Source organism: Podarcis melisellensis (genome assembly GCF_964234715.1).
Source record: "Podarcis melisellensis genome assembly, chromosome: 2".
In the NCBI taxonomy this organism is placed as follows: Eukaryota; Metazoa; Chordata; class Lepidosauria; order Squamata; family Lacertidae; genus Podarcis; species Podarcis melisellensis.
Genome location: NC_138529.1, coordinates 102,752,538 through 102,891,275, shown reverse-complemented (window position 1 = coordinate 102,891,275; position 138,738 = coordinate 102,752,538). Strand labels below are relative to the sequence as shown.

The 138,738-nt window shown below is 42.5% G+C and overlaps 2 protein-coding genes and 1 long non-coding RNA gene across 8 annotated transcripts; 2 read left to right on the top strand and 1 right to left on the bottom strand.

Moving 5' to 3' along the window:
• Window positions 1-13,060: 13,060 nt before the first annotated feature.
• SLC25A20 (solute carrier family 25 member 20) lies at window positions 13,061-30,463 on the top strand. Its single transcript, XM_081903205.1, has 9 exons — window positions 13,061-13,288; window positions 17,535-17,627; window positions 19,482-19,609; window positions 21,966-22,056; window positions 24,347-24,464; window positions 25,108-25,180; window positions 26,597-26,706; window positions 28,377-28,501; window positions 28,599-30,463. Exons 1-9 carry the CDS (start codon window positions 13,172-13,174, stop codon window positions 28,659-28,661), a joined length of 918 nt encoding a protein of 305 aa, XP_081759331.1. The 5' UTR covers window positions 13,061-13,171; the 3' UTR covers window positions 28,662-30,463.
• A 15,410-nt stretch (window positions 30,464-45,873) lies between these two features.
• Window positions 45,874-54,040, bottom strand: LOC309365283. Of its 6 annotated transcripts, XR_014165955.1 has the most exons (6): window positions 53,818-54,040; window positions 52,099-52,211; window positions 50,630-51,168; window positions 49,176-49,214; window positions 48,686-48,845; window positions 45,874-46,010 (listed from the first exon to the last, which is right to left on the bottom strand). It is a non-coding gene; the product is annotated as an uncharacterized lncRNA (long non-coding RNA). The 6 variants fall into 6 exon arrangements; XR_014165956.1 differs by lacking the exon at window positions 49,176-49,214 and having other exon boundaries at window positions 45,875-46,010; window positions 51,011-51,168; XR_014165957.1 differs by lacking the exons at window positions 45,874-46,010; window positions 48,686-48,845; window positions 49,176-49,214 and adding exons at window positions 49,613-49,873; window positions 49,907-50,294 and having other exon boundaries at window positions 51,011-51,168.
• Window positions 54,041-54,266: 226 nt separating this feature from the next.
• Window positions 54,267-134,932, top strand: PRKAR2A (protein kinase cAMP-dependent type II regulatory subunit alpha). The gene is made up of 11 exons (XM_081902988.1): window positions 54,267-54,957; window positions 79,667-79,702; window positions 107,462-107,514; window positions 108,652-108,735; window positions 116,364-116,470; window positions 120,207-120,360; window positions 123,128-123,229; window positions 124,052-124,126; window positions 125,245-125,310; window positions 128,111-128,249; window positions 130,755-134,932. Exons 1-11 carry the CDS (start codon window positions 54,693-54,695, stop codon window positions 130,886-130,888), a joined length of 1,215 nt encoding a protein of 404 aa, XP_081759114.1. The 5' UTR covers window positions 54,267-54,692; the 3' UTR covers window positions 130,889-134,932.
• The last annotated feature ends 3,806 nt before the right edge of the window (window positions 134,933-138,738 follow it).

The following is a 138,738-nucleotide window of genomic DNA, read 5'->3' as shown; positions in this document are numbered from 1 at the left end:
AACTATATACGAACCTTTGTTGGTAAGGTGATGTCTCTACTTCTCAAGATAAAGTTTTCTTTATCACCTGCATATTATTTATTATCTACCTTATGTTTATCCATAATATCCATAATTTATATAACTTTGCAGGAGTCATTCCAAGCCTGCCAAAGATTTCGTGTGATTACAATGTTCTTTTAAATATAATCTGTATTTATCCCATTCTCTTTTGAACCTTTGATCAGATTGATTCCTGATTCTCCCTGTCATTTTTTGCCAATTCTACATCATCCAATTAATTTCGCCTGCCATTCCAATTTCGTTGGTACAGTATATTCACTAATAGCCAAAGGGTGGAAAGGCGAGAATATGCCACTTGCCTTTTTCAAGCATTCTGCAGAACAGTTCAGCTCTCCAGTCTTCTCCCCTGTTTGCGAAGAGAAAGGGAATCCTTCTCCCTGACTGCATATATTGAGCGCTGCTCTCCTGAGGCCACTTGTGTTTGGGGAAAACCAGCATCTAGCAGTTACTGAGGGTAACTAGCTTGCAAGAAAGTACAGCCCAGGCAACCTTCTGTTCATTAACTTATTCCAACACTTAGCAGTAAAACATAGGGCCAGATTCAACTAACTGGTCCCACTAGTGCAGGCATAGGCAAACTTGGCCCTTCAGATGTTTTTGGGACTACAATTCCCATCATCCCTGACCATTGGTCCTGTTAGCAAGGGATGATGGGAGTCATAGTCCCAAAACATTTGGAGGGCCAAGTTTGCCTATGCCTGCACTAGTGGAAGCCTGTGCAAGGACCTTTGCTAGCGCCATGAGGCTTCCACTTCCTTCTACTCTGCCCCACAACCACCTTGGTGGGGGAGTCTAGAGACATCCCACCCCCCAGAAAAGCATACAGACAAAGGAGAGAGGCAATCACTCAATTAAATAAGCGGCAATTGAAGGATCTCCATAAAGCTACATTTATTTCCTCCCCATAAAGTGTGATTCTATCCAACATGGAAATGAGGGCGGTATGCCGGGTTCCGATACCACATTTTCTCTGCACTTTCTGCTTCCGCCATATGGTGGAGTCTATCAATTTTTTTAAATACAGCTTTACATAAAAAGAGCCCTGCTGGCTCATGTTGGTGTCTAGTTAGTATCCTGTTCTCACAGTGGTCAACCAGATGCCCAAGGGAAGTCGGTCAGCTGGACCTGAGCGCAACAGCTACTCTCTCCCAACAGCGTTGGGAGTTTGTGTGTGTGTGTGTGGTAATTATACAGTGGTACCTCGGGTTACATACGCTTCAGGTTATATACGCTTCAGGTTATATACGCTTCAGGTTACAGACTCCGCTAACCCAGAAATAGTACCTCGGGTTAAGAACTTTGCTTCAGGATGAGAACAGAAATCATGCCCCGGCAGTGCGGCAGCAGCAGGAGGTTCCATTAGTTAAAGTTGTACCTCAGGTTAAGAACAGTTTCAGGTTAAGAACGGACCTCCAGAACGAATTAAGTTCTTAACCCGAGGTACCACTGTACTTCAAAGAGTTGTGCAGAAGTTGCCCCCTTTTAATAGTTCCTTTCCCCCTGGAAAAACCACACAACACTTGCTTGTAAAGTTTAATAATAACATATGACTTTTATGGGCCGTACTTGCTCTTGTCAGATTGAATGTACAAGAAAGGTATGTAATACTTATGTTACTGAAGCATATCTACATGAATTTGTATCCGACTAATATTTACAGACTGGCTCTGAGGCAGGTAGCAGCATAACACCTGACACTCGCTGCTCTAACGGTTAAAACTCGCTCACAGTTGAAAACTCAAATAAGGGGGGGGGGGACTGCCTCAGTATATGACATGATTCTATGCTACAGCATTAACTGTTTGCATAGTACAGTGGTCCCTCGGGTTAAGAACTTAATTCATTCTGGAGGTCCGTTCTTAAGCTGAAACTGTTCTTAACCTGAAGCACCACTTTAGTTAATGGGGCCTCCTGCTGCCACTGCACCTCCACTGCACGATTTCTGTTCCTATCCTGAAGCAAAGTTCTTAACCCGAGGTAATATTTCTGGGTTAAAGGAGTCTGTAACCTGAAGCATATGTGTGATGGGACGATGAGCTGCTTGTGCGTAAAATGCAAGTCCCTCAGAGTTTGATCAGGTTTTCAAACCTCTGCCTGTGACGGAGCCCCTCCAGCATGGCTGCGTCAATCACTAGTAGAATCCGAAAGTGGCTGCTTTCGGAAACGTTTCCAACATAAAAGCTCCTTAACGGAAACACGTCGTCTGGCCTCTCGGCGTGACAGTTTCCGTCGAGGTGTGGGTGTCCCTATAGGAGGTCCTGAGACCTCCCCACTGGTTTCGCTTGAAGCGTCTCTGAGCCATCCCTCCGACTCACTTTCCCTTGGAGTTCTTGCTCGCCCTCTACTGGTTCCCTCTTCCGCTGCTACTGCTCTCTCAACCTCAGGGAGCCTTTGCACCTGCGGCGCTTTAGATGTCAGTTCCCTGACATCCACCTCCCCTCCAGGGCCCCCTTCACCCCCTCCCGTCTCCTCTCCTACTGGCGGTGAGGAGGTAAAACCCCTGAAAGAACCTCCCTCATCTTCCGACGTCGCGAACACTTCCTTCCACTTGTTGCTGTTCCTACTCTCTAGGTACTCTTCGTCATCAGAGTCCACTCCATCTTCCAACTCCGACTCCGCGAACCCTTCCATTTCCTCTTCCTCATCGGTGGTGCCGAAATACTCCCTCCTAAACCTTGCTATAGGCTGAGGTTTCCTCGGGAACCTTTGGTGGAACGTTTCTGTTAAAACCTCGTCATTGACTTCCTCTGCACTTACCCAGGTGTTTTCTGACTCCGGTTCCCCTTCCCACGCCACCAAATACTCCACCTGATTACCCTTCCACCTGGAATCGAGGATTTCCGCTACATGGTTGCAGCGTTCCCTCTCTTCCAAGGCTGGTCCCCTGACGTGCTCCCCTTCACGTCCCCCCCTGTATGGTGACAGTAACGACCTGTGGAACACTGGGTGCAATTTCATGTGGTTAGGTAATCGGAGTTTGAAAGCTACCGGGTTGACCTGCTGAATCACCTCAAAGGGTCCCAATCTTCTGGGCCTCAGTTTCTTACAACCCCCTTTGAACGGCAACCCTTGGGTTGACAACCACACTTGATCCCCCACCCTTATGGTTTCACCTTCCCTTCTGTTCTTGTCTGCCTGCTTCTTATATTGTGCCTTGGCCCTTTCTAAGTTGAGCTGGAGCTGCTGATGGATGGCTTCCATCTCTTCTACAAAATGTTCAGCCGCTGGAACGCTCCATCTCTCCCCTCCTTCCCCTGGAAATGCCCTGGGGTGACACCCGTAATTAGCCAAAAAGGGACTCATCCCTGTGGACACATTCTCCGCATTATTGTAGGCAAATTCTGCCAACGCCAACTTTTCGACCCAATCGTTCTCTCTGTCATTGACATAACACCTAAGATATTGTTGAAGAATGCCATTTGCCCTTTCCGCCTGCCCGTTGGTTTCAGGGTGCCGGGCAGTTGAAAAATTAACTTCCACGTGTAGCAAGCTCATGAGCTTCCTCCAGAACCTGGAAGTAAATTGTTTGCCTCGATCTGAGATCACCCTCGAGGGAGCCCCGTGCAACCTAAAGATATGTTCCACAAACAACTTCGCCGTTTCTTCCGCTGTGACTGCATGTGAGCATGCTACAAAATGGCACATCTTAGTTAACAGGTCTACTACTACCATGATGGCTGTTTTCCCCTTGGACCTTGGCAGATCCGTCATAAAATCTATTGATATCGCTTCCCAAGGCCGTTCTGGTGTGGGTAAAGGTTCTAATAACCCTGCCGGCGCCCTTCTTTCCCCTTTGGCTCGCTGACATTGGTCACACCCTCTTACATACTCCCTTACATCTTCCCTCACCTTAGGCCACCAAAATTCCCTGGTAACCAACCACATGGTTTTGTGTTGCCCAAAATGTCCCGCCGTGGGGCTATCATGCAACTGCTTGAGTACTCTCCCCCTCAATTCACCTTCGGGTATATACAGTGCCCCTTTGTAATACAATGCCCCATTTCTTTCCTCAAAACCTCCGGGGCTCTCGCCCTCCCCCCTGAGACCTCTGAGCTTATCCTGGGCATATTCATCATTTTCCGTTTCCTCCACCAGTTCCCGTTGCCCCACCAGCGCCGCCCCACACACCCAGCGGTCCTCCGGGATGACATGTCTCTCTTCGATCACCTCCTCCCCTTCCCAATATTCTGGTTTGCGTGAGAGCGCATCCGCCCTGACGTTTTCTGGGCCTGGCACATAACAAATCTCAAAGTTAAATTTGGAGAATTCCTGTGCCCATCTCACTTGTCGTTGGTTGAGCACTCGAGCTGTTCTCCAATACTCTAAATTTTTGTGGTCGGTGCACACTTGCACCTTGTGTTGTGCCCCAATTAATAAATGTCTCCACCTCCGGAATGCTTCGTGAATGGCAAGTAGTTCCCTGTCATACACCGTGTAATTCCTCTCGGACTTATTCAGTTTCCGCGAGAAGAATGCACACGGTCTCCACTCCGACGCACTCCTCCCCGGTTGAAGAAGGACCGCCCCTATAGCCCGGTCGGATGCATCTGTTTCCACTCTCATGGGTTTTTGTAAATCCACATGCAGAAGTTGTTCTTCCGAGGCGAAAGCCCTTTTCAGTTCTTCAAAGGCTCGATCCGCCTCCACCGTCCAAACAAATTTCTTCTTGCTGCTGAGGCAGTCGGTGATGGGCGCCGTCAAGTGGGCAAAGTTCTTGATGAACTTCCGATAAAAGTTCCCAAACCCCAAGAATCTTTGCACGTCCTTCTTGGTCTTCGGTGTCTTCCATTCCAGTACCGCTTGAACCTTGCCTGGATCCATGGCCAATCCCTTGTCTGACAAGCGGTACCCCAGGAATTCCACCTCCTTGGTATGAAACTGGCACTTCTCCAGTTTCACCCACAGCTGGTTGGCTTGCAGCCTGCCCAACACTTCCCGAACGTCCCTCACATGCTGTTCCTCATCTTCCGAATACACCAACACGTCGTCTAAAAAGGCCACACAGTTCTTGTAGAGCAAAGGTCCCAGAACGTGGTTTATCAAAGCTTGAAAACAGGCGGAGCCCCCTTGTAGACCGAAGGGCATAACGAGGTATTCAAAGGCTCCCAAAGGGGTAAACATGGTGGTCTTCCATTCATCTCCCTTCCTTATGCGTATCAGATTGTACGCCCCCCGCAGGTCCAGTTTTGTAAAAATCTTTCCCTTCCTTACTCTGGTCAAAATGTCGTCAATTCGGGGCATAGGGAAAGCCAGGGGCTCCGACACTGCATTGAGGCCCCTGAAGTCACACACCAGTCTCGGTTTGTCTGTGTTCTTTTTGTCCACAAAAAACACTGGGCTGCCCCCCACCGCTCGGGACTCTCTGATGAAACCTCGCTTCAAGTTTTTGTCAATGAACTCCCTCAGCTCCTGCATCTCCCTGTCTGACATGGCGTACAGCTTGCCTACTGGGAGTTGGGCCCCTGGGAGTAGGTTGATTTGACAGTCAAAGGGTCTATGCGGTGGCAGTTTGTCTGCTTCCCTTTCGCTGAATACGTTGCTCAGATCTGCGTATTGCGGGGGCACCTTCCCTTTGCCCATCACTTCCATCCCCGCTAGGGTGACTCTGTCTCCTCCCGAGACCTTCCCCTCCTTGCAGTGTTCTAGGCAATGCGCTGACCCAAAGGAGACCACCCTCTGATGCCAGCCCACTAGCGGATCGTGTAGCGCCAGCCAGCTCATCCCCAAAATGATGGGCGCTCCTCCCAGGATGGCCACATTAAACGCTATCTGTTCAGTGTGCCTTGCCACTCTCATTATCATCGGGACAGTCTGTTGGCTAACTTCTCCCCCCAACAGCTCTCTGCCGTCAATCGTAGTCACCTGCAAGGGGTTACTTAAAGGGATGGTCTGTATCTGGTGCTCAGCTGCAAACTCCTTACTCATGAAATTACAGGAGCTGCCTGAATCCAAAAGCGCCTTGACCTTTAGTGGGTGTCCGTTTGGCAGTTCTAGTAACACCTCTATCACTAAAGCAGGTCTGGGAGGTTCTGGCATGGGCACTTTCATTGCTCTTTGGCCTGGCTGCTGTGCCCCGACGGTGGCAGCCAGGCGTTGGCTTTTACTTGCTCCTTGCTTTCCTCTTCCTTTCCCCCAACAGCTCCTGCCATCCCTTGCCATTCCTTTCTTTGTGGGCAGACTCTGGCAAAGTGCCCTGGCTGTTGGCAGAGATAACATCTCTTGGCGCTCTTTCCCTCCTTCTTCCGCCCTTCACTGGGATTTGAAACTGCGCGCGCCCGCGCTGTTCCAACTTCCATCGGCTCTGCCGGCGGGAAAGATGGCTCTGGAATGTCTGGAATGCGGAACTCCCTCCAACGGTCTCCTTTCCCTTCCCGCCTTTCCAAAGCCCTCGCCTCCTGGCGCGCTCCTATGGCCAGCGCAGATTTGGTTAATTGGTCCATAGACTCCGCCCTGGGCCCCCGGGAAAGCTCATCTTTGACGGTTGAAGAAAGCCCCTCTTCGAAAAGCATTTGGATGGGCTCCGCCGATAGGTCCCACCCCAATTTATGAATCAGCATAGTAAATTCAGTCCAGTACTCACGGACAGATCTGCTTCCTTGCTGGCAAGCCATTAACTGCCTTCGCACCACCCCCTGCTCAATATCGCTGGAAAACATCAGGTCCATGGCACGAAAAAACTTCCTCGTGTCCTTTAAGATCTCATTATTCGCTGCCATCAGGGGTCTAACCCAATCTTTCGCCCCGGATTCGAGATGGCCAATCACATACGCCACTCGCGATTCCTCGTCGGGGAAGTCATCAAACTGCAAGTTTAGAGCGTATTGCATCTCTGTTCTAAAGGCATGATAGTTCCTGGGATCCCCCCCGAATTTCTGCACCAATCCTGGTACCTTTCTGGCGAGCGGGGTGGTTTTCTCCTTTCCCTTTTCTGCATCCTGAGCCCTCCTCTCCTCAAGCCTCGCCGTTTGCAGCGCCAACTGGATCTCCAACGCTCTGTACCTTTCTTCCAGGCTTGGACCCCCTCCAGCTGCTCCTGCACCCCCGGTTCCGGCTGGGTTGCTCATGATGCTTCTCTCTGCACAAGCTGGCTTTCGGTGACTTTCGGATTGCTGTGATGGGACGATGAGCTGCTTGTGCGTAAAATGCAAGTCCCTCAGAGTTTGATCAGGTTTTCAAACCTCTGCCTGTGACGGAGCCCCTCCAGCATGGCTGCGTCAATCACTAGTAGAATCCGAAAGTGGCTGCTTTCGGAAACGTTTCCAACATAAAAGCTCCTTAACGGAAACACGTCGTCTGGCCTCTCGGCGTGACAGTTTCCGTCGAGGTGTGGGTGTCCCTATAGGAGGTCCTGAGACCTCCCCACTGGTTTCGCTTGAAGCGTCTCTGAGCCATCCCTCCGACTCACTTTCCCTTGGAGTTCTTGCTCGCCCTCTACTGGTTCCCTCTTCCGCTGCTACTGCTCTCTCAACCTCAGGGAGCCTTTGCACCTGCGGCGCTTTAGATGTCAGTTCCCTGACAATATGTAACCCAAGGTACCACTGTATTTTGGATGCACCATTCCCCCAGTTTTGACTCGTGAAACTGAATTCCTCAACCATCTTGTAGCTGTTACTGATTTACCTCATTGCCCTAGTACAACAAACCTACCTTAGAAAGAGAAAAAGACTTTGTGGTTAGGAAAATGACAATTTTGGGGTAAAGTTGACTAGAACTAGGGAGGTGGTGATTACCAGTAGTTGTGGAAAAACTGCCAGGGAGGCTGCCATTATTGCCACCTTCCTAATGGTAGGACCGGCCCTGAAAGGCTAACGGGACTCTTGCACCTTTTAATGGGTGCAGGAAGAAGGGATCTCAGCAGAAAAGCAAAAAAACAAAAACAACCAACCCTCAACTATATAATGTTTTTTTTTTGAAATATATTCAACTTTAAAAAAAAAAAGCTTTTAAGAAACAAACTATAAAAGATTCCAGAGTTTCTATCCTCTTTTGTGTCTAATCAATCTGTTCAAAGTGTGGTGTTTTGAAAATATTTCTCGGTTGCCTTTTGGTTGCAGCAGTTTACTAAACAGGTGGGAAAAGCCACCATTAGTAAGAGGCTCAACTTGGTACTGTACTTGGAAAGGAGCTTTTTTTCCTGACTTGTAGGCTGTGAGTTGCAACAGCATCAGTTGCTTGGAAGAGCATTTCCTGGAAATCCACCCAGAAAACAGAAGGGGCCTTGCCCGCATGTAGATCCCTCCTGCTGCTACCAACTCCCAATGTGACTGGGACGAGATAAATTTTAGAACAGTTAGTTTAGAGCCCTACAGCTGCTAATCTTGTTTTTGGAAGCAAGGCTTAAAGAGTATTGTGTCTCTTCCTGTGTTTTTCAACAGGGCAGGGGGGATAAAATAAATAATTTCTAAGCACGTACAAAGTGCTTTTCCCTTACCGTTGAACAACACATCTCTCTGTGTGATTTATTGAGGCACAGAACCTCCAGGTCTAAGTTTGTGGCTTTCAGCTTGAGGCCTGGCATTTCTCTTGTTATAAAGTGATAAATGTCCATGAGAACAATCTTAGAAATTAAGTGTGTTTGTCTGTGCAGACGTTCCATGGCCGAGCATGTTTTGTAAGTTCTGGGGCCATGCTGAAACGAAGCACTCGCACCTTTGAAAAAGTTAAAACAGAGAACATTGAGTGCTGCTTTCTGCCAACCAGGTCCCACTATCTGTCTGTCTAGGCCTCCAGATATTTTGGACTACAGTACAATGTCCATCAATCCCAGTCAGTTGGAGCTGCAGGGAATTGCTGTCCAAAACATCTAGACGGCCTCAAGTTGGTTAAGGCTGATCTAGGCAGTGGTGTCTGTCTGTCTGTCTCTTATTATTTATATCCCACCCTTAATCTGAAGATCACAGACAAGGGAACAACACTGTCATTAAAATAGGGCAGTAATAAAAAAAATCACAATTAAAAAATATAAAACCTACAGCATATCATACATATCTCCACTGAACACCAGCAACATATTCAATATATGTAAAACTGTAAAGAAAAAACACCATGTTTTGGTCTGGCATCGAAATGACAACATTGCAAATTAGGGCAGGGTGTTCCAAAGCCAGGAGGCCACCACAGAAAAGGCCCGTTCTATGCATATGATTCCTGATGGTGCAATGTAGAGAAAGGCCTCCCAGGGCTTTACTCCCAGAGTAGCAGTGGTTCTCTAGGGACAGAGAAGCCTCTCCTACCATCAGCTCCTGATCCTTTTAGCTGGAGATGCATTGAACCAGGACATTCACTGCTCTGCTAGCATCCAGCAAAAAGTTTCGGGCTGGCCTTGGTTCCCACTCTATAATTTATTCCCCTATAGGTGCCAACTACAATGTTCCTTATCTGCCAGTAAGAGGCCCTTCAGCATAAATACCCACATATCTTTCCTATGTACCTCTTCTAGCCAAGTTCATAGACTTGCCACATCCTCCTAGCATGGCTATAGCTATGATCCCAGAGGAAAATATACGGTACTTATTTTCAATCATTCTAGCTACAACATTTATGGATTGTATTTCTGCACAACTGGCAATTTACATCAGAAGTTAAAGCAGAGCATTGTCAGAACATAAAACTGAAATGAATATTAGATGCACGATAATCCAACAGAAATGGAGTCAGTGTCCTCTTATTTTGCATTTACATTGATCTAAATTAAAATTGCCTTTTATCAGCCTTCCACAGCACAGTGCTTTCCAGCTGTTGTTGGACTACAACTCCCATCACCCCTGACTGCTAGCCATGTAACAGGGGCTGATGGGAATTGGAGTCCAGAACATCTGGAGGGCACCTGGAGGGAATGCTAGCCTAGCTAGTATCTCTGTTGTTGTTTAGTCGTGTCCGACTCTTCGTGACCCCATGGACCAGAGCACACCAGGCACTCCTGTCTTCCACTGCCTCCCGCAGTTTGGTCAAACTCATGCTGGTAGCTTCGAGAGCACTGTCCAACCATCTCGTCCTCTGTCGTCCCCTTCTCCTTGTGCCCTCCATCTTTCCCAACATCAGGGTCTTTTCCAGGGAGTCTTCTCTTCTCATGAGGTGGCCAAAGTATTGGAGCCTCAGCTTCAGGATCTGTCCTTCCAGTGAGCACTCAGGACAGATTTCCTTCAGAATGGATAGGTTTGATCTTCTTGCAGTCCATGGCACTCTCAAGAGTCTCCTCCAGCACCATAATTCAAAACCATCCATTCTTCGGCGATCAGCCTTCTTTATGGTCCAGCTCTCACTTCCTGTTATGTACTGAGTTGAATAGGATCCAAAATGCAGCAGTCTGATTGGTCCTAGAACAATGCAGCAGTATGATTGGTCTGCAGGAGCCACCCAATCCAGCTCCAGATGGAAGTGAATCCACAACCTGATTGGCCTACAGGAGAACTCCAGAATTAGCCAATTACGTGCAGCCCATTGTGTAAATAATGTATATAAAGCAGACACTTTGGGGGAAATTCCATTCCTCCTCACCACTATGAGCTGAATAAAGAGCATAAATCCACTCTTGACTCTGAGTATATTTCACTTCCATACATCACTACTGGGAAAACCATGGCTTTAACTATACAGACCTTTGTCGGCAAGGTGATGTCTCTGCTTTTTAAGATGCTGTCTAGTACCTCTGATCTACCCCATTTTTGAAGGAACAGATTTTTTGTCGTCCTAGACTCCTTTGTGGAACGGCAGATACCAACACAATAAATACAACAGGCAAATGATATGCATGTGTTCTGTTAAGCCGTGCAAATTAAAGTTGCATAAAATATAGGAATATTTTGTGATGCAGGGACAGCTGGCACCCATGGAAATGAGGAAGGAAAAGACTCCCTGGAGATAAAATCTGCAGTCAGCTTTACAAACCAGAACCTTGCTGTGCAGCCTGAAAAATTCCTGTTTTCTGCCAACTGTTTAAAAGTTTTCCGTTCCAGCAAACATTTGCCCTTGCAGAGCTTCATTTCTGCAGCCTCCATTTTTATGCTGTTTCGTTTATTTTATGGGATGACTTTGTTTTTAGTTATGGTAAGCTGTTCTGAGTAACTCTGGAATGCCCTGGAACTCTGAGTAACTCTGAGATGCCCTGGAAGGGTTGGGGAGGGTATATGCTTTCCAAATAAAATAAAACAAATATTGGGAGTATAAGGAAAACAGTTCCCAATTTTCCAGAGACTACAACACAATGTTGGGCACATGCCAAAGCCTTAAGGACGACCTCTTGAGCCCCTTCAACTTGCTATGCCCACTTGCCACTGCTGCCTGTTCATTGCCCTGTCCAAGTGAACAAGCTATGGCAGGAGCAAAGAAGAGAAGGAGCAGTCTTCTCTTGAATCAGACCTGGTACCTTCCTGCATGCAAAAGCATGTGCTCTGCAACTGAGGGCTTATCCACATTTACCTTTTGCCCCATACTTTCCAGGAACTGATCTGCTTCATGTCCTATTGCTTTCTTCTTCTTCTTCTTCTTCTTCTTCTTCTTCTTCTTCTTCTTCTTCTTCTTCTTCTTCTTCTTCCCCACATTTATTATGCTACGTTTGTGATATACAAAATGACATGAGAAAACTTGGTAGAAGAAGAGGAGTTTGGATTTGATATCCCGCTTTATCACTACCCGAAGGAGTCTCAAAGCGGCTAACAATCTCCTTTCCCTTCCTCTCCCACAACAAACACTCTGTGAGGTGAGTGGGGCTGAGAGACTTCAGAGAAGTGTGACTGGCCCAAGGTCACCCAGCAGCTGCATGTGGAGGAGCGGAGACGCAAACCCAGTTCACCAGATTACGAGTCCACCGCTCACCACTACACCACACTGGCTCTCTGGTATACTTATTTGTATAACATTATTCTTGTTGATAAAACCCAATAAAAATAAATTGCATGATCTTTTACACATCCTTTCAAACCCATGCATTTGGAAAGGGCCCCTAACCTGCGGGGGGGGGGGGGAGAGAAAACCTGAACTACAGGACAGACTCTATCAATACAGGATGTAGCATTTTACACTGAAATGCTGGACAATCCTGTATTACACAGAACAGGTGGCAATCGAAAGGTGGGATACATAAATGTAGTAATAATAATAATTTATTATTTCTACCCCACCCATCTGGCTGGGTTCCAACAAAAAATCAAAACATCAGTCATAAAAAACTTCCCTAAACAGGGCTGTTGTAGTAGTAGTAAAGGTAAACAGACCCCTAACCATTAGGTCCAGTTGCGGACGATTCTGGGGTTGCAGCACTCATCTCACTTTACTGGCCAAGGGAGCTGACATTTGTCCACAGACAGTTTTCCCAGGTCATGTGGCCAGCATGACTAAGCCGCTTCTAGTGAACCAGAGTAGCGCACAGAAATGCCATTTACCTTCCCACCAGAGTGGTACCTATTTATCTGCTTGCACTTGGATGTGCTTTTGAACTGCTAGGTTGGCAGAAGCAGGGACTGAGCAACGGGAGCTCACCCTGTTGCGGGGATTCGAACTGCCGACCTTCTGATCGGCAAGTTCTAGGCTCTGTGGTTTAATCCACAGCGCCACCCGCGTCCCATATACAGTGGTACCTCGGGTTAAGTACTTAATTCGTTCCGGAGGTCTGTTCTTAACCTGAAACTGTTCTTAACCTGAAGCACCACTTTAGCTAATGGGGCCTCCTCCTGCTGCTGAGCCGCCGGAGCACGATTTCTGTTCTCATCCTGAAGCAAAGTTCTTAACCTGAAGCACTATTTCTGGGTTAGCGGAGTCTGTAACCTGAAGCGTATGTAACCCGAGGTACCACTGTAGTAGTAATCCTACTGAACTCTATGGCAGTTCAACAAAATACAGGATCGTTCAAAACAACGACAGTAAGTTGGGAAGGGGGCGGGGAGTGCGCCTACTCTACATTTGCTATCTCTACGTTCAACTTGCTGCGGCTGCTGTTGGCGACGGAAGCCGGAAGAGTTGCGGCCTCTCTAGGCGCGCCGGAGGCTTCTCTCTGTGCTCTGAGTCCGGACGGGCTGCGGGAGGGAAAAGGAGGGTAAAGGTCGCTCGGAGTAGTTAAGCAAGAGGCAGGGCAGGACGGGGCAGGACAGGCGAGCTCGCCTCCGGAGCAGCCATGGCGGAGAAGAAGGGGCCCTCGCAGGCGCCCATCAGCCCCCTGAAGAACTTCTTCGCAGGCGGCTTCGGGGGCGTCTGCTTGGTCTTCGTGGGACACCCACTGGACACCATCAAGGTGAGGAGCGGGGCGAAGGAGAGGGACCTGGGGACTACAAGCCCCAGGGCGCACCGCGCGGGTGGAGGCTCGCGAGGGAGGGGAAATCCCGCTGTCTTTGAACTACAACTCCCATCATCCCTTGCCGCTGGCCGTCCTGGCTGGGAATGATGGGAGTTGTAGTCCATAAAAAACAACGTCTAGGGATGCAAGTTTGAGAAAGGCTCGGATAGACTGGACCCCCGGTATTGCACCCCCACCCCAAGGATGAATGGCATTTCGAATGGCGCGGGCTCAAAAGAACTCCAGCCCCCGTCATGCATCGCGCGAAGCAGAAGGGGGGAAAGACTTTGAAGCAACTCCCAGCATGCACCGCGGACACGGTGCATTAAAGGAGATTAAAGGAGTTTCGAACTTCGCTGTTTCTCCCCGAGCGCCCTGCACTGATGCTACGGGGAGTTCTTAGGGAAGTGTCGGAAGTTGCAATGTGGTGGCTTTCGGGCTCGCCTCCTCCAAATGCAAAATTTATTTTTTAAATGTATGACTACTTTTTATACCACCAATCAGTTCCTCTAAGCGGCTTACAAAACTCGTGCATTCAGTAACTAAAATGCAAAAGTACCTAAATACAAAGTTATGAAAGCAACATGGATAGTATGAGCTGCTGCTGGCGTTTCCTAAAGTTAATAAGGTGTTAGAAGAGTAATGGAGCATTGCTGGTGTTGGGAACGGCAGTAGAAATATTTGTGTTGCTGTGCCCTTTGCAAGAGGGAGGGAAGATGCGTCTTGGCCTCTGCTAGGAGTGCCAGCTTAATTGCACGCAGGTAGGGCCTTGTCTACATGCCAGTTGTAACTTTGCAAGCTGGTTATTTGTGATAGGGCGGGTAGCAACGTTGTGAAAGCCCGAGTCATAAAAAGCGATAAAAATGGCAACTAGTAAAATACCAGTGGTAAGATCTCTGGTCCGTATTCATAGTTAATTTTCTTCCTCCCTCATTTAGGCTGCAGTTTTCCCCCCAATGACCTGGGAGTAAGTTCCAATGAATTCATGGGCCCTTACTTCCGAGCAGATACAGCATGAGTTTTGATTGTGTGTTTTGTATTCTCATTTTGTATTTTTATGTTGTAATATTTGGATAAAGAGCGGTATACCGATTCAATAGATAATAATACTGCTGAACACTGCCACTGTGAACTGGCAACAGCAACACCAGAAGTTATGTGGTTGGGTTATACAGACTGATCTTGAAAACTTTGCTATCTATCTATCTATCTATACACGCACGCATGCACACATATACATACACACTGAATCTGCTTCATGTGTGGTTCTGTTTCAGTTCACATGGTTATGTGTTAGTGTGTACATAACTTTATGGCAGATCAATCCAAATTAATAAAAAATATCCTACCAATAAAAATTATCAATAAAAATTAGTAAAAAATATCCTACCAACTGTTTTGCATGGCTCAACATAGCATTGCACTAGAGGTCTCTTAACCATGTAGGCTGGGTGCATGGGGCATATATGGTGAAATTGCTTTGGGTCACAGAATCTTTCAGCTTGGTTCTCCTACTTATTTTCCAAACCATGGAAGTAGAACAAGATATACCTGTTCTCTGAAATGTGGTCATGAGTTATACTGTGATCTGCCTTGGGAGGAGAAGCATTAGGGAGGCCAATCTTGATAAAGATATTTGTTGCCAGTCATTTTGCAAGCCCTTGGGATTTCTACACTAGAGAGGAATTTGGTACAGGGTACTGAATGCAGCATCTTCTAAGAATTTTAGTTCACTTTTCTTTTTTAAAGCAAAGTTCTAACCCTTACAGCTGTGAAAATAGGTTTTGAAAGTATATGGGTAATGCTTGGTGAAATCACAGAAACTGGGAGAGGGCAGCTGAAGAGTAATATATTGGTTTGTGCAGGATTAAACCTGGAGGGACGCGGGTGGTGCTGTGGGTCAAACCACAGAGCCTAGGGCTTGCTGATCAGAAGGTCAGCGGTTCAAATCCCCGTAATGGGGTGAGCTCCTGTTGCTCGGTCCCAGCTCCTGCCAACCTAGCAGTTCGAAAGCACATCAAAGTGCAAGTAGATAAATAGGTACTGCTCCAGCAGAAAGCTAAACTGCCTTTCTGTGTGCTGCTCTGGTTCGCCGGAAGCGGCTTAGTCATGCTGGTCACATGACCCGGAAGCTATACGCTGGCTCCCTCAGCCAATAAAGCGAGATGAGCGCCGCAGCTCCAGAGTCGTCTGTGACTGGACCTAATGGTCAGGAGTCCCTTTGTTGTTGTTCAGTTGTTTAGTTGTGTCCGACTCTTCGTGACCCCATGGACCAGAGCATGCCAGGCACCCCTGTCTTCCACCGCCTCCCGCAGTTTGGTCAGGTAAAGGAGTCCCTTTACCTTAAACCTCGAGAGACCCAGGTTCAAATCCCCATTCAGCCATACAACTTTGCCTAATTGTTGTGAAGATATAATGGATAGGGCAGGGAAGAGCTGCACATACAGCCTTGAAGTCTCTAGAGGAGATAAATGTATGAGTGGTTAATAAGTAGGATTTTCAGGCTTTGCTCTCCATAGCTTCCCATCACCTGTGTGTACAAAGCAAATGTGTGCAAATGGGTTTTTCCAGCTTTTTTTTAGTCCAGATTTGTGCTAACAGCAGAATATTTCTGCTTGCATTGTCACTGTGCCTTCTCATCTACCAGTTTATAATGTTCTGTCTCTCCTCCTCGCAGGTTTGTAACCTAGATGAAACCTATTTAATCCTGTTTTTTATAGTCCCGTTTCCAATGTATCTTATGTCTTAATTGGATGAGTTGGAAGTTCTTGATCCTTGTGAAACCAAGGACAATGGACTTTGCCTTTGTATGCGTCGTCCTGCTAATCATTAGACCAGGAGATTCTAGCATACTGTTTTAAACAGGGCAGATATCAAAAGGAGTGTGGAGGACTTGCCCTTTGTATGCTGGCTTGGTCACACACAGAATTGAGACGAATGTGATCAGTGGAGGAGTTCTTGTACCCCAGAACTTCCACAAACTGAACTGATACACTTCCCTAGCCCAGGCAAAATCAATAGTTTTAGTACAAAGGAAGCTTCATTATACTGAATCAGACCATTGGTAGTAGCTTTCCAGGGTTTGTGGCCAAATTGTGCCTGTGCAGACGTGGCACTTGAAGATGCGAATGCTGTGGGTTGCGGACGTGGCTCCGCCCGAAGTTCCACTGTAGTCGGGCATTTTAATGAGCTAATTTCTTACAGTGGTTGCAAGGAACAGAAAGCATTGTGGGGATTCCAAAAACCAAGTTAAGGCAGCCTGGACAAGGATGTCAAGCTTGCCCATGACAACCTGAGGAAACTCAGCCAGATGGGCAGCGTATAAAAAAAATGTTTAGGGGTACTCTCATTTTCCTACTCATATTGAAATACTGCCCCTCAATGAGGCCAAACTTAGATTCACAAAATGTTTAGGGGTATGCGCACCCCCAGAAAAAAGCACTGATGATAATGATGAAGTTGATTAACTTTGCTAGGGTCCTCAGCACTAACCCGCATCAGGTCAGGCTGGGAGACTCTGAACCTGCAGTGATTGGTGGTACATCAGTGGAAATCCTAATCTGCCCTGATTACCCAGCATCAGGCATTCAAAGATGGCGCTCATCTTGACAGGAAACTGAGTGAGACAGATGGGAGTCCTAGAGAGGACTAGGTTCTCACTGAACATTGAGCCTGATTTGGTAGTGAACTGACTGCCCAAGTGAGCACAGCTGAGAGAGATCATCTCCTCCTAGCTCATCACCTTAGGTCTCAGTAATACAGAGCATGTTAGCCGCCTCATCCAGAAATAAATCTACATGAATCCTTAATCTCCCAGGTCTGAGTTTCAGGAGATCCTGCCCTTAGGCTCTGGCCCAACCTTGACAGAGGAAGGCTGTTACTTTGGCTTATTTTGTACGTTATCTCTGCAGCTCTTATTCAGCCGTATAATTAGCCGAATGCCTGTCAGTCCCAATTTATTAGGCCTGCCGCCCCTCAATCCCATTACACAGCACTCTGTTTCATCAGGTAAGGGGTGGATTTGAAGACGGAAAACATGAGGGGCATGTGATGGGTTAGGAGAAAGGTGCCTGAGGGAATCAGAGCTTTGGGTGACTGGCTAGCTGCCTCTATTAGAAACCAATTTCCTAATAAAAAGGGCCCAGTAATAAGAGAGAATCTTTGCATTCATTGCATTCCCTCCCCCTTTCAACTTGTTTTGCAGGTCAGGCTACAGACTCAACCGAAACCTTTGCCTGGACAGCCCGCACTCTACTCTGGGACCTTTGACTGCTTCAGAAAGACTCTCGTCGCCGAGGTATTGTGTCAGTTCAGTTGTGATGCCTGTCAGAAACATCACTTGCTTCTCCAAATCAAATTGTGTCAGAATGATGTCTTGCTGAAGATGGAGAGCTTCTTGGGTTATCAGACCAAATGACTCATGCTCAAGTGACTCAGTGGGAAATTATTTTTGACAGGAGAACTAGTTAGCTATACTGTAAAGGTAAAAGGTAATTGTCCAACTCCTAAGCACATGTAATTGTGAAGATGTGATACCTGACATTTTGGGGCTGGTTTGTACTTCATGATAAGGTTTATTGTGTTGTGCCCAACCCATAGTGACCCTTAGGCTCCTCCCTGCTCCCTTTGTCTTCTGTGACTGGAACAAAGATTTTGCTCTTGGTAAAACACAACTTCCCCTTTTTGTCCAAACCGGGGATCATGAATTATGCTAAACTCTGGTTTGATTAAACCAACCGGCTTCATAACCTATGGATTTGGCTTGTTTTGAAACAGTCGTGTCCATCTACAATCCCAGGTTTGGCTGGAATGGGAAGTAATGGCTTACTAAAAGTGAAATTAAATGCTCCTGAATGCTTCTTTCCAGCAACACAGAAGGTGGAAGGAGGAGTGCAGAAATCTAAAGCTCACTGCAGCTGGTGCACATCATGATAAACTATGGTTTATTTGATGTGTGAATATGGCTGCTACATTCAACACATGTACAATCTGTGTACACGTAATGGTTTTTCTGTAGCCATGTGTGGTTATTTATGTGTAATTTATACCAGTGCTTTTAGGGGCTTTCTGGATTCCTTTACCTTGAAGAAAATAGGGAAGAATATCGTAACCCTTCCATTACTAGATTGTTATTAATTATAGTTCTGAAATCTATAGCTCCATGCTCTACTTCCTCCTCTTCCCTCTTCCAGTTTCTGCAGAAAATTTCCCCTTCTTTTCCCCTGTCCTCTTTAACAGTGGTTGAATGCTATATCTGCACCACCTCTAGCCGTGGTTAATGCCAACTAGATTCCCTCTTAATCTGTTTCAAATCCTTGTTAAGATGGGAATGCCAAGTTCTGATTAAGACTGGGAATGGGAGAAGTTGTTTCTGCCAAACCTTGTTCTTAGGTCACCATTGTGATTTGTTTGAGTGAAAGGAACCACCATCCCTGGCTCAGATATAGTGCAGTTTGTTCAGCCCAGGACAAAGCGGATGCAATCGGCTCATGCATGATAAACCATGGTTTATGTCTTACCATGATGTGTGGACAAAACCTCTGATGCATTTCTTAAGAAAGTACGGCTGCAGATGAATTTGGCTTCCCTTCTTACTCTTTTTTTAAAATAAATAATTTTTATTAATTTTCCAACACAAATATACAATTTTATCAAAATTTCCACAAATTTGGTTCTTTTTGGACTTCCTTCAACTTCTCTGGCAATCATCCATATTTACCTCTCAATCACGCATCCCTCTGTTTATATTGCCATTAAACTTCCCTCCTGCTCCTGTTTCTTTTTAACAATATATCTCAACTTTCACAGTGCTTCTTGAAATCCCGCCAGTGTTGTTTGCACATCACATATTCTTTTCAGATATTCAACAAATTTCCCCCAGTCCTCGATGAACTTTTGGTCTCAAAGATATCTAATTTTTCCGGTTAGTCTGTCCAGTTCTGAATAGTCAGTCAGCTTCAGTCTCCATTCTTCTATTGTCGGTATTTCCTCTTGTTTCCATTTCTGGGGGCTTCTTACTCACAATAACCCAGCAGCTACTTGTGCTATCTTGAATAGAGTCTGCTGCTGATATCCGATGTGTGAAATAGCATCCCCTGTGAAGCGCTGCAGAAAAGCTAAAGTAATCTACTGCCTTTGCTGTGTCTTGCAGGGAGTCCGTGGTTTGTACAAAGGGATGGCAGCTCCGATTGTTGGTGTGACCCCCATGTTTGCTGTGTGTTTCTTTGGATTTGGCTTGGGGAAAAAACTCCAGCAGAGGACACCCGATGATGTTCTGACGTGAGTGACTTCCGATAATCTAGCAACAGGCTGTCGAGGCATTCCAGGCTACTGTGATGTATAAAATTGCACATTCCGGCAATGCAGCCAAGAACCGTGTTATTTTTTCCCTCCCCGTTATAAATATACATAGGGGCTTTTTTTTTTTTTGCGAAATGAATAAATCTGGCAAGCTTTAAGGCTCCTGGAAGCGTGGGATTGATTGCACCGGCTGAAAACAGACACTGTGTGGGCTGTTGCTGCATAGTTTCTTTCCCAGGCAAAACTTGCATCTATTTAGGAAGGATTATATTTTAGAATGGTGTGGTGTGTGTTACATAATGGCAGGCTCGTAACACCTCCTCGTAATAGTGGGCCTGAGCACATAAACCCTATTTATATGCCGAGACGACTGTTTCACTGAGCCTACACTTGGTGATGTACATAACCCGACCTTCCCACGACGTACACATCTTTCTGGTATGCCCTCAGTTCTCCAAATAGCTAAGTGCATCCGGATCATGCTGGATTCCCAGAATTTCTCTCGTACATCAGCTCTTTGCAGACTTACGTAAGAACAGCCCTGCTAAATTAGGCCCACCTGGTCCAGCACCTGTTTCCCACAGGTGTGTGAGGGCAGGATGTGAGGGCAGTTGCCCTCCCCTATAGTTGTTACCCAACGACTGGTCTTCTGAAACAGGATGCTTTGACTCTAGAGGTAACATCATGACTTGTAGCCATTGGTAAATTTTCTCCTCCATGAGTTTGTCCATTCCAAGGGTGGGGAACCTTTTGGGCCTGGTGGGCCAGATCTTTTATCTCTCCCTGCTTCCCATGGGCCAGCTTTAACAGCTGGGTGCAGCCTCCCACCTATTAATCCTCTGGTGTCATGATGATATCAGGTGATAGATAGGCAGGAGGTTCTAGCCTTCTGGGGAGCCAGTGTGGTGTTGTGGTTAAGAGCGGTAGCCTCGTAATCTGGTGAACTGGGTTCGTGTCTCCACTCCTCCACACGCAGCTTCTGGGTGACCTTGGGCCAGTCACACTTCTCTGAAGTCTCTCAGCCTCACTCACCTCACAGAGTGTTTGTTGTGGGGGAGGAAGGGAAAGGAGATTGTTAGCCGCTTTGAGACTCCTTAGGGTAGTGATAAAGCGGGATATCAAATCCAAACTCTTCTTCTTCTTCATAGTGGATTCACAGGGGTGGGGGAAAGAGGTCTCCTTCGCCAGCACATTCCCTGCAGGACTGAACCCCACCCTAATAATATTTAATAATTTATTTATACGCCACCCATATTTATTTATACCCCGCTTCAGGTTACGGACTCCACTAATCCTGAAATAGTACCTCAGGTTAAGAACTTTGCTTCATGATGAGAACAGAAATCACACGGCGGTGGAGCAGCAGCGGAAGGCCCCATTAGCTAAAGCGGTGCTTCAGGTTAAGAACAGTTTCAGGTTAAGAACGGACCTCCAGAATGAATTAAGTTCTTAACCTGAGGTACCACTGTATGTGATCTGGAGAGAAAAGATGTGACCGTGATAGAGTCCCAAGGGCTGGACTGAGGCCTGCATGAGACTTGAGGCTCCCCTACCCCTGTGGTAAAGTGGGGGAATATGCAAATATTGTTCCAAATTCGTAGCGATCTATCTGAATCTGCTGCTACTATGGTTCTGTAATGACTGCTCATGCTGCCTTTATATTTTTAATTGGCTTTTGTTATTTTTTAAAATTGTTGTTAGCTGCTCTGAGGTACTTTCTGAAGCACCTGGTAAGATGTAAATTGGGGGGGAAATAAAGACGACGAAATTATCATTTAATTGCATGATTACATTTTGCTCAGAACGTTAGTTTTCTTGGCACATAATTGGAATTTTTAACGTTGACAGGGAACAGCCCTGATAATATGCACAGGTATTTTTAATAGTTGGCTGGCATTTTTAGTTCTTTTGTTCTGGAAATGGAAGGGGCTTTGAAAGAACAGAGTCTAAAATGCCGCGTTGCTGAGCAGTTGTTGATTTAATACGGTGGCATGGCAAGGCTTAGTAAGGACTCAAGAACCCTACAGGTGGCTGACCAGTGGTCAAGCAGATGTCTCTGGGACTCACACAAGCAGGAGATGAGCCCAATAGCCCTCTTCCACTTCTGACCCTCAGCAACTAATATTTAGAGGCATACTGACGCTGATCCTGGAGGTTAGATGTAGCCATCATGACCAGTAGCCTGATAAATGAATTTATTAGCCTTTACCCCCATGAACTGGTCTAATTCACTTTTAAAAACCATCCACGTTGGGAGTCATCACTACATCTCTCCCTGACTCTGTATTTAGGAAAATGCAAATCCCGTGATTAATGTCCTTTCATCCCTATGCAGATATCCCCAGCTTTTTGCTGCAGGCATGCTTTCTGGGGTGTTCACCACCGTAATCATGGCTCCGGGAGAGAGAATCAAGTGCCTTTTACAGGTAAGAGGGGCTTCAGGAAGCCACACAACCTTTCCAGGAAGCTTGTCTGGCCATTGTACCCTAGCAAAAGCTTTGCATCCTTATATTTCCTTCTTATCACTGGGTGTCCTCCTCTAGCTTGCAGTCTGAGGTTAGCAGGACACCATGTAACTATAAAGTTTTCTAAATGTTTTGGATGTCCTCCAGTCCACTTGGCTAATCATATGAGTTTGTGTGTGTGTGTGTGTGTGTGTGTGTGTGTGTGTGTAAAAAGACATATGTGCAGAAGTGTGTATAGATCATAGCTGTCAACTTAGATTTGAAAATAAGGGGCCAGCAGCCTTGAAAATAAGGGACCAGCAGCCAAAATAAGGGACCTGCAGCCTCACCTGTTCCAGGCACTCCAGTCTTCCTGTCCTCCTGCAGTCTGGTCAAACTCATGCTGGGTAGCTTCGAGAACACTGTCCAACCAACTTTGTAACCAGAGGTTCAGCTGAATAGAATCTGAATCACATGCACCACAAGGCCTATGCAGCCTCAACTTAAGATGGCTCCCCGGCCTGGCTTTGCACTGCAAAGTTTGCAGCAGCACGTGCAATAAAATGGCATCCAGCATTCAAAACCCCCCTCAGCTTGTATTAACTAGCCACACACAAGGCATGCAAGCTCCACCCCCCAGTCGTTCTTAGACTTCTTATTGGGTGAGCAACACAGTTGGAGCCTCCCTCCTCCCTGGCCAGCAGGGAGGGAGGGAGAGGAGCTGCTTCCTTTGAAATTTAAGGGACATCATTTAAGGGACATCCATCAATAAGGGACAGCAGCGGGACATGGCGCTGGAATAAGGGACTGTCCCTTCACATAAGGGACACTTGACAGCTATGGTATAGATATGAATGAGAGAGGATGCTAAAATTGCCAGGAAACTATGCTCCACCTCTAACTACTAACCACTGGCACATCACAGTCCCACCAGCAATGTTTTCTTAATGATACAAGTGGGGTGCAGTGACGAGTGCAGGAGCAGGAGGAGAGCAATGGGTGGAACAGAGGTCCAGTCATCTGGCCAGAGGCTTCTGCATCCTGCAGTAGCTTGCAGGAGGTTCCTAGCATGTTTACGCTGAACTGGTTAGGACAGTGTTCTCCCAATAGGGTTGACGGGCCCGCTATAATATTTGCAAGGGTCCTATACCTACTGCTGTCCTATTTGACACTGATACGTAATTCTCTCCTTGGTCCTCAGGCTTCAGCTTTGGCCTGTGGCCTTTCTTAAAGACGCAACCTGCCTCTGTGTCAATGACAGCGCTTTTTCAACCTTATTACAGCCCCCTTCCCCCCTGCTGCAGTTCCTCGCAGTGAAATGATCTTACATCTGAACTCTCTTCTCGGAGAGGCAACAGTCAGGGGCCTGTGGTACACCCTGACACTTTCCTGGCTGTCAAGTAACTCTCTCCAGAGGACTTCTGATGGGCCCTATCTTGTAAACCAGAATAGTCTCTTCCCCTTTCCCCAAGATCAGTTTCCCTGGATCAGGGAGGGAAATGGGGGTAGCTCACACCAGGCATATCTGCTCTTGGCTTCCCAAGAGCCTTGGACCTCCAGACCTTATTGCAAGCTCCCCATAGTAACACGCCTGTTATCCAGCCCGTGGTTAGCTGAACATATTGAATGTGCAGGTTCATTTCTCATTCCCCATATAAACAGCCTGCCTGTTTATTTTCAAGTATACATCCGTTTACAGCTTGACTACCCCCCAAGGCGAAGTCACTAAATGTTGCATTTGATTACTGTTATGAATGATACGCTTCACAGAAGTTTTTGCAGGCTCTTTTTGGACTAGGTAAGGAAATCAGATGTTAAAGAGCTGGAAGGGGAAGAAGGATACAGGCAGAGCAGCTGATAGTTTGTTCAATTTCAATTTGAGTGTGAATTTTTGAACAGAATGTTCACACCAGGCTTGCAGAAGCGACTCATTAATTTGAGCAAGCTAAAATTAAGAGCAACCACAAGAAGTTTTGAAGTTGATTTTCCTTCTGACTTTGTCTTATCCTTCCCGTTTGTGTATTTTTATGCAATTGTGATGGCCTATGGAACAAATATATGCAATAAATATTTACTGTATTTCAAGTGGATTTCAATTTCCGCCACTTTGGTGCGCAATCATCACTTGACATCCTGCGGCTCACATCTCACAGTCGACTTATGAGGAAGGAATCAAATTTGCAGAGCTGCCTTTCAGGAGTTCTAGATTTAGGGGCATTTGTACAACCGTGTAGTTATAGCTGATGAGAAAACCGTTCTTTAATTCCCTTAGATCCAGGCAGCCTCTGGTGAAATTAAATATGGAGGCCCTTTGGACTGTGCCAAACAGCTTTATCGCGAGGCTGGCATTCGAGGTGTTTACAAAGGAACGGTGCTCACCCTCATGAGAGGTAATTGCTGGTCAAGTGCCCCTAAAGCCCTGTTTGTGGAATGTTGTAAATGTTATTTTTTTCCTAAAGTTTTGTTAAAATAACAATAAAAGTAGCTGGATTGTTAAAGGGGGAGAGGGGAGGTTGGCACCGAATGGCTTCTTTTGTAAATAATAATAATAATAATAATAATAATAATAATAATAATAATAATAATAATAATAATTGATTATACCCGCCCATCTGGCTGAGTTTCCCCAGCCACTCTGGGCAGCTTCCAATCAAGTGTTAAAAACAATGCAGCATTAAATATTAAAAACTTTCCTGAAGTTTTCAGATGTCTTTTAAAAATAAGATAGCTGCTTATTTCCTTGGCATCTAATAGGAGGGCGTTCCACAGGGCGGGCGCCACTATCGAGAAGGCCCTCTGTCTGGTTTATAATCTGATTTATAATCACAGATGATATTGTCTTTCCATCCTCTCCCCGCCCCTTCTCCCCAGCTCTGCCCCTGTCTCAATCAAGGAGTCAAGCCCACTTTGTTCTGCTTTGGGGCCTGGCGGAATGTTCTGTGCCATTTCCTTCCTTGCAGAACGTTCCTTGCAAGTCAGGCCCCGGTTGCGCCTCTGGTTTCTCTAGGTCTGAATTTGCGTTTGTTTTACCAGATGTTCCAGCCAGTGGGATGTACTTCATGACCTATGAGTGGCTTAAACATATTTTGACACCTGAAGGGCAGAGGTGAGTAAAACCCTACTTTTCCCACCAGTACATCTAAGAAATTCTTCCTGCTGCTGAGTAAGGATAATGTCAGGGAACTGCTATCGCAACTAGTGGAGGAGGCGAGGCTCCACAGTGATGCTGGAGAGGGGCCAAGCAAGGAGAGAGGCAGGTCTCCGGCTGGGGAAGATAATCAGCACTACACCAGGGATAGAGGGGGGCCGGTGGGGGAAGCAGAGAGGAGGCTCCAGGACTCTTCGCAGGAGACCAGCGAGGAGAGCACAGGTCCTCCGCTGCCCAAACCCATCCTGCGCAGAAGACTTCCGCGCAGGAAAAGTAGGCGGCGACTTGGCGTCAAAGAGCTTCTTTGCTGGAAGAGGTTCAAGAAACGCTCACTGACGGATTCTGCTAGCGACTGAACAGCCACGAAGTGAGGGCTGTCCAGCCAGGAAAGGTTTAACCAGGCCACCTAGCCAGGAGTGGCGGCAACTTACGCACGAGCAACCCTATATAACCATTACAGATAATCTTCTGTGTTTAATTATCAGAAACACCAGTGACAAGTGTTTCCAGGGAAATAATCAAAATACTTGGTTATGTGTTCTTTAGTTTTGTTGCATTTGTTTACAGGAAAGCCATTTTTTTAAAAAAATGCACTACTACTAATAAGAAAATTACATTTCTATAAAGGATTTGAAGTGATCAAAGCCCTTAACATGTTCTGTTACAGTAAACTCTACTGTAAACTAAGCCTAGGTGGCTTCGTCGTCGTATGTGCCTTGTAGCACGACACAGGGGCAGAGTGCAGGAATCCACATAATAATTATGACAGAACGTCTGTCTCTGACCTGAGTTGTAGCAGGAAAGTTTCCCTTTTTTCAGTGCTCTGCAGGAACTCAACAACAAAAGCAGCTTGCTGGGTGGAGCAGAGCTGTGGCACTACAGGGGGTGAGGTAGTGGGGAGCCTGGTGCGGTGCAGGTGCACCAACGGAAAAGTCCGAATTGGCCCTACTGGTGCCCTTGCACCGTGCCAACCTCCCCGCCGCCTGTCCCCTCTGCCTTGGTGTCTGTTGCATTTCTGGTCCCAAGAAGTTGTGATCTTCATAAATAGGAACTGAAAAGAAAAGTCAGTCTTGTGGCACCCTGAAGTCTACGGTTTGCACTTTCATGGGTTACAGATATGTGAAATGTTGCCCTCGGAATGCAAAAATATAGAACAACCACCACCCTGTAAACAATAGTGTCAAATAATGATAAAATGCAAAAAAAGAAAAGAAAAAAAGCATGGTCTGTGCCAATGCAGATAAAGCTTAAATTTATGCAGAATGAGCGCCTTGTGACCATTCACAACAGAAGTACCGTAATTGGTGATGGAGGACACAGAAGAATCTCTCTCTCTCTCTCTTTCTCCCTCCCTCTTTTTAATTTTCTCTGCAGTGTCCGTGACCTCAGTGTACCCAGGATTCTGTTTGCAGGTGGCATGGCAGGGATTTTTAACTGGGCTGTTGCGATCCCTCCAGATGTGTTGAAGTCTCGTTTCCAGACGGGTGAGTCAGCTTGGTCTCTAACCTAAAGGTGGGCTCTTGGGAGATTGCTGTATTTGTCTTCTGTTACCTTTTGAAATGCATGATTCAAAGAGATCCAGTCCTTCCCCCTCTCAGAATTGATTTTTGGCAGGTGGCTGCCTGAGAATGAAGCAGGGAAACCAAATTGGAACAATGAGCGCTCAGTAAAATTGTGTGCATCTTGAGTGACTCATTGCTAATTTCACCTTAGAGTAATTAGAGAAAACATGGAGGTGTGGCTAACACTATCCATGGCTCTCCCCACCCTGAGTTCCACAATATTCTTAGGATAAGAATGCACATTGAAGGATTAGCTCTTTCAGGTTTCATTTGCTCATTGTCTTCTTCAGTGAGTTCCTCTGAGCATCATTTCTGGGCAACAGCCCGTGCCACACTCTCTGGTTTAATCCGGAGCTTGATGAGACATTTGCATCTTTCTTCGCTGTGCAATGACTGCCCTTTCCCATTGTGGCCATTGAGTTGCTAGTGCGGCACAAATTCTCACTTTTCTCCCCTCCTAATTGTTGGCTTTGTAGCTGCAACTCTATTCACTAGGGGAATTGGAACCAAAATGGGGTATGGTCCCATTTTGCAGCCTCCTTGAGGCTTTCTATGAAGTTTTTTCCAGAGGAAACTTGGCGCTGGCTTTCTGGTGAGGCAAATAGCTGCTTGCCTGGTCAGCTGTGGTGAATATAACTGCCTGCAAAAAAAGAGCAGGGATCCAAAGAGAGGGGAACCTGTGGCACTTTGGGGACTACAGCTCCCATCAGCCCCAGCCAGTGTCGTTTCTGGGGCTTGTAGTGCTGCATCATGCAAGTTTCCCCATCCCTGTCTGATAAAGGAAGTTGGTATTTTCAGGCCACTGGTATGCCTCTAATGATTGCTCATTAGATTGGGTTAGTCAGTGGGACAGGTGGGAAGTGGGCCAGAATGTTCCTGGACTCCTTTGTAAAGCTGGTTCAGCATCTTCACCACAGCCATGCCTTGCCTTCTCAACAAGCCATTCAGATAAGTTCTGAAAGTTTTGCCTTCCTGAGCATCTCTGTCACAGTGTGGCTTGTACAGTGGATCTGGCAAGTTACTCACACTTGAGTGAGTGGCAAGTGGTTAATTTCAAGGCTGATTTCAAGGCACATCTCCCTTTCCCCACCCCACAAGGCAGGGACATTGTCTCTAACTAGAGATGGGAACCTGTAGATGTTGAGATGTTGCTGGATTACAGCTTCCATTATTCCTGGCCGTGCTGGAGGAGCCAGGTTCCCTAACCCTCAACTCTGTGCAGTACTTATCACTGCAGAAAATGTGCTCCCACAGCAGTAGTTCTCATTTGAGGGTGTGCAGAAACAATGGCATAGCGTGGGGGTGCTGGGGGGGGCGGCCGCACCGGGCGCAACATCTGGGGGGGGCACGCTCAAACTCGCAGCTCTCTGCCCCTACCTGGCTCACGGGTTAGGGGGCGCAAATTACTTGCCTTGCCCCGGGTGCTGACAACCCACGCTACGCCACTGTGCAGAAAGGAGGGAGAGTGATTGCTGGGCAAACAGGGAGGAAGGTGGAGCACAAGGCTTCATTAGCAGTCCAGGGCTTCTCAGTGACTGGGGCTCATGAGATGACTTAAACCATAACTTGCATGCTTTTACCTTTCTCAACAGCTCCTCCGGGCAAGTATCCCAATGGCTTCAGAGACGTTTTGCGGGAGCTGATTCGAGAGGAAGGAGTGGCGTCACTGTACAAGGGATTTACCGCTGTGATGATCAGGGCTTTCCCAGCCAACGCAGTAAGTGAACAGTGGGCTCATCGACAGATGGTAGATTTTTTTTTAAGCCCTGTTTCCATTTGGATCATTTCATTCTTTTCTGTGTGTTTTCCTCCAGGCCTGCTTCCTTGGTTTTGAAGTCGCCATGAAGTTCCTTAACTGGCTCGCCCCAAGTCTGTGAAGACCGTAAGGACATGTTCCTAAGGGAACCTGAGGACAAGAGGAAGGAGGCAATTGCATTAGAGAAGCAAAATGGAAGCAAAATAAGCTGTATAAATGACTTATTTTTTAATAACCGGTTTTGGCCTTACTCGCTACCTCTGGAGGAGGCTGTTGTTGCCATTCGGAATCTCGAGCCAATTCTCATCCCCGTTGGGAGTTTGAGATGCATACCTGCCTTCTGAACCCAAAGTTACCATAGGGGTAAAGCTGCTCATAGAAAACCTTACTGCTATTAATAGGTGTCAAAATTCTTCTTCTTTGCCTCTTTTGGAAATAAAGAAGGAATATTTTAATTTCCCATTTTTTAATCTTAGTAAAGAACTGCATGGATGGTGGCGATACTACCAGGTGGAGGGTGGGGTTGGAGATCTAGCCACTGTGCATTTAATTCTCAGGATAAACTTCACACTTAAGTGCATGCAATCATGTAAGAAGATTGTTTAGCTTTGGTTTACAGACACTACACAGACTGCCACTAAAGTTCCTGTGCAAGCAGCATGGAAATGAATGAGACTTGCACATGAACACAGATGTTACTTCAGCAGTCCCAGAAACTTCAGTGGGGCTTGTGCATTACTCAGTCATGGCAGGTACTGGTTTTAAGTCTCTTGTTTGTTACCTTGAGGTGTATGACCCACACTGTGGCGCGGCATGCTGGTTTGAACTAGTTCGCACACTGAAAGCTCAAGAACTGGACGCAACAGATATAAAATTAACAGAGCTTCAGAATCTTGTATTAATGTCTAATAAACTCAAACTGATAAATTGCAGGTATAAGGGAGTAATCTCCAGGTTTCTTCAGAGATCCTGTCACGGTTGGAAAGTGCAGTCAGCACAGAAACACAGGTGTTTCAAGCCCCCTTTCCCCCTAAAATACTCTTTCAATAGGTGCTTTCTGGTAATCGGTGATACTAGCTTCACAAGTGCCAACCTCATGGTTATATCTGAGGTGCCAAATGATGGATTCTGGTACATATGGTACCTGTGCTTGTATTGCGGTGGTTTCAAAGTCAAGAGAGGTTTTAAAACTGGAAGTTGAAAGAGCCTGAAATAGGACAACTTCGGAGTGACTGTTTCCACTGCCGTTTTTCCTCAAGAGGACTTTATTGCATGCCTGGTGTGTTTTAGCTGAAGCATATCCCATGCTCAGGCAGTAAAGGCAAGACTATTGATCTGTAAAGTGTTTCAGTGGGATAAAATGATCCTGTTCAGGAGTCTCAGCCAGAATTTGGTCTTGGTGTTCTTGTTTACTTTCCGTTTTGGAGTTACTACCCATCGGCAGAGACTTGTCTTCCTTTTCATAGACATCAGCCAGGCTATTTTAAAAATAGCCTCTGCCATCATGAGAGCCAGAGTCTTGTTCTAAGGGATGAGATTCTTTTGGAATGCAAATCCTATACTAGCTTCTCCAGGGAAACCCAAAAGGCTGGTTGTGTTCTCTTGATGTATAGTTTTGTATTTGTTGCTGTCCGTGAGAATCTGTTGTTAAACACACAAATTGAACTTTAACTCTGCTGGGACTGAAGGTCTCCCTCAGGACAGTTGAGATCCTGCTTTAACTAAAAATTGGCTGTCTGGCTGTCAGTCGTTCTGCTCATTTCTCACTGTGTCTTGTATATTTGAGGCATTCCAAAGAGAAATCCTCTCTCTGGAATATACTCCTCTACCAAAGTAAGATAATTAAGCCTGCACAAGCTGCCTATGAGCTTTTGAAAAAGTAACTGCTCCCTTAAAAAAAATAAAGATCATGTGCATAGTTTCCTGATGGTGGTTTCATCTCTTGTAAAACATTAATAAATTACTTCATGATGCCCATCATTAACACATTAAGCTGGTCGTTTCCGTCCTATCTAAGACAAAGGATTGCTTTCCTTTGCAGTATTTTGCATCATTCAGTGCTTAGGTCATTTGGTTAAATATTAGTAATTCATTGTCCCCGGAACAGTACTTTTTGAGGAGTGGGGGCTTCAAGGGGCTAGTTTTCTCAGAAGATTTGCAAAACGCAACCCCTCTTCAGGGTTGCTAGTCCTTGAACCAGCCTTACTAATTAAAACAATACATGGCTATCTGTTGTGAATGGTTTAGCTGAGATTCCTGCCTTGCAAGGGGGTTGGACTAGATAGCCCTTGGGTCCCTTCCAACTCTACCATTCTATGATTTTGTGCCCTGCTGCACCAAACCAAAGCTCCAACTAAAGCAGGCTTCAGGTTTGAGGAAGCCCTGTTCAAAATGCTCCCTGGCAGGCCTTAATGCACTTACCGGTAACCTTGCAGCAGCAGGAAACAACTGCGGACATCAAAAGTTGAGCTGCCATTTGAATTTTCTATAGTGCTGTTGCTCTGGAATATAGCATTGAAGGGATTAAAATGGCTGCTTGGAGCACCAGGAGGATTTTCCTTTTAATGTGGGATTAGAGCAGGCATTGGTTGTGGGCCTTGATGGCGAGTCATGGCCCTGGCACACCTGCCCAAGGATGCTAGGTGTTGACACCAGCCTTGCTATTGACAGCACTCAGTCACAGTTTCCTGCAAGCTCCCAAGCAGAACATGAAGGCACAGAACATGTTTGTCCTGAATCTGCTGCCACTCAACCGCATTGAGTGACCCTGAGTTTCTAGGATTACAAGTGATGGTGGTGGGAAGGATTCTCTCACTCTACTCCATTCATATTCTTTATTAAGTCTCTCCCTCCTCCCCCCAAAAAACTGAAATGTTTATAGTGAAGCTTTTCATTTCCATTGATAATTTTAGTTGGTTTTTTCCAGCTCTGCTCGTTTTCGAGTTGGGTGACCAGTATCATATACCAAAAGTGCCTAACCTGTCGTCTTCCATATGTTGCTGAACCAGAACTCCCATTATGCCTGGACTCTCAACTTGGCTGGGTCTGATAAGAATTGGGAGTTTAATAACATCTGTAAAGCCACCCCTTGCTGTATAAGGTGCTTCAAATGTAGCCATGCTATAGACTTGTACGGTGGCATAATGGTGCTTGCTGTTTTATTTTCTCTCTTTCCTAGCATTTAATATGCTCCCCCCCCATAGCTTCAGAGAACTGTCCACTATGACAACAGCTCGTTCTGACACCATCACTTTGTATGTAGTATTAGTCTGATAGCCATTTCTAGAAGGCAAGGGCTGCCCAGAATTCTGGAAAAGGAAGTGGGAGGTACACCAACCAGAAAGGCATGTAAATTAACTAACTGTGCATAATTAGCTCCCAATAACAGGTTGTCTAGTGCTAACCTCCAGCCCTCTTTCTAAATAGTCTGCTGTTGTCGCCTCACTCAGTTTATGGCAGAGCTGTTGCTGTCGCACTCTGGGTGAATGAATGAATATAAAACTTCTGTTTTGATGAAATTAACCCATTAAGGCTTCATTCATTACAATTACATCCATTTCTTACATGCCATTTTAGTAACTCAGTACTAGTTCACCACTGCAGGCGGGTGGAGAAATAAACAGTTTGCAGTACAGGCATACTGTTAACTGGTTTGCACCTGTTAATAAAGGTTTTGTGCCTGTTAGTACAGTCTCTTAAGACGTGCTCAAAATCATTTGCAAGCTTGGACAGCAGGACCTGCCTCCAAATGTCTAATAGAGATTACGGTTTCTTGGTTCAGTCTTCTTATTCTGCTGAAATTATAGTCTTTCCTTAATGCTGCAATTGAAAAAGGAATTGTAAAGGATATGAACAAATGCATTGGAATTGACATTACAGTTTAATTTTCATATCCACCAGTCAAATTATGTGTCCCCCCCCCCCCCGCCTTAAGTGCCAACTTTAAAAGAATTCACTTTCAGAAGACGCGGTAATGGCCACCAACTTGGATTGCTTTAAATGGGGTTTTGACAAATTCATGGAGAATAACGCTGCCAATGGCTACTAGCCACAAAGGTTATTGTACTCTTTCCAGGATTACAGGCAGTATGTTCTTGTATAGCAGTTGCCAGGGAAAAACAGTAGGAGAGAACTATTGCACTCCTGTCCTGCCTGGGGTTTTCCCAGAAGCATATAGCTGGTCACTGTAGGAACAGTATTTTGGACAAGATAGGACTTTAGCCAGATTCAGCAGGCTTCTTCCTATAGTCATACATTCATTGTGATTCGAGGACCCGCCCCCCGCTTGGGAATAATAAAGACACGTGGAGTATATTAGGTTAATGGGCAAGAAAAGGCCACAACTTTTTTGATTACATCATGTGAGAGGTATTGGCTTAGGCATTGGACAACAGCAAATTTTGACTCCACCCACACGGAGAGGGGTGAGTCTAGACGAGGGTTAACCACCAGTAGGGGGAGCCTGTTGATGCAAATACAACTATAAGCTCTCCCCTGATGTCACCGGGGGTCATGCCATGGCCCCCAGCCACGCAGGGCATTGGACAGGATCCACGACCGCCGGATTCCTATAACGGAATACCCATAAGTGAAGGGGTAGGCAATGGCCACACCCTGCCCTTCCATACACCAACAACACATTCCAGTGCCTAACCACCAAATACCGAGAAAGTTGTGATGATTGCTACAAGGTAGGCGAAAAAAACCAAGAGGCTAGTGCCAATTTGCCAATTGGAAAAAAGGCCCCTGGGCAACCAAGGCGACCAACCATAGGTCCATAGCAAGGTCAAGCAAGAAGCTACGCACTAAAGGGAGTGGTTGGTGGGTGGGTAACTCGAAGAAATCAGCAGCGCAATGGAGGGGAGAGCTGGCCGGCCACATTTGAGTGGCTAAAGCATGCCTCCGAGCGGCTAAACCACGCCTCCGGGGGTGTGGCATGCCAGTGATGATGGCAGGGCAGGGGCCGGAACGCCCTCTGCGCAGCGCGGGAATCGGTTCTCGATCACAATCCCTCCCCTCCGGGAGGAGGAGAGGCTTAGTAAAATCGGAGATGGATGAAAGTGATTTTCAATGAGGAAAGTACTGTTACCGGAAAAATCCGAGGGCTCCCTTGGACAAAACAAAGACACCAACCAGGATAACTTGGAGCAAAACAGCAGCCTGTAGGCTTGGCCTTTATTGAACTGTTGCAACAGGGTATTCCCCTCACTTGCAGGAGAGAGGAAAGACCCAGAAGAATAGTGTGCAAGGTCTTATAAAAACTTTTGAAATTCCCCTCCTCTAGGTCAAGCCCACCCCCAGAAACATCATGCATACATTACAGAAAGGAGGGGTTGAGGGAGGAGTTGTGGTGGTAATATCATGCATACATTACAGAAAGGAGGGGTTGAGGGAGGAGTTGGTGGTAACTTGAGTGTCTTGTCACCTGGCTGGTTCCTCCTTTGCCCCCCCCCATGAGTCACTTCCAGGAGACAAAGGGGAGTTTGCAGTTTCCTGCCCCCAGAGGGAAGATCTGATCATTGTCCTTTGTTTCAGTCCATGCTAAATCCACTCCCATATGCAAGTTCTTTGTGATCTTGATTGTCTTCTGTCTGGGATCATCAGGGTTGGCATAACAACTGGGCAGGGCTCCTGTGGATGTGCTGACATGAAGGGATTATGGCTGACCAGAACCAAGCCACCCCCTTTTGATAGTCCTTGTCATATGGAATAAAATAAAAATGGAACAGTGCAAATCCAATGTATGGTTGATTTTTCTATGAATTTATAACAGAAGTGTGGCGTATGTAGTGTGTGAGTGTGAGTGTGTGTGAAGTTTGTACAAACTGGATGATGGGGGGGTTTCCTGCTACAGTACAAAATGAAAGTACAAATCACATAAAGATTCCTTTCCTTTTTAAAAACCTTCCCTCTGGTGGAGAAGTCGTGAGACGCAACGGAGAAACAAAGATGAAGGTAAGCTTTACCTGGCTGGTTTCTGCCTGTGGCTCTGCCAGGAAACATGGTGCCGCTCCTATTTTTGCATGTGGGAGGAGCAAATGCCTTCTGCCAACAAGGTCCTGTTTCCACGCTGTAAACATTTTGTTCCTTCAGACTGCCAGGCAGAGTTAAAACAAGGTACTGTCTGCAGTCTTGCCGGCTCAGCGATGTGATGTGCAGTGCCTGAGGAACATGTGTTCTGGGTTTCGGCTGCTCTGTTCAACGGATGCCCAAGGCCCCCAAGCGCCATTTATGATGCATCATCTGCCAGTAAGCATTAGGATGCCCACATAGCAGGCTCACAAAAGTCCATAATAAGATTGTGGCCCTGATGGCTGAAGTCCCAGCACCATTAGCGAGCACTGTGCTGTGCGGCAGACAGCTGCCGCAAAGGAAAGACGCTGTTAGAGCAGCCCTAGATGATAAAACAAGGAAAGACCAGGGCAGTCGCTTAGCCCACATTTCTGTAGCATGGATGTGAATAATTAAATGCACTTCACACCATCTGGTTCCCTCCAATCAGGTGTGATTGCGCATTCATTACATCTAGTTTATTTCCTCCCAGGTCACTGAGAACTCGCCTGAGCCCAAGTAGGTCAGTGATACAGATGGAATGGTTTGCAAAGGCCTGCTCTTTCCACTCAGACGTGTATTACATCATCCATAGCCTCTGGGAAATTTGCTCTCCAGTGCAGTTGTTCGTTCCAGACCTTGAGAAAGATTCCGGTAGCTCAAAAGATTTGCAGAGTTTTCTTTCCACCAAATGCTGCTTCCACATGCAATTTCAAAGTGGGGAGGGGAGAGTGAAGTTGCTCACAGACATCCTTAACTTGGGAAGCAAAGTACCTGCTATCATCTTGTGCTGGAAATCCCATCCACCTCTGCTCACTTCTAGAACCCCCCTGAAGAACAGAATTAGCCCATGTTCACTCTTAGGGAAGAAAGAGACAATTTTGTGTGCCACGACTATTCAGCTGGTTGTCACCAAGGTAACAACAACCAAAAAAACCCCAAACCCATCCACAGGGAAGCCAACACAAGTTGCATGGCAACACGATGTACTTGACTGTTTGCTGCTTTAGTCAATTGAATAAGTGTCTGCTGGGATCTTTCGGTTCTATATTGGAATGTGGGGTGGAGAAAAACGAGAGGTAGCGCCTGTCTGGAATGTGTTGAGGACTTGTGTTCATAGGACTTTAATGACAAGGAGGTGACCCAGAGTTCAGAACGATCCAATTGGCTGTTCGGATTTCAGCTTTCTTGTTATTAACCTATCTCCACTAAACATCTGTGGATCAGCTGCAATTTTAATTCAAAAATCTAGTGTGAAGCATTGTGTTATAAATACTAACAAAGTTCTGTTGTGATCCACTTTGCGCATATTCATATGGCAAAGTACCCCATAAATTAAAATAAGAAATGAACTATAGTGTGCCTCATGTAGTCTGTTCTCTCCCATGCCATTAAGATCAACCAAGTTTCCAGGTAACAAGGAAAGGGCCTTTTCAGTGGTGGCCCCACACCCTGTGATATTGATGGAAGCAGACCAGCAAAGCAACATACCTGAAACAAAACTGTACTTCAAGGAGACCAGAAGTGAGTCAGTCCTTTTTTTTACTGCTTAGATGTGGTCCCATGTAAGATATGGAGCAGCCATCTTTTGATGTGCCTATTTTCAGAACACTTATATTAGTTCCTATCCCATTATATTTTGGGGGAAGCATATTATTAGCCCCAAAGTTTTGTAGGGTGGAAGTCTCTATTGTAGTAGCTGGAGCTCTTGTCTCAGCACTCTTCCCCCACCTCATAAAATAGATATTGTGGCATTTGTTTCTGCTTAGGAATCTGGCAGTAATAGCTAATCAGGCTTCAGTTAATCATAACAGGAACAACTCACAGCTAAGGCAACAGAATTAATGGATTTTTTCATTGTTTCCACCAATATACACATTTTTTTCTGTGCACTTTCTCGTAATATACACTTTTGTGCAGGCGGTTTTTTTGGTTGCATTGCAAAATTATAAAAAGTACAGTACAAATTTCAAAGTATAGCTGCATTTTGGTTCAGGAAGAGTGCATTAGGTAGGTAAAATGATTTATCTCTAATCTGAGAGGGGAATCCTGTGACCAGAACTCCTAACCTCTTTTCTTCTTCTTCAACAAAAGAATGCAGATGCAGGAATTGCTGGGTTGGGTTGGGACTACGGTACAGGGCCCTTTCACTGTCAACAGCCAACATTTAAACTATATGCTGTATTTGGAAGTTTCCTTGCAGAAAGGTATATATGAAGGGGGGAAAATGTGTAGGGAAATGCCTGTATTAGGAGAAAGGTGCCTGCAAACATGTACAAATTTGAACTGATGTGAAGATGTGGAAAACTGAACTTAAGCTTAGAAAAATGAGAGAGAAATTTGTCCATCCCTAGTGTATCTAGTTTAGCTTTAATCTTAAATAAATCAGGAAAAGCTTGCTAAAGGAAAGACTGGGGCAGGACAGATTGAAGGTGTTGCAAAATTCTTCTCCAAACAACCAAGCCTATGTCAGAGGACAATGTAGTTAGACCGGTATATATTCTGTGTGGCAGAAAGGAAAACAACCCCTCTAATGCACAAAGTAGATTGGGACATGTTTTAGGTTCCACCATTATGCAATCCATTAACAGGCATGTCCAACTCCCAAGAGACTGTGATCTACTCCCAGTATAAGAAAACTGGCAGTGATCTAACCATTGTCATTGGAGGGAGGAGGAGTGTGCATGGGGTGGGTGGATTGCCCAGAGTTGTTGAGCTTTATTGGGAGAAGATTGCATAGAACTTTTTAGCTTTCCCCCCGTAACTTTTTGTATCTACCAGGAGTTGTTGAGCTTTATTGGGAGAGGACTGCACAGAATTTTTTAGCTTTCCCCCCCGTAACTTTTTGCGATCTACCAGAATCAGCTGGGGATCTACTGGTAGATCACAATCTACTGGTTGGACATCCCTGCATTAGTACATGGGTAAGGAACCTGCTGCCCACAGGCCAATTTTGGCAACCAGAGGTTCTAATTTGGCCCATTAGGACATTTTCCCCAACACTAGGCCCACCTGCCAATCAGCTGATAATACTCCAATGGGCAGGAGACGTCAACTAATGGGCAAGACAGGAATAATTTTTGTGTTGACTGTATGCAGCAGTTCCTCACAGGGAACTGATGCATGCTGTCAATGCGGCAAAATTTAACTGGCACTCATCTGCTGATGAGCAGGGAGTTTGATCCTGCTCAGCTTGATTTAATTCAGTGCATGAATTCAGTTCATGATCAAGCCAAGGGGTTTGCACTGAAACTCCTGCTAAAACGAAGCCTTCTCCCCTTCATTTTAGCAGTGCCTTGCTGTCTATGAGGGGTTTTGAAGTCCTGAATTTAGAACTCCAGAGTACCAATTCACCTGACATTTCTATTACTCCTATTACATTACTCCTATGTTAGCAGATTATAATTTTCAGCAAACTGTATAAGAAGGGTTATACTGATAACCCCTTGTTATACTGTTGCTGACAAAAGTGGTGACAGAGAAGAAAAGTTGTTGATTAAGATTTGCAAAAGTAAATATTACAACCAAGCCAAATGCAATGGAATGCCTTTGGGTGACATGCCTCAATGAAGCTCTTTCAGCACAGGGCACTAGATGTCAACAGAGAGACAAACTGAAACTGCAGCACTAAAGGTTGCGCACAACACCATTAAGAAGAGAAGAAGAAACAGGGATTTATTTGTATTTGTTTCTGTGGCAGCAGAACGTACTTGGCCAATAAGCCTGGAGACTGGAGTTCCTTATTAAATCTAAGAAGAGGCGCCACCCAGACATCATCAAGGTAACAAAAGCTTTCTGTTCCGAGGGGGACATTCATATGTCACGATTTTGGTTTATTTGTTAACGCTTAAAAAGCAGTAAACACTGGGCAGCCAGTAGCTGGAGAGGCTGAACTCATTTGCTTAGCTCATATCTGGTGAATGTGGCGAAGCAGACACACCACACAACAGCATCACTGCCCCATGTTTTCCACTTTTATTTACACTGATGTTTCACTTTATAGCTCCAGTCACTCACCCCATTCTCTGGAAGCTTGGCTCTCAGGAAAGAACATGCAAGAACGGGGGGGAAACCTTGGTATACTCTAGTGCAAGGAGGCACTATCCTGAACCTCCCGTTGGACTACAACCCATCATTTCTGACCATTGGCTATGCTAGCAAGGGTTGATGAGAGTTGATTTTCCAGGCTGTACCTACACTCTGTTGTTGTTGTTTAGTCGTGTCTGACTCTTCGTGACCCCATGGACCAGAGCACGGCAGGCACTCCTGTCTTCCACTGCCTCCCGCAGTTTGGTCAAACTCATGCTGGTAGCTTCGAGAACACTATCCAACCATCTCGTCCTCTGTTGTCCCCTTCTCCTTGTGCCCTCCATCTTTCCCAACATCAGGGTCTTTTCCAGGGAATCTTCTCTTCTCATGAGGTGGCCAAAGTATTGGAGTCTCAGCTTCACGATCTGTCCTTCATTCAGGGCTGATTTCCTTAAGAATGGATAGGTTTGATCTTCTTGCAGTCCATGGGACTCTCAAGAGTCTCCTCCAGCACCATAATTAAAAAGCATATTCTTCGGCGATCAGCCTTCTTTATGGTCCAGCTCTCACTTCCATACATCACTACTGGGAAAACCATAGCTTTTACTATACGGACCTTTGTCGGCAAGGTGATGTCTATGCTTTTTAAGATGCTGTCTAGGTTTGTTATTGCTTTTCTCCGAAGAAGCGTCTTTTAATTTCGTGGCTGCTGTCACCATCTGCAGTGATCATGGAGCCCAAGAAAGTAAAATCTCTCACTGCCTCCATTTCTTCCCCTTCTATTTGCCAGGAGGTGATCTTCGTTTTTTTGATGTTGAGCTTCAAACCATATTTTGTGCTCTCCTCTTTCACCCTACACTCTACCTGAAATGTTTGGGGACATGCTCTACGCTTACTTAACAGCCACAAGAAACCTTATCCTGTGAACCTTGAAAAGGCCAATGGATCACCTGTTGAAGACAACAAGAACACCAGGCTTTGCATGGTACTTGCAAACCCCAATACCAGCTTATCCAATGGACAAACTGGTCCTACTGTGCTCTGTGTGAACATCATTTTCTTTTGACTGATGCTTCCAACACTAGGACAGTCCCTGAGTATCACTTCTACTGTCTGTCTAATTCAGTATTCTGCATCTTAATAATGGCAAGCCTGTTCAGAACACAAGGAAGGATATAAATGAGTTCATTCATCTCCCTGTTCTTTTCTCCCGGCTTTTCATGGCTTTGGAGATGCTCTGAGCCTGTGTTTCTGCTTCCAGACTATTGTGGCCAATCAGCAGTAGTTACTGATATTTTACCTCCTTCATTAGGTAACTTAATTAGATTCTAAACACATTTCTTTGAATAATAGATGGATGGAAATGATGTTTGTTAGCTAGGGACCTGAGCTGCATTCAAAGGAGTAGAAGCTCCATGCTCCATTATAAAACCTCTGAGCCATTCATTTACCTACAGATACTCCTAATTTATTATGTATGCTAAAAACTCAGCAGGTGGTGGCTATTGGAAGCAAAGCTCCAGGGAACACTTGCTAATATTCTCGGGGTAGGGTGGGGACGGCTATAATGATAGAAAAGTGCTTCCTAAATTATCATTAAATTGAACAGCATGCTGCGCCACAAGCGTAATTAAAGTAAGTACTAACAGGTATACTGGAATTGATTCTTGGAATTGGACATGTGCCCCTCCAAAATCAAAGGAGAAGTGCACAAAATTCAGTGGCTGAAGTTGCTTTAAGCAAACAAACATCCATTTTATCGACGTTTGTTTTAAAGTATAGCAAAACAACATTAAGAAATGTAGCTGAAGCATGGAGAAGAAAAGCAGGTACTTAAATCACTTAACTGGCTAGAAAATTCTGAAAAACAACATAAGAAATAGAGGGGGGACTAGCTGAAGAATTTTAAGAAATATTAAGCCTAGTTGAAAATCCAGCTGATGACTGAGGATAAAAGAAGCCACTTTTGCCTACATTAAAAAACAACAAATTACCGTTGCACCCACAGGAGTGACATACCGTAATTGGAATTAACCTCACTCTCTCACTGAAGGCAGAGTCAAAATTAGTGGGAGGTTCCCTCCCCTTCAGGCTCGACAACAATTCCAGCTTGTTCTTGTTTGACCTTACCTTCCAAACCAGAGGAGGAGTCAAACCTTTAAGAAGCCACATGATCATGGGTAAACTGCCTCCCACTCAATATGCAATGGTAGGTCCTTTCTCTGTCCCATCAATTTCCCCCTCAACTGGCCCTATAACTTCTTCCAAATTTTGGAATATTCCTACAGTCAGACTTTCAACTTTCCTGAATACCTGAAGCTTTCCCTTACATCACTGGTTCCCAAACTCCACCCCTACAAATGGACCAGTTGAAACTTTTTGAGTGTCTTGGAGGACCACCTAAGGATCTTTCTGCCTGTTGTAGCAATGGTAATTACTGTGCCACATGTATGATTTTTTAAAATTGTATTTTAAAATACCACCCACATGAATCATATAATCATAGAATTGTAGAGTTGGAAGGGACCCTGAGGATCATCTAGCCCAACCCCTTTGGGAACCCTGCCTGACATCATGTGTGTGAGTACTATGGGGATCTAGATGCTGCTTGTAACTCTTCTGGGCTAGTTAGGATTTAAGATTTTATGTTGATTGTTTTATTTTTATTTTTATGTAATTGCTGCATGTCATGTGCTCTAATGTAAACAAAGATATATATCGATGCAACTGTGTTAAACAGTTTAAAGATGAATAAAAACGTTACAAACAACAACAAATAAAAAAAAGGAATTTAAGCCTTTATGCTGTTTTATTTTTGCTTATTACCTGTTTAAACTGGATGCAACTCCTCTTTTCTGATCCTAAATCAATCTTCCTTAATTGGGGTGGACTTTGCACAGGGGAACTGTCCACTCATGTGCTAGGCTGCCTCTTTCACATGCTGCATGCATAGGCAGCTAAAGAAGGGAGGACTTGTTTTGTGTCTCAGAAAAGAGAGAATTGCTGCTGGCAGATGCTTCCGCCCTCATCTGTCTTACCCTGGTACTCTCTGTGGGATTTCCTGCTGAGCTTCCCAGGGGGCTATGGCTCAAAGGAAATAGTGGGGACAGAACTACTGACAAATCAGTTACTCCTCACATGCCAGCATGGTGTAGTCGTTAAGAATGGTGGACTCGTAATCTGGTGAAGCGGGTTCACGTCTCCGCTCCTCCACATGCAGCTGCTGGGTGACCTTGGGCCAGTCACACTTCTCTGAAGTCTCTCATCCCCACTCACTTCACAGAGTGTTTGTTATGGGGGAGGAAGGGAAAGGAGATTGTGGGGGAGGAAGGGAAAGGAGATTGTGAGCTGCTTTGAGACTCCCTAGCAGGGGTGCCCAAACTTTTTTCAAAGAGGGCCGGATTTGATTAAGTGAACATGCGTGAGGGCGGACCAAGGTTGTTGATCTTTTTTTAGGATTGAACTTGAACTTTATCCCAGGAGATAGATTAGACCGACAGGTGGGCTGGACAGGTGGCATATCAAGTCCAAACGCCTCTTCTTCTTCTTCTTCCTCCTCCTCCTCCTCCTCCTCCTTATCTGGCACAATCTCCACACAACACCCAGAAAGCGCTTTATACTGAGTCTGCTTCATGTTCGCCAATTTTCAATTGGCTATTGAGAGGTTATTAATGTTTTCCTCATAGAAATGAGTCAGTGTTTCCCGCTTCATGATTAGAGCATGGGAAAGAAAAGGCAGAGTAGACGGGAAATTGTTGTTGTTGTTTAGTCGTTTAGTCGTGTCTGACTCTTCGTGACCCCATGGACCAGAGCACGCCGGGCACTCCTGTCTTCCACTGCCTCCCACAGTATGGACCTGGAAATAATTTTAAATATACCTACCTAATGCACTCTTCCTGATCCAAAATTCAGCTATCCTTTGAAATTTGTACTTTTTGAAATTTTGCAATGCATAATCTCCAACTGAAAACCCTCCAACGCACTAAAGGATATAGGCAATAATTTAGTGAGGCATACAGAACTGCAATTTTGAATGTTGATCAGGTGGTGGGGAAGGACCTCAGCTCAGTGGTAGAGCATTTGCCTTGCAAGCGGAAGGTCCCAGGTTCAATCCCTGGTATTTCCAAGTAGGATTCCAAGAATGCATCCTATCTGAAACCCTGGAGAGCTACTAGCAATTAGAACAGACAGTACTGGACAATATGGCTTGACTCAGTATGCATAGTATCATAAAACAGCAGAGTTGGAAGGGACCTAAAGAGCCATCTAGTCCAACATCTTGCAATGCAGGAATCACAGTTAATTCCTATCCATATATTCATATTGACATACAGTACATACATGCATGTGTAAAAGTCTGCTTCTGTGGGCAGAATTCCTTTGCTGTGTTGGGGTGTCTGTTTATAACCCTTCACATAGTTAGGCAAGTGAAATTCCAGGGGACTCAAGGGGATTTTAGCAGGCTAACTTTGTCCAAGATTACTGTCATTGCCGGTTGATGTGCTACAGATTATAAATGGAAGAGGGAGTTCAAGGCTGCTCTTGCAAACTGATGAAGTGCAAGCAGAAAGTAGTAAATAGCAAAGTGCTTACGGGCAACACGGGAGAAATAAAGTCTGAATGAGACCAGACCTTGCATAACATAAATCAACCAACAAAATAACAGAGCACATGTGTTAAGTTGTTGGTGAACATATCAAACGACACAGTGATTCTTCAAACAGCTCTTGTTTATTCACAGGCCAGAACAGAACTGAACTGAAGGGTTCAGCCAGCCTGCTTATATAGAGCTCCAGTACAACGCAACTGTAACAACTTTCTGTAACTATCCAATCACTGAACGTCACTTTCAATCCCTTATTTGCATATGTGGACCTGAGTGAAAACTATATACAGTATCCCCCTGCTGGCCCAGGGTGAGAACTTCAGTACATAACAACATGGGTGGAAATGGAGGCTAGTCATAGGCAGATCATGGAGGAGGAGCACTCAGAAGAGGGTACAACATGTTTGCCAGCCATCCCTTATGGTTGGGAGAGAAAGACAGGATACTTGACTTTTTCCACTCTTGCATGTGCATCTCCATTCTTGTTCCCCATTCTCACATTTGCCTGGGCTACAGTGGTTGGTTCATTTAGCGTTTGACTGTACAACAACTCTTTCTATCTGGGTCCTCCCACTAGTGGATCCCTTCCAATTAGACTGTTGTCTCTGCTCTTTCCTCAGCTGAACATTTATATACTCTCTCTCTCTCTCTCTCTCTCTCTCTCTCTCTCTGTGTGTGTGTGAGAGAGAGAGAGAGAGAGAGAGAGAGAGAGAGAGAGAGAGAGAGTCCTCTTAATAGACTCCACATAGCCCTGAGAGAAGTATGCCTCCGTCTTTGACCTTGTGTAGAACTGACTGCATAGCATCGTAGTGCCTTGTCACTCAGCTGAGATAATAAGCCTGTTCTCAAAGGTTCAAGGTCAACATTCTAACCACATGCTAAGGGGATTGAATCAAGGCCTCCAGCAGATTGTCTCCAGCACTTCACCTCTTCCACTCCCACGATTCTGGACTTTCAGACAAGGTCTTGAGGGGAACAGTGCCCTCAAGGCTGCAGTCGGATAATCAGCTTTCTAACCCATTTGAGACACAACAGGCACTATAAAGCCCTTGCAGCCAAGCCAGCTTACCAGCTTGACCAATTTGTCTTGAGTATGAAGGTTTTTGCCCAGTCTCTTCAGCCTGCTCTTGCTGTCTTGGAGCTTAACCTGTATGACTCTGACTACATTGTTCCTGGCCCTTTGCTCTTTGTCTGCCTGATCTGAAGCTCATCTATGACCATCTCTGTTGCTTCTGGCCCTTGGCTCTTTGCCTGCCAGATCAGTTACCTGATCTTGATTTTGACAATGCTTATTGCTCTTCAGATCATTACCTGCTTGCACTCAAATAGGAGTGCAGAGGCAGCCTGTCCTGAAGCTAAAACCAAAGCCTGACTGGAGATTTAAGAAATACATTTCCAGGAATCCATACACAGGGACACAGGGATTCATTACCCCATAATGGCTTTTTGCTATTGTTATAAAATCAGTGTTTTAAAAAACGTATATCCCCCCCCAATAGAATACATAGGTGAGGATGCTTGGTTGCATATGTGACTTGAGTAGGAAATCAAGTGACAGTTATTCTGGCAAGCAAAGTTGTAATTTTTGTGCATGTGGCATAACGGTACACCCATTTCTGTTGCTGAAGCTAAGGAAGTTGAGTCCCATAAATTGCCAGGAAGGGAGATTTGCCTGGGGTTAAGCTGCTTTGACTGCTGCTGGGCAACAAACTGAAACTATCATGGGGACAAACAAAAGAGGACACTTTCACCCATGTTTCCCTTCATTATCCCAGCCCAACAACAACAAGAACCCACCAACAGCATATGAATTGATATGGCTAATTTAGACCCTCAAATTGTCCCTATTTTCCAAGGACATCCCTGATTTAGAGAAGTTGTCCTGGTTTCTGATTTGATCCCAGAATGTCCCACTTTTCATTGGGATGTTCCTATTTTCATTGGAGAAATGCTGGAGGGTATGGAGTTATCCAACCCGAGCCATCTGAAGGCAATCCTGTATAGGGAATTTTTTTTTTTAATGTTAATGTTTTATTCTGTTTTTATATATGTTGGAAGCTGCCCAGAGTGCTGGGGCAATCCAATAAGATGTGTGGGGTATAAATAGTAAAATTATCATTATGGAATGGGACATCCCTATTTTCATCGGAGAAAAGTTGGAGGGTATGGCTAACTTGACATAACAACCCCTCCACCTCACACAGGGAAACAAAACTCATTGCAGCCAACTGAAGTCAACCAGCCATGCTCTGGGGTCCCCAAAGTCTCTCACCACCAAGGAAAACTAATAAATGAAAAGAAATAGAACCTACGCTGACTCAAAAACCTGACACTACTACACTATGTAAAAGAATGAAAGTTTGCTATCTCCCCTTCTCTCTCCCCACCTCTCTTCTTCCCCAACCTTATATTGTCTATTGTCTACATTAGTGACTCACATCCAATATAACTGATCCGTTGAATGGACTTTACGATCTGAAAATAGAGACGCTGTATGTACTTTTGTAACCCAAGAAAATATTTAATAATTTTTTTTTAAAAGTTATTCTCTTTCCCTCTTCCCACATCTCTCTCTCTCTTTGTGCGTGTCTATCGATAAAAGAAATCACATCCCAAAATTACTAAAGTGGAGAGAAAACTTTGATCAAAATCTCATCTTATGCCTACCTTACTTCTGGGGAGGCTGAAAGGTGTTTGCAAGCATCCTTTCTTGCTTTTTGCAAATCATCTCACCAGTGGTCTACACTCCAGAGCCTTCCAGGGGGCTTGTGCTTCAATTAATAGCTGGGTGAATATATCATAAGATAGTTCCTCAAGTGGAACTTTTTCAAACCAGGAAGCATGGGCAGTCAAGGAAGCCACAAGGATTATTATTATTATTATTTTACTGCAAAGAAAAAAAATACCCACAACCATTACACAAGGATAAGCTAAGCTCAAACTTCTGCACTCAGTAAAATTCTGAAGACATTCTAAAGTGCTCTGAGAATGTGGCAGAAAAAAAATAGTCTTTTATTCCCCGGGGGGGAAACTTATGAGAAACTGGAGGACAGATTTCATCACATCACTAGCACCCTTGCAGTAATGCTTGTTAACAAGGGGACCAAAGGAGAGGAATAAAATGTGGGCTTGGCTTTGTGTTTAAATGACCTTCAAGGACACAACAGAAAAAGTGATGTTTATGCTCTAGCCTTTTGCTTTAGCGTACCTCATTGTTCTCCATGTATGGACATACACAGAAAGAGCACACTGTACAGTTCTTCAGAGCCTTACTCATATTTACTGGCAACATGTCTATTTCCCTGTATAAATAACCAGATTTATATACAAAATACAAATAGAAATAATCAACAAACATGCAAAACTGGATCAAGACAGGGCTGGTGCCAAACACTAGAGTTGGCCAAGTGTTTGGCTGCTGTGTAAGAGACTTGGATGGAGAAAGCAATTTGCTCTCTTTAGAATGAAAACCTCTGCTTTTTCCCTGAGGCTGCAGACTGAAATGCTTCCAGCAAGCTCAGGTTGAAAACTCCAGGGTATTACCCCGAAGGCTTCTGAGCAAGCAGTATTATTATTATTAATTATTATTATTATTATTATTATTATTATTATTATTATTTTGCAAGGAGTATTTTTGTTGAATTTCCACAAGATATCAAATATTACAGATAAGTGCCTGAGGATGCTGTTACACGGAACAAGCAGTATTAAGATGTTCAGGATTAAAATGTCAGCAGCAAACTAGTTAGAAACAGGAGCATTGCTGTGGACTTAGGGTACAGGACCTATATTGACCTATGGTTCCCCAAAAAAGTTTCACCATCAACACTCTCTCACCCACCCCAGCAAATTAAGATGGACAGTAGTTTGGTCACTGGCATTGTGGTTGACAGCCAGATGCCCGGTAAGGAAAATGTATTTATTCTTTGATTAAAAAGAGGGAAGGGGCAGCAGGGTTAGGGCCCAGAGCAAAAGACCCAGGTTGGGGACTGTTAAGAGTTGTCCAGCGGAATCGCTGATCAATACCTTGTGTGGGAATGAATTCCTTCCACCACAAGAATATGCTTCAAAGCTTTACTGCAGAACAGCTTTAAATACTAGTTACAATAAGGTAAATGTTACAAGTAATACATTGCAAGCAAGCAAGCCATGGGGTTCAGTTCTTTGTTCCGTAAACTCTCCTCTCTCTGGTCCCAGAGGGAGAACCTAAGCTTGTTCATCATTGTAGAACTTCTCTGCTGCTGCTTTTAGCCTTCCCCAACCAAGCAACTCCCATCAGCCCCAGCCAGCATGGCCAGTGGTCAGGGATGATAGGAGTTGGAGTCCAAAAGTACAGTAGATGCAAGGCAGCATGTCAGCTGCCTTAGCAACACCCCTGGTCACAAACATAATACAGTGATACCTCGGGTTACATACGCTTCAGGTTACATACGCTTCAGGTTACAGACTCCGCTAACCCAGAAATAGTGCTTCAGGTTAAGAACTTTGCTTCAGGATAAGAACAGAAATTGTGCTCCAGTGGTGCGGCAGCAGCAGGAGGCCCCATTAGCTAAAGTGGTGCTTCAGGTTAAGAACAGTTTCAGGTTAAGAATGGACCTCTGGAACGAATTAAGTACTTAACCCGAGGTACCACTGTATATGAATTCAAAGAAGATGCCAAGAGAACAGAGCTTATACCCTGACCTCCCCCATCTTTCTAAATTGTTTTCTTTGGCTCTGATGCTTTGTTTTGTGTGTGTTCATCAGACTTCTCAGAGAGTGTTTTATCATCATCAGGGGATTAGTAAGGTGACAGCACAGACTTCAGAGTTGTAGCAATGCTTACAAAACACTCCTCCCAAAATGTGGGCACTCTCTCTCTTTTATTTAAATCTCCTTACCTTCAAACTGAGGACAAACATGTATACTATGTGCAAGCTCTGTGCTTATCTGCCAGGCATTTAGGGGGCACAGGGTCTTAGGGGGACTTAAGGGATCTCATTATGGGAGAGCTGGGGAATCCTTGCCTTAGACCCACGGATAATCAACCTCATCCCCAACACTACTGCAACATGGCTGGATAAACACAAGTGCTTTCAAATCCTTATGTCAACTGATTCTCTCTCTCTTGAGAAACAGGGCAGAGGAACTCACTGAAGCTTAAAGTGGTTGGGTCTGGCCTGGCTGTTCCTTTTCTCCTTGCAACCATTTGGGTAGAATCACATATTCCCTTTCTATAGCCAACAATGGACATATATAAGAGAAGTCCCCCACATCCCATGGAGAGCTTCTGCCAGTCAGTGCACACAACATTGAGCCAGATGGGCCAATGGTCTAATTCTGTGTAAGGTAGGGACAGGGGGAGACCAGTGGCCAAGTGGAGTGATGGGAGACCTCCCTCTTGCTGAAAGTTGGTTAGAAGGTGGTGTTCCAGAGACCAGCAGAACACTGTGCTGCTCTGCGACCACTGTCTCCCTTACCTGGGTTGCTTCTCCGCTGGTGGCAGAAGTGGTGGGGTGGGTTTTATCTGCCTAAGGTGGCTTCTTCACTGCTGGCTTCACCCCACAACATGAGTGGGCTGGCTCTGTATCACAAAATGACCCCTTCAGCCGTGAAGTTCTGTGTTTGATATGAGCTTACCTGCACAGCGGAAAAACATGGCTACAGTGAGGTGGGTGGGGGCATGTAAAGAACCTGCCTTTTCTTCAGTTTCTTAAATTGTCTCCCCACATCTTCCGTTTTCAGTGGAATAGTAAAACATTCAGAATGGTACAAAGGCAAAGCAATTCCCTCTGCTTTATAAATTGCATCCTCCAAGGTACTTACTATATTTTCTAAAAGTTTATTTTTATCTTGTGTTTATGCTTCTTTTAATCAACGATGTACAGTAGCCAAATATATGGCTGATTATATCCAATCAAAATGTAAATATTTCATGTGGCTTTCTGGCCTCTTGGCCCCATGACTCACATTTCTATTGGCTCTCCAAGCTCCCTTGATTGTTGACCTCTTCACCAACAGTATAAAAATAAACCATATGAGCTTGGTCCCATATAAATAGTTTCCTTCAGTGATTCATGACATACCCAGACTGCAGTTTCACTGTCTGGTGGTATTATATTGATCCATCTCTCTCAATTGCTACAGTGTTTGTAAACATTCCATGACATAACAACAACTAAGCCAATGGGTTTTGAGGATGTGTATGCTGCCAGTAGAAGTCAATTTGAAGCCTCCAATGTACACCAACAGATAATGCACTGCACATAGACCTCTGAAAGTAACACTGCTAGTGAACATAATGCCAAGAGATAGTGGTGCTATTGCAGATATTAATAGTGTGCAGTTTGAAGTGACTGGATGCATGAAAACTGAGTCTGTTTGGAATGAAGCATTGTTCAGACCCATTAGATATTATTCAAAACTTTACTTGCAGAACTTTCTTCATAACAGAGTGAAAACATCAAATGAGTCATCTAAACAGCTCCACAAACATATGCCAGTCCAAGGCATAGGCTCAGCACCTTACAAAATATGAAATAACCCAAACAGATCTATAAGCAAAGGTCTCTCTCCTATAGCATCCATTTTGCTTGGAGCTGTTTTCCTGGAGAGCTTCATTTATGTCCTTATTCCATGGAGCCTGGGAGCAAAAGAACCAAAAGCAACTCCCTTCAAAATGATGATTAGCAATTCAATACTCATGTGTTAGCCAGCAGGAAACAACAATAGTTAATTATCAACTCATCAAAGAGTTCAGAGAGCACTTCTTGGCTTTAATATAGTTCCTTGGAAAACCCCCATGTTAAAGCTTACATTAATACACATAGCCATTCCCTTTTCATTTTCAATAAAACCAAGAAAACGTTTAGTCAGCCCCTTTTGCAGCAGAAACATACAATCTCAACAAATATTATTAATGAGGGAACTTATTGTTCTCAATCAATATGCATAAAAGAGTTAAGTATTTATTTTAGGGAAATGACTGGGAAATGGGAGTGGAGAAGCAGTTGAAAACTTCATTAAGCAAGGAATAAAAAACATGCTGTACCTGACAAGCTCAGCCCAAGCCATAATACTGAGTAGAACCTGCAATTCAAATAAATATTGATTTCTTCCTCTTTCTATTGTTGAAACCAGAGTAACAGCACATAAACATTTACACTGGCAACACAGAGTGACATCACCAAACCCACAGCCTGTACGTCACCTGGTGATTTAACGTCTTATAGGAAGGCCAGTGCCAAGTGCTTGTTTGCTTGCTAGACTTTTGTATTCATATTTAGAAATATTAGATATTAATTTCTAATGCTGTGCACAGGAATAAGATCGTGCACTAAAAAAAAGACTTAAGGACACAAGCCACAGATTGTGCAAATGCACATTCACTCCCATTTACCCATGAGCTGTAAATACTTAAATACCTGCCTCTCTGCTTGCCTGTATAGAAAATATTAACTCCTAGGAAAAGAAATCTACATATGTTACATACTACATTTTAAAGTTATCTAATTAGGGGGGAAACATCACTATAATAATACACGATATGCTACTAGGTTTCCTAAGTAATGTCAAGTATGAGTATAAAAAGGAGAAAAAATATATAGTTGGCACTATGTGTCATCCCAAGTCCTGCTATTGTGACATCACCAAGTCCTACCTATTGAATCTCAGGTTTTAGGGTACTTATGATGTGGTAGCCAGAGTTGTCTCCAGGCAACCAAACTGAGATTCTGCTAACTGGGATACAATTGTATCACTCAACTGTATCACAAATGAATGAAATAGGTGTATGAATAACTGACCTTGTAAAACATAAGTGGTCTAATATGCTTCATAATTCTATTTACAAGGCTATGAAATGTTGCTTTAATGCAGGGATAAGGAAAGCTGTGGGTCTCCAGGGGTTGTTGGCTTCCAACTCTTTTCGGCCTCAGCTAGCATGTCAAGGATGATGGGTTTTCTGTGGGGGAAAATAGGAGGGAGGACCTATATAGGCTGTCCCCAGCATTTTGGAGGAAAAGTGGGGTGAAGGTTAAAATATTAATTCTAATTTCTCTAAGTATTATTCCATGTGCAATAATGAGTTGTTGGTCACTAAGCAGTGATAGAAATGTCCATCTTCTCTTATTAGGACAATACAAACTGACTTTAGCATTTATCTACACACACCAGTATGACATTACAAGACGATTTTTTAAAATGTCCACAATTATAACTTTAATTTTAATTAGAAAGGTAATTTCCGCTTTCAAGGCTATGGAAGAAAGCCTCATTAAATTGTTTTTATTTAAAATTAAAAAAAATAGAATTATTATCTGTCTGTTGCTTTATAGAAATGTCTGATAAATGATGACTCATTGTGTCTATCCAGTGCATTTGAACTCTGAAGAGAGGAGGTGGCTGACATTGGTTTCAAATAAGTGCATACTTGTCGATCCTGGATATATTCAAAAAAGTCAAACCAAATTGTATACAGTAATTGGTGTTTTTGTTTTTTATGTCCCCTAAATAGTTACACTTCTCCAAGACAGTCAGGAACCACACCTTCTCATGTTACGATTACAATGCCTCTATAGGGATGCCCTCCAGTGCCTAGGGATTTATAGCCTTGCAGACTATCCCCTCTCCCCCCCAAAAAATATGACTGACGTTCTACTTTTTCTATCATTGTTCTGGTTGTCCCAGATACTTAGCAGTGCCAATGAGGGCATTAGTATTAATTCCTGTGCTGAATTAATTTCACTGAACACAGATTCCCAAAAGGAAGCTACCTTAGGACAACAAATGAGGTGGAAATACATTTATTTGCCCTGCCCCAGAAAACACTGGAAGTTTGACGCAACTGTAGTAACAGGTAATTAAAGCAACAACAACAGACAGACTCACTTACAAATGTTGAACTGTTGTCTTGGTAATTTTGAAGAGGGTATGCTCATGAACGTAGAGACAAGCTTGGAAAACAAGCCTTATGAGGAACGGTTGAAGGAGCTGAGTATGTTTAGCCTGGAAAAGAGAAGATTGAGAGGAGATATGATAGCCATCTTCAAGTATCTCAAGGGCCACCATTTGGAACAGGGGTCAGCAACCTTTTTCAGTCATGGGCTGGTCCACGGTCCCTCAGACCATGTGGTGGGCCAAGACTATATTTTGAAGGGAAAAAAATGAACAAATTCCTATGCCCCACAAATTACGCAGAGATGCATTTTAAATAAAAGCACACATTCTACTCATGTAAAAACACCCTACAAATAACCCAGAGATGCATTTAAAATAAAAGGACACATTCTACTCATATAAAAACACGCTGATTCCTGGACCGTCTGTGGGCCGGATTGAGAAGGCGACTGGGCTGCATCCAGCCCACGGGCCTTAGGTTGCCTACCCCTGAACTGTGGAAGATGAAGCAAGCTTGTTTTCTCCAGCTCTGGAGGGTAGGACTCGAACCAATGGCTTCAAGTTACAAGAAAAGAGATTCCGACTAAACATCAGGAAAAACTTCCTGACGGTAAGAGCTGTTCAGCAGGAGAACAATCTCCTTTGGGAGGCGGTGGACTCTCTTTCCTTGGAGGTTTTTAAGCAGAGGTTGGCTATCTGTCATGGATGCTTTAGCATTGCAGGGGGTTGGACTAGATGGCCTTTGGGGACCCTTCCAACTCTACGATTCTATGATTCCAACTATGCAGTTGGATCAGGCCAAAGGCCCATCTATATGAGCTGCCAACCAGGTATCTGGCCCAAATATCTGGAAGGCTGTCTCTTTCCCCACAGACCCTCTTGGGTGCTGAGATTGGCAGAGGGGATTCCCCTTGGTTGTTCCTCTGCCCTCAGAGGCTGAGGGGATAGTGGCCTGGAAGAGGGCCTTCCCCATGGAGGGCCCCCTAAGCTGTGGGATACAGAGGTGGCCTGACGCCTTCATTACACAGAATGCTGAAGATGCACCTCTTTGCCCCGGCTTTTGACGCTTGAGGTGCCTATATTCAGGACCCACTATGCTTGTTTTAAATACTGTGTTTTTAACGGTGCAATAATCTGTGTTGAAGGACGTGAGCCTAACAGCCTTCTCCACACCGGTGTTGTAGGAAGGGGGGTATGGTGGGTGCGGGATGCCCCGGGTGTCATCACTGAGGGTGTGTGTGACAAAATGGCAAAAATATGTTTTGTTTTCAAAAAAAAGATTGGGCTCACAACACTTTTTTAAATTAAAAAATATTATTTATTATTATTAAATATTATTATTTAAAATGAGTTTAATAACTTCATCTGACAATTAATTAACCTCGTCAACATAATACGTATCAAAACTTTTTAGTTCAGTCAACAAACACAACGCAATGTGGCTGCTATGAGTCAAGCTCGGCTCTCTGGCTTAGCCATCTTGTCAACTCAAAACAGTGAAATGAATTGATTTTGACCATATTATTTCAAAATTAGCAGAGAACAAAGTTGGTGGGGGGAGGTTTTAAGTGCTTATGCTCACAATGTTAAGTAAATAAACCAGAAAATAACACTTGCAACTGTAAGTATCCTATTTTTCCTTCTTTTAATACAGGTAGTTTCGATATTTGGGGTGGAGGGGACAAGAAATTTTCCCCAACGGCTACCACCTGACCTTGCTATGCCACTGCTCCACACCTGCGTGGGCCCCAGCAGCCGGCACTCAGAGGCACGTTTTCCTCACGAAACCCAGATGGGAGGGAAACTTTCAGTGTTATTATATTTCTCTCAGTCAAAAAGGAAAAAAAGTCAATGTGAGGGAATGGCGAATTCGCGCCCATTTCGCCCCCGCCGCCCCCAAAGCCTTCATGCCAAACATGGAGAGGGGAGAGCGCGAGGACGAACCTTAGTCCCCGCCCCCTTTCTATGCACGCGCCCCATTCGTTTTTCTCCCACCCCGCCCACCTCGGGCGGAGGTGTGGGGGGGATTTCTATCTATCCACCATCTATCCCTCGAGCGCCTCTTGTCCGTTATTGTGACGCATGAAACGTGTTCCCGCCCACTCCCCGCCCTCCCTTGCTTCTCTCTCTCTCTCTCTGTGTGGCGCTCTCCGCCGCTTCCTGCTGGGCATGCGCAGCTGGCCTCGCGCTTCCGTTCCGGCCCCTCCTTCCCCCGACTACCCCGCCGCTCCGTTCCTTTCTCTTTCTCGCGTGTCAGAGAGCGGCGGCGGCGGCGCGAGCGCGGCGGTTCCCTCAGGGCTGACGGAGGGCTCGAGGAGGAGGAGGAGGCAGGACGTGGAGGCGGAGAAAGCGGCGGCGGCGGCGGCCACCCCCCACCTCCGGCTCCAGGCCCGCTTAGAAAGCTGAGGTGGAGAGATAGATAGAGGTGGGCGGCGGCGGCGGCGGCGGCTACGATCACGACCACCGCCACAGTAGTAGTTGTAGCGGCGGCGGCGGCGCCGAGCAGGGACTCCCGCTCTCTCTCTCCGCCTTGTCTCTCTCTGTCTCCCGAGCCCTTCCGTTGAGTCTCCCGCGCGCCTCGGCGGCAAAATGAGCATCGAGATCCCGCCGGGTCTGACGGAGCTGCTGCAGGGCTACACGGTGGAGGTGCTGCGGCACCGGCCGCCGGACCTGCTGGCCTTCGCCGCCGAATATTTCGGCCGCCTGAGGGAAACCCGCGACCAGCAGCAGAGGGAGCTTCAGGCTGGCGTGGGGGCCAGGGGCAAAGGGGTCAACTTCGGCGCGGAGCCCATGCAGACAGAGTCCAACGGCGAGGAAGAGCGCAGGGACGAAGACTCCGACTCCGACTTCGAGCGTGAGTGAGGGGCGGGTCGGGGTCAGGGGGCGAGCTGCTGCTGGTGGTGGGGTGGCTTTCCACCCCGTCCTCTGCCTGGCCTGCAAGTGGGGGTGGGTTGGGGGGGTTGTATTTTAAAGGCTCTAAAGATTATTATTATTATTACTGCCCCCAGACCCCAGGAACTGTAGGAAACAATAGGGGTAGCCCTGTTCAGGGAAGTTTTTAATGTGTGATACCTTAGTGTATTTTTGGTCTTTGTGGAAGCTGCCCAGAGTGGCTGGGGAAACCCAGCCAGATGGGCGGGGTACAAATAAATAATAATTATTTATAATAATAAATATTATTATTATTATAGTTGCCCTTCCATGCGCCTGTGGCTTCAGCAAAAGGGTCGCTTAACGCGGGACTGGTTGCGCTTTTCAGCTCGCATTACAGCCCTTGTTAGTCTGATCAGCGAAAAATGGGCTTAATCCTCTCTCTCCCTCGCTGCTTTACACAGCTTGTTTCTGCGCCAAGGGGGTGGGTGGGTGATCCTCACCGCAGGTTTCTTGAGTTCCACGACGGGAGAAAGGCGAGACATAAAAACGTGCCCGACAGATAAACATGCCAGAAAGGATCCGCAGATAACAGCGAGTGCACAAGGGTGTGCGTGGCTCTCTCCTACACGGAGTAGGTGTGACCTTGCGTGTGTAGTGAAAGAAGGTGCAGTGTATAAGACACAGAGCCTTTCTGTCTTTATTCTTTTCCGCCTGCCAGAGTGGGTTATTAATTATTATGGGTTTGTTGACAGTGCGGTTGCAATAGCAGCTTAATCTTGTCCCCAGCCATTGCATTGTCTGCCCTAGTATCAGGGTACTTGCACACAGCTGGACCTGAAGTTAATTGTTCAGAAGACGTGCCAGTTGCTTTAGAATGTCTGCAGTTGAATCTTAGCCCCCTGGCAAAGAGATAAGGCATGTGAAAGCAAAGCTTGTGGAGTCCTGATGATGATACTATGCCATGCCTTCTATTTAAGTTTGTGGTATATAAATATTTTTATAAAAGCATTTTGCATGGGTGGGAGTAATTTGCCTTGCTTGAGTCAGTCTTAAATGAATGAGAGCCTTCTTGTGAGCAGGGGGAGGGAGGGATTTACGGCTGGAAAGGAAGAAAGCTTTCAAGGAAATCTCAGGAGGGTGGAGGGAGTGGCTTGAAGGAGTCTCCTCTCCATTCTGGGATGTGAGGTGGAGTGGAGAGGATTTACAGCACCCATTTTTGTGTGTGTGGTAGTGTGATCCTAGCCTTTCAGCTATGTTTCTGGAAGGACGAGAAGAGCATGAAGTGAATCCATCATTCTTGGAGCAGAGCTGTTTGTGCAAGTAGTAGGTTCTTTCGTGATGTATGAGAAGGCAGAACCCCCTGGAGATGACCTCAACTTTTGGAGTGAGGTAACAGGCTTTCTCTTTGTGTAGATGTAGGTAACGTTTTGGAGATTCCCACAATAGCATTTAGACTGGACACACTCTGGATATGTTGGAGAAGAATTTGCCATTCTTGAGAGGAGGGAAAAGTAAGGAAGGTTTCTTCCCTCCCTAGTCTCCTTTTTTTTTTTGAAACATTCATAGAAGGTACTGTAACTTCCTGAATTGTGATACACTATTGCTGGGAGTGAGAGTTTGGGCTGTATAAGGCTTGTGTTTGTTAAGATTATGTAGGAGTCTGGGTGAGGACTGTCATGCTGTCATGAGAGCTCCCTCATCCCTTTACAATGATATCTAGCTGGATCAAAAGCAGTCAGTGATTACAGATTTTAAAATCAGGTATTTTATTTTTTTTAAATAGAAAATTCCGAGAGGATATTTGGGTTCATTTATTGCAGCAAATACAGCAAAGAGCTTGTGCCACCTTAAAAGCTAACAAATTACTATGGCTTTCCAGGACTAAATTTGTTAAGACTGTGTGTGATTACTCTTAAATACCAAGTGTCTCCTAATAAAAAATAAAGCATTTGCAGAAGCGCCAAATCGCAACCTGAGCGTCCACTGTACTTGAATATTAAACCTTGTCTAAGCAGTTAATCCCTCAACCATTAATTCTACCAGTTGCATAGTTGAAGGTGGCTTTCCTATGTAAGTGAATACCCAATTTGATCATTTCTCATATACTTTGCCTGCCACATACACACACTTCATTTCCCCCAATAATTATGAACGCTGGTATGAGTGCAGCCTTGGAGTGCCTTATTCCCATGACAGATACTTTACCTTCTTTGTATGTCAGTTGCTCTGTTCTTAATTTCAGAATACTGTATGATAAAAGGCAGGCAGGAAAGGGAAATCTTACAGGGAATTGACATTCTGAAGTTTAGGGATCATGAAATGGTGAGTTTAAATATAGATTCAGTTTCTGGATTAAGAAGCAAGGGAGTGTTGTGAGCAAAGAAGGGTTGTATTGCATTGTGGGGATGAACGAGGGAATATGCATGAGGTAGCTGTAAGAGAAAATAGGGTTGAATGGAATGCTGGGGTTGTGGGAAAATTGTTTTCTGTTGAATTTTAGATCAATTAATTAGGTGTTACAGAAACCAGTAGTAAAGCATAACCAGTTTTCATGGTGAATACTTGAAATGATGTAGGATTTATTTCTTAGCGTGACATATGCTGTTGAAATTTTATAAATGCAAGTAAGTTTAAGTTAAGTATCTCTTAAATTAATTCCTTTAACTTCCTGAGCTAAATATATCTTCAAATAAATTTCATTCCCTTTCCCCCAGAAGATGCAGTACAAGCTGTGGAGGTAAGAAGGGGTTCTCAAGTGATCCATTTGCTTTGTCAGGTTGCACTTTCACCTCTAGCATTGTGTTAGAAACTGGGATAGGAAAGAGAGGAGCCATGTCCAGGTGCCTTTTCCCCCCCTGCCATGGTACCAGACAAGGTGATTCACCTGGCAGCATTTTTTTTTAAAGATGCATCGTTTGCTGCTGCGTTGCTGGGCAAATCAGATGTTTTGCAGGGCAGCACACAGTGCCCGACCAACTGACTGCAACCAAGCAGGTAGAGATGCTAAGCGCAAAAAGTTGGCGCCCAGATATCGCTATCCAGTCATAAAAGGCTGGTTGCCAGTTGCAAAATGTGACTGGCGCCCAGCTAATTTTGAACATTGCATAAGATTAATTTACCTGTCTTTCATCATAGTTAGATGTTTCTAGTCAGCCCAAGCTCTTCTGTCCTTGGATGTAATACTCCTTAACACTAAATCGTGAATTTTGAGTTAATACTCAGTAACTTAGTTCCTAACTTTCCTTCTATGAACGGACCAGACTTAACATTAACGGGAAAGGGATTTCTAGCTTCCCCCTTCCCTTTGCTGTCCCTCGAAAATCTATTCCAGGGGATTGGTGGACCTTTGGAAATGAGGTACAACCCTACAAGAGCATGTAGGGTTTTTGGCTAAAACTCCCCCCCCCTTTAATGGCAGAGTAATTTAGGTTCCAAGCTAATGTGTTTTGTCTCCCAAGTTCCTATTTGAGCCAACCGTCTGCTTAAGTCTGAGAGTTTAATGGCTACAGTTTTGGACCAGAAAGATTCCATTTCAAATCCTGACTGAGCCACAAAGCTTATTTAGTGACCTTGTCAGTCACAATCTCAAGAGCTGTGTGGATAAAATGGATAATCCATATGTGTAGTGGTCAGAGCTCCTTTAGGGAAGGGTGAAATACAACTGTAATAAAATAAGCAGTTAGATTTGTTTATGTAGTAAGTATAGATTTATTATAAATAATTTTCTGCTAATCTGTTTTCTCTCTTTGTATTGGGGTCAGTGTGGTGGTCTTTGGTTTATATAGCAGTTAATGTTGTAACTGCAATCAAGTTTCCCCATCTTCAGAGCAGTTGTGACCAAACTGTGAGCGAATATATTTGAGACTATGTGGGACCAACTTTGAAGACACCTTGGAAATCACAAATGGTTTACAATATTGCCATCAAGGTTTTACCTGAGGCTGGTTACTCAGAATATATTACTGAGTATTATTCAGTCAGTCTCCTGGTTTGTTTCAGAACCCAGTTTGTTACCTTTTAGAACTCTTAATAGTTTGTACTTTGGTTTTCTCCAAGACACTTAATGTAGCCTGTTCTATTGAGATGAGGGCGTGTTCTTTGTTTCACTACTGTCTTGATGATTTAGTGGGACAGGGGTGGGGCTCGTTTTGGTGGTGGTACCTAGGCTGTGGGAGATGTATTTGGCTCCTTTGGTTTTTTTCATTTTCTCATGAATACTGTATTTTCCAATGATGGGGTTTGATTCATTCTCCACACCACCTTTTCTAAGGCTAGTTTCTGTGTTGTTCTTCCATGTATAATATAGTGATTACTGTTTTTTCATCAGTGGTTTAATTAGTGGGGGCCTTTTAGCTGAAAGGAGATATAGTCATATTAACACAACATATTTTATCCTCCAATTGAAGATAAGTCTGGCTCAGCCCAAAATGAATTGTCACTACAATTTTATTTTGTGGGTGAAACATCTTATTTTGCCACTTTTTTTAGTTCGTAAGTTTATTGTACTAGCCAGAGGCCGTGGAAAGTCTATAAAATCAGAAATAGTTTAAAATACAGAGTGAGCAACTGCAGTACACAACAAAATCCTGAAGTATGAGAGAATAGGTAACAAAGATGCCACCATATCCGGACAGATGAAATAATCAATTTTGACCTCCTAGTCCCCCATACAGGTATTTCTTAATCTTTTAAATCTTTTTTGTGGCCATATGACTTTGTTACCCACCTTAAATTCACTACATATGTGGAAATGTGGAATAGGTTAGTCTTATAACTAAATATGCAGTGTGAAATAAGTTTTCAGGGAGTTTTCTGGTGCACCTGAACCCAAGCAGCCTTGCTCTCCCTTCCTTCACTGAGAACTCTCTCATGTACTCCGAGTTCCTGCTTTGTGCAATGCTTCATACGTTCATGACAACGAGCTGGTTGTCAAGTGCTTTGGGGGCTACAGAAAATAGGCTTTTGACAAGCCCTGTCCGTACCTGTATGGCGTTAGTTGTCTTGAGGGAAGTGCCTTTTCCAAAAAGACATTGCAGGCCAAATGGGGAATCATGGCAGGGCCAAGATAGGCCTATGGGCCTAAGGTTCAAAATTAGGGTTCAAAATTAGCAGGGCGCCAGGCGCATTTTGCATCTAAAGATTCTCCATTTGTGAGCACCTCAAAAACTCTGGGTGCTATTTTTGTGCCTGGCTGACACTCGAGGATTACTTAAATGTATGTGCTTTGAAGCCTCGAAGTGTATGTTAAGGATAAACAATATTTTTAAGGAGTTTAACAATAAAGAGTAGGGTGTTTTGAAAACTGAAGTATGGTACAATTTTTTATTGCACCCACTTAAATATGTATTAACAGTTTCTGCTAAAAACGTGGTATTAACAATGTGTCACTTACGTGAATTGTGTATTAGTTCATGCTTTTCAAAATAATAAATAAAAAGTGTTGCCGACACACACCGCAGTGGCGACTAGACATTCTGTTTTGGTGCCCACAACCCAGGTCCCAGAAGCCATTTGGCACCTATCTTTTCTATAACCCAGTGGTTAAAGGGAGCTTCTTTGAAAGTGTGTTCTCATTGCTAATTAACTGATTAAAGATACACTTTTAGCACCAAAGGTGATTACTATATCCGTCAATGTCAGCTGTTACAGCAACTTCCTTTGAACTTTGACAGATGTCAATCACCTGATGCCATTATGATGCCATAGAACGTCCCATTTACATGTCAAAGTTTATCTGTGTGGGCATTCCGCTCTAGGGTTTGCCAGTTACTTAGTATGCATTATTTCCCTTCCCCCTAAATATTCATTTGGTGATAACTTGCTATACACTCTTTTTCTCTTTAAAGCAAAGCAAAGCATATTTACTTTGTATACAATTGTATTTACAATTGAGCAGTGTATTCATTTTTTTCCTAGAAAAAGAGGTGCCGGAATTTGTTGACCTTTTTTTAGGGGGGGGGCACCCAGCCAAAGTTAGGGAGCACAGCCTCTGGTAATTGGCAGTGTCAAATGATGTAGCTTTGGTTTGATATCACACAAATATAAACTTCAGAATCTGTCCATGGGCCTAAACTCGATATAGGTAGAAAAGGCAAACAGTATGAAGGATACCATTTTGTATGCATTCACCTGGGAGTAAGCTCTGTTGAGCCCAGTGTGGCTCACTTCTGAGCAAACTTGCACAGACATATACTTTTATAGACTTATTTAAGCATGTGCACTGCTGAAATATTGTTCAGTCATCTTCTGCTGTTCAAGTCATGCTTTCAAGTCATTGCCAAGTTGTGACCAGGCTTCATAGCCAATAATTATCTCCATTATATGCTAAGTAGTAAAATTTTCTTGGAGCGCATGCAGAATTCTTTTCCCTTTCAACAATGCAAGTAGAAAACTGTCCCACCTTTTCCCACACAGAATTTATGAGAATGACCTATAGAAGAGATGACATGAGTCCCTGCATGTGTCTTCAAAAGTAGAAAACATTGTCCCTATGTCCCTGGCAAGTATTTCATCATACATCAGGGATGGGCAGACATCAGGCTTGTGTGATCTACCTATGGTTCAAGGAGCACCATAATTCAATTCATACAGTGCATAGTGTTTATTCAACTCAGAACTGAAAAACCTACCCACACCTCTAAGTTACCCAACATCATCATCCCTCCTAAGTATTTCCTTTTTCAGATTAATTTAAAGAATTTGTCAAAATTTATAGTCTACTATTAAATATTGATGACAGTTGTGATAGTATTTTTTTAAAAGCTTGTGGATGGTGGGAAATGATTGCCTCATATATCAGATCGTCATTTTTATTTGAATGTCCCATTAGCATGGTAAACAATGCTGAAAGTGGCTCATCACATCAGAAAACTGCACATAATAAAACATAGCAACATTTCAAGATAATTCACTCACAGTGGCAAAGTGTAACAGAAATTAAATAATCATTTAAATGTATTGCATATGTATAAAAGGTGCAGCCTGAGGAATCTGTCAAAACCTAAGGGAGAATAATTATAAAATAATGTGTAATTGCTATTTGACTCCAGACTGGCTGCTTAGAATAATAGCTCTCAATGCTGGTGGTACAATCAAAATATGATTATTTTCTACTTCTACCACATATGATGAACCTTCCTCAAAATTAAATGATACAAAATCACTAGATCCTTTTGTGATGATAGGTTATTTGAAAACATTAATCTAGAATTACCCCAAATAAGGGGATTCTAGCATCAAATCACACTACGCAACATGACTGGCAGAGCTCAACAAAGGCTCAAAGGCAGTCAATTAAAATTTTGTATTTTATAGGTGAGGATCATGGAGACTGAGAGATGCCCAAGGCCAGCCATGGCTGCATTTGCACATAATGGTAAACCACGGTTTAGCATTCTTAATTAGATGATACTTAACTCTTGACACTTGCTCCCGGAACATGATTGTTGAAACTGATTTATGCATCATAGAGCCTGGTCCTCCTGATGTTCCAGCAGTTCCATTCATGTTTCTATAGCCATGGTTTTGTGAATCTGACAGCCACCACTGATTATATCATTCATAAATATACAGGAAAGGCAAATCAGGATCTCAATTTCCTAAATTTTGTGATTTTTCACTTCCACTTCAGGGGGAAAAGGAAAGTGTTTGAAGCCTTTTGATGTTATGGCTCTGAGCCAAAGCTTTAAGCATGAAGTGTGTCAGTGCAAGGACAGAAATGATTCTGTCTTTACCATGGAATGCCAAATAGAGATTCTGCAAATACTGAGTTAACGTCAGATCCTGTGTCTCTATTCTTTACACTCTAGCTGATAATGACTTTTCCTTTAAAAAAATAAAGGTACTGCTAGGCTTCAGCAGTTCAACAAATTTATTTAAGGCATTGCTGATTGATCTGTATCTCCCAACACAGTAGAAAGAAACATAACTAGGTTTGTCTTCTAGATCCACCTCTTAAGTGAACTGGGGATGAGTGATCCCAGTCATATGGATATGTGACATTTTCCAGCACTGTTTTCCTACTTTATATATCCACAAATGAGATCTTCACGGTGGATGATGCAGCCAACATGGGAAAAATATGGAAACTGGACCACTTTTCAGGAGTACATTAAGACATCTTGGGTCATGACTTTGCCAGCATGTATCACACGCTGGAGGTGGTAGACAATTTTGCCTGCGTGGGCTCTACCATAACCAGCAACCTTTCCATTGATGCTGAGCTAGGCAAATGTACTGGTAAGGCAGCTATGGCAATGGCTCACCTCTCCAAAAGGGTCTGGGAGAATGTGATGCTAGCAACCAATACTAAGACGAGGGTTTGTCAGACTTGCATGTTGAGCATACTGCTTTATGTAAGTGAGTCATGGGCAACTTACACCCACCAGAAGCGATGCCACAACACCTTCCATGTGCACTGCATCAGGAAGATTTTGGGCACCACAGGGCAGAACTGAGTCTCAAGCAAAGATATGCTCTCCCAAGCCTATATTGGTCTCTAGAGCCACAGCAGGCATTGTAACTCCCAACTGTTTGACTTTACCCTTGATGGTGCACTCTTCCATTGTCTCTCTTCAGACATATGGATGCCAACTATAGCGATAGGAACTTTCCTTTCTTTCTACTGTTACAGGTCTTCCACGTGCTGCAATACTCTGAAGTTTATCCTGTAGTACATTGTCATTGTCAGTGCTTTTCATGAGCATTATTTGCTTCACTACTGTGGCTTGTTTCCTGCTTGCTAGAGAATTCTTCAGATAATTATGCATCATGTCAGCAAGATTAGCACTGATTTGGAAGATTCGTCTCTGTAGCGTGGTGCTGTATTGGAATTTGCTGTGTTTGAATCTAAAATCACAACATTTCTGCAGTATTTTGTTGACAATTTTTCAATCAGAATTTGTTTAGCATGAGTGATGTTCCATGTAATAGCAACACAGGCTTTAGTCTTTGAGTCATCTTCTTTAGTGACTGCTGAAAGTAGTGTGTTTGACTGCTTTAATGTAGTTTAATTTATTTTTCCTTAATTCTGGTATTCTGATTAAATATTCTTTGTGATTCTTTCCTAACAGTGTTTCAAATAGTTTCCTTTGTTGTGAGTGATGCATTGCAGATAAGACACTGGTATTTGCATCTTAACAGTGAATGCAAGTTCTTCTTCCCATTTTGGCAGAGGTGCCCAAACTTTTTTCAAAGAGGGCCAGATTTGATGAAGTTGACCTTTTTTTAGGATTGAAGTTGTTTAGCTTTTTTTTGGATTTTACCCCAAGATCCACAGGAGCCGGATTAAACCGACCGGTGGGCCAGATTAGGTCCCTGAAACGGACGTTGGACATGCCTGGCCTAAAGTTTCAGTTTGATTCATACTTTCTTTTCTTATGACTTGCTCTCATTCTTTTATGGGCACTTCCCATTAATTCAGTGCCCTGTGAAAAACCTTTAGTGTGGCAGATTAAGTACTACTACTTTCTCCTGTGTGCTCCCCTTTCCTTTCAATTACCTGCTGGCCAAACAGCTGCAGAGATCAGGGATTGTTAAGGCAATCAAAAATTTTGGGGAGGATACCTCGTATTCCCAGATGTTGTTTGACTATCATACTGGCTGGTGGTAATGATATTTTTGTCCAACAGCATATGGGGTCTTAAGGTTGGGAAAGGCTGGTTTAAAGTTCAAATAATGTTTTTAAAAAGCCAGGTGGGGAGAAGTGCACAAAGCAAAGGCTTGCTGAGACTTTCTCCTGTGGTTCTAAACTAACAGTTAGAGTCATGCACAAAATGGGCACTTGCTTCTATGTTTGCATGGAAATACTCTCTCAATTTTATCAGTGTTCCCTGCAGCATATGAAACTGTTATAGGTATTTATTTAAAAAATAAACTGTATAATGAAAATATGAATGTCCAAGTTAGGTTTTTTGTGTGACTATAAAAAAAAAATTAAAAAAAATATAATTGGATAAATACGGTCTCAGATCATACGTGAAAGATAGTTTTCTTTCCTTCTGAATAATAATTATTTATATCTGTATTTTTAGTTTGAAGACAACAGGTCAATTTCATCAACATTTACTCTAACATCTACAGCTTCTGCTTTTGTGAATGTTTCACAGATATGCCTAGAATGTTATTTACATACATTGGCATTTGTATGTATTTTTTCTACACAATTATGTGTGTTTGCTAACATATTTCTGATAGCCTGATGCAGTGAGGGTATACAGATTGTGAAGGATTAAAGTGTACTTTGCCAGAAGTGTGACAAAGTTGCTTCTGACCCAAGAAAGCTTATGTCAAAATAAATTTGTTGGTCTTTAGGGCATCACAAGGCTCTTTGTAATGTTCTTTTTGAAGGCAATATATCTTTGCATTATGCCAAACGGCCTGTGATAAGGGCACTACTTGTCTTTTTCTTTGACTATTTAGATACCTTTCTCCTGGTTCTTAAATATTTTCTATAATACTGGGAAGTATTCAAAATTGTGGGATTTTTGTTTTGTTTTATTTCTTTTGGAATATACAAGCTTCCTGAAGTACATGAGATACCTAGCTGTTTTTGCATGGCAGTATTCTGTCCTAATCTCACATCTCATTAGAAGAGCTGACCTCTGTAGTTTATGCAAGATAGGTGCTGTCTTCCTAGAATACAAAGCTGCTTAATTACCAAGAAATAGCTGTTGTTAGCTGAAGAGGGATTTTTTTTGACTTGCTGGTTAAATATACATGACTAGTCAGTTCTTGGATACCAACCAGTTTTATAAAATTCTGTCTACACAAGAATAAAGACACTGTTAACCAGAGCTGAAAAGGAGAGGGGAGAGGAATAACATCTTAAATCCATACACATATATGTGTGATCTAGTATTTTGACTCCTAAAGCGCAGTGTTTAGAAAAGTAAGTGTACTATGTTTTTGTGATGGAAAGTTGGGAGATTAGTGTTTCTTTTCTTCCCTTCAGAATCAAGTTCTGTTTGGTTTTTTACTGCTTGTTTCAAAGCACCCAAAGTTTCATAGAACCTATAGGAAATCTGGGACTAAATGTTCTGTTAAAGCTGGGTTGTTGCTGGGAGAACTTGGTGACTCACGAGCAAAATGTTGAAACTTCGATTAAAACCATCTTGCTTTCCAACTACAGGTATGATTGAATATAAGTAATCAGTTTAGATCCCCCTGATCTGTGCCACATTTACTGTCACCTTTTATTTTGGAGTACTAGGTGAAGATTTTCTTAACTTTTGATTTTGAAATATAAAAGACAAATATTGTTACACCAATATTCTGGGTTCTTTTATAGCAAAGTGGCTTTGAATGTGTGCTTGCTGCACCAACAATATATGTGATACTTATTATGCATGCTGCTCCCTATTACTGAAGCAGCTGGCAATCATCCAGTTTCTAAAGGTTTTAAAATAGCTATTCCTCAAAATCCTCCTTGGCTTTGCTTATTCTTCTGTCTTAATGCCAGAATTGACGGGCTTTGGTTTCCCCTGCCTGCATTTGTTCACTGATGTTTTTAGCCCTATGAATTATACTTGTAAGTTTGTATTATACCAACTTTGCATTTAGCCCAATGCTTCTTTAAATGTTTTGAACCTGGATGCCTCCACCCCAAGCTTACTCCCTGACCCAACCCCCAATGCATCACCAGTCATGTGTTCCACAGCTGAAAGTGCAGAGAACCTTGCATGTAGTTGTGTACAGACAGCCTGGTGCTGCATGTAATGAGGTTGCAGCTGCCCGCCCCCCAACCTTGTTTAGAAGAAGAAGAAGAAGAAGAAGAAGAGTTTGGATTTGATATCCCGCCTTTCACTCCCCTTCAGGAGTCTCAAAGCGGCTAACAATCTCCTTTCCCTTCCTCCCCCACAACAAACACTCTGTGAGGTGAGTGGGGCTGAGAGACTTCAAAGAAGTGTGACTGGCCCAAGGTCACCCAGCAGCTGCATGTGGAGGAGCGGAGACACGAACCCGGTTCCCCAGATTACGAGACTACCGCTCTTAACCACTACACCACACTGTTTAGAGAAACACAAGAAGAAATCATCTTTGGTTTTTTATTCTTTTCAAATCACTTTGCAGGGGAATGACAGGATCTTCTGTTATGGGGCAGAGAAACCACTTCAGGATTTTGCCCTTCCCTTTAACTTCCGTATCCAAGAGCTCTAAGCGCCCCAACACAACCTTCCCTACAATTTGTCAGTCAGGGTTTGTCATGTGAGTAGGGCAAGTAGCAATTCCTTCTCAGTAAGTAGTTTAGACCAGTTATTAAAACTATCCTGTCAGTTAAATTTGTGTGGGCAGACAGCTTGGCAGGCCTTTTGTGTGGTGATAGCGGAGTTAGGATTTGGAGGGGGGACTGAAGAGTTAAAATCATAAACCCATTGCATTGAAAACCTAAATACAGTGGTACCTCAGGTTACGTACTTAATTTGTTCCGGAGGTCCGTTCTTAACCTGAAACTGTTCTTAACCTGAAGCACCACTTTGGCTAATGGGGCCTCCTGCTGCTGCCGCTCCACTGCTGTGCGATTTCTGTTCTCATCCTGAAGCAAAGTTCTTAAACTGAGGTACTATTTCTGGGTTAGCGGAGTCTGTAACCTGAAGTGTATGTAACCCGAGGTACCACTGTATTTGTAATGGAGTATGTAATTTTTAAAATACTACCAAGTCCACATTTCCTTTTTGTTCAGAATATTAGAAGGTAGGAGTAGGTTTCCTACATACTATGCACGTGGGTAGTACACTGCTTATTTGTGTTTCATTCTCTATAAAGTCAAAATGGCAAGAAATTTTATTTTTCAAAAATAAAATGGAGCATTCAGAATCAGGCATGAGAATGCATCTCCACCATTGCGATGAAACTGGAAAGCAGGAAACCCAACAGCCCACAAATTCTCTTCTCCAGAACAGATTTTGAACAAGCAAGAACCAGAAGTCCTGTCCAGTAGAAACTGCCACTGTTTCTTACTTTCTCCATATCCCACACAAAAGGAAGAAAACCCCATCCAACCCCCAAGCCCTTTGTGCATCCCAGAGGTTGCTGGGAATGAGATTGGTGGTGACCACATACATCTTACTAGAAAGCTGTTCTAGCATTTGTGCCATGAATAAGTGCTTCGTATGACAGCAGTTGTTGCTTGAGATTTATCTTGTACTATTGTGTGGTGTAGACAAGCTAAAGAGATTTTAAAACTTGTTTAAACTGTTCCCTAGTGTTTTGAGTTTGCTGTCTTTTTCTGTCTATGCCACTTCATCAGGCCACATGGTATGCTAGTTATACATGAGGTGGTTTCTTTTGTTTTCTTCCCAAGAGATCCTGAGGAAATGTGTTCAGGGTCAGACTAAAGATCCATCTAGGCCAGCATTCTGTCTCTAGCAATGACCATCATAATGTATTATTTATAAACTGTCTAATATGCATTTGTGCTGTATATAATTGATCCCATGTGATTCGTCCTCAGCACCTGGTCGTTGGGCTATAGTTTTCTGAAGAAAGAGTTTATATATACACACCCTTTTGTGGTTATTATCCATTGATTGATCATTTCTTAATAAATTTGTCTAATCCTCTTGGTAAGGCCATCTAAAGAAGTTGCTATTACATCTTGTTGTAGCGGAATTCCCTGTAAATTATGAATTTCAACTACCTAATATTAGTATTTCTAATACCTATCAATTTATTGCAGGTCAGTAATGTGTTCAGACAAAATTTTTTTCCCCTGCTTTTCACTGTTTCAGACAGAGTATTTCTACCAAGTTCTCCCATAGTCACAAGTCCCAAACACACTTTCCCTCATATGTGAGTTCTTTGCAAATGGAAACCTTTTCCTTTCCTTTTACCCCTTATTTTGGAATTTGTACTATTTTCATACCACACTAGGCCAAACCATGGCTTAGCATGACGTGAATTTGCAGCCTGCTGGCAAGACATCTGTGACTGCTTTTTCCTCGGTCATTTTTCTACTGCACCGAGGTGAATGAATCATGTCAGCTAACAAAGCAACATTCACCAGAATTTTCTGATTGGTTATCTGATCACATATCAATTACACTATCGTATTCAATTTTGGAAAAGGAAGTGTAGTCAGCTTCTGTTTGATAGCAAGCAGAGTCTGTTCTCTTTTCTCTCCCCCCACCCCCAATACATTCCACTTGAACTTGATTGTTGCTTAGGGAAACGATCAGGCCCTTGTTAGCAAGCAGTCTGTTTCTCCCAGTCTCCCCTGTTTATGACTTTGAAAGTCTAACTAAATTTTAAATTAAATGCAGAAATTAATAACATTGTTTTCTTCATTAAAGTAAAATTTTTGCTCTTGATCAAAACACCGGCTTGTGGAAAATCTCCACAATGCTGGTCAAAAATCCTTTGTTTTTAATCCGGTTTGCTGGTACCAACATTTGTGGCCATCAAACACCTGTCTACTCTAGATGTGTTTTACTTGCAGGCAGCGACTCTTCTGAATAGGAGGGAGATGAGCTGCTACCTGGATCTGATCCATGGTCAGAGACTCATTGGCACTGGGGATACCAGATGAGAACCCCTGATGTTGGGCACTTTCAAGCTCTCAAGCTTTTGGCAGCTGCTTAACCATACTGACCTCTGCAACAGGTTGTCTTTATTGAGCCATTTGCCATCATCAGTGTTCCCCATTGCAAATTATGTGATCAAAAGCTACCTGGATCTTTGAATGTAAAACAGGATGGCTTATTTCACACATTGTAATTTTCCTTGTGTATTATATTGATGACTTAGTTCAGGCTGTCCAACTTCCAAGAGACTGTCATCTACTACCGCTATATAAAAACTTCAGTGATCTACCCATTGGATTGACCACCATAGTTGTTGAGCTTTTTTTAGGGAGCCAGAGATGTTGAGCTTTTTTGGGGGGGGGAGTATTTAACTGAGGGTCCCAGGATCGACCACGGACATCCCACGATCGACCAGTAGGCCTTACTTAGTGGATGAATAGGCTGGTACCAACTTTTTCTTAATATTATAGCAGGTAATGTGTGGGTATAGTTAGATGTTTCCTGTGAAACACCCAAAGAAACAATACCGAGAGTTGCTAAACCGACTGACCACTCAACAGCTGCAAAGGCCTGTCAGCATAAAGAGATCTTCAAGAGATTTCAGAAAGTCAGAATCTAGAACCTCTGCTGGGAGCATTTTCCACCAAATGGCACCAGCAACATGCGATTTCTAACTTGTAGTAGACAAGCAAGAGGGAGCAAGCTTGTTTTCTCCTACTCTGGAGGGTAGGACTTGAACCTCAAGTTACAAGAAAGGAGATTCTGACTAAACATTCGTAAAAACTTTCTGACAGTAAAAGCAGTTTGGCAGTGGAACAGACTCCCATGAGAGGTGGTGGACTCTTTCCTTGGAGGTTTTTAAGCAGAGGTTGGATGGTCATCTGTCATGGATGCTTTAGCTGAGATTTAAAACAGCTGGTCTGCCTTGAGGCATAGGGATTAATTGGAAAGAGTCTTTTTATTGCTGCTTGGATATTTATTTACTCCTTTCACTTTTATCTCACCCTTCCTCCCACTCTCTCAGGGCGCCATACCTAGTTTATCTGCTTTATCTTCGCAGCAATCCTGTGAGGTGAGTTAAGCTAAGACGTAGTGACTCACCAAAGGTCACCTAGTAGGCTTAATGTTCTTCATGGCCCCTGTTTGGTGTCATTTATAGGTTCTGCACCTATGCAGAGCAAAGTTCAAAATCTTCGAGGGGCCTCTCTCATGGCTATCACTTATGTGAGTGGGGCAAGTTCCTCATTCACATCGCAGCCAAACCTTGCATCAAACTCCTGCTTTGTGCTGCAGAAAAACTGCCTGGCACTTGTTTAACCATTGTTGTAAGGAAAACAATGGAAAGAATTGAGTTAAGAAGCAAAGTATTATAGTCACCTAAATAGTTTTCTTTAAACGTATCAATATCCTCCACAGTACAAAAGCTGTTGAAACTAGCTTTAATTTTCCTTGTGTGTTCTGACAGTGCAAATGTCATTTTCATGCCCACCAACATTAGTCGCTTTGCATGATAGGGCAGTATATGGATACTTTCATAAATACATAAATGGTCATTGTGTTTGCAGTATGTAGCTCTGTATTAAGATTTTAAAAATATAGTTGGGTTTTGCTATAGTGCAGCTCTACTCTTCTGATAGCTGAACCTGTTTCCTTAAATATTTATTTTTATTTGTTTATGTGAAATATTAATATACAGTATATTAATCACAGGCTGTTCATATAAAAATTACAATAGGTATTAATTGTCCACGTAAATATGGAGGCTATGTACTGAGTCATTGCATCATCCTGCTTGCTTTGGAAATGCAATACAAATTTGACTACTTGCAGCCACTGAGCACTGGCAAACAGCATGTTAGAAGCAGATGGGATCAGAACTGCTCCAGGATATTAAAAGTTTAATTTTCTGCCTGTCCTCTGGATCCTCACATTATATTATTTAAATAGATCATCAATTTTTCAGCGGGACATTTATTATAAAGCTTCTTGAGCAAATGCCAACAGCTAGTGTCTAGTATTCACACTCACACTGTTGTGTGTTGATGGCTATGGCATCATTCCAAAGGTACATTGCAGACCTCTTCTGAATACTGATGCACACAACATTCAAACTGTGTATTCCTTTAACCTTAGGACCACAATTAATCTGAAAGAATTTTAATTGATTAATCATGAGAGTTTCAGTTGATCATGTATGATTGAAACAAAGCATATATTAGACATGTGTGTCTTAGCAGGCATGATAAGGAGAGATTTCCCTCTGTTTTAAGAGAAGGGAGAATGCCTTTTCAGATGGTGCTAGCACTTTAAAAAAGTATGCTGCTAGCTAATTGGGGATGCCTTAGCTGATTAAAAGTGTTTTTTAATCGATTTAATGAGTTAAATGTTACAACCCTGCCATAAACATAGCATGCTCAGCAGTGTTAACACAGTGTTGGTGGTGGGTTAGGAAAATGTTACGTTCAGCATTGAACTGGAGTCCAAACAGTCATTTTTGCCCCATTGTGTAAATAAGAAATGTAAACCTAGCATATAATTGTCTACAATAATTTTCCTTTATGTATGTACATTTTGTTTCATGACATGCTGTAAAAGTGAGTTGGGCACTTGTAAAATGGATGCTACACTCACTAAATAAACATAGCTTATGAAAGATGTAAAGTGTGCAGGAGAATGTCTTTGCTATTTGTAATAGTTGGTAATTAGAAAGTTGACAGTGTGACACTTCCAGAATCTTTGAATGTTCAGTGAAAGCAATTTTCTTAACGTGTGCAGGAGTGGCAAGCATACAAAGCATGCTGGAAGCTGCATACTGTTTCACATTTGAAAAATGGCTTGAAGCAAACTACAAGAAACTACAGTTTGCATGTAACTCTAAACCATGGTTTAGTGCTATGTGCAAATGCAGAAAAGAAGCTCGCATGCATTCCCTTCTCTTCCTTTGTGGCCAGAGGAAAGATTTTGACACAAGCCCCAAAATGTGGCTTGTCTAACCATAGATGTGGTTTAAAATGAACTCTGACGACAACAACAACAACAACAATTTATTACTTATACCCTGCCCATCTGGCTGGGTTTCCCCAGCCCACTGTGGGCGGCTTTCAACAGGAGATTTAAAATACATTAAAACAGCAGTCGTTTAAAAAACAACAAAAACTTCCCCAAACAGGGCTGCCTTCAGATGTCTTCTAAGCGTCAGATAATTGTTTATTCCTTTGACATCTGATGGGAGGGCATTCCACAGGGCGGGAGCCACTATTGAGAAGGCCCCCTGCCTGGTTCCCTGTAACTTTGCTTCTCACAGTGAGGGAACTGCCAGAAGGCCCTCGTCGCTGGACCTCAGTGTCTAGGCCGAACAATGTGGCTGGAGATGCTCCTTCAAGTATACAGGGCTGAGGCCGTTTAGGGCTTTAAAGGTCAGCACAACACTTGGAATTGTGCTCCGAAACGTACTGGGATTAATTTAACAAACCAGCTTCATAACCCGTGGTTGACTTTCGCTTATATAGAAACTAACCAGAGTTTGTTTTATGTAACAACTAGTGGGGCTTCATGAAAAGTGAAACTAAACCATGCCAATTATCATTCTGGTCATGTGGGAGGAGGAAAGGGAAGGGAACATGCAAACGAAAGGCTCATGGCAGCTCCTTCCTGCGTTTTAATAAACTCCAACTATATTTAAAACAATGATAACGAAACAGTAAAGTCAGGCAAAAATGATCCAAGGATGAGCTCTAAACTGCAGAAATTCAGCAACTTTGTAGCAGTGCATTATACAAATAAATGTATGTACTTCTTGTGGATTCTGAGAAGAATGTTAAGGAAGTATTTCTGAAGGATGCACAAGACAGGATATGACATTGAACTGAATAGGACTGCTTGAATTTGGTTGTCTTGATACTTTCACCCTGAGTACTGTGTGCAACCTTAGCTTGGTATTGAAGCATTTGTCATTACTGCAACAAAGGTCTTCAACTGAACTGCAGGCTGCTAATTTGAATGGTCTTTTTCTGTCTATATTGTGGGCTGTTCTTAAAACTGAACGTGGATTGTTTATACATTGCACTTGATTGGAAGAGCTCTTCAGCAAGATTTCATTGCTCTTCTTGGCAGAGCTGTGTGTTCTGAAAGGAAATAGTGTGAACTGGCTGGACTGTTCATTTGGTATCTGGGAGCTGCTTAACTTCTCTGTCAGATTTTCTCACCCTCTTCAGTGTGTGCAGTTGGACGTTTATCATCCTGTTGGAATGTGGAAGTCACTTGACAGTCATAGTTCACTCTCACTTTCTTATCACTTATTGATGCATCATGCAGTATGGCAGTCCCCTCAATTATCAAAACAAATTTGGCTCATGGTTTGTCTCCCCCAAATAAACCATGAATGGTAAACCAAGAAGAAACATTAGTTAGTTTGTGGTTTGTTAGTTTTTAATGTAAGTCAAACCATGGCGTAGTTCTGGTTAGTGTGTTTACATAGCTGTAGGAAAGGGGATACAATGAGATGGTGAGGCAAACAAACTGTTAATTTTGCAGAGTGTTGATTGATCTCCACACTAAGAGAAATGTGACACACTTTGGGATATGTAATGGTTTCATAATAAAGCACTAGAGCTAATAACAAAAACAACTATGGGCAACATAGCCTTGTTCAAGAAATGAATGAAGTCAGAAAGAAATTGCAGCACAGTTTGTTGAAAATATATTCAAATTCCTGATTCTACCTGCAGTCCTTGAACATTCTCCACAGCTACAGAATAGCATATATGAGGCTTCATATATGAAGCAGTCTTTTTGTACTGTGGCACTGAGCTTTGAGAAGGCATTTCTCAAGTGAGAGGATTACTGACAAAGCCTGTTCTGCATGTCATGCCTTTCTTGCCTGAATTAGCTAAAGTGAAGTATATAAGACGTCAGAAGATGGTGAAATCAAGTGCTGACAGCCACTGAAGTGTTTTTATTCCCTGCTAAATAATTCTCCCCTGTCCAGCTTAGAGTGGCATTTTATTCATTGATCACCTGATAGGATTTTCAGACTAATGTCTAATTCTTAAGAGATTTCCTTTCCAGTTCTACTTGTGAACCAAAAACAAAGAAATAAACACACACAGCGACCCAAGACGGTAATAGAAAAGATAAATGAATATGACTGCTTTAAAGTTGGCACTGTTAGATATCATAAAAAGTAGGTATTGAAATAAATTTGCAGTTTAATTTTTTTTGCTTCACAGTTTAGCATGTTTTCATGTAAAAGAGCACTTAAGGAAATTTGACAGTATGGTAAAGTGGAGATGTTTTGTCTTTCTTATTTGACAGTACCAGCTGATTTGCAAATGTGTTATTCATGTACTTCATGCAACCATAATTTAGTATTCTCCTCACACAGTTCCTCCTTTGGTATTGTTCTTGAGCAACATTTTCAAAGGAAACAAACAGCAGCATGCATAGAATGGTTGCCGCTTTTCAGAAATATCGCTTGAATTTACATGTCTAAAATGAAAATTAGGAAAATTATTAAATTTTCCTTATTTTATTAAATATTAAATAAAAGGTGGCTTGAATGATAATAGGAATAGCCATTTATTGAGAGACTTCTAGTTTATTTAATGATTAGTTTAGTACAACTGAACCTGAATTCTTGATTTATTGCAATGTCAAACAATGATCTGGTGCTGTGAGAAAGAGCCTTATGCTTATCCCTTCCCTCTTCACTTTGGGTACTTCAGTTCAATTATTTTATTCAAGGTTTGATCGAACTTTAATTTGCTGGCATATTAGAGGCAGCCAAATGTGTACTTACCCTCTAAATTCTGGTTGGTTCACAGACATCACGAAAACAGGTATGCCGTAGTGCAGGCATAGGCAAACTTGGCCCTCCAGATGTTTTGGGACTATAACTCCCATCATCCCTAACTAACAGGACCAGTGGTCAGGGATGATGGGAGTTGTAGTCCCAAAACATCTGGAGGGCCGAGTTTGCCTATGCCTGCTGTAGTGCGAAACCATGTTTATATCCCCGTGCAGGCCTGAAAATCTCTGGGTGTCCTCCATGTTGAGGTGGTATACATCTGTTCCTGCCTTTCTTGCCCTGCTTGTTGGTATTTTGGAGGCATTTAGCTGGTCAGTATGGGAAGCATGATGCTGGACTAGATTAATCTTCTCTCTGATCCACTGGGACTATACAGTCATACCTCATGATGCGTCCGCTTCAGGTTATGTGTTTTCGTGTTGCGTCCCGCTGCAACCTGGAAGTGCCGGAACGGGTTACTTCTGGGTTTCGCCACTTGCACGTGCGCAGACGCAGCACTTCAGCTTGCGTCAGTTCCATGTTATGGACGGGTCTCTGGAACGGATCCCGTCCATAACCTGAGGTTCCACCGTATTACATTTTAAAATTTGTAGCATTGCCATTTCACTTGGCTCCATTTACCATCAACCACAAGACTGAGGGCATTTGATTTGACAGAGGTGCTGTCAAGTTTTGTGCTCTGTGGATTGAACTACCCTATGTCATTTGGAAAAATCCTGGTTGCATAGATTAGAAGTATTTGCATGAGGAATTAAGAATGTGAAGCCTCAAATATACCTCAGTGCATTCATATTCCATTTGTTTTTGATTCCTATTCTTATAATATTCAGTTTTAAAAATAGAATGTAATTTCTTAAGGAATACTGTAAGTTGCTTGCCCTCCCCCCTTTTTTGAAAGCAGGCGTAGCTCACTCTGCTGAGTAAAATTTTCTCCAAACGGCCTTAGTGTGGTTATAGCTGTTCATTAACTTGTTTGTTGTTCTGAGCTGTCAGTCATAATGGCAGTTTTGCACTCCAGTTCTTTGACGTGGGACTGCTTCTGCAAGTCAGTCATACCTCTAAATATGTCTGGTGGAAAAGGTTATTACATTCATTTACTACCACTTGGGAAGAGAGTGGTGGCTGCTTCTGAGCTATTGCAGACCCGCTGTCACCCCAGAAAGCTGGCACTTCTTGATCTGTTGATAGTTATACTTTTTCTTCTTGAGATGAGATCCATGCATTTCTTCTCTTTACCATCTTCTGTGGTGGTTTTGTTCTGTTAAACATGCAGGATGTAGAACAGTATCGCTAACATTTGCTTTCGCAGCTTCAGTCAGATTGTAGTTTGCCTCTCTGAATTGTCCTCTGACTGCGCTGCAGTAAAAGCAAGCACAAAAACATTTTACCGTATGTGAATAATAATGCTGAATATGATTTTGGGCAAGGAAAATTGGTTATAGATCTACAGCACTTAAATTATTTTTGTGTGTTGTTATGGTTTATATAAATCTAACTCTGCCATGCAGCAAGGAGAAGCTGGGCATGTTTAGCCTGGAGAAGAGGAGGTTAAGGGGTGATATGATAGCCATGTTCAAATATATAAAAGGATGTCACATAGAGGAGGGAGAAAGGTTGTTTTCTGCTGCTCCAGAGAAGCGGACATGGAGCAATAGATCCAAACTACAAGAAAGAAGATTCCACCTAAACATTAGGAAGAACTTCCTGACAGTAAGAGCTGTTCGACAGTGGAATTTGCTGCCAAGGAGTGTGGTGGAGTCTCCTTCTTTGGAGGTCTTTAAGCAGAGGCTTGACAACCATATGTCAGGAGTGCTCTGATGGTGTTTCCTGCTTGGCAGGGGGTTGGACTCGATGGCCCTTGTGGTCTCTTCCAACTCTATGATTCTATGAGTTGCTTATGACAGCACCAGCAGGAGAGATGTACAAGACCGAGGGTGCTTTGTGTTGTCACTCACACTTCCAGAGCTGTGTCTTGTAAAAGTTACTGAAATGTTGTTTTTAGTTAAGTGCTTCATTGGGGCACAAGACACTTCACAAGCATAACACATTCATGCCAGTAACACCCAATGAACAACGGTATGTTCTTTCCTACAACACACATTATACTGAACTGTATATCTATCCAGGCAGCTAAACTTGGATCCAGTTCACTGTTTCAAGTACATTGATCTTATCTTCAACTTTATTGCTAATGCAGCTTGAATAGCAAACAGCTAGCAAATGCAAAAGATCAAATACGTAGCTGTAGGAGGAGGATTAAAGGAAGGTTGAATCTAAGGTAAAGAGATTGTATGGTTGAGGTGAAGCAAAAATGAATGAATGAATGAATGAATGAATGAATGAATGAATGTCAGGCCTTCCAGGCTGCAATTCAGAATGTCAGGCAACAAGCCCAGAGGAGAGACTTCCTTTTCTGAGGGAAATGAGTTTAAGCAGGAGTCTACATAAGAACAACCTATAAATGCATAATAACAGACAACAAAGCCTGATCATTCTAAATGCAGAGACTAAGGGGCAGTGTAACAAATAACACAATGCCCAGTTGGGACAAAATAGGGTGTGGACCCCACAATAAGCTTTGAGCCACCCAAGATAATTCCCAAACTTCCAGTTGTGTCTACCACATATCATCCCCATGTGAATACTCAATATATGTAGAAATGAATCACTCTAAATTGTGCATCCATTATATATTGGTTGGAGGGTTTGTGAGTATTTAAGGTTGTGCTTGATGGTAGTAGCTTTAGTGCAGTTGCACTAAGAAGTGCGAGCTGTTGCACACGTCTTCTTGAAAATACGGGTTTGTTTGCCACTGATATATGATGTAAATTCCGAAGCTATGGATGCAAGGCATTAAGTTCTGAGAATGCTGAGGAAGGATCAAATGCTTGCTTGGATGCCTAATTTGAAGAATAACATGTAATAACAGATACGTTCAGTTACTTCACTGAGAGCCCATTTTTAACAACTGAAATCTATAATTAGAATTTCTATAAATACCATTAATATGTGCTTGTATGTGATATTGATTGGGATGTTTAGAACATGGACATCAAAATTTACAAAGAACATCCCATTAGTGTGTTAATTAACAGAAGGGATAAATATGCCTTCAACCCTAGTTACTAACAGGTTCTCATATTTCTGTTGCAGAGTCGGGTGTGCACATCTGATTACCTTTTAACAAAAAATAACTTCTAGCACTTTGCAAAGCATTTAAGTTCCATTATGCATACGGAAATCTTGGCAAAAGGAAAACAAATGATCAAGGGGGTATGGATTAAATAATGATTATGCTCAAGAGTCCCTTAGGCACTTTTTTCCCTTTTGGGGATCTAAGCATGTTAGTTGTTGGCATCTGTCTGTCTCAGGATACAATAGAGGAATGTGCCATTGCGAATGAAGTCAAACTGTTGGAGAATTACAGTGCTGGCTATGGCTGTAGATACTGATACAGGAGAGACATGTTTTGTTGCAGCTGGTGCAGATGGAGGCATCCAGTTGTGCTGCTGCACCATGGCATTTTTCTCTGAGCTGCTCATGTATTTGTGAGGGAAACGAAAGCTTTGAATCCCGCAGGAGAAAAAGCAGTCATATGTGATGTTCAATTTTGAGCAGAAAGTGGTGAACAGGGAAAGAATTGTGCACCCTTCCCTTTTCCTGTTCTCAGAGCATGGTATTTTCAGAGCATGGCAGAGGTTTTCAACCTTTTTGAGTCAACCTTCTTTCTGCAGCACCCCTGTGGGGCTCATTCAGGAGCCCAATTATGTCACCCCTTGCCTGCAGAGCTGGCAGCCTCTCACCCTTTTTCAAACACCCTCCCTTGTGGGGTGTTCCCTCAGCCTCCTCTCCTTGGGAGTCCTCTGGGCAGCTGCTGCTATCACCCCATGTCTCTGAGCTGCCATTCCCCCCACCCCAGCTCCAAAGAGAGGTACCTCCCAGGCACCATTTGCCTGTGGAGCATATAGCCGGGGTGCTGCAATAAACAGCAGTGCAAGCCTTTGGGAGGCAGAGACGCAAGAGGGCATCAGAGGAGGGAAGGAAAAGAAGAGGGACAGAGACCAATGTTGATCACGGCACCCCTCACCACCATTTAAAGGCAGGCTTCCTCAAACTCTGCCTTCCAGATGTTTTTGGCCTACAACTCCCATGATCCCTAGTTAGCAGGACCAGTGGTCAGGGGTGATGGGAAGTGCAGTCTCAAACATCTGGAAGGCCAAATTTGAGGAAGCCTGATTTAATGTACCCTAGGGTTTCACTGCACACTGGTTGAAAACCACTGGAGTATGGTATTGTGTTCTTAGTAGTTTCAGCAACCAAGCTTTTCCTAGCTTATTGGACTTTTTTTTTCTCTCTTTTTGCAGCTCCTGTTATCAACAGATTCAACAGAAGAGTATCAGGTAAGATTTTCCATATTTTAACGCAACACAAAACAATTGTCAAAGAATTGTTTTAAAAAAACAGCTCAGTGTGCATATACGTTTATATTGTGTTGGCAAATTCTGTGGGCATGTTTTGAGAGCAGTAATCCTAAAAAGGTAATATTTTTAATAGCTTGGTCTTAATGTCTTACAATCTTACTGCAACAACCATATGTGTAGTGCTGTATTGTTGCTCTCTATTTTTATACCCTACCAATATTGTATTTTACATTATTTATCCAAGTAATTAAGGGTTTTTATACTGAATGTTTCTCATTCAAACCAAGCAAAATTTATGAGAGTGCTGTCCAAGACAGTTTTTTTTAAACTGAAAGAATTAAACAGCACCTTTTAGAATACACAGCATGTTCTCCATCACTAAGCTGTACCCTCTTCCCTCTTTAATAGGCAGCTTTAACCATTGTAAAATTAGGAAAAAAAGTTGCCAGCTTAAGGGCAGCATACGCATGTACCATGTTTCTATAAAAACTCAGACTCTCTGTTCTGGACGCTCAGCTTACAGTTTTGATAGGAATTGCTATCATGTGGCATGGAGGGAGAATAAGGAAAAGGACCAACTAGAATATGAGCTCCTTGTAAAAATGTTAAATGTTCTGTGAGTGCAGATAGCAGGGCAGATGAACTCTGGAGTGCTTGCGACTTGGGGGAGTCTGTCAGTTGGCTTTTATACTTTGTTTTTTTTTTAATTAAAAAAATCAATTCAAAATAGAATTAAAAGTAGCATATTTTTTGCAATATGTCACTGAGCTCTTGGAGGGGGATAGTTAATGTTATGAAGCAGCGGAGTGGCCTTGAGAGGCCTGAGTTGAATGGCTGTATGGACTAGCAGACATGGAAACTAGCATCTTACAGTGCCGCTGAGAAATTGCTTGCTGCCTAGCTTCCTTCAGTATAGCTCAGTGAGGGCTGTTGAAACCATGATGGAATGCCAGCAAAATAGGCTTGTATCTACCTAATTATCTAAAAAAAAAATTGTGCTGTCTTTCAGGGCAGAATGCTACTGAAGCACTTTACATACATAAATGAAATGTAAAAACAAAAAAGGCCCGATCCGATAGATCTGAACTGTTCAAAAGGCAGTCTAAAATTATGTCATGGAACAACACTCATATAACACCAATTCAGTTGATTATTGGTCATTTACTCTGAATGTCTTATATGTGCTCTAGAAAAGTGTTTGGAAGCCCTATCCAGACTACTTCATGGTGTATAGCAGGGATGTCCAACTCCCAAGAGAGTAGGTACTATGCAGACTTCCTTCATTGTAGAAATGTGCTGGTCTCCCCTAGGTAGTGGCTTTTCAATGCCTATTGCTTATCTTTGGGTTTGGGGGAGTTAAATATCTGGAGTCCATCATTGCTGCCTGCACTGATGTTCACCATCATGTGACACAAAGAACAGGTGATGCTTGCTGTTATAGTGTCCTTCTGCCTTCATGTCTTTGCTGGCTCTCTCCCCACCCCCAAGGTGGCCATGCCTTTTGGGGAGGGGGACTGTCTGCAGTGATGTGTGCAATCAGGGTTCTAAACTGTATCGGGAGAGTACTTGTGTAGAGCAAGCTCCCTGTTTCAGACCTTCCGTCCCAAAGCATGGAAGACACAGTCAGTAGGGAACATGCAGTAAGGCAGCTCTGCTGTTCCCAATATGGTGTACGTGTGTCTGTACAGGGATTTAGTGCAGAACATGCAGTAAGGCAGCTCTGCTGTTCCCAATATGGTGTACGTGTGTCTGTACAGGGATTTAGTGCAGTTAATAGCATGTAGTTAACATTTAGCATGCAGAATAAGTAAAGGTAAAGGTAAAGGTACCCCTGCCCGTACGGGCCAGTCTTGCCAGACTCTGGGGTTGTGCGCCCATCTCACTCAAGAGGCCAGGGCCAGCGCTGTCCGAAGACACTTCCGGGTCACGTGGCCAGCGTGACATCGCTGCTCTGGCGAGCCAGAGCTGCACACGGAAACGCCGTTTACCTTCCCGCTAGAAAGCGGTCCCTATTTATCTACTTGTACCCGAGGGTGCTTTCGAACTGCTAGGTTGGCAGGCGCTGGGACCGAGCAACGGGAGCGCACCCCGCCGCGGGGATTCGAACCGCCGACCTTTCGATCGGCAAGCCCTAGGCGCTGAGGCTTTTACTCACAGCGCCACCCGCGTCCCATAGGTAAAGGTACCCCTGCCCGTACGGGCCAGTCTTGCCAGCATGTAGTTAACATTTAGCATGCAGAATAGAAACCCTTATTTGTATAAGCATCCTGGATTGGCTTTTCACAAGCCTGTCTCTTCGGATCTAAGCTGCAGTGAGTGAATAGTCTTGGCTTCATGGGATTACTATGTTCATGTTCCAAGATAAACCACACTCTGCAGCCTTGAATTTCTTTTACTACAGCTGCTGTTTGTATTGCTATAAGTGATAAAACTTTTACACCAAGTTTTATGGGGCAAAACCTGTCCTCTAAACTATTTTAATCTCTTATCTGTGATAGTGGATGTGAGTGTTTGGAATGTTTTTAACTGTTAGATTCACAGTGGCCTAGCGAAACATAAATTTGCTTAGAATACTCAGTTATATTGAACATTTAAAATCTAGGAATCTTCAGAAATGCAGTTGATGAATATTATTTGAATAGAAAGATTTGAACACATAAGTTAAACGGAATGGTTAACTCTGAGCCTGTTCCCAGGCAGGCTTCCCCTCCCCCAAGCAAGGAGTTCTGATGTAGGAACATTCAACATACAGTTCTTCAGATACCATCTATGCCCCAGATTCTTTAGAAGGTGCAGGAAACCTCTATTTTATTCACATTTCCAGAGGCAGTGGACTGTAGTTATTCGCTTCATTATGTTTCTCACAAGAGAGAAAGTAAGTAAATGTTCATATTTGACTGCCATAAACAATTTTGAAAAAGTATTTGGAAAATTGACAAATAAATCGAGACCTGCACACAGACAAATTAAAAAAGACAAATTCACTGCAGAATGAGTTGACTTTATAGATTTTATGAGTATAGCTGAGCAATGTAATCTTCTGTCACCAATTCTTTGTATTGTATGGTTGACATAACTTTGCTAATCCTCTCTTCTTTGGTAAACTAGGCTCACCTATGGAAAAAATAACACCTCTTATACCACTAGGTGATGCTATAGATATATAAATATTCCAAGGTTAAAGTTTAATTATATTTATTACTTCAGTCAATCTCAAAGCATTATTTAAGATTTTACAGTATCTTCTGGTTTTGTTTAACTTTTTATGTATATCATGATTTAACCTTATATTAGTTGTAGTTGGATTAGTTTGCCATATTTCTTTATGATTTTGTATGTTACATTGTTAAAGCGCTGGAGAATCACAGCACCTGTTATGGTTGCAGAGACCAGTAACTCTTTTAACTGTTGTTTCCCATGTTGCTATTGCTCCATTAGCAGCACTAAAGTGACCTCTCTGGGGCACAAGCCTGGGCAGTGTGTATGGAGGTCCTGGGCTGCCCAGACAACAAGATCTGCCCCCTCTTGGCCTTACTACTGTGTTCCAGAGGAAAGCAGAGCAATACATTTGGCACCAGCTTGGCTGCAGGAGTTGCCAGAAGGTGGTGTATGAGATCCCACCCACCCTCCCTCCCTAGGGACTCCACTTCAGGTTTTTTTAGGGTTTGCTCCTTAGCCCCCCCCCCGAAGCTGTCCTGCATGGCAGTGGGTATGAATTTTTCCTCAGAGTTTACTTCTGAAGACTTTCTTGTGAATGAGTATAGCCACAAGGCAGTGGAGGCTAAAGTTTTCCTTCTCCCAGAAGAGCTACCTTCCCATGTTGATGAGCCCTGTCTGCCCCTCATTTCCCTCTACAGCATGTGCAGTAACTGCCTTCTTGACTGTTGGACCCACTATTGATCTTATCCACTCAATTGGCCAGAGTCTGTCTTCGCATCCAAGGGAAGTTCCTAACTCACTGAGGGCTTGAGACCCATTGGCTACCCTCACCTGGTTTAGCCAGCCATCAAAGCCGTTTCACGAGGTGTGGCTGCTGTCGTATGCTGGCAGCTTTTAGGAGCCACAGGTGAGAGTGGAGTGCAGGGTGGGGACCAAAGATGGGCAAACTACCCCTGAAGGAGCACAATGTGTTCCTCACCAAAGGTACTACCCCTCCTTTAATACCCCATACACCCTTGTAGTATTAGTAATGCTTAGCATTTGCATAAGAATTTTGAGAGTTCAAAGCACTTCTTGTACACTTTAGAATAACCCTGTAAAGGTGTTCAATATTAACATGCAGAAATCACAGTCGGCATTATTCTTCACACATGGTAAGATTTTTTTGTCCTTGCTCTTGGACTATCAAGCTCTTATTGAGGCATGGTGCTAGGATAATTCAGAGAGAACAATCTGGCTGAAGCTGCCAAAGTTCAATATTTTGTCCCCCATTGTAATTGTAAGGGCTGGCACTGTCACTTAATGGCTGTATAAGCTCTTAAGTTTGTGAAAAACAGTTTTTGCTATCAAGCCTGCTTGGACATACCCCTAAACCAGCTTCCCCCAACCTGGTGCCTGCTACCAGACACCAGAAGACTGCTATAAACAATTACAAGCTGCTGGGAACAAGTGCTTGAAAAGGGCATTCTGTTTTCCCCAGGCAAACTCTGGGTTCCTCTTTCTAAAGGGCATGAAGCCCTTTTTAGAAAAGTATGTAAACAACATTGGCAGATATTTTAATAAAATCTGGGTTCAGAATCAGGCTTTTAGCCTGAAGTAACTCCAGCTAAGTACTGCTCCTGCCTCTTTCTCTTTAAAACAACACTTCTCCTACATTTTATAACAGGATCAATTATCTGTGCCTCTAGGTCAGTAAGTGCCAGCAAACAACAGGGAACTGTAGCATGCATCAGAAATGGGTAATTACATTTCTGCCTAATAACAAATGAAGGCATATTCTACATATGTAGCTGAAAGAGTTGAAAAAATTCTGAGTTGTAAGTATGGGCTTGTATCATGCCAGATGGGGAAAGCTCACTTTTTACTTATGTAAAAACAAACAAACAAAAAACAAATAGTAATAGAATAGAAGGTAATGGTTAGGCTATCATCCCTCCTCCAAATATGCTAGGTTTTTATTTGCAGGGACTGTTCTACATGGGAAAGCATTCAGCACTGTCATTCTCCCACCTGCCATCTAAATTGGTACTATTCTGGGTCAACTTACTCTGCTGCATGTGTAGATGAGGCCTTATTAACATTTAAGCTGAGAAAAGTATGAGGGTCCAGTAGACACTCTGCAAAATGGCACAAGTATGGGGGAAGGGGCAGAACAGGTTTCAGATACAGGATATTAAGCATACACATACTTCAGAATGAACTGGTTGCTTGTTTTGCAAGTTTTCATTTCCTAAATGGAACTGGAACATTTTATTAAAGTGTCAAGTAGCTATGTCGAAGCTAGGTCAGGGTCATTACATGACCAATACTGGTACTATCCTGGTAGAGCTGGCTTCTCTTTTCAGCCTTGAAAGTTCATTTTGTGACACCATCAAGACAAGTTGCAGAATAATAATAATAATAATAATAATAATAATAATAATAATAATAAAAATTTATTTATACCCCGCCCTCCCCAGTCAAGACCGGGCTCAGGGCGGCTAACACTCGATATAAAAACAGTTGATTAAAATACAACTTAAAAACAAGATTAAAATACAACATTAAAACACTAAAATACAGCCTCATTTCAATGGAAACTCAAATCCAAAACTTTTGGGGGGATGAAAATGTCAAGTCTTCACCCTGACTAACTATCCAGACTGGTCCTACATGGGCCAGAAAAAAGCCAGGGAAGTCGCCAAATAGGAGTTCCATCACAGAAGGAGAAAGGAAAAAAGAAAGAGGGGGAGGGAATCAAATATTGTTTTTATATATCTATTCAACATGACAGTGGTTTAAACGGAACTAGTGTAGCATTATAATGAGTTTGGCACCAGAATGTGAACTCTTTTTATGTTGTATGCTTTCATAAGGTAAACGCTCTCCATCCTTGCTGTATTTGCATGTCTTGTATATAGCATAATTATCAGACAATCTTTTAGGCTGGGTAGGCTGCCAGCAGTCACGAAGGCACAGCGCCTTTTCTTCTTCTTGCAATGCTTAGAAATTTTCAGAAACCTCCCTCAGTTTTTTGTGCGTGTCTCCCTGCTGCGTAAGAAGACCTCAGCTGTCAAGTTAATTGCTTTCTGGGATTTGAACGCCTAATTTGGCTGCCTTTCGTCAATAGTGTTTAGGATTAGGATCGTTTCACTTTCTTACAAAGATGCTTGCCTTTTGTTAAACATGCAGTAAAAAATCATGTTATCTTTTAATCTGTGTCTTCTAAAAACATGAATTCCCCACCACCACAGTAAAGGTAGAATAAGGCACAACCCAAGGAAGATAAATTGATTTAATGTATTCCTCTTTGGTACTTAAATTGACTTCTTCTTTTAAAAGAGATTTCCATCTTTGCAGTCTGTTTCAGGTAAACTTTGCAGCTTTCCAGTTCTGTGTTTGCAAAGATGCAATAATACTGTACATCAATACAATACATACCCCCACAATTTGTATTTCCTTATTTAAGCTAACAATTAATAGAAGCATTAGAATGAAGGGTAACTTATTGTATTTGAGAAAATCTGCAGGGTTGCCTTGGTCAGGGTGGGAGAAATCAACATATAACTAAGACTCTAGTTCCATCAGTGCAAGGATTTGCTCTTGTACAATGAAACATATTCCCCATCTCCTCTCCTTCCTCTCCCCCCTGTGTGTCCCAAAAACTGTCCTAAGGGTTCCCCCAACTCTTTAGAGCAGATTAGGGGAGAGTGCACATACACCCATTTCGCAAGGGAAAAAAATCCTTGCATTGACGAGATGCAGTACAGTAGTTGAATACTACTTGCTATGTCTGGGCCAGCTAATTTTCGTATGATTTTTTACATTTTTTTTAAAAAAATTCTTTTCAGCCAAAAAAGACTTTCAGAGCAGCATGAAAGTCACAAAAAATACAATCCCTGCCCTCAGGCTGACAATCTAGAAAGATAGGACACAAATGGAAAATTGAAAAGTCCACACAACAAGACTTTTCATCATACGGGAGTAGCTGCAGCCTCCTGATAATTTTCATTGAAATTTTCTGAACAATTTCCAGCTGTACAATATATTTTTTAGATGTGGGGCAGAAATGTCACAGTATTCTAAGTGTGGTCACACTGTATTTGCATAAATCTGGTGGAGATGAAACATTGCACTACTAGTTCTTGTGAATATCTATGTAGCTTTTATTTTTCTCATTTTCCTGCTAAAAATTGATGTTAACTACTTCATTGCCCCAAACTATCACACTTACTTATGGTAAAGTCTATTTTCAGATGCACACTATTTTAAAAATAGTTCAAGGGAACAGAGTGTTTTTGAACCTGATTGTATGCATTGAACAAAGATTAATTCAGAAACACTAAATTGGGACATAATTGAATTAAACAAGGTGTGCTGGTGTCCTAAAAGCAAGGGAGTTAAGTTGAGCCAGAATTTCTGCCTAGACTAAATCTATATTTTAGGCTAACTGAAGAATCCTGCCATTGTTTGCATTCAGTACTGACCTAAGTCAGAATGAATGTTAAGCATATGAAACCAGTACTTTGGGGGAGTCAGTACATTGTGGATTTCTTCAGTCTTCTATGCTGTCTTTAGTCTAAGATATTTAAAGCTGTTAAAATTGCTATTGAGACCATTTTTGTTCTAACCTTTGATCCAAGGGACAACTTACCGTAAATGTTTTTGCTCAACAGTGAATTTCCTTGCATATGCCGGCAGCGTCACAGAGAGGAACGTGGGGCCTGGGGCAAGATGTGGTCACTGCGGCTCTCCTGTTGCACATGCCCCAAATGCTGTTAGTAGTAACATAGCATATTTAAGTACATGTAGTACTGACATATTAAGTGCATTATATAGTTCAATATGTTTTACTTATTGATAAAAAATGATTATATTTTTCATCTGTTTAGTGATATTAATACATTTATCTAACCCACTTCTTTGGAAATTACAAATCTATAAGCATTACTTGAAATTACTAAAATCAAGATAAAAGTATGAAATTCACATAATTAAAACAAAACATCCTTTATAATAAGTAATGAATCATCTACTTCCTTGAATAACCTTTCCCTCATTTTCATTTTGGCAAACCTATTTAAATTTCCAAAGATTTTCCAAGTAAGCTTACTTTCTCCTCAGAGCGCGAAATGTCCTGTGGTAGATCTTGAAATCATTTACCACTGAGAGGGGAGAACCTTTGGTCTGTGGGTGGGTCCATAGCAGAATTTCACCTGGCTAACCAATGTTTAGTGCATATACCAGTCTTGTCCACGTAGTCTTCCTAACAAAAAACACTGCATGGGACAGTAGTGCTGGGAGCTGCCTGAAAGCACCTAACAGCGCATGCTCCCCTTGATCTAGCCCAGGGGTCAGCAAACTTTTTCAGCAGGGGGCCGGTCCACTGTCCCTCAGACCTTGTGGGAGGCCGGACTGTATTTTGAAAAAAATAATAATGAACGAATTCCTATGCCCCACAAATCACCCAGAGGTGCATTTTAAATAAAAGGACACATTCTACTCATGTAGAAACACACTGATTCCCGGACTGTCCACGGGCTGGATTTAGAAGGCGATTGGGCTGGATCCACCCCCTGGGCCTTAGTTTGCCTACCTATGGTCTAGCCTTTCCCTTGGGACTTGATTGACTTTCCACTGTAGCCAGTGGCCCTTCTTAGCAAAGAGCCAACCCATCCATGCTTAACCAGTTTCAGTTTTCTAAAGGTACATCCACCCAATGCAGTCAATATAAGAGTGCAACTGAGCCTTCTTAAGGTAATTGCTGTTTGTAGAAATAGTTTTTCTAGACCTTTCAGCAAATATTTTGTTGAAGGCGATCAGGGTGCAGCTTTTACCACAAATGTTGAATAATCCCCCGTTCTTTAAATTTTAACAAAAAGCCGAGGGTCTTTACACATTGCTCCGCAGTCCAGATCTGTTGCATATGTTGTAATGAGCACAGGTCACAAAGAGTTCTTTCTTCATCTGCATTACACAGCTGAAGCAACAGGTTTTGAGCCCACTGCTTTGTATTGTTGAGTAGTTCCCCACCTACTCTCCTGCACACAGAGGTTGCATGTGTTTTGTTTAGGCCTGCTGGTCTCAAGGCAGTGCAGAGACTGTTCATGCTGTGCAGCAGCTGCCCACCGTTTCAAACTTACGTATTTCATCTTTCCACTGACTTGTAAAGAAATAAAGGAAGCAGCTATAATTATCGAAAAGGGTTATGTTCTCTGCCCCTCACACCAAAGGATGCAAGGCTCTTCACAGTTCTCCATATGCTACTTTTGTATCCTTACCATGATATTGTAAGTGAATTGGAGTAGTAGTAGCATAAAGGGAAAATAGCTCCTGTTTTTGTATAGAAATAATAGACTTGTCAGTATCTTAGACAACTGTGCTAGAATGCATAGTACATACAGTCTTGTAAGAGAACAGATTTTAGGCTTGGGATCCAATAAACGTAGTTTTATTATAGTAAGCTTGCAAAAATGAGCCTAGTGGGTTAATAGACTAAAAACTGTCAAATGGTACTTAGGTATTTTCTTCATGAAGAAAGGGTTGAAGCCATTAATAATTGCCCTGCAAAATTTCTTAGTTACATAGCTACATGATGAAGAGAACTTGCTTCCGGCATTTCTTGAACAAAAGGTTAATTGTGCATTTTAAATGAAGTGGACTGAGACGTGACATTTCCCCTGTGTTTGCTCAGGTATGATGGCCTTATTGTTCAACTTGAACTTCTAGAGAGCACATGTGGTCTTTCTTTATAGCATTAGGATACTTCATCAAGTGCTAATGTCTTTTGAAGTGAAGCATTAACCACATAGATCAAAAAGTTGGTATTGGTAGAGTGGGCAGCTTTGAACAACACTTGATGTTGAATATTATGGCTGTATTTTGCTGAACACTCAGGACTCTGTCAACATCTGCATTCCGGCCTGGCCAGTGGGATGTTTAAGCAAAAGATGGCTGGATGAAAGCCTTGTCTAGAAGAAAACATAATTATGCCAGCCACTGTTGTGTGCTCCTTGATTGGCCAACTCTAGCAGTATTTTTTTTGGCAAAGTGTGACGATCAAGGAACATTGTATAATTGCATATAGTATTGTGTTTTACTAGCTTTGTAACCTGGCTTAAATAATGCAAGGAACTTCAGGGGCTTCTTAAAGTTAGTTTCAAAATGTAGATAACCTTCAACAAGCCCCCCCCCCAAACAACGTCCTGTCATCTTGGATTTGGGTTTAAGCTACAGGAGAATACTCATGTACATAGCCTTCTCCCTCACCCCCCTCCTTTCATACTATCCTTATATAGGACCTGCTGGAATAAAGCTGCTTCATTGGGTCATCTGAGGGGAAGCAGAGAAGATGCACAGGCAAATTCAGGTTAGGATGGCACCAGTAGGAGCTCAGACCTCAGGTGGTGGAAATGCAAGAAGTGGTGCTCCATGGGTGTCCCACCCACCCCACCACTTCTGTGGCCTAGAGGTGGAGAGAGACCAGTGCCAAAGCTCTGAAGAATGCCTCACTCTCACCAACTGTTGGCAAGAGGAAAGGTGTTCCAGAAGCTTCACAAGGGTTTTCCTTGAGGGGAAGCCTTTGCAGAGCCTCACGCCCCTGGCAAACTGCAGGGCCGGCAGTGGGACATTTTGCCTCTGGATCAAAACGTCGTGGGTCACCCTGGCCCAAACCAAACCATGGCTTAGCTTGCAGCAGGAGAGCTAGGGGAAGAGCACAGCAGCTGCAATCTCTTCACTTGGGGTCATTATGTATGTATGCTAAGTCATGGTTTAGCTTAGTATTATACACAGATCAGCTCACAGTATGCACAGGTACTCCACTCACCATAAGAGTAGTTCCTGAATTATGGGGAGACCTGGATGTTTCTCCATCTACCTCTTCTTAATACTGTTCTTTGTCTTTACTTAAGTGGATGGCTTTCCTCCTTCATTGCTGTTCTGTGATGCTGCTTTGTCATTGGTGGTTTTGTAGTTATTTCTGATTTATTGTACTACTTTTATAATCTGCCCTTGAACCCATTTGGTGTAGGGTGGGGTAGAAGTACAAATAATATACAATAGTATATATTGTTGTTTCTTCAGACAGTCAGTGGTGTCCTGTATATAAGTTGGAGTGTTGATGATATTTTGTCTGAGTATAGAGTTCAGAATAGGCTCCCTGACACTGCTGATGCCTGAAGCTACAATGTGTCCAGGGTTGCCTAGTGTGTTTATTTTGGGGAGCAGATAGAATGTGCCTAGTTAGGGCTCCAGAGGTATGTCTATAGATTTGGACCTGTACACCTGTAGGAAGATCCTTCATCAGGTGTAAGAATGGTTTGTTTTGCATGTCAAATTCAAGTTTAGCTGTTCACAAATCAGAATACAGTGGTACCTCAAGTTAAGTACTTAATTCGTTCCGGAGGTCCGTACTTAACCTGAAACTGTTCTTAACCTGAAGCACCACTTTAGCTAATGGGGCCTCCTGCTGCCGCCACCCTGCTGGAGCACGATTTCTGTTCTCAACCTGAAGCAAAGTTCTTAACCTGAACCACTATTTCTGGGTTAGTGGAGTCTGTAACCTGAAGTGTATGTAACCTGAAGCGTATGTAACCCGAGGTACCACTGTAATTTCTGCTTCACATATTGGTATACTGACATTCTTTTCCATTGTTAAGGCCAAGGTTATGTAAATGTGGATACACTCACTATACTGTAGGCAATCCTGTTGCAGTGATAAGATGACCTTTCATTCCAGAAAGGCATGTGATGAGTCAGTTGGTTTTCACATACATAAGACTGAAACAAATTTATATCTCGACTAGCAGTTGGTATGCATTCAAAGAATAAAAGCAGTGTATTATTGTACCTGTCACTGGCTTGCCAGGGCCGCTCTAAATGTCATGGTAACCTAAGCAAAGATTTATGACAGTTACGGAGGAACAAACAAAAGCATTTCAGTTTTTAGTATGTAGATTATGTATATAACCATACAGAGGTTAATAATAATAATGAAAGAGAGCTCTTCCTGCTACCCAGTCACCGCAGTTGATCCGTGTTGTCCTATGCACCCATTTGGGGGTGGTGGTGCTCCTTTTCACAATTACTTTTGTAGAGTTTAGCAGAAATGGGCTGGATCAGATGGTACACTGTGACCTGCTCCAGTTTGAAAGACAAATGGATGTTTAGCTGAGCTATAGCAAGCGCTTGTTTTCAGGCTGTAATAGATTAACAGCTTGGGAAGCTTCACAAAGGAACAACTCTTCCTCTGACAGTTTTAAAGCTGCATCTTGTTCTAATACCTACTTGGAAAAGTAACTGCAAATTGGGAGTGGGTAACTCTTTCAGTTGTGAGGGCCCCCATTGACAGGTTCATGAACTAAAGAGCAGCTTGGAACTTGCATATTTGCCTGCATGTAATTAGCTTTTGTGGGATGCGGGTAGCGCTGTGGGTTAAACCACAGAGCCTAGGGCTTGCCGATCAGAAGGTGGGTGGTTCGAATCCCCGTGACGGGGTGAGCTCCCGTTGTTCGGTCCCAGCTCCTGCCCACCTAGCTGTTTGAAAGCACGTTAAAGTTCAAGTAGATCAATAGGTACCATTCCGGCGGGAAGGCAAACGGCGTTTCCGTGCACTGCTCTGGTTCACCAGAAGCAGCTTAGTCATGCTGGCCACATGACCCAGAAGCTGTACGCCAGCTCCCTCGGCCAATTAAGCAAGATGAGCGCCGCAACCCCAGAGTCAGCCACGTCTGGACCTAATGGTCAGGGGTCCCTTTACCTTTGCCTTAATTAACTTTTGCACAGCATTTCAGTGAGCTTGGTGGGGGCCAAACGACAGCTAGTGTATACATCATACTTACTTGTTACCCTCAAATGTGGAACTTGAGTCAGCTCTTAAAAATATTATCTTTTAAAATAATAACAATAGCTTTTAAAGTCTTTGTGTTTCTTTTCTTCCCCGTCTCATCTCCTGTTACTTTTAACCCCTTTGCCATTATGTTTTCAAACTAAACTCCTGTGTAGGCTTTCCCTGATGCATAAGAATGGACCATGTACCACTGGATTTTTGTATGGCATTTTCATTTATGATATTGCTTTTGTGGTTTTATTTGCATACACTACTTGGATTTTTTAAAAATATTAAGCAACTTACAAATATTAAAGAATAAATGAATAAATAACCATGGCAATCATGTGCTGCATCATTGTGGGGTAAAGCAGGATTCTCCCCCACAACCCCCCCCCCAAATCTGAAATACATTTATTGTATTTATTTAAACCTAGAAGTAAAGAACAAATATTTTAAGTTGGCTGAACAGTACCAAATAGTAAAATACAAGTTCCCATTGGCAAGTTGTTTCTATATTGCTGGATGATGTTGGAATAGCAGTTAGGATCTAAGACTTCAAGAAATGTTTGCTTTAAGCCAATGTGAAGGGTTTCAAAATGGAGTTGGTTCTTGGAGCTCCAGTTAAATGCAACCTCTGGCCCTCTAAAAGTGACTGATGAGATGGAGAATTGAACTTGGGAGACATCTCTTTGGAGAAACCACCACTATTGGCAACGGGTATTGATGAATAGTTGACAGAGGTTGTGAAAAGAATGGCTCCTTTAAAACACATCAGAAAAGGATAAAGTATGAATGAGGTTATGCCTATAGTCAGGGATTTTTTCTAATATTTCAGTTTTTGGGTTGGAGGATTTTAAGATGGTAATACAGATTGTCAGAATATACATTTCTTGACAAGTTCTGACAAGGTGCAACTGCTGTATGTTCACTGTGGTATACAGCGCACATAAGGTAATAAACCACATACACATCAGTAAACAGGCTGTTGGAGAAGAGGATGGATGAGGCTTTAAAAAAACAAAATGGCTTGACCTGCTTAACCTGACCAGCTCATTTTTTTTCTAAAATCCAGTATAGATAATTTTTGCCTGAGGGTTTTATGACAGCTTCAGCTTGTGTCTAATTTTTATTCTGAATTTCAAGGACCATTAACAATGAACATTGCTGCAACAAAAATAGACTTTGTTCTAGCTACCTATACAGAACAAGCTGTGTCTAAACTGCTAATGGGTTGTTTCATAAACCACTAACCAACAATCTTCTATTAATCACTTGCTCACAGCAAACCAACCCAAACGTTCAATGGGGACTGAATATATTCAGTAATTCATCAAGTTGATTTATGTGTGACCAGGCTTCCTGTTCTCTTCCATAGTGTGGCTGGGGGAAGTCTCAATATATCCTGATGTTTTTAGTGGCATCCCTTACAGGCCAGAGGTCAAATGCAGAACTGTAATTATTGTTTGCAAGTGACTATATTCATTGCAGATTTCATTAATGGTGGGTTCTGATTGCAGATTGGTTTGTGTTCCCAGTACGTACAGTCGTACCTTGGTTGATGAACGCCTTAGCAGTCGAATGTTTTGGCTCCCAAACGCTGCAAACCTGGAAGTAAGTGTTCCGGTTTGTGAACGTTCTTCGGAAGCTGCCCCTTAGAACATTTTGGAAAGCGAACAGACTTCCGGAACGGATTCTGTTCGGCTTCCAAGATACAACTATATTACTTTTTGCTCCTTCAATAGAATGAAATACGTATAATCTTTATAAGACTACAAGTTTGTAGAGCACGTGAACTATGCCTTCCAGGGCAGCCTCCTAAAATATAGCTCGCTTGTGTGATCATAATTCTTTCATGGCAGAAATAATAATTTTGTGTGATGTTAATAACTATGAATTAGCGTGGTGATAGCCATTTGGATCCTGATTTCCTCGAGTCCCATACACTGTACCAGGTGGGGGATGCAAAGCACCAGTACTTATATGACAGATACCTTTCCATAGGCTGTTGGAACAACCTCTCATTTTCTACTGGGTGGGTAAATCTGTTGGGTAATAGGTGCACAAAAGTATGCTTTTGGCTGGTCATCACAGAACAAGGAGTATGGTTTTCTTTCTGCTCCATTCATAACTGAAATAAACCACTCAGTGAATTCTTTTTAAAATGAAACAGGAACAGCTTAATTTGAAACTGTATTTCAAACAAGATTCCCTATTTGTAGAATATAATTCTCTCCCTGTGTGTGTCTTATTTTCAAGAGTATTTTCCTGCCAAGTACTTGCGTTTAACAACCTTTGTAAAAACTGCATACTGATTGTGGCAATACAGCCTGAGTCATTTGTTAGAACTTGCTGGGAGTCCTGAAGCAGTGTACCAAAAAAGGCTTAAAGTAAAATTCGTATATCCTTTTTCTCTCCACCCCTGCTCTTAGCATGACAAACGTTACTGCTTATTTTTGAGACAGTGACATAATTTGGTGCTCAGTGCCTTGCTAAATTTGCCTTCGTTACACAGATCTGATATTTTAAAACTATTATGTAAGTAAACAATGTGAAAACATTGGATATTCCTAAAAGTGGGGTCCTTGCCTTGAATTGTAAAGTAGTGGTTGTGAATGACTCATATTTTCCAGTGGATCTTTTTTAGGGCAGGTATCTTATCCAAAAGGGGACACAGGTGGCGCTGTGGGTTAAAGCCTCAGCGCCTAGGACTTGCCGATCGAAAGGTCGGCGGTTCGAATCCCTGCTGCGGGGTGCGCTCCCGCTGCTCGGTCCCAGCGCCTGCCAACCTAGCAGTTCGAAAGCACCTCCGGGTGCAAGTAGATAAATAGGGACCGCTTACCAGCGGGAAGGTAAACGGCGTTTCCGTGTGCAGCTCTGGCTCGCCAGAGCAGCGATGTCACACTGGCCATGTGACCCGGAAGTGTCTCCGGACAGCGCTGGCCCCTGGCCTCTTAAGTGAGATGGGCGCACAACCCCAGAGTCTGTCAAGACTGGCCCGTACGGGCAGGGGTACCTTTACCTTTACCTTTTTTATCTTATCCAAAAACCTCTTCAGAAATTCTCCTTCTGTGCTGTGACTTGGCATAGACTCAACTAACATGTTTACCTTCCACTGTTCTTTCCTTGTCATATTTTGAGGAACATGAAGTTCAAACAACTAGTTCGAACTGTCACGTCTCTGTGTTAAAGGTGTTAACAGAAAGCAGCTTAAATACATGTGAAGTAAAATGTTCAAAATGGAATTTGGGGATTTGATATAGGAACTTGTTCCAAGGGGAAAGTGGGAGAAAATAGTGCAATGCTTTTGTGGAATTTTCCATTGGAAACAATCTAGTGTTAAATCTTAGTGACTGCTTCATGAGTGCATGTCTGATAATATAAAGGACAATCTGAGAGTTTGGATAAACTAGCAATCGTAAGAAAAGGAAACTGTCAAAATAACTACCAGGCAGCAGACTCTCATGAGATGGTGGACTCCTTTCTTGGAGGTTTTTATGCTGAGGTTGGATGGCCATCTGTCATGGATGCTTTAGCTGAGATTCTTGTATTGCAGGGGGTTGGACTTGATAACCCTTGGGTCTTTTTGAACTCTAAAATTCTATGACCAAAGACTATGTGTTCTTTATAGTCAATGCAACAGCTATTGTGTGTCCTATATTTGTATCAGCTTTTTTTTTGGTCAGGTGCATGGCTCTGACATATCTAGACATGCCCGAGATTAAGGATTTGCCTGTAACATGCCACACGGTACCAAAGGCAAGCATTTTTTAAGGTGAAATGAATGAATGAATGAATGTTTGTGCTTCAGCTGTTCTAATTGATTTGAGGATACTGGTGCTGATAGAACATTCCTGTTAGGAGATTTGTAGCTCTGAACATGGGGACCTTGCAGAGCCACGATTGTATTTTAGAATAAGGGCATTTCTCGCTGGTAAAAATAAAGCTGCCTTTTATTTAAAAAAAAATGCTAAACTTATGTAAGATCTGATACCCTGGCCCCACAAAATAATAGGTTATATGTCTTGTTGAAATAGGGACAATCAGTAAAGATAAAGGGACCCCTGACCGTTAAGTCCAGTCGTGAATGACTCTGGGGTTACAGCGCTCATCTTGCTTTACTGGCCAAGGGAGCTGGCGTACAGCTTCCAGGTCATGTGGCCAGCATGACTAAGCCACTTCTGGCAAACCAGAGTAGCGCACAGAAACGCCGTTTACCTTCCCGCCACTGCTTGCTTTTGAACTGCTAGGTTGGCAGGAGCAGGGACCAAGCAACGGGAGCTCACCCCATCACGGGGATTCGAACTGCCAACCTTCTGATCGGCAAGCCCTAGGCTCTGTGGTTTAACCCACAGCATCCCAGGAACAATCAGTAGCTGCTTTAAAAGAATAGTGGTGAACCTGTGGTTCTCTAGATACTATAGTTCTCAACTCTGACCATTGGCCATGCTGCTGGGGCTGCTGGGAATTGTAGTATAGTAACAGGCCGCAGGTTCCCCATTCTTGCTTTTAAAAAAATTCTTGTATTTTTTATTTAATTTTGTACTAATATTTAAATACAGAGGGGGAAAGGAGCTGATGTGTTCTCCTATACTGGGGTTAAAAAGGGCAGAGTCTTCAAAACTAAAACACCTCAAGGCTCATGACATCTCTGCAGCAGTAACCTTTCTATGTAAAAGTGCTAGGTAGGTTCTTCTTTGTGGGAATCTTCTTAACCTAAAACTTGAAGATCCAAAGTGTTGTGGGCATGAGGCATTGCCACAAGTGATGTAACAGAAGTTGTGCAATAAGGTCAATGCCATTTGCATAGATTCTACTTGGAGTTGTATCCAACTAAATCATTGTGTGCATGGAAAAACTTACATGAACAGAACAGAATTTCCTTCCACCTGTGTACTACCTGCACCATACCCAAATCTTTGGAGAATTGGGGGAATGCCCAGAGCAGATTTGGGAGGTGTGCAGGGGGGGGAGTGGGGTGGGGGTAGTTCTGTAGCGCTTGTGGAAGTCACTCTGTTCACACATGTTTTAATTGGATAAAACCAAATATTTTCAGTAGCAGTGGGTGCATTAGAGAGAGACGAGATTGCACGTGTTTCCCTTTGAGAAAATAAAGCTGAGTGCTGAGGAAAATATGACAGGTCTGGAAGAGAAGCATTTCATTGAGGGAAGATGTCCTGATGCTGCACATTTATTTTATTTAGGAGACAAACTGTTGTCTGGAAAGAGTCTAAGGCTGCAGTATAGATGTACGGGTTTCATTGCACATTTCCCCCCTTAAAAATAGCACTTAAATTCTGCAGTAAAAGTACACCACCTTAAGAATGGGTGGTTAAGTAAATATCCAAGCATGGGCGTAGCCAGGATTAATGTTGGGGGGGGGGCAGTTTTCATGTTGCGGGTCGTGGGGTGGGCAGAACCTCAGTTAAGTATTTTTATTGATTTACTTGATTTATCCAAGCCATATGGATGCTGTCAGGGTGCTTTATCTGACTTCAAGCGTGACAGGTTAGTGGGAGGAACTGGACTTGCCTTTTCCAGCTTTCATTCTGTCTAGAAACAATGGTGAGCAATGACTTTGCTTTCAGCCTCAGCTGAATGTGCTGTGCTATACTGAGTCTTTTCTCTCTCTGTGTTCCCATGGAGAGCCAAGCAAGACAGGCAACTATGTGCTATACTACTATTTCCTTAATGTAGTATTCAACACTCTGCTTTTTCTGCAGCAACATATATATTCTTAAAAAATAATAATGAGAGATTCTAAGTGTAGACTCAGAATGCTTTGCTTGGAAACATATTGTTGAAATATGCAACCTGCAACCTGTTTGATCCTGCAGTTTGCAAGGTCACATTAACACCAGCTTTTTATTCCAGTTCTTATCAGCATCTCATGCTCTGTTCTCTGAATCACCAGACTCTGGTGGTGCTTTTTAATTTGGAAGTTTTTGAAATACTTCCCTGGGAGTGGGGGAAGCTGTTGAAAGAAGAACCCAATGAAAATATAATGAAAATTTAAAATATTGACCAGAATGATTTAAAACCTTCATTTCATTGCTCATAAAATTATATTTATGTTGACTGTTAAGATACTTAGGAGTGTGTTTCCAATTATGGTGGAAAATAACTATTGTAGAGCTTGGGGGAAAACATTTAGTCTTGGAGGCTACACAAGGGAATTAAAAGATTAAATGCAGTGAAAAGGGTTGGAATTTGAGGCTGTGCAGCTTTAATCATGCTACTGCTGTAGTGTCTTAGTTATCTCATGTCTCATAGACTGGTCGCACAATCATGGTCTTCATAAAGAGCACCCCCTCTGTTAATTTCCATTAGAGACTTAACTAGATGATTTTAGACACCAAGGGAATTAAGTTGAGACACCATTTTGGTGGGCAATTCCAGAGGAGGTCTCATTACTCTGTCTGGAAGTCTGATTCCCACGGTTGACCAAACAGAAATCCCATATGCTCAATAACATGTAAGTCTTGTTCTGGGTCATACAGCCCACCAGATGCTTGGGCTTCTATTGACCATGACATGTCAGCAGTAGGACAAATGGAGAACGAGTGCACTTTTGAGTAGCATACTGCTTGTTGACATCACACCATACTTTGTTTTTAACTGTGGTTTATTGTGATTTGTGAACTTGCCCAGTGTATTCAGCAGGTCAGTGTACAATAACCAATTCCTTACTATTCTGCTGTACTGGTGAGGTAGAATTACAAAAATGTGGCTGTCAAACATGTCACTTTGAATGCAAAGCAGTTTGTAGGCATATGTTCTGGAACCCAGATTTCTTGTTGTTTGATCATGTGAACTGACTTCAAACCTGATATCAATGGTTGGTAACAATAGTGGTTGATAACAATAACGATAGCTGTAATACTGATAATGTAACCTTGCATGAGTCACCAATGCAAGCAACAGAGAAAGAATAGGCCTCCAAGCTTTATTTTCATGTAACTTACTAGAGACATGACAAATAACTTACAGGAACTTGAAACTGAAGCTCAAGAATATTAATCTCCATATCAGTAAAGGTAAAGGTACTCCTGACCGTTAGGTCCAGTTGCAGACAACTCGGGTTGCGGAGCTCATCTCGCTTTACTGGCTGAGGGAGCCGACGTTTGTCCGCAGACAGCTTCCAGGTCATGTGGCCAGCATGACTAAGCCACTTCTGGCGAACCAGAGGAGCACATGGAAACGCCATTTACCTTCCCGCCAGAGCGGTACCTATTTATCTACTTGCACTTTGACATGCTTTCGAACTGCTAGGTTGGCAGGAGCTGGGACTGAACAACGGGAGCTCACCCCATCACGGGGATTCAAACCGCCGACCTTCTGATTGACAAGCCCTAGGCTCTGTGGTTTAGACCACAGCGCCACCCGCGTCTCTTCCCCCATATCATTAATTCTCCTCAGTTATTGAACTCATATACCACAGCTGTCATGTGAGCAATAATGTAAAGTACTGGCAAGGACCGATCACCATGCGTCAGATTGAGTGCACAGCGCTGAACCTGGAAGTGACATGAAAGCATCATTAAACATGTCACTAAAAGAGTGTAACGGGGTGTGGTGTGCTCGTATGTGCTCCACCGATGCATGTGGGGGCCCGGGAATAGAAACCCTCCCCCCCCCACGAAACGGTCATTGTAGTTCAGTTCAGACCTTGTTGTATCATCTAGGAAGACTATAAAGAAAGCAAAATACAGTAGTAACTCATTTCTGAGTGGGGGGTACTCTTTTGTTTCATTTATTGTGTTACCACGGTTAAGGAGATTTTAAACCCTTGTTCCTCTTTTTGATGAGTTTCTCTCTGGATGAGGATAACGCTCCTTCTGTCTAGCATTCTGTGTCATTCCTTCACTCAAATGCAAAGTAAAACATGGAATGTATTTATACAAGAGAAGATGCTGTGACTTTTTGTCTAAGAGCACTTTTATCTCGAATCCTGCCTGACACTATGTATAAAACAGCACATTTCCATCTATTTGATTTTTGCTTAATTGTGGGAGGAAATAGAAAAAAGAAGACATGATATTTGTAGTGCTGTTCATCTCAGCTTTATGTTTGCTAATGTTAGAATGTGTTGTGTTGATTCCTGAATGAATGCTTAACTAGCAGACTGACAATGCTTTACTTACACAGTGCTTTTTCTCTGTAGGAGAGTACAAATAAGTATCTCAACTAATGCTGCATTTATGCATAATGTGGCTAGGAAACTGCATAATCCTTTGATCTCCAGTGACTTGCAGGCTTCTGGGGTTCCTTTCAGATTTTATAAAAGGCTTGCTTTTCTCTCTCTGCTCAGGTTTATTCACTTCAATAAGCTGGGCAATGTTCCAAGAGTTTTGTACTGTCAGACTAGTGAATAGAGTACAAATGAGCGCCTCTGTAAAATTCTTAATGGTGTAGACTCCAGCAAAACATAAACAGAAGAGGAACAAAGCAAGGTTAAAACAATTCTGACTCTTAATCTTTTGCTGTTCTTAGGCATCTTTACTTTCACTGTGTAAGCAGACTCCAAAAAAAGGCAAGAAATTTCTGGTTTGAAAGCAACCATACTTACAAAAGAGAAGGGGGGAAAAAAGACCAGAAACATCTGGATAATTGAGTGTATATTTTGCTGTGCTGCTTTTAATTGTATACTGACCTGAGTGTTGCTTTAGAAAGGTGAGAAGGGAACAGATGATAAATAAAGTTGAGGGCACTTTCCAGGTCAGACCAACAATACCTGCCTTTCTGGATCCAACCAATGAGCCATCTAGGCCATCCACTATCTCTTGGAGTAGCTAGCTGTGTGCTCCTGGGAAAAACACAGCATGGTATAGTGATAAGCATCCTGTGCCAATTTGTCTTCAGCAACTGGTAATTGGAGGTATACCGCCTTCAAATATGGAACAGCACCTTTAGCTGTCATGTTTAAATATCTATTCAGACAAATCCACAGAGGACATATCTTTTTAAAAAGCTGTCTAAGCTAGTAATTACGACTGCACCTTTCAGCAGTGCATTCCACGTAATGTGTTGAAGGAATAAATTGTTTGGGCAAGAACCTTCTCCTGATCAATTTTACTGAATGACTTGAGCATACCATAATATATTCACTTGAAAGAGTATTTGCTGTCAATACAGGTCATAATTTCTTTTTATAAATCTTTTATTATTCTTGCTTAGGGCTGCATGGAGCCTTTCACTGTCTCCAGGACTTTTTTTTGAATTCTGTGAATGGTTTCAGGCGGGAGAGGCAGTTAAACTTCACTCAACGCATATCAGCTCATTCAAAATGACCCCACAACTGGTTCTTGCATAGGAGAATCCCCCACCCTTCAGACTTGTTCACTTTAGTCTTGCAATCAAAGCAAAGTAGAAGTTATAGATTCATCTTTTAATGGAGCCTTAATTAAAGTTCAGATCTGAACAAGGAACTAATGGGATTGGCTTGGCTCCAAACACATAGATTCCAGCTAGAAAGGAAGAAGTAGCAGGTGAATCTCTTACAGTAAAATGAATTGCAGGATGGCAAGGAAGGGAGGTCTCAACACCATTCCAACCTTGCCATGTGACAGGTGACATAGGATCTCAATTCTCTCAGCTGTTTGTAACTGTAAGGTAAGAAAAGGATGTCACGTAGAGGAGGGAGAAAGGTTGTTTTCTGCTGTTCCAGAGAAGCGGACACGGAGCAATGGATTCAAACTACAAGAAAGAAGATTCCACCTAAACATTAGGAAGAACTTCCTGACAGTAAGAGCTGTTCAACAGTGGAATTTGCTGCCAAGGAGTGTGGTGGAGTCTCCTCCTTTGGAGGTCTTTAAGCAGAGGCTTGGCAGCCATATGTCAGGAGTGCTCTGATGGTGTTTCCTGCTTGGCAGGGGGTTGGACTCGATGGCCCTTGTGGTCTCTTCCAACTCTATGATTCTATGAAAAGATGCATTTCTCCTAGTTGTAATTTGAGATTCTATTACAGTAGTATTTCAGCGTAGGCGTACCGTACTTGTTTTTGGTACTGAGAATGCACACGATGAGAGTTACACCTTGTGACTATTGTGTGATGAATGCTTTGGGGACCAATTTTAGGGACCAAAGAAAGGGGGTGTGACTATTACGCAGTGGCGACCATTACGCAGTGAAATATGGTATATATCGCTTTTCAGGTGGGCTCCACAAACCTGTTTACATAAAAATTTTAGAATAAGCAAGGAGAGATAAAATTAGATAGAAAAAGACAACTGTTTTGTTTGAAGCTGTAACAGCTTCTTCCAGTCTGTGCAAACATTACTGATTCCTAAGTGAAATGACCCCCCCTGTGGTTTTGGGGGGCTCACAGCGGGAGTAGAGTGGGGGGGAGCCCTGTTGCGCGAGCGGAATAATAATAATAATAATAATTTATTATTTGTACCCCGCCCATCTGGCTGGGTTTCCCCAGCCACTCTGGGTGGCTTCCATAAAAACCAGAAATACACTAAAATATCACAGATTAAAAACTTCCCTGAACAGGGCTGCCTTAAGATGTCTTCTGAATGTAAGGTAGTTATTTATCACTTTGACATCTGATTGGAGGGCGTTCCACAAGGCGGGTGCCACTACCGAGAAGGCCCTCTGCCTGGTTCCCTGTAGCTTTGCTTCTCGTAATGAGGGAACCGCCAGAAGGCCCTCGGCGCTGGACCTCAGCGTCCGGGCAGAACGATGGGGGTGGAGACGCTCCTTCAGGTATACTGGGCCGAGGCCGTTTAGGGCTTTAAAGGTCAACACCAGCACTTTGAATTGTGCTCGGAAACGTACTGGGAGCCAATGTAGGTCTTTCAAGACCGGTGTTATGTGGTCTCGGCGGCTGCCCCCAGTCACCAGTCTAGCTGCCGCATTCTGGATTAGTTGTAGTTTCCGAGTCACCTTCAAAGGTAGCCCCACGTAGAGCGCATTGCAGTAGTCCAAGCGGGAGATAACTAGAGCATGCACCACTCTGGCGAGACAGTCCGCGGGCAGGTAGGGTCTCAGCCTGCGTACCAGGTGGAGTTGGTAGACAGCTGCCCTGGATACAGAATTGACCTGCGCCTCCATGGACAGCTGTGAGTCCAAAATGACTCCCAGGCTGCGCACCTGGTCCTTCAGGGGCACAGTTACCCCATTCAGGACCAGGGAGTCCCCCACACCAGCCCGCCCCCTGTCCCCCAAAAACAGTACTTCTGTCTTGTCAGGATTCAACCTCAATCCATTAGCCGCCATCCATCCTCCAACCGCCTCCAGGCACTCACACAGGACCTTCACCGCCTTCACTGGTTCTGATTTGAAAGAGAGGTAGAGCTGGATATCATCTGCATATTGATGGACACCCAGTCCAAACCCCCTGATGATCTCTCCCAGTGGCTTCATATAGATGTTAAAAAGCATGGGGGAGAGGACGGAACCCTGAGGCACCCCACAAGTGATGGCCCAGGGGTCTGAACACTCATCCCCCACCACCACTTTCTGAACACGGCCCAGGAGGAAGGAGCGAAACCACTGTATAACAGTGCCCCCAGCTCCCAGCCCCCCTAGACGGTCCAGAAGGATGTTATGGTCGATTGTATCAAAGGCCGCTGAGAGATCCAGCAGAACTAGGAAACAACTCTCACCTTTGTCCCTAGCTCGCCGGAGATCATCAACCAGCGCGACCAAGGCAGTTTCAGTCCCATGATGAGGCCTGAATCCCGATTGGAAGGGATCCAAATGGTCCGCATCCTCCAGGCGTGCCTGGAGTTGTTCAGCAACCACGCGCTCAATCACCTTGCCCAAGAATGGAAGATTTGAGACTGGGCGATAGTTGGCCATACTGGCCGGGTCTAAAGATGGTTTTTTAAGAAGCGGAAGTTCTTGCACAGGTCTTATACAGACAGGGCTGGTTGGGTGCATTGAGCACAAAGTCAGGTTCATTAAGTTGACTATATCCTGAGTAGGACTGGCATTGGATGAAACCCTAGGTGGCATTTAATGCTAGTCCTACTCAGAGTAGACCCATTGAAGGGTGGCATCCGTCTGTTTCGTGAAACAATGGAAGAGTGCCCCTAAGGGGGTAAAGTCAAACCGTTGGAGAGTTACAACACTTGGCTTTGTTTGTAGAGAATGGTATGGGATTTAGTTGACTACAGCCCAATGTTTGCAGACAGCCACACCAATTTTTAAAATGCTAAACTCTCAAATTTATATTCAGAATAGTTGGGAACAACATTTAATTGCTCTGAATACAAATTTGAGTTGCTTTTCTGTTTCAGTATAATGGTATAGTAGAATAAAACGACCCTTCAAAATTGAAAATGACTGTTCTAAGTCTTTGGAAGGCTTTAGGGCAGTGGTGTCCAAACTTTTTTCAAAGATTTGATGAAGTGAAGGGCCATTGGGGCCAACCAAAGTTGTTTACTTTTTTTTAGGATTGAAGTTGTTGAGTTCTTTTAGGATTTTAGCCCAGAAAATATACTGCCACAGCAGCCGGATTAAGCCGTCCAGTGGGCTGCAGTAGGTCCTCGAAACGGACTTTGGACATGCCTGCTTTAGGGGATGTGTGTTCAGAGTTCCCTAGGGGCTTTATGCTGCACCAGAAAATGAGGTATCATTGACTTAATGTATCCTGTTCAAGTAATCTTTCTGTATATGACTCAACTTCAGTTATAAAATTTATTTGCTTCTTTTAATACAGTTTGGGTGGATAAAATCTCCCATGCTTCAGTTTAAATATTTAGTTTCACAGTATACGGAACCCTTATTCTTTCTGGATAGCAAATACAGATCCACAATATCATATTGTTAGTATTGGTGGTTATATTGATGCAGAGTGTACCCATCCATGTTCAGTGAGAATGAAGTTTTTCTCGTAAAGCAGGATTTTTGTATCCAGTGTAATCTCTAGTTCTTTTCCGCTTTAAGCAGGGCTACTAGTTAAGGCCCCCAGGCAATCCTGCTAACCAAAGATTTAATCATGATACGTAGCTCTAAGCCCAATTGTCATATGGGGACAGTATAGGACAGTGCAAGTGTAACCCTGAGCAATAGTATCTGCTTCCACCCAAAGGAATGTTGTGACCTCTTCATCCACAGACATATATATGTCCCATTTTCCATGCAGCCTCTGCTTCCTGCGCTCCTTTCCTATTCTCCAAACAGCACCAGGAGTCTGGACCCTTTCCCTTTATTTTTTTGGATTTTAACTATTGTACCATTCAGTTCCACAACATTTTAAATCTCTTCATAGATCTCCAGCATCTATATCACTTAATGAAACAATTCTATATAGACCAAATCCCAATTTTCTGTAATTGCAGTAATCTGTGTTCGCACACTTGCTGTGTTTGTAACTTCTGGCTGTGTTGGGACTTAAGTAGCATAAAGCTTGTGAATAGTTAAAGCGTGGGGGGGGGGGAATTCTTTAGATGCAGCCATATTTATGCAATACAGCAGATGCTTAAAAAGAGTTTAATGCAAAAATGGGAGGCATTTATTGTATATGTACAAAAATATTGTAAACAAGTAGAAAAATTGGCAGGGTTTGACCCAAACACTTGCAAGTAGTTAAAATAAGATAAAGTTTATGGAAGGAAATTTGAACTGAAACAATAGAAACTGATGGTATGCAATTCGAATAAAATAATATGGATATGAAAAAAGAGGTTTAAGTATAATTATGCAGAAAATATATATATTCAATGAACCAGTAAAGGAAATGGAGGGAAGTCAGGACGTTAAAGAGAACCCCCCCAAAAGATGTTATTAATTTTTTTATTTTAGTTCTTCGTGTGGATATTTTGTATTTCTCATTCTTTCCCCCCTTTTTTGGGGGGGGGGTCAAAAACAATTTTTGAAGTTGAAATTGTAAAATCAGTTCAGTAAAAATTTATTTACAAAAACGGAGTTTAATGCATAAGTAATTCGTTTTTAACACGTGAACAACACAATAGTCTAAGAGAATATTGGACATTTCTGGTTTGCAAACTGTAGCGTCAGCCAGTCCAAATTTTCCTCTAATGTGCCAAGGTGCTGGATATTGCAAAGTTGCTTCTTTGCAAGCAGCTTTAGTCCCAAAGCAACAAGACAACTACAGTAAATGACACTTTTATAATTTATAGCTTGAAGGGCATAGCCCTGCAGTCACCATACAAATATAACAGTGACAGATATACAAGAACTAATTCCTCATCCTCCTGTTAATTACCATGCATATATATAATTTTAATTTACCCTATGGAAGGTGATAAGGTCACAGAAATATTATTCAGCTCCCCAACAGAAAAAGCTTTCAATTCCCCCCTCTAGCTATCTGCTGAGTGACTTTGACTTAATGTGCTAAACCAAGCCAGCCATTGGGGATTATGCAATTGAGGAAGAAGCCTTTGCTTTCCTTAGACCAGGGGTGCCCAAACTTTTTTCAAAGAGGGCCTGATTTGATGAAGTGAACTGATCAAGGATTGAAGTTGCTGAACTTTTTTTAGGATTTTACCCCAGGACATATACTGCCATGGTGGGCGGATTAAATTGACTAGCGGGCCATATTAGGGCCCAGAAACAGACTTTGGACATGCCTTAGACAATTGCAATAGCGTGTTTTCTACTGAACAGTTAGCCAAAACTGGGAGCAATAACAATTGAAGATATCAGTACATCTTCCTCATACACAATAAATAGGTTGCAATGCAGCATGGCAAGCTTACATGCACGCACACACACACACACACACACACACACACAGTTCATTGTTCTCTATGCATTTTTATAATTTTTAAAATTTTCTTTTCTTCTCTTTCAAGTCTGTGCAGAAGCATTCAACCCAGATGAAGAAGAGGAAGACACAGAACCAAGGGTAAGGGAGAATGAACAAATCGTATCTGATTTTTGCACAGATTCATGGGACAGATACTGTTGGTTCTACAATAAGCAGTTCTGTGTGTGCTACCTGGCTTCATTATAACATGGATCTGTGGGTTTACAAAGTGAAGTCATAAGTGATGCAGCAACACTTTGTTCTGTAGGACATTGCAGCTGTGTTACAGATTGAACAGCAAAGGGTTTTCACAATTATACTTGAAGGCCTTTTATCTGTGAGACTTTGATCATACTACTTGTGGTGGCATGCAAAAATTAGTAAAATTGATACCCAGATTTCCTCACGTCTCTTAATGCCTCTTTGTAGAAGTGGGATGCATTACTTTTTCAAGGATTTGACTAATAGTAGGAGATACCTATCATCCCCCCTAAAAACTCCCAGCATTATTCCACATGCTGTAAAAAGCAGAAACATTTGTCTTATACAATTTTTAAAAGTATGGATAGGCTTGTTTGGGATTTCAGGTGCAGTTGTTTTTAGAGAATGCTCAATATTACTTAACAAACTGTTCATACTCTCAAACGTTCGTATCTTTCCTGGGATAAGTCCATATTTTCAAATAGGGAAAACATCTCTAGAGCAAATATAGTTACACTTGTAAACTAGCATTCTCTTTCTCTCATTTTCTCAAGTTATTTAAAGTTTTTAAAAATGAATAACAAACTAGATAGCAATGGGAAAACTTGTTCCTTAGCACAGGTATTTTCAGAGTACTCTCCAACAAACATAGAGCATTAAATTTACTGAGGTGCACTTAATGGTATCCATTTAATCATTGGATACCAAACAGAGATGTTTTGTGTGAACAGAAATACAGTCCCACTTGTGCAAGGTAACCCTGCCAAATTCTCCCATTTTACTTATTCCAGAAGGTCCTTTGACACTTGGATGTGTTTGGTGTTTTTTTGGCAGGGGTGGTGGTCCACATGTTTGTACTGGGAAGCCCTGTTCCACCACTGGAATTTCCACACACCCATCTATCGATCAAATTTCGGTACCTATTTCTGTACACATGTTTGAATTTTCACTGTTCAGATTTAAAGTAAGATGGTATATTCTGAATTTAAGCTGGCTTATTCTCCTATAATTCTTTCCCTTTGTTATGTTTTGCAGGTAGTAAATCCCAAAACAGATGAGCAGAGATGCAGATTGCAAGAAGCATGCAAAGATATCCTCCTCTTCAAAAATCTAGATCAGGTAGCATTGCTTTTGTTGTGTTTACTACTTTTATTTGATGTCTTATCTTGTTAGTTCTTTGCAACATAATCATTGTTGACTCAGAGGTTCACCTTGTTCTTCCTCCTCAAGAGCAGCATATTCACAAGAATTCTTGCGCCTTTGTTGTTAGGTGAATGACCTTGGCAATAGCGATAGCCTAGTGCTTCACGTTGGTACCACTTGGGGAAGTACCTGCCTCAGCCACCTCAGTGCCTCTTTTTCCCTTGCTGTATTAAGGATTTGTGCATTCTGTTGCCTTGTCTATTGTCAGTATTTGAAAGGAGGAGTGCATAGCTGGTGTTCTGGAAAGCTGGACCTTTCTACAGTAACTCTAAATGCCTCTTCTCACTTACTTTGGTATGAGCTGCTACCCCTGGGCCCAGCTTGGACTCTCACTGAAGACCAGTATCAGTCCTTCCTCGGCAAGTGAGATTGGGAAGAGGAAAAATCACTTTTCAGGCATTGTTCATTCTATTGCTGCTGCTAGAAACTTGTACTTTCATCTGGTATAAGTAGGTGTACTATAAAATTGGTTTATTACTTATTCCACAAAACGTGGCACAGTGGAGCCATTTCAGCACATCTATCAGCAGCATTGCCAATGGTCTATTTTGCTGTAATTTCAAGCTACAGTGGTACCTCTGGTTATGAGCTTAATTTGTTCCGGAGGTCCGTTCTTAACCTGAAACTATTCTTAACTTGAGGTACCACTTTAGCTAATGGGGCGCGGCACTGCGCTGCCGCCGCGTGATTTCTGTTCTCATCCTGGGGCAAGGTTCTTAACCTGAGGTACTACTTCCGGGTTAGCGGAGTCTGTAACCCAAAGTGTTTGTAACCCGAGGTACCACTGCACTGCCAGCTGCCCTAAAAATTCAACTTAGGTTTAGCAAACTACTCAAAAGCTGTTAAAGACCAAAACTCTGTTATTCTTTTTGACATTTTTAAATAGTTGGTCTGCTAGCAGGAAGTAACCACTCTGGTGCTGCAGTCTTAAGAGGTATTCTCCACAAATCTGTAAGAAAACTTTTGAAAACGATTCTCTGGCTTTAACCTCACAATACAGAGAGTCAGCCTGAAATCAACTAATGTTAACTACTCTTTTCTTACCCATCAAACGCAGTATATTTTTTTTAAGTCTTCAGTTAGCATATGACTGTTCATGCTTTTCCACATAGAGCAGAAACTTTGGCCCTCTAGATATTTGCTGAACTACAACTCCCACCAGTCCTTGCAGGCATGGTCAATGGTCAGGAATAATGGGCATTACAGGTCAGCAACATCTGGAGAATGAAAGATCCCCCACACCTGCTATAGATTAGTTAGAAAGAGAAAAAAATAGAATGCCACAGCCCAGTCCCTGTGCCTGTTTACTCAGAAGTAAGCCCCTTGAGTCCAGTAGACTTAATCGCTAGTAAATTGTACATAGAACTTCAGCCTTATACCAAGTATATGAGAACATGACCCTTGTGGTCCCTTCCAACTCTACAACTCTATAATTTTATGCCAGATCAGACCAAAGGTCTATTTAGTCCATCTTACTCTTGCCCACTGTGGGCTTGTAGGTGCCATGGTGCCTCACAACATGGTTGGTTCCATGGCTAATAGCAGTTGGTTCAGTCTTTGGGGACATTTTGTGAAAGTGAATTTCTTAAATTATGCACTGTCTTACGAAGTCCTTTGTTTTATGTCTTGAGCCTACTGCTAATTGATTCCACTGGAAGTTCTAGTTTATGGCAGAGGGAGAAATATTATATCGTTCTACTTTCTGAACACTGTCATCTAAGGCAATTTACAAATATTGAATATAAATTAACTAAGGAACTCCCAGAGTTTTTAATGGATAGGATAATGGGACACTAATTGAAAAGAATAAAAAAGCAAATTGATCCTTAGGTTAAAGCACTCCAATCAAATGACCAAATTACTATGCAAACCAGCTAATTTTTGCTAGTCAATTACTGATGCATTATTCTGTCACAAAACATTTATTCAGTTGGCTTTTTGGAGAAAATATTTGCTACTCTGCACACATCAGGCAACCAAAGAAGGATATTTATGCCTAGGATAAACAGTGAACAAAGCTGAAGCTCTTGCAAAAGCGTTGTTGCTCATCCAGCGCATCTACTAACAAATAACCTTATAAGGCATCAGGAAAGTGATATTTATGGTAGTATTTAAGTTGTCATTTGTACTGGTGTCTTAAGTGACATAAATAAGATAAGGAAAGAGCTGTTTTTAAAGTTTTTTAAAAATTTATGATCTGTTCTTCCCTAGTATTCTCTTCCTGTTTTCTCTGCCTGGAAGAGGGATTTTGACATATCCCTCTTTCTTTAGCCTGCGAATGATAGAGAGATGAAGAGATTCTCCCCCTATGCTCTCAGTGATGCACCACAGGCTACAAAAAAAGGCTGTTCTATAACACTAGTGATTTTCCATCAGTGCCATAACACTCAAATATATATAAAACCCAACGTCTGCTTTGCTCTGTTACATGGGGACCCACTTTGGGCACTTCAGATTTTCCGCAACATCCTGACAGTCCTTGAAGAGAGTGCAAGGAAGCTATGAGTGCAGTCAGTATAAAACCTGATACTTGGGCAGGTTATGAAAGGTTGGCCTGTGCTACTTATAGAGGCAGTCCAGGATCAGCAAGTGTCAGTGAGCAGTGAAAGGTTAGAATTCAATAAGGTAGCAAACCCTTCTGTAGGTATTCTTTGGAATGGTGCAGTGATAAAAGGCGAAAGCATAGTTTCCTGTTTCAAGGTTAGCATGCCATGACAGCTTTTTTTCTGTTTCACCATTCTGAAATGAAGAATCCAGGCGGCATCTGTTTATCTCTCCGTCATTTTGTGCAAACACAGAGTTCAATCCGCTCTTAATTGCCATTTATGTTTGGATAATATATTGCCCTGGCATTACTGTTCATACAGCAATTCAGTCTTGGTCTATAATGTTCTTCACCATTTCTTGCCACTCTGTTCTGTGATGCACCCAAGAAGAATGATTGTCATTCTAGCTTCAACTTTGTGAAACAGCTTTTTAACCTAACTGGAACAAGCTGTCTTTGAATTCAGTAGCCTTAATTGTGCTGAACGTCTTATAAGTGCAGCCACAATTTCAAGGTTATTCATAAATTACATGTGACTGCTCTTTATTCATTAAATTCTAACAAGGGGAATTCATAGTCAGGTGTTTGCAGAAGTGAGGCTGAGCGAAGGGAGACAAGTTAGCTCTCACCAGAGGCTGTATTTATGGTGCTGTCAGATTTCTTCTCCCTTCCTGAGCAGCAGAATGCCTGAGTGGTAGTTTTGCTGAGAGAAGGAACAAGAAATAGTACTGCCTGGGGCACACTCCTTCACCTGTTGAAAATGTTCGGGCTGATGTGTCTTTGCAAGTCTTAATCATGGAAGTCAGAAACCAAACCAAGTGTACTGGTGGTTGGAACAAACCTGGTAGCACCTACCCAAGCTGTTCCATAATTTAGGAGTGCCATATTACTGAGCTTTTTTTGCAAAACCGCTAAGAAATTGAATGTTTTAGAGCTATTTTTGAGGAAGATTGGAAAAAACGACACTGCTGACAGCGATTGCCGTATGTCCAGACATTTAGCCGATTTCCTCCCAGACACTGCTTTTGACTGCAGTATTCCGGGTATGTCCAGGAAATTCCAGACTTATGTCAGCCCTACATAATTGAGCAGTTCCACTAGTTAGCTGAGAGTATGGATGTGTATTCTGGAGAACCCACAAAAGCTGTGGCTAGATTGAGATTTGGTCAATAGGTAACATTGCAAGCTTATAAAAATAAAGAGTTCAAACAGGAAGTTGCTGTCTTAGCTCCTCCCCGCAACTTCCTCCTTTGGTTTTTTACTTTGAGTCGCAGAAAGCGGTTGTTTCTTCCTGAAACTTCTTTCAGGCTGGCTCTTTCCTTGTTTCTTCTACCTCTTGTTGAATTTCTCTGTTTAGCCTCATTGTTGGTTCTTCTCAGTGCTCCATCCAGCGCTCTGGTGTTTTCCCACTCATTTTTTAAGGCCAATTCAGTTGTTGGTTTCCTTATCTACAATCTCTTCAGACTCTCTATTGCATTTTTGCTTCTTTTAGTTAGCCTCCTTCCTTCTTCCAGCCTTTTGCTCAGTACAGCTAAGGCTTTTCAAACCACTAGACCTTAGCTCAGTGGGGGGCTAGCCAGTTTCTTTGCATTTTTTGCTAACTTCCTGCGAGGAACAAGTTGCAGCAGCAAAATTACAGCCCGTAAAGGAACTATACATGATTACAGCTAGCTCTGCTTCTACTCAATTTTTAGCTCTAGCTGCCACCCAGTAGCAGTATTTACCACTTTCAGCTCAGTTACGGTAGATCTTCCTGGTTTACCAGCCTCTCCTTCTCCCTCTTGGGGTGGGGGGAGAGATCAGGTCCTTCTGCAATTATTAGGGGGATGACTGTACCTCTGCTTTGGTTTAGGAGCACTCACAAGGCAAAGAGAGGAGGGCAACACAATCTATTCCTGGTGAAGGAGAGCATGCAGTTCACAAGTTCGATCACTTAACAGGGAAGCTCTTCCTCAGCTGAACTTAGAGGAATTTCCTCATTCCCTGGAAACCTCTCTGAGTCAAGGTGTTCATGCAGTTTGGCCTAACATGAATCAAATGTTTCAGCATCATTACATAACAATCAAGCAGCAGTCTCTGCTTCAGAATACAGCATTATTAATTCCCGAATTTCATCCAGATCTACTACACCACCTTAAGGAGGCTCTACTAGTAGAACTAGCTACAGAGGTAGTTTTGCCCTCAATGCCCTCTCAGTCTCCAAATCTTCTTCATCAACAATCTTTATCTGCTGCCCCTGCTCATCCCTCCAGCTCCAACAGGCAGCCTAGAGCAGGGGTCAGCGACCTTTTTCAGCAATGGGCCGGTCCACTGTCCCTCAGACCAAGTGGTGGGCCAGACTATAATTTTTTTTGGGGGGGGGAAATGAATGAATTCATATGCCCCACAAATAACCCAGAGATGCATTTTAAATAAAAGCATACATTCTACTCATGTAAAAACACGTGGATTCCCAGACCGTCCGCAGGCTGGATTGAGAAGGCGATTGGGCCGCATCTGGCCCCCAGGCCTTAGGTTGCCTACCCCTGGCCTAAAGCGTGACCTTCACACAGGGCTCCTCACTCCCAACCCAGGGTTTCTGCTGCCCCTGCACTTCAGGATAGGGGAACACAGTGCCGACCAGGACACTTTGCTTCCCCTGAAGACCTTGACTCTGATCATCTGCCAGAGGATGATGGTGGTGGTGATGAATGGAGTGGTGAATCAGAAGTAGAGGAGTTTATTCTCTTGTGCAGACCTATGGAAGCCCTTGAGATCTTCAATCCATCCTGTGACCCAGCTTGATTTGCCCCATCTGTTTGCCAGCTATTAGAAAGTATGATTATAGAGGCGTTGTAAAACCTTTTGAAACCTTTATTTCTCTAGGTTTTCTTTGCTTTGTTAATAGGTTGCTTAGCTACTATCTGCATCCTTTTAATGATGATTCAGAAACGCTGCATGCACCGGGAATCCTGGTATGATGAAAGCCCTAGAACGTCCTTTGATAGGATTTGAACAGGGAGGAACAACCTTTTGTCTGAATGTCAGCTCCCCAAACTGCTGTAGTTTGAAACCTTTTCAAATCCCACCCCCTCTTTGCACTGAAGGTGGTCCAGAGTTTGTTTTGAGGTTCTTCGGCAGCTCTGAGATAATCCCTTGTGCTTTCAAAATGTTTACTGTAGCACTTTCAGCTTTAGTCATTCAAAAAGCAGTAATACTGCAAACAAGCTACAACTGAGAACTGAGTTCATATGTGTCAGTATCAAACAAAATTTTAGTAACTGATAGTATAGACTCGGGTGTATGTGTAACAGTGAACTGCTTGCGCGGCCTTCAGGCTGAAAAGTGGTTCTTAGTCACTAAACAGCACTTGCTAGGAAAAAGGAAAATATGTGTTGTTAAGTAGGCTGGTCAACACTAAGATAATAAAGGATGTATTTGCAGGCTCACTGCCTAGCAAGCATCATTCAAAGTTGAAAGGTTGCATTAGGACATAAACAGATTTGCCTTCTGCATGTTAATGATAAGAAATATTTGTGTCCCATTTGAGGAATAAGATGACAGCTTTGAGAACATAAAATTTAATATAAAATTGGTCTCAGTGTCATCACAGTATTTTAATTCTATACAGTCAAACACTTTTGCAAGTTGCGAATGGATGATTATGTTTCTCACATGAATTAAATAAAATTATGGGTTGAAAATATAGTTTCTTACAACTGTTTCGTGTCTGTGATAGAAATAATAATTGCATTGATTTTAATTGATTTTTCATAGAGATGCTTTATTTTTACTTAACGATTTTTGTAATTGTTTGGCAATTACATTTTGTAATTGCCAAACAGTTTGTGCCCTTTCATTTTGTAATTCACAGTATTGTGAAGTACTTCCAGATAATAGCTACTAAATGAAAGTTATATTGCTCTGGAGCCTTTTTTCAGTTAAGGGAATCCCTTCCTCTGAATCAAAAATCCTTTCAGTAATGTCCTCAATCCCACTTCTTTCTTGCTACTCAGAGCTGATTAAAATGTGTAGAAATTATTTATTTCAATTTATGAATTGCTCCCTATCTTAAAGTGATTCAACTGTAAAAACATTGTAAAAACATCAACAATTAAAACAATATATAAAAACAATGGATTCTAGCCAACTAAATGTCTGCCATGAGTGCACTGGAATTTCTCCTTCCTCTGCTCCCTGTGCCATCTGCAAATTGGCTTCAGGAGCTCCCAAAGCAGTTCTTTTTTTGGGGGGGGGAGTTTCATTGCACTCCCAAAAGTAGTCCTGCATGTACAATGATTTAGTTGGATACAACCCAGTTAAAACAATTTCAGAATCAATACAGATACAAGCTGTGATAAAAAAGTACTCTGTGTTAATGAAGCCCAACATCTAGACACTCATTCTTTTCTGTGTGCTATTTACACTATAATGTTTGAAGCAGGTTTTTGTAACAAAGCATTTTCTGGCTTTGTCTGCTAAGACTTACTCCCATTTAATAATAAAGTATTTAGTGTGCAGGTGCTTTGATTACTTCACTTCTTAGCCTCACGTGTGTGTTGCAAAGGGAGTGTAAATGCAGGCAGCAACAGGATCTGTTCCTGGCCCTCACACATGTCAGCAGAGCACACATAAGCCTGTTCTGCCCCCTCTGCCCCTGTGCTGCCCTCTTGTGGGTCCAAAGGGACCTGTGCATTGTTGGTCATGTGCAAAATGTACTTCTATATAAGAACTGCATTAGTACAAGTGCCTCGAGTCGGTTGCTTGCTTGATCCCCACAGCAAATGTTTAAAATAAGTGTCTGCTTTCAGAGTTAAATAGTTGGATTGCTTCATGAGATAGATTTTCCCTTCATGAAGATAGTTGCTATGTTGGAAAGTGCAAATAATCTCGAATTTTTCCAAGAAGCCATTATTTACAATGGCTACTTGGCTTTTCCCCTCAGATGGAACATGGGACTGTAGGCACAAACAGGACGATTTGGGGCATAGAAATAACCCAAGCGTTATTGTCCTTTCAGGAGCAACTATCACAGGTTCTTGATGCCATGTTTGAAATGAAAGTTCAACCTCAGGATCATGTAATCGACCAAGGAGATGATGGAGACAACTTTTATGTAATTGAACGGTAAGATGCGAAAGCATTGCTTTATCATGGGTTTAGGACTTGGTTTTTTATCTGAGTAGAAAATGATATTCTGAAATGTAATTTAGTACCTAGGAGTGCCTTGCTAGGAAATGGAATTTTCTAAGCAGGGTGCATACTGGAGAAGAGGGTTCTACAAACATGATATGGTTGAAAGCACACATGATACCTGGATAATACTTCAGCCTTCATTTTATGGCTCATTCACTAATTGTCAATGGCAGATGCAGTCAAAAGATCCCTTTGAGTGTAGGTGTACAAAATGTGCATTACATTAGCTAACCATCAACAATACTCATAGGATTTATAATGCTTCTGCTGTAAAACACCAGCAACTTTAATTGTGCATAGCCTGATTCTTCATTGAAGCTTTGGGGCAGTTGTCTTGTCAGAGCTATAGTAACTCTTAAGTTGATTTTGTACATTATCTCTTTAACTATGTTGACATTATCTCCAAGTAAGAAGAATGGTCTTTTTGTGAAGCTTGTGCGTTAGTCATGAAATATGTTTATATCATTTTTGAAGTGTCTAAAACTGTCATGTAATGTTCCCTCTTAAATATTATTATCCTGACAGTTTTACTGATGAACACCTACTTAATTCTTCTACAGATAATAGTGAAATATGAACATTTATGGTTTCCTGTGGAACGAGGTTGATAATAAGACTGATGAACCAATGGATAAATGGCTGTGGGAATAAAGTCTCTTAAGAGCTCAGCTCAGCTACAGTCTTAAGATGGCACAAGATTTTTAACAAGGACTTGTATATGCATTATCTATTTATTCATTTCTATAGGAATATATATATAACTCTTCAAATGAATCTCCAAGTGTATTACAGCACAAATCAAAGATACAATAAAATGTTTAAAAGCTAAAAGTTTAAAGTTTAAAATGTTAAAAGGTAGGATCTGAAATCTAAAAAGAGCACATAAGAACCTCACATAGATAGAACAACTATTTAATAAGATATTTGAAAGATGAATAAGATATTTGAAACAACTTTGAAGATGTACCTCTTTGGAGTTTTGTAGATAAAAATGTACCATATTTTTCCCTGTATAAGATGCCCCTATGTATAAGTTGACTCCTATTTTTTTTAACCCCAAATTAAGAAATTTAATTTGTGTGCTTTCACCATCAGTGTATAAAACGATCCCCAATTTTTGGCAAAAATTTTTTTTTAGCAAAAAACATTGTCATACATGGAAAAATATGGTAGTTTTGAAAAAATGGGTTATAGTACAGTGGTACCTCTGGATGCGAATGGGATCCATTCTGGAGCCCTGTTTGCATCCTGAAGAGAACGCAACCCGTGCCTGCGCGGGTCTCAATTCACCACTTCTGCGCATGCATGTGACGTCATTTTGAGTGTCTGTGCTTGCGTGAGCTGCGAAACCAGGAAGTAATACTTTCCGTTACTTCCGGGTCGCCGTGGAGTGCAACCCGAAAACGCTCAACCTGAAGCAACTTTAACCCGAGGTATGACTGTAACTGGGTTGAATAAACTGGAATGATATTAACTTGTACTTTAGTATGTCCCATCAGTCTCAAATCCTGCTTGGCTAGTTCACATGCCACTGGGTTTTAGAATTTGTTCCACATAGAGATTCACTTTTTGTATCATAAGTACACAGTGTCTATAGTTCAGTGCAACATGCACAAGTGGAAAGAAGTCACAGTGAGCCTTGGGTTTCTTCCCCTTGCATGACCAGAAGGAGGAGCTCAGAAGCTTTTGCTTCGATGTTTGATTAGTCACAGCTTGCCAGTCTTCTGGAACTGAAACTGTGGCTAACATTAATTAACTATGGTTAGTTTTAATTAAATAAGCTGTTGCTTGAGGCTCAGGTGGCCTCAGTGGCTTGGAGCGCCTTCCATCAACTTCAGATGGTGGCCCAGCTGCACTCCTATCTGGACAGGGATAGCCTAACTACTGTTGTCTCTGCTCTGGTAACCTCTAGGTTTGCATGTCTTGCTAAATTATGGTTGAGCATGATGTACAAATGTAATCAGTGATATATTTAAGACATGTCTGTCAAGAGCCAATTTATGTATTGTTCTCCAGTGATGACAACTATAACGTGTTTCCTTTTCTTGCATTTTGCTGAAAATGTGTGAAAATGTAACTTTGTTATGAAGGGAAAATGTTGCGTACTCATACTCTCATGGAATAAAAAGTGGGTGCAAAATGTAACCAGTTGGTATTGTTTAGCTTGTCACTTGTGTGATAGGGTGAGTGCCTTTTAAAGTAGAGCTCTCCCAAAATGTTAATGGCTTTAGCATTAAAGCTTCAGCAATTAGCATAAGGCAATATTGTAGTATCAAGGTTGTATCCAACATTAGTCGTGCACAGACATTAATTTCAGTGTGTCTACTCCAAGTTGAACTTAGTTGGATAGCATGCTATCTTCCCTCTATTCTATAGTTTAATACATAGAAATCAACAATCCTAACTTGGAGTTGTGAGAGTTGCACGCTAAGATCTGTATTATCCAGTAGCAGCCGCACTGAACTAGACCAGCTATAAAACTGTTCTAGGTGTCTTGGAAGTTGCAACATGGCTTCAACTCAAGTTTAGAACACTGCTGTTGTAAAATAAAGTTTTAGTTAATAAATAAACTCTGACAACTTAATGTTCATTTAAGCCCCAAACCCTTTGAAGACACAAAATCCTCTAGGGGCTCAGTAGTAACATTGCTCTTTTTGTAGCGATAGATCATAATCCTTTCTGTGCTAGTGTATTTTATTAGGATAGCATGGTACCTTGGGGAACAGGTCAGATTTAAGGTTGTCAGATTACAAAATGTTCTTCAGTATATCTCAAGGCATTGTAACTGTGTGTGTGTGTGTGTGTGTGTGTGTGTAAGCCTGGCAGTTGGAGTGATAGTGGGATATAAATAATTGGTTTTCTCGAATGGTACATACTGAGGTTGACTAGACTGGCACTTGAGATAAAGAGAACACCATATCATAATTAGTAATATTTTGAATGATTAAGTAACTGGAAAATTTAACCATTAGGGGTCAAAATTAAGTCTCATGGACGACTGCAGTCATTTGAGTACAGGGTAATTTGCTTAGGGTGGTTTTCAGTTTGCATCAGAAATTTCTCTAGTAGCATAGATTGTGATCTAATTTTGCATATCTTATTTTATTTCAAAAAACTAAAAGCGTTGAAACTGCCATTTGCAGTTAGCATTCATACGTAGAGTTTATGAAACAGAAGCATTTCCATGAAAAAAATAAAGTCTCTACATCACTGATAGACACTGAAATATGTTAACATATTCCTTCTAAGGCATATATCACTATCCCATCTCAACTATTCACTTAGTGTGTGCCTTCTGAGCAAGTAATTTTTTTATTTGCTTAAATGTCCTCATCTGTAAAACAGAAAAAACAATGACCCACTTCAAAATATTATTCCGAGAGCTGTAAATAAAAAATATACAATATTTTGCAAATTATAAATATATATAGCACTTCCAAGAGAAAAGGAATTCCAAATAAAGACCTAACACAGTGAAAAGGAAATAGCCAAGTTATTTTGAGGGCAGATCAGGATACATGTTGGCAGGGTATAGTCTCTCCAAACCACAGAGGAGAGATTCGGAAACCATCTTATATTATTCCTTGTGTTCTTGCCAAAGTTGAGTTTTTTTAGCAGTGTTATATTTGGTCTAATGCCCGTGGTGTTTGTTTTCCCATCATTCTAGGGGATTGTATGATATTTTTGTAACACGAGATGGCCAAACTCGCTGTGTTGGCCGCTACGATAATCATGGCAGTTTTGGGGAACTGGCGTTGATGTACAACACTCCTAGAGCTGCGACAATTGTTGCCACAACAGAAGGATCCCTTTGGGGATTGGTAAGTTTATTTGGGGCGGGGTGGGAAAATACTCACATTTTGTTTGTTGTACTATTATAGGCATTATGTTTATCAGATGTTGCCCCCCTCCAATGGTTATATGCTATTCCTGGTTTTGGCAGGGCTTGCTATTATTTTCAAAATTGTGTATATTAGATCTATTGTAGCCTTTGCCATTTAGCAGTTAAGCTGTCGCATCACAGAATTCATTTATGAGAACTCGCTTTCTGTACAAAAGGCTCACTGTACCAGATAGTCACTTCCTTGTAAGAGCTTTTACGTTATTGGTGGACTGTTTTCTAAACCCCAGTCCTTTTCTTTACCATATAAAGTGGACTGGGAACTGACAGTACTGACTGCTGGCTAATTCATTTAATTTCATCTCACTGAGCTCATTTGCCTTTCCAACGAAAATTACCTAAGGCAGCATGTAAAAAACAAGATGGCTGATATTGCTTAAGGGAGTATTTGGTAGTCTTGGTTCCATGCCTAGTGGAAAATGTTTTTATTTTTATTTTTTCTGCTCACACTTACCCATGTCATATTGCAAACGGCTTTTGAAAGCCTCATTTCCCAAAGTTATTTGCCATGCAGCACCAGGGACTGCTGTTCAAGAAACGAAAACCAGAGTCCCCCTGGCATGTCAAACTAGAAATGCAATTATTTAGATCCCTGCTCGTATTAAATATACCAGTTATTTGGTTCCAGTGAACAACTGCCTCTCTTGCACATCGGCTTTGGTATACCTACATATGGAGTTGGAAAATGCCTTTATAGATTCTCTTCTCCCCAAGAGGGGAGTGCAAAGAGCTCCTGAAGTGCGGTTCCCAAAGCAGACTGAGAGCATTGCTCCTTTTTCTGGGATACATTTACAAAATGAGGAACTTCTCTTCTAGCACTAATCTGCAGCTGCTAATCTGGGATCACTTCATAGTTGCCTGCAATAATTTGCCTTGGTTGCTCTGACGTCCTAGAACCCTTTGAAGTGTCATGGATTATGTATATGTACGCTGTATCTACCAAGCTTCATGGCAACTAGTATTAAGTCTGTCTGATAGGGATGGCTTTGATCAAACTCTGTCCACCACTAAGCAGGTGTGTCCTCCATTGTGGGCTTGGTCATTTGCCACCACTTTCCTTGCTGTTAGTTGGAAATGACCATCTAAGTAATTGATACCAAATATGTGAGTTTATTGATTAGAGGAGGGCAAAACATAAGGTAGCATTTTATTCCAGATACCTTATCAGATGCATGATGTTACTTGTGAATCCATTTTAAAAACGAGTGTCCAAAATGTTGAAGAGAAATGAAAACAGCTTCACTGCCCATGCCCTCGACATGTTTTTTTCTTGGACATAAACTAGGTTTCTCCCTGGTTATCTGCATTGCTTTCAGCTTCCCAGAGATTCTCTTTCCTATGTCTCTTTCCTTTCTCGAAATGCTGCCATCATGTTGGAGCAGCTTTCTCAATTACCTTACTTTGTCTCACAGCTGCTTATTAGGCCCTGGGGGCATTCTTGAATGACAGGCTCTCCCCACCACTGCCATACGCTAGAGAAATTAAACATGAGCGGCACTGCAAGCCTGTGCTGACAAAAATGGGAAACGGAATTACTGTTTTCTGTAGTTATTGCACAGCCATTACAGATTCTGTCTTCTCTTGCTCCAGTGTACAGTTTACTGTTTCTGGAAAGATAACATAGCTATATATCCAGCTGCAAACAAATTCTTCCTTTCCAAACATATTAAGACACTCTTTTCTTTATCCAAGCAATTGTTTTTGTTTCAGAGACTGGCTGTTTTCAGAATAATTTTCCTTTATGTTTTTAAGCAATTTCCAGGGCTACAGTTCCATGATATTTGAGTGCATTTTTTAAATGTAATTATCAGTAACTAGGAAAGCAGGGTCGAGCTGGTCTTCTCAGGAGTTTATGTGTTTCAGGGTTTTATATATTGCTTAATATTGAGAATTTCTAAGTGGTGTACATAAAACATTAAAAAAAATGTTAAAAGAATAACAGTATGGCGTTAAGGCAGAGATGATAAACATGTGGTGCAGGTTTCTCATTTGTTTGGTTTTTATGCTTAATATACATTTAGCCTGCCCACCCCAAATTGTCGCCATCATCCATCCCACTTAGCTGCATCTGAGATGGTGATGCTCCCTCCATTATTGTGACTGAGATAACTTGCCATTTGGCTTTTCTCCTCCCATCATACTCTTGTGCAGTGGGCGTCGGGCCTGAATTAAATTTCCTCTTCCTTTTCTATCTCTTTTCCTTAATGTATTGCTTTTATCAAATGACAAGCTGCCATCTTAAACTGTGAACTGCCTTATGTGGATTTGCAGAAAGGTTGGCAAATTTCATGTGGACATTTTAATTCCATATTTGGTATGCAGTTAATGGGTCCTTGTGAGGTGAGCTAAATAAATGTTTGCTCATTTTCAACAAGCAGTTTTTGAATGTATCCTTTCTGCATCAGTCAAAGTTCATGTAGAGAAACCAGGTTAGGAAAGAGCCATTTCCCCCTCTCTTCTCTCTTCCTGTTTCCTTTCCAGTATTAACATTACTATGTGGACATTTCAAAAGCTAGTACCAGAGCCCTGACTAGCAAAAAAATGTGACACTTCTTACAAAGAATTGAAACGTAATTATAACTTTACAGGAGTGAGCTCCTTGTTTCAATTGAAGAGGTCCTTGTTTGACTAATTCAGATAGAAGTTGTCAGGGTAAATAACCTACACTTTAATGCTGCTTCTTTAAGGATCGAGTGACGTTCAGAAGAATTATCGTGAAAAACAATGCAAGGAAAAGGAAGACATATGAACTATTCATTGAGTCAGTGCCCATCCTTAAGTCACTGGAGGTAAAGTATTTTGTTGGAGGTGACCAATAAAGAATGATTAAAATTGATTTAGGGGCACTGCTATACTTAACTTTTCAGCGTTGTAAATATTCGGTGAATGGCTGAACCTGCCAGGCTTGGATTGGACTTGTAACAGCAACTTCTTTAGAACCGTGCTGTATTTCTACATTAACTATTTCAGCCAGCCTTGCTACTTGTCTGACAAATTGTCCCAAGGTGAGGAAAGGACAAATGATGCAGGACAAACTATGCCAAGCTATCGAGGCTTTGTGTGGCTCTCTTCCCAATATTAAAGGGTTTCTAATGGGAAAATGCTAATGGAACCTTCAGAATGATGACTTGAGCTAACTGGCAGCTTATGAAATGCTGTCACCAAGAGCTGCATGCGTGGTTCTCCCTATTGCCTTTCTAGTTACTAATTTAAAATGAAGGCAAAAGAGCTCTACGTGGCGCTTTTATGGTTGTCACTGCTGTTTCTCTTTGACTTCCAGGTATGCTAGAAGCAACAACAGGCATCAATTGCTGTGGCCAGTTTCATGATGTGGGGAGGGATGGAGAAGCAGACTTCCTTTGAGCTGTCAGGGAAGCAGTGGAAGGAGTAGGGTTGGGGGCAAGCATGGGTGACAAAAACAGTGAATGGGTGAACAGCCTATTGGCCATAAACTGCAATGCTGTTTTGGACAAAGTTATGCAAATAATACTGTGGGAAGGGTTTAACATATCCACATATGGGCACTTCGGTCACCTTGTTACAGCATTTGGTTAGGTTATGCCATAGGAAGGATTATGGGAGGTGGAATTCATTTTCTCTTTCTGTTCCAGCCTTCAGAGCGAATGAAAATTGTTGATGTAATAGGGGAGAAAACGTTTCAAGATGGGGAACGTATCATTGCTCAGGTACGCGGACACCGTTCTTCCACAACACACTCGTCTCACAATGTTAGGTTTAGCTTGACTTCATTATCAGCATGAACTGTTCTTCCCTGTTTTATCTGATCATACCTACTTACGTTACCCAAACCAGCATACAGAAAGTAAAACGAATATAAGCCTTTAGGGTGACTGATGTTCGGGTTTTAAGCAATGTAGCCATTTATGTGCACCTTTCTTCTTTCCTTGACCAAAGTGCTGTGGTATTGCTGTGGCACTTCATGGTTCTGCTGATATACTTATTTGTCATTCAACCTGGATCTTTTATTTTCCCTCTATGCTGTTGTTTGCATTTTATAAGAACTACTCCGGAACTTAGGGACGCGGGTGGCGCTGTGGGTTAAACCGATCAGATTTGCCGATCAGAAGGTTGGCGGTTCGAATCCTTGCGACAGGGTGAGCTCCCGTTGCTCAGTCCCTGCTCCTGCCAACCTAGCAGTTCGAAAGCACGTCAAAGTGCAAGTAGATAAATAGGTACCGCTCCGGCAGGAAGGTAAACGGCGTTTCCGTGTGCTGCTCTGGTTCGCCAGAAGCGGCTTAGTCATGCTGGCCACATGACCCGGAAGCTGTACGCCGGCTCCTTCGGCCAATAAAGCGAGATGAGCACCGCAACCCCAGAGTCGTCCGCGACTGGACCTAATGGTCAGGGGTCCCTTTACCTTTACCTTACTCCGGAACTTAGCACAATTGTGGTTTGATGCCAGTATTTGTATCAGCGATAGTTTGAATTGGAATTCCCTCCCTCCATGCAACTTAGGGAAATTTATATCAGAAAATGCCACAGAGAGAGATAATTTAGTATGTTTATGTGTATTTAGTAAACAAAGAGTGGCTGGGGAAACCCAGCCAGAGGGGCACAGTATAAATAATAACTTATTATTATTATAGCTAACAACTTCAAAACCGTTAAGCTTGTCTAATATTTGATTTGCACATGGCATCCACTTGTTGTTACTAATGAACTTAGGAAACAGAAATTTTTCCGTGAAACAATAAAGCAGTGCAACACCACCACCCAAGTCAGTGGGCTGAACAGGGTTTCAGAAAACGAAAACAAATCTGAAAACAGCTTCTTGTCTTCACAGGGTGATAAGGCAGACAGCTTTTACATTGTAGAATCTGGTGAAGTAAAGATCTTGATTAAAAGCAAGGTGAGTCCAAATACGCTGCGGTGCTGATTGGTTAAAATTTAGTAAATACAAATATCAAGAAAAATGACCAGTAAAAAGCAATCATTTCCAAGAATCTTGCTATAAGAACTGTTACTTATTTTACTCTAAAGTTACCATTGGGGTGGGAGGGTGGAGCAGGGAAGCAATTGTGTGAAGGTATTAGGTTTCTTAGGACGCCAATAGTTCATGTAGGCTGTGAGCAAGACCACTGCAACGCCTTAAAGCTATGAATTGCCAAAGTTAGAAACATACATTGGTAAGAAAATCTAAGTTATCCTGTTGTGAAAAGGAATCCTTCTGACATTATATATGTATCTTTAAAGAAAGTACAGACTAGGTTGTTGTTGTTGTTTTTTAAAAAAACAAACAATTAAGCCTAAAGATCTCTCTCTATGGGAAGAAGAGATTTGCTCTCCCTCTTCTGCATTCAGCTTTACTTTGCTTACGGTCTGTATTAGTTTGGTTATAATTTCCAGTTGTGGAATTGCCTTTGCTAGTGAATTCTCAAGACTTAATATTATAGGGTGAAATGTACTGAGAGATTGCTGTTGCTTCCATGTTACTTTGCACACAGATGGATTTGGGAAAATGAGTTTAAAATAAAGCAGCTAATATGCATTTGAATGGGAAAAGGTTAATGTACAGTACCAGGGAGAGAGTTCAGGGCTAATCTACAGAGGATGTCATTTTTGTGCTGCAATATTCTCTGTGTAGGAATGAGACATATACACTTATGTGTGAACAATCCATGCATGTGTCTCTTGCACACAAAAATATTCTAGACATACGTTTTTATATGCACATTTTCTACACATAGCTTTCTTAATTAGTTTCACCTTACAGAAATACCTTTAGTATAAGAAGGAAAGTTATGTTTGAAAGGGTATTAAAAATAACATAGGAATTGTCCTATGTGAATTGGTCATAATATACCATAAGTGAGAGAAAACCATGGGGCTGGTTCACTTACAGCTACCCTTCTGAAATTTGGCAGTATTTATCCCCCAGAAGGGGCTACCAAGCCTGCAAATGTAATCTCATTTAGTAAAAAAAATAGAAAATGGTGTGTGTGTGTTTAGCTTATATATGCCCAGCACAAAAACTCCAATTAGCATAATAATAATACCTTTATTGTCGATGTACAACCTGTGTACAATGAAATTAACCCATATTTTATCTTGGCAGGCGCAGCTAATATACCTGCAACTTTTATCTGTTTAAAAAAGTAGTTTATCACATTTTTTATTTCTCAAAATAGTGATTAGCTTTGATTTTCCTGAATCTGGTTTGAAATTCAGATCTGAATCACACAGACGCTAAATAGGTCTTGAGTTAAATTGGGCTGTTTTCTGAAGCACTGAAACAGGGTCCAGACCAAAGCTTATGGCTTGTGCACACCTCTTGTTAAAAGCTCAGTGTTCCTAGCATTGTAATCTACAGACAAGAGAAAGGAGGAAGTGTGTGTACAGCAGAGAGGAGGAGAAAGGGTGTGCATGAACCCATGTCCCACTCCTACTGTTAAATCTGCTTTGGGCCACCATGCCAAAAGTTTTGCATATAAATTATACCGTATGCTGACAGTCACAATGTACCCTGGCTATCAACAAAAAATATTATGTTTGCTAGTGGAGCAGTATTAGAATGCAGTCAACAAAAATGCAATTTTCAATACCTTAGTGCTTTGCCTTCTCAGCAGTGCACTTATTGCTTTTGAGTGAAATCCATGTTCACATTATGCAGCTGCAGAGATCTTTTGAGGGGCCAAAGCCTCTTGTTAAGTCAGCCTTGATTTAAGTAGATAGGTGTGGTAGCTGAGAGAACTACGGTTCAAATACCGTATTTTTCGCCCTATAGGACGCACTTTCCCCCCTCCAAAAATGAAGGGGAAATGTGTGTGCGTCCTATGGGGCAAATGCAGCCTGGAGAGTGAGAGGGGTCAGTTTGCAGGAAGCTATCCGCAAGCCTGGGGAGCCCGCGGGAGTTCCCGCCGGGCTCCCATAGCTTGCGGAGAGCTGCCTGCACCCCGAAGCCTGGGCGCACTGAGCAGTCGCGCCCTCCCACGGCTTGCGCAGAGCTGCCTCTATCCCGAAGCATGGGCGCGCTGAGCAGTCACGCCCGGGCTTTTGGTAGCTCTCCGCAAGCTGTGGGAGGGCTCCCACGGCTTGCGGAGAGCAGCCTGTTCTGGGGGCTGTGGTCAGGGGAAGCTCGGGCTTCCCCCACCCCAGCCCTGCGCCTAGGGGAAAAATAATTTCCCCCCTTTATTCCCCCCCCCCAAAAAAACTAGGTGCGCCCTATGGGCCAGTGCACCCTATGGGGCGAAAAATACGGTAGTATGCTAGAACACCCAGAACTTGCCTCTTACAGTGGCACTTTCCCTTAGAGAACCTCTTGTACTTTAATTCCTCCAAACATAACTGTACAGAATCCTCTAGGTAACAGTGAAATCAATCAATAGTTTCAATATCAATTTAATAATATTTTTTAGAAAACGGTTGTCATTGTATGGGTCCTAGCTGGACCGACCTCATTCCTCAGGGTCCTGTTGAAATAAATACTGTGTGTGCCAACTTTAAAAAGTATGTAGACAATGCTGCCTTCCAGCCTTCTTTGAGAGCAGAGTTTTACAATGAGGGCATCACCACAGAAAAGCCTCTGTAGCTTGTGATACTTCACTCTGATAGCCATGGAACTGACAGCAGGGCACTCAAGGAGTGTCGCTGCATAGAAGGGTTTGAAGGGGAACAAGAATGACTTCTAAGTGTTAATGTTTCTAATGCAGACCGTCACAGGCAAGGACGCAAACCAAGAGGTGGAGATTGCTCGATGTGAAAAAGGACAGTATTTTGGAGAACTTGCACTTGTTACCAACAAACCCAGAGCAGCCTCTGCCTATGCAGTTGGGGAGGTCAAATGTTTAGGTAAGAACTCTTTCTCTCTCCTTATATGTGTTCCTCCTGATCAAGTATCACCAGCGGCTCCCTTTCCTCCACACTTCTGTTTGGATCCATAATCTTTTTGTTTGGGTACCTTATTATTATTATTATTATTATTATTATTATTATTATTATTATTAATACTACTACTTACTATTTATTAAATTTACATAACGCTCTTCATCAAGTGATTCCAGGGCGGTTCAAAGAATAAAATACCTTAGCACCACCAGTGAGAAAATCAGTTCCACTGAGTTTCTAGCTCTTTTCCCTATGAAGAAAATCTTGAAAATATGACAGCATCTTTCTTAAAGCATCCAATATGTTATAATTGTGATGTTTGAGTTGACACACTGTATAGCTTTTGGTGAACCCAGCTGGTTAGAAGATTGCTAGCAAAAGGAGATGTGCTATGCAAAGGTTTGTTTCCAAGGACTTGTTTTCTTTCCTTGGCAAGTACCTGTGTTTGGGCCTGTTTACATAATTTGAATCCGAAGTGAACTTGAGGCCTTGATTTCTTCATCCAAGACGGTAACTTGGAAAGTTCAGTCAGTGGTAAAATTACAGTTTCCTGAGTCTTCACTCTTATCTTGGGTGAATGACTACATTCGTTTCCATAATAGGAGGCAGTGAATAGACTTCAGTTTTATGGACAAATATGCTGATTTGTGAGTGAACCAAGTCAGTCGAGAATGAACACTCTGTAATTCCTTTCTAGCATTATATTATTTATTATTTTAAACCAGCCATCAACTTAAAATACCAGGGCAGTTTATAGTAAATCAGTTAAAACAATAAAATTCAGATTTACAACCATAAAAAGCAAAGAGTTAAGTAAACATTGATGAACAGCAATGCAGCCTTGTTAAAATAACAATACAAACTGCAGTGGTCTTTATAATAACCCTGACCTGAGCAATTCTTTTCCAAAGCTGAGGTGAAAAGATAGTCTTTACTTGACACCCAAGGCCCCATAGTGAAGGGGTCATGTTAACCAACATAGTTATCTAAGGATATCAGTATTTACAAAGTTCCCTTGAAACTTTATTATCTGCTCAAGAGGAAGTGAGCTGTCATTTAAAATCAAGAATTGTAACTGCAAAGCAAATCCAGCGATTGTGGTTTATCACAAACTGATTATTTAAACATGACAGTTTCATAACCCACAGTTTAGAGTGTGCTAGTTTCATCACAACTGTTGAGTCTCACTAGTGTCCTATTCAGATAAAGGTGTACCTCCGGCTAGTGCTCCTCTGTGGCTTCATGTTGCACAGGAAGATCAGTAGTGGCAGGCAAGCCAACATTCAGAGTCCTTGATATTCTTGAATATCTTAAAATGCTTCCAATGAACTCTGGTGTTCTCCAGAACACGTTTATTAAATCCTCTGACTTTGCAGAATGGAGAGAAGGCAAAACCAATGGGCACCTGGTGGCTTTGTAACAAAGTGGTTTCCAAATTTATTGATGCATTTTACGTTTTGGGAATAAAGCAACATAGAATTATATACTTAAATCACGGGATATCCTAGTTGAAATCAGTTCCTTCCAGTTTGCTTCAAAATCTGACAGGGCGTTCAGTTTCATTTTTATTTTGTAAATTTATATCCTACTCAGCTGTGTTAAAAAAAGAATTCCAGACTTGTTTACAATAAAGTGATAAAATTATAAAACAGTTGAAATCTAAAAGAGCAATATTAACACAGTTTCCATAAAAGATTAAAAAGCCTGGTGTCCAGAAGACAGTAAGGGAGACACCAAGAAGGTCGACCCTTCCCATCAGTATGTTTCAGTCAAATACACAAGCGACAAAGGCCTCTCGCTCACACTTCCTACCAATGATACTGGAGGCATACTGTTTTCAGAAAAGTTGCTCTCCAGTTTGGCTCTGTGTTTGCTTGGGTAGTTATGTTGGTGAGAAGTTTGGAAACCAGCTTGTTAATAGATCTGACTTGTTCTCATTGGCTTTGTTTTCTGTTCATTCTGCTGGATGCGGCCTACCGTCTAGAATTAGATGTATTTCTGGAATAGCCTTGGGATCCACAGTAAATAGCAATACCAGGCAAAAGTTTGCTGTCTGTGAAAAGTGGTTTTCCCTTGAAATGATCTGATTTGGAAAGGATCCATCCTTCAGATCAACTGTGCCACTTTCCTTCTGTCCCTGCGACTTACCATGCTGCTGATGCAGCAGTCCAAACCATTAACAACAACAACAACAACTTTATTATTTATATCCCACCCATCTGACTGGGTTTCCCCAGCTACTCCCCAACAGAAATTAAAAACACGATAAAACATCAAACATTGAAAACTTCCCTAAAACAGGTGGCTGCTCTTGGAGCAACCATAAAAACCTCAAGGAACAATATCTCCCTGTTTTCCTGGTTAACTTGTTCTGCTTCCAGTTTCTTTGGAGGTGCAGGTGGGGGCGGGGATTTCCCTTGAAGTCTATTTTGATGCATTCTTTCCATGTCTCCCTGTGTTTCTGTGCAGTTATGGATGTGCAAGCATTCGAAAGGTTACTTGGGCCCTGCATGGACATTATGAAGAGGAATATAACCCATTACGAAGAGCAGCTGGTAGCGTTGTTTGGTTCTAGCTTGGACCTGACCCATCCAGGCAATTAGGCACAGAGTACCTTAGTGCCTTCTCAGTTCAAGACACAGAAAAGTCTCCTATTAGCAACAGCGCAGCACCACACAAATGAAAGAAGGACACTATGGGACAGTGGCTGTTGGTGTCTTCTTGGGCATTTTTTTTAGAAACCTACATAGGTCTCAGCACAGCTGGACAGGTCAAGGTTTGCTCCAGGCCTCTGCTTTGCTGCTGCTGAAATTTCATTATTAGACCTAGCTTACTGCTGAGTCTCTTAATCCTCCTTTCACTTTGCTTAATTCAGAATGGCATGTCTCTCCAACAATTCAAGTGCCTGATACGAAAGATGTGGAGCCCTCTTATTTGTTCTTGTTTAAACAAAAATCATTGCGAGAGAAAACTTTGGAATTGTGATTTGGAATAGCAGGTGGCTCTTCCTTCTTTCAGGGACAGCTACCTCCTTACAGTATCTTCCTTTTGACGTTTCCTCCCCCCGACAGAGTATCAATCTGCTTTTAATACAGATGTTGTACTTGGATTTGAAATAGTTGATAATGTCAAGGGCATGGGAAGATTTTGGAGCTAGCGAGTTCTGAGGTTTCCCTGCCATCTGCTGCCAATAGCAGGTACTGCAGCTTCTAAAGCTTCTGGGTCCAAGGGTGGACCTACTCTGTCGATAAATAATGAAGCAAAATACTGAATTCTGAGCAGTATCTAGCAGAAAACGGAATTAGGTTTTTTAAAAATATTTTTAGGCTACAGTGAATTTGAATATTAGGTCAAGGGATCCAGTGGCCAGAAGTGTTGCAACAATATTGTCCTCCAAAAGTTGACCTGTTTTCTTGATTAAGACTTAATCTGTGGTCTGATGGGAAACAGAAGTGCGTAACCCAAGTTTCCTGTTTGTGGGGATTCTTTATACACTTCAATTTTGCATGGCACGGCCCTGCGCAGAATCAGTTTTAATGCTCTTTTTTTAAGGAGGGTTGGATTTTTGGTTGTTGTTGTTTTTTTGTAACTTAATATTTATGTACTTAAGGGGCTCCCTTCTACTGTAATATTTTACAGCATTCTTTAACAAAATTAGGTATACACTTTCCAGTTGCCAAGTCTGTTTGCTAAACCTTTTTTGGAAACTTAGTTCAAACGAGAATGATTTCTTTAAAAACAAACAAACCTAAAATGAAAAAAATCTCACTCCCTGGACAATTGATGTTGTGGCTGGAGGGATCTTTTGAGCTCAGATTCAGTTCACTACATTTCTCCAAAACACTTGCTAAGTCAGCGGCATTTTTTTAAAAAAAGTATCTTCTTTCTATCTTACTGCTTACTTAAAATAATTAGCAACATCCAGTGATGTTCACCACCTGTGCAATGAAAATCTGCTTGCACAATAGAACTTGGGATTTTCTCTTCTCCCTCATTTTATCCCTTGTGCACTCCCCCCAAAAATCTGCTCTGGCAATTCCCCCAACCCTCTGGGGAAAAAAAGTTTTGGAACCTGTAAGTAGTCATTTTGCTTTGACTATTTCATTATCAGTGTTTCTCAGTGTGTTATAAACATGACTATTTTGGAGAGAGATTTTCACTAATTATGGATTTGCAATGATAGATTAAAACCTTTCACTCATTGTGGCCCAGCCAATTAAACCTGAAATAATTCCACCATTCATAATTCCTCCTTCTTGGCAATGCCACAGATCTAAACCACAAATTAGCTCATAGTAGCCATTTCCCAGTTTGTCTCATTTTTATGTTTTTACATTAGCAATTTAAGACATAATTTTTAATATGTTGTTGAATCAGGGAACGATACTGTACTAGCTTGAAGGCAAAAGGACTTTTTTTAATGTAATGAAAGCCAATGGAAAAGACGTCTAAGCTCTGGTGATTGTATCCTACTTTTCTTCCCCCAACACCTCCATTTCAGCTGTGCGTTCTCTGCTTGTAGGAGACAGGTTTGCTACAAAAGCCCAGAAGAAAAATATCCTTCATTCATCTTAAGATTTTACACCAAAGATATTGTTTTTCATTGTAGGATTTTCAGTGTGTAAACTTCTTTTAGGTTGTGGATCTAATTAAGGGGATTGGTTGAAAAAGGTCACTGTGGAGCCTTTGTAAGCTGAGTTGAGCAGGTATGCATTCAAGCCATTCTCAAGTTTTCCTTAAGATTTCGTCAAATTTCAGGTGAGCCAAATTCTTTCTAGACCCCCAGTTTCCAGCCAGTAGAGGCCTTCCCTTCTTATGCTGAGCACTTATTCACTGGAACCTTGCAGGCATTTTTCTTTGTCCTATATAACATTGCTTTATAGTTCTTAACAGGTTACTCAAAATGGCACCTTCTCAACCTGGCCAAGCTGAAGTTCTGGGGTTCTGTTTTGTTGGAGTTTTGTAGAGGATTCTGCTGCATTAGAAAGAAACGACAGGGAAGGGAAATGGCTTTACAGGAAGTAGAGTGGCTGAGGGCCAGACTAGCTATACTGATCTATAGACTACCTGCTGAAAATAATTTTCTATACTTTTCTGAAAGCAGGCAAGTTGAAGGGCTCAAATGCACAATCTCAAAATTGGACATTCCTTTTTGTGCAAAACTGATTTATTGCCGTGTGTTTATGGATGGTGGACTGGTCATATGACTCACTATCAAGAGCCACAATTTTCCTGTGATAAGTTGTGTGGGAATTCCAGCTGAACATTCAAGGAGGACAGTCTTCTTTCTTTGGCTGGATTTAAATGCAAGTCCAGTTTGTAGCCGTGTGGATTGCTCCTCGCACTGAAGACATCAACATTACTTTTGAAATGAGCCATTTTTTATATGTCTGAGTGGTAATGATTTGGCTATTTGTAAAATGATGTATTGTGAAATTCTTAGAGTGAAAGATACTTGGACGAATCATGTTGACATCTACTATTTCCCCTTCATGCCTCCGTCCCCAATCTCCCTGGAGTCTAGCAATATTGACCGAGAGTGGTTCAGCTCCCATTTTTAGATCACTGCTTTACCATAGCTGCATTAACTCCTTATGACATTTGAACGTATTTTATGCATTTTGTTTCTGCTTCTGGTATTGCTCTTTATCAAGGGGGGAAAGAAATCTGTGAATAGTTTGCGTATGATCACTGGTGATGTCTAGCTTTAATAAGAGAACTCAGCAGCAAAGTGACTAATGAGAGTGATATCTCTTCATATGGCCATTTTTTAAAACAACAACACAACTTTCTGCTTGTCATTTTTGAGGCTGGTAGGAAGAGCTTACAGTGTCCCTGTGTAATACTTCTGTTAATGTCACAGCACAAATTTCACTAAATGTATGTAAGAAACGAAATGTTGATATGTGAAGTGCAGGTTTGCAGAGGAGAAAAGGTAACCCCTTTAAATGCCATTTTCTTTTCAGTTGTTATTGACATGTATTTGTATACTAGTCTTGCCAAAAATACAACTTTTCTGGGTCCGGCCCCCCCCCCGTTACATTTTGTTGTGAGTACTGCTGGTGAAGTCAATGTGTTCCAGTTGCTCAGCCACACGATTCATTTGAAGAGGCCTTCTCTCCATGTGGTTTCTCCCGGCACAGGCTGTAGGGCTATGTTGCGCCTTGATCACCCAGGAAGCAGAAAACAGTCCCTAATCTCTTAGGCACGTGGCACAAATTTTCTGAGCCTCTCTAAATCTTAAACCATGTGCTATGAATGCTTTTCTCCGGTCACAAAGGTAATTTCAATTTTGCTTAAAAATGCTACCTCAAGGCTCCAAGTGCTGTAAATGTGTCTTGCCTGTGAGAATTCCACAAACTGGTTATGATAAGTTCTGTTGCATTAAGTATGTGGGATGTTCTCTTGGGTTTTTTAAATCTGTTGGGGAGGGGCCTGTTTTAACTCATTTTTACAGCTAATATTTGATGATTATTTTTTTTGTCCTTGTTTTGTTTTCAAAAAGTGTGGGCAGATTTGCAGAGGGATCAGTTCTTGCACTATAGTATTGCCCAAGGCGGGGGAGAGTACACCCGCCATATGAGATGCTGGTGTCAATCTGATCTGGGGTTTGACTACACTTCCGACTAATAAAACCTGACATGCCATGTCCAGCCTTCCTGATTACCTCCTTGTGTGTCTTAGTCTGCTTTTCAAACTTCAGCGAACGTGATCCTTACCCACGCTTACAAATTAAAAGAGACAATTCAGTTTGAGCCATGTGCAGTACTGAAAACAGGCAATACTGAAAGGTCATGGCTGCTTGGTGCAATAACTCTTGAGGGGAGAGGAAGGACCGTTGCATAGTGGAAGAAGGCATGCTTTGCATGCAGAGAAGGTCCCTAGTCAAATTCTTGGCATCTCCAGGTTAAAAAGTCTCAGGTGGCAGGTGCTAGGAAAGACCTTTCAGTCTGATATACACTGGGCAGTCATTGCCAGAGAGAATGCATACTTCTGGGTTGGATGGACAAGTAGTCTGACCCGGTGCAGCCCTCCTGAGATCACTTGGATTGCAGGTCAGAAACAGGTGCTCAAATGCTCTTGCATGTCAGACTCCCTTGCTAGCATGCCAGACAGGAAAAGCTGCATGGGTGGGGAATAAACAAAATAATAATAATTATTATTATTTCTAGCCCCCACAGTCATAGAGACGCTTTCAAAAGTCAGTCTTGCACTATTCCCAACTTAAGTTGAACACCTGGCTTACTAACTCAATTGTTCTTCCCAAGCACACAGACCCATATTTTTACGTATTACTTTCTTTCTCCAGAATTTGCATTTGGGTTTTTATGCCAGAGGAATCATTAAAGTGTGCAGGTGGAATAACTCGTTCAGTGTCTGGCTACTAAATGAAGGTTACAGAACAGCAGATTTTTATTTTAGTTACAAATTTATTTGTAGGGCGAACTGTATCTATTATAGAAGGTTGATTTATGAATCATAAGGTAGTGTCTTACACCACAATAAAAAAGGCATAAACCTCAGTGCATTAGAATCCACCAGCTGCATGAAATAATATCCTAAGGTGGGTGTGGGTGTTTCTGGTTGGCTGGCTGGCTGGCATCTGTCTGTCTCAAGAGAATGAAGAAGAAAAGTAAGCAGTAACATCAGAGAAGAAAGAAATGCAAATAATAAAGGTGGTAATAATTACGTTAAATTTTGATTTTGTCAAAAATGATTATTTACAATTCACAAAGCAACATTAACACAAACTTCCTAGCATTGGTAAGCTAATTAACACCTTTTGAGGATTAAAGACTATTATCTCAGGCCTCTGGGGTGATAGAATTGAAATCTTGATAAATTATAATTCACTGGATTCACCCTACATAATCTTTCTCTGAAGTTCCTTTATTCAAGCATGACCACCTTAAGGTAAGTATAACAGTATTCTGCGAGGTTGAACCATTGTATGAATTTCGCCACAGATTGGACACTTGATTCTAGAGTCCTTGCCTTGAAAAGTTCAAATATTTGCAAACCAGTGGAAGATACCATTGTTCTTATTTGTTTAAAATTTTTCAGTCCCACCTTCCCACTACAATAAGTCCTGAAAGCAGATAGTGACTGAGGAAAGCAGAATGTCAGAGAAGGATCTGAAATATTTTCCTTGAAGCTTGAATTTGTTTTATTCTGGATTGTTTTATTTGATATTTTATGTAAACCGGTTTGAGATTTGTTCTTTAAAATGCAAAGCAGCATAGAAATGAAATGAACAACAACAACAACGACAATCATCCTACAGGGGCAGGGAATGGTACCTAGACATTGCATTATGACGACCGTAACATAGGTTTAAGGGGCCATTAGATTATATACAGTGGTACCTCGGGATGCGAACGGGATCCATTCCGGAGTCCCGTTCGCATCCTGAATGGAACGTAAGACGCGATGGTGCGTCTGCGCGGGTCACGTTTTGCCACGCGCATGCACGTGGCGCCATTTTGAGCGCCTGCACATACGCGAGTGGCAAAACCCAGAAGTAACGCGCTCTGTTACTTCCGGGTTGCCGCGGAGCACAACCCGAAAGCGCTCAACCTGCAGCACATTCAACTCGAGGTGTGACTGTACAGTGGTACCTCGGGTTAAGTTCTTAATTCGTTCTGGAGGTCCATTCTTAACCTGAAACTGTTCTTAACCTGAAGCACCACTTTAGCTAATGGGGCCTCCTGCCGCCGCCATAGCATGATTTCTGTTCTTATCCTGAAGCAAAGTTCTTAACCTGAGGTACTATTTCTGGCTTAGCAGAGTCTGTAACCTGAAGCGTATGTAACCTGAAGCATATGTAACCCAAGGTACCACTGTATCTGATATTCTAACACTTTCCCCATATTTCCACACGGCATTGTTACAACATGAGGTATTCCCGACTTTAGCAAAAAGGCTCGTTATTATACAATCTCTGATCTGGCAAGAAATTGGTGCTCATTCTTCCCATGTCAAGTTGTAGCATGCAGATGGATGTTCTCAGCACCTGTCCTATAGCTGTGGGAAGCCTGTCCCAAAGAAGTTGTTGTGGGGCTTTCTTGTGGTGCTACACTGGTATGGACTGATATGCAGGAGAAGCCTATGGTTTTACAGAGCTGTTCTTCTTTTTCACCGCAAGTCTTTTGGATGCAGTTGGGTTAGCCTAGTTCTGCTACAACCATCCTTGATCAATTCTGGGAGCAATTGTCAGTATGCCGCAGCCAATCAAATTTCCCGTTGAGCAAATACCGAGGATATTTTTTTTTCGTTTTTCATTTTTCTATAACCGAAGGTGCCAAATGTTCCAGGCAGCAGGTAATTGGGAATCAGCTTTTCCATTCTCATGACTTCCTTTCCAGGCTGATAAGAGACAAGAAACATTTATTGGCTCTGTAACGTACCCTTAAAAAAAACCAACCACCATAAAATCAAAGAACAGATGGTTTTGATGGAATTAAGCTATTTTTAGCTCAAGAAAAACAGAAAAGCAAAGTATTAGGCTGGACTGGCATACACGACTTCCTTCACCCCCTGTTTATAAAGCAGCATCAGGTGGATTCCAGTCCTATTTTGGGCATTTTCCTAAAAATGCTTCTGTTTCACGCCTTTCCAGGCCTCCATTGATGCCTCTGTATCAGAGCTGTCTGCATATGAATCTTACACACGCCACCACCTCTCCTATGCTTGCATTAGATGCTGGAAAGCCAGGAGGAATCAAGTAACGTTACATAACATGATGTGTTGTTATGCTGTGTGGCAAGAGGAACAACACAGAAGGGCTGGGGAAAGATACCAACCTGTTAACTTCCTCTTGAATATCTGCCTTTGATCCTTGTCCAACATAAGTGCTTTGTGTTGGCGGCCTAAACAATTCATTTGTCGTAGTAAGGAAGAGATATAGTGCAGGTTAGCTTGATAAACAGGAACCCTGAGGTATATTAGATGAATTTCAACTAATGTGTGATCCCTACTAATAGCAGAGGGCAGCAAGCTCAAAGTCGTCATAGCCCTGTAGATGGCAGCCAAATTGTGGAGTGCGTCTATCCTGTAATACTCCCGCTCTTTTCTTTTCCCCACCCAGGCTTTCCTTCCTTCCTTCCTTCCTTCCTTCCTTCCTTCCTTCCTTCCTTCCTTCCTTCCTTCCTTCCTTCCTTCCTTCCTTCCTTCCGTGTAGAGCATAAGCGCAGGGATTCAGTCACAGAATTATCAAAAATATGTTATGGTACTTCCCCATTAGGTGGGGTCTCTAAGAATTGGAGCGTAAGTCAAAATGAAAGGGAGTAGGGATATGGTTATATTTTGTAACTCACCATATTGGAGGGGGCAAACACTGCTATCCATGCAAACTGCTTGTGCACTAAAGCCAGTATTTAACTAAGTGCTACTCAGAAGACCCATTGAAATGAACAAGCAGGACTCGCATTGAATACCACCCATATATTCTAGT

What these genes read in the sequence shown, in the direction of transcription:
- SLC25A20 (XM_081903205.1), top strand. Translation starts at nt 13,172, where the DNA reads ATGGCGGAGAAGAAGGGGCCCTCGCAGGCGCCCATCAGCCCCCTGAAG. An exon ending in GGTGCTCACCCTCATGAGAG is followed by an intron (nt 24,465 to 25,107) that starts GTAATTGCTGGT and finishes TTGTTTTACCAG; the next exon opens with ATGTTCCAGCCAGTGGGATG. An exon ending in TTGACACCTGAAGGGCAGAG is followed by an intron (nt 25,181 to 26,596) that starts GTGAGTAAAACC and finishes TTTTCTCTGCAG; the next exon opens with TGTCCGTGACCTCAGTGTAC.
- PRKAR2A (XM_081902988.1), top strand. Translation starts at nt 54,693, where the DNA reads ATGAGCATCGAGATCCCGCCGGGTCTGACGGAGCTGCTGCAGGGCTAC. An exon ending in AGGAAGACACAGAACCAAGG is followed by an intron (nt 107,515 to 108,651) that starts GTAAGGGAGAAT and finishes TATGTTTTGCAG; the next exon opens with GTAGTAAATCCCAAAACAGA. An exon ending in AACTTTTATGTAATTGAACG is followed by an intron (nt 116,471 to 120,206) that starts GTAAGATGCGAA and finishes CCATCATTCTAG; the next exon opens with GGGATTGTATGATATTTTTG.